The 111,454-nt window shown below is 33.2% G+C and overlaps 3 protein-coding genes across 4 annotated transcripts; 2 read left to right on the forward strand and 1 right to left on the reverse strand.

Moving 5' to 3' along the window:
• Positions 1-24,398: 24,398 nt before the first annotated feature.
• On the forward strand, positions 24,399-46,393 carry LOC111516637 (uncharacterized). Of its 2 annotated transcripts, none has more exons than XM_074180637.1 (2): positions 24,399-25,394; positions 45,871-46,393. In XM_074180637.1, the coding sequence occupies exons 1-2, from the start codon at positions 24,609-24,611 to the stop codon at positions 46,279-46,281; spliced, it is 1,197 nt and encodes a 398-aa protein (XP_074036738.1). In that variant the 5' UTR covers positions 24,399-24,608; the 3' UTR covers positions 46,282-46,393. The 2 variants fall into 2 exon arrangements, with proteins under 2 accessions (XP_074036738.1, XP_074036737.1); XM_074180636.1 differs by lacking the exon at positions 24,399-25,394 and adding an exon at positions 37,211-38,131.
• Positions 46,394-48,218: 1,825 nt separating this feature from the next.
• Positions 48,219-85,185, reverse strand: LOC141484936 (allergen Tha p 1-like). The gene is made up of 2 exons (XM_074180640.1): positions 84,840-85,185; positions 48,219-48,935 (listed from the first exon to the last, which is right to left on the reverse strand). The coding sequence occupies exons 1-2, from the start codon at positions 85,075-85,077 to the stop codon at positions 48,724-48,726; spliced, it is 450 nt and encodes a 149-aa protein (XP_074036741.1). The 5' UTR covers positions 85,078-85,185; the 3' UTR covers positions 48,219-48,723.
• Positions 85,186-93,551: 8,366 nt separating this feature from the next.
• Positions 93,552-109,783, forward strand: LOC111510034 (uncharacterized). The gene is made up of 4 exons (XM_023165891.2): positions 93,552-93,780; positions 96,755-96,952; positions 105,664-105,864; positions 109,485-109,783. Exons 1-4 carry the CDS (start codon positions 93,567-93,569, stop codon positions 109,685-109,687), a joined length of 816 nt encoding a protein of 271 aa, XP_023021659.2. The 5' UTR covers positions 93,552-93,566; the 3' UTR covers positions 109,688-109,783.
• Positions 109,784-111,454: the final 1,671 nt, after the last annotated feature.

The raw sequence follows: 111,454 nt of genomic DNA on the forward strand, positions 1-111,454 counted from the left end.
ATTTCTAGTGACAAAATTGAAATTTTTGATTGATAACCAAAAAAATACTAAATTCGATTGTAATTCTGGGTTTTTTGACGAAAAAACGAGATAGAAACGACAAAAATCTATTTCTAAGACAAAATTGAAATTTTCGATTGATAATCGAAAAAATACTAAATTCGATTGTAATTCTGGGTTTTTGACCAAAAAACGAGATAGAAACGACAAAAATCCATTTCTAGTGACAAATTGAAATTTTCGATTGATAACCAAAAAATACTGAATTCGGTAATTCTGGGTTTTTTGACGAAAAAAACGAGATAGAAACGACAAAAATCTATTTCTAAAGACAAAATTGAAATTTTTGATTGATAACCAAAAATACTAAATTCGATTGTAATTCTGGGTTTTTGACGAAAAAACGAGATAGAAACGACAAAAAATCTATTTCTAAAGACAAAATTGAAATTTTGATTGATAACCAAAAAAATACTAAATTCGATTGTAATTCTGGGTTTTTTGACGAAAAAACGAGATAGAAACGACAAAAATCCATTTCTAGTGACAAAATTGAAATTTTCGATTGATAACCAAAAAATACTAAATTCGATTGAAATTCTGGGTTTTTTGACGAAAAAACGAGATAGAAACGACAAAAATCTATTTCTAAAGACAAAATTGAAATTTTCGATGATAACCAAAAAAATACTAAATTCGATTGAAATTCTGGCTTTTTTGACGAAAAAACGAGATAGAAACGACAAAAATCTATTTCTAAAGACAAAATTGAAATTTTGATTGACAACCGAAAAAATACTAAATTCGATTGTAATTCTGTTTTTTGACCAAAAAACGAGATAGAAACGACAAAAATCCATTTCTAGTGACAAAATTGAAATTTTTGATTGATAACCGAAAAAATACTAAATTCGATTGTAATTCTGGGTTTTTTGACGAAAAAACGAGATAGAAACGACAAAAATCCATTTCTAGTGACAAAATTGAAATTTTTGATTGATAACCGAAAAAATACTAAATTCGATTGTAATTCTGGGTTTTTGACCAAAAAACGAGATAGAAACGACAAAAATCCATTTCTAGTGACAAAATTGAATTTTTGATTGATAACCGAAAAAATACTAAATTCGATTGAAATTCTGGGTTTTTGACCAAAAAACGAGATAGAAACGACAAAAATCCATTTCTAGTGACAAAATTGAAATTTTTGATTGATAACCAAAAAATACTAAATTCGATTGTAATTCTGGTTTTTTGACGAAAAAACGAGATAGAAACGACAAAAATCCATTTCTAGTGACAAAATTGAAATTTTTGATTGATAACCGAAAAAATACTGAAATTGGATTGTAATTCTGGGTTTTTTGACCAAAAAACGAGATAGAAACGACAAAAATCCATTTCTAGTGACAAAATTGAAATTTTCGATTGATAACCAAAAAAATACTAAATTCGATTGAATTCTGGGTTTTTTGACGAAAAAACGAGATAGAAACGACAAAAATTATTTCTAGTGACAAAATTGAAATTTTTGATTGATAACCGAAAAAATACTAAATCGATTGTAATTCTGGGTTTTTTGACAAAAAACGAGATAGAAACGACAAAAATCTATTTCTAGTGACAAAATTGAAATTTTCGATTGATAACCAAAAAATACTAAATTCGATTGAAATTCTGGGTTTTTTGACGAAAAAACGAGATAGAAACGACAAAAATCTATTTCTAAAGACAAAATTGAAATTTTGATTGATAATCGAAAAAAATACTAAATTCGATTGTAATTCTGGTTTTTTGACCAAAAAACGAGATAGAAACGACAAAAATCCTATTTCTAAAGACAAATTGAAATTTTCGATTGATAAGCAAAAAAATACTGAATTCGATTGAAATTCTGGGTTTTTTGACCAAAAAAACGAGATAGAAACGACAAAAATCTATTTCTAAAGACAAAATTGAAATTTCGATTGATAACCAAAAAAAATACTAAATTCGATTGAAATTCTGGGTTTTTTGACCAAAAAACGAGATAGAAACGACAAAAATCCATTTCTAGTGACAAAATTGAAATTTTTGATTGATAACCGAAAAATACTAAATTCGATTGTAAATCTGGGTTTTTTGACCAAAAAACGAGATAGAAACGACAAAAATCCATTTCTAGTGACAAAATTGAAATTTTGATTGATAACCAAAAAAATACTAAATTCGATTGAAATTCTGGGTTTTTTTGACCAAAAAACGAGATAGAAACGACAAAAATCTATTTCTAAAGACAAAATTGAAATTTTTGATTGATATCCAAAAAATTCTAAATTCGATTGTAATTCTGGGTTTTTTTCCAAAAAAACGAGATAGAAACGACAAAAATCCATTTCTAAGTGACAAAATTGAAATTTTCGATTGATAACCAAAAAAATACTAAATTCGATTGAAATTCTGGGTTTTTTGACCAAAAAACGAGATAGAAACGACAAAAATCCATTTCTAGTGACAAAAATTGAAATTTTTGATTGATAACCGAAAAAATACTGAATTCGATTGTGATTCTGGGTTTTTTGACCAAAAAACGAGATAGAAACGACAAAAATCCATTTCTAGTGACAAAATTGAAATTTTCGATTGATAGCCAAAAAAATACTAAATTCGATTGTAATTCTGGGTTTTTTGACCAAAAAACGAGATAGAAACGCAAAAATCCATTTCTATTGACAAAATTGAAATTTTGATTGATTACCGAAAAAATACTGAATTCGGATTGTAATTCTGGGTTTTTTGACCAAAAAACGAGATAGAAACGACAAAAATCATTTCTAGTGACAAAATTGAAATTTTGATTGATAACCAAAAAAATACTGAATTCGATTGTAATTTTTTTTTTTGACCAAAAAACGAGATAGAAACGGCAAAAATCCATTTCTATGACAAAATTGAAATTTTTGATTGATAACCAAAAAATACTGAATTGGATTGTAATTCTGGGTTTTTTGACCAAAAAACGAGATAGAAACGACAAAATCCATTTCTAGTGAAAAATTGAAATTTTAATTCATAACCGAAAAAATACTAAATTCGATTGTAATGTAATTCTGGTTTTTCTACCGAAAAAAACGAGTTAGAAACGACAAAACTCTATTTCTAGTGACGAAATTGAAAATTTTGATTGATAACGAAAAAATACTGAATTCGATTGTAATTCTGGGTTTTTTGACGAAAAAACGAGATAGAAACAAAAAAAATCTATTTCTAGTGACAAAATTTAAATTTTTGATTCAAAACCGAAATAATACTAAATTCGATTGCTAAATGTAATTCTTTTATGCCGATAAAACGAGATAAAACGACAAAAATCTATTTCTAAAGACAAAATTGAAATTTTTGATTGATAACCAAAAAAATACTAAATTCGATTGGAATTCTGGCTTTTTTGACGAAAAAACGAGATAGAAACGACAAAAATCTTTTTCTAAAGACAAAATTGAAATTTTCGATTGATAACCAATAAAATACTAAATTCGATTGAAATTCTGGGTTTTTTGACGAAAAAACGAGATAGAAACGACAAAAAATATTTCTAAAGACAAAATTGAAATTTTTCGATTGATAACCAAAAAAATACTAAATTCGATTGTAATTCTGGGTTTTTTGACCAAAAAACGAGATGGAAACGACAAAAATCCATTTCTAGTGACAAAATTGAAATTTTCGATTGATAACCAAAAAAATACTAAATTCGATTGAATTCTGGCTTTTTTGACGAAAAAACGAGATAGAAACGACAAAAATCTATTTCTAAAGACAAAATTGAAATTTTGATTGATAATCGAAAAAATACTAAATTCGATTGTAATTCTGGGTTTTTTGACCAAAAAACGAGATAGAAACGACAAAAATCCATTTCTTGTGACAAAATTGAAATTTTCGATTGATAGCCAAAAAAAATACTGAATTCGATTGAAATTCTGGGTTTTTTGACCAAAAAACGAGATAGAAACGACAAAAATCTATTTCTAAAGACAAAATTGAAATTTTCGATTGATATCCAAAAAAATTCTAAATTCGATTGAAATTCTGGGTTTTTTGACCAAAAAACGAGATAGAAACGGCAAAAATCCATTTCTAGTGACAAAATTGAAATTTTTGATTGATAACCGAAAAAATACTGAATTCGATTGTAAATCTGGGTTTTTTGACCAAAAAACGAGATAGAAACGGCAAAAATCCATTTCTAGTGACAAAATTGAAATTTTCGATTGATAGCCAAGAAAATACTGAATTCGATTGAAATTCTGGGATTTCTGACCAAAAAAACGAGATAGAAACGACAAAAATCTATTTCTAAAGACAAAATTGAAATTTTCGATTGATATCCAGAAAAATACTAAATTCGATTGAAATTCTGGGTTTTTTGACCAAAAAAACGAGATAGAAACGGCAAAAATCCATTTCTAGTGACAAAATTGAAATTTTTGATTGATAACCGAAAAAAAATACTGAATTGGATTGTGATTCTGGGTTACTTCGACCAAAAAACGAGATAGAAACGACAAAAATCCATTTCTAGTGACAAAATTGAAATTTTCGATTGATAGCCAAAAAAATACTGAATTCGATTGTAATTTTGGGTTTTTTTGACCAAAAAACGAGATAGAAACGGCAAAAATCCATTTCTAGTGACAAAATTGAAATTTTTGATTGATTACCGAAAAAATACTGAGTTGGATTGTAATTCTGGGTTTTTCGACCAAAAAACGAGATAGAAACGACAAAAATCCATTTTTCTAGTGACAAAATTGAAATTTTCGATTGATAACCAAAAAAATACTAAATTCGATTGTAATTCTGGGTTTTTTGACCAAAAAACGAGATAGAAACGACAAAAATCTATTTCTAGTGAAAATTGAAATTTCTATTCATAACCGAAAATATACTAAATTCGATTGCTAAGTGTAATTCTGGGTTTTCTACCAAAAAAAATCGAGTTAGAAACGACAAAACTCTGTTTCTAGTGACGAAATTGAATTTTTGATTGATAAACGAAAAAATACTGAATTTGATTGTAATTCTGGGTTTTTTGACGAAAAAACGAGATAGAAACAAAAAAAAATCTATTTCTAGTGACAAAATTTAAATTTTTGATTCAAAACCGAAATAATACTAAATTCGATTGCTAGAATGTAATTCTGGGTTTATTGCCGATAAAATCGAGTTAAAAACGACAAAAGTCTATTTCTAAAGACAAAATTGAAATTTTTGATTGATAACCGAAAAAATACTAAATTCGATTGTAATTCTGGGTTTTTTAACGAAAAAAACGAGATAGAAACGATAAAAATCTATATCTAGTGACAAAATTGAAATTTCCAATTCATAACCGAATTATATTAAATTCGATTGCTAGAATGTAATTCTGGGTTTATTGTCGAAAAAATCGAGTTAGAACAGACAAAAGTCTATTTCTGAAGACAAAATTGAAATTTTTGATTGATAACCGAAAAAATACTAAATTCGATTGTAATTCTGGGTTTTTTTGACGAAAAAACGAGATAGAAACAAAAAAAATCTATTTCTAGTGACCAAATTTAAATTTTTGATTCAAAACTGAAATAATACTAAATTAGATTGCTAGAATGTGATTCTGTTTTATGACGAAAAAATCAAGTTAGAAACGACAAAACTCTCTTTCTAGTGACAAAATTGAAATTTTTTGTTGATAAACGAAAAAATACTAAATTCGATTGTAATTCTGGGTTTTTTGACGAAAAAACGAGATAGAAACGACAAAAATTTATTTTTACTGACAGAATTGAAATTTTCTATTCATAACCGAAATAATACTAAATTTTATTGCCAGTATGTCATTCTGGGTTTTTTGTCAGAAAAATCGAGTTAAAACGACAAAAATCAATTGAATGTGACCAGATTGAAATTTTTGATTCATAATCGAGAAAATACTGAATTCGACTGCTAGAGTGTGTTTCTGGGTTTTTGCCGAAAAAAAAACGGTTAAAATCAACAAAAATCTATTTCTAGTAACAATATCGAAATTTTTCATTCATAAACGAAAAAAATATTAAATTCGATTGCTAGAATGTGATTCTGGGTTTTTTGCCGTAAAAATCGAGTTAGAAACAACAAAATTCTATTTCCGTTGATAAAATTGAAATGTTTGATTAATAACAAAAAAATACTAAATTCGATTTCTATTCGGTATAATTGGTTTGTGGCAAACCTTTTTTTTTGCTTTTTGTTTTATAGCGGAAATCATTATGAGAACAAAATTGAAATTTTCCATTCATAACCGAAATTATACTAAATTCGATTGCTAGAATGTAATTCTGGGTTTTTTTGCCGTGAAAATCGAGTTAGAAACGACAAAATTTCATTTCCGTTGATAAAATTGAAATGTTTGATTAATAACAAAAAAAAATACTAAATTCGATTGCTATTCGGTATAATTGGTTCGTGACAAACCTTTTTTGTTGCGTTTTGTGGTATAGCGGAAATCATTATGAGTTATTGAGAAGACCTGGACACTACTTTTTGTTTGGTTCCTTATTTCCTTACTTCGGACACCGAAGGAAATATTTTCTAATTAACCAATCAAAATTTGAGTCTCTCAATTATAATTTCAACATTATGCTATCATATAGAATAATATGAAATATTTTGGTTGTTGTTCATATTGATATTATACTAAAGCTGCGTTTTGTCCAGATCTATCAATTGTTATTAAACGTAGCTAACTAATATTATAGTGGAAGTTGGAAATGTGAAAATTATTGTTCTACATAATACAATAATTCCTTCCTGGAACAAAAATACACTCTCTCCATCTCGCAAATATTATTAGTCCTTCATATATCATTGCAGTCATATTCCAAATCAGTTTCACTGCTTGTGGGAGATATTCGATGCTACAGGACTCACACTATCTGGAACGATTTTTTTTACCCTAATTTAAAAAATCCTGATAAAAACTAAACAGATTATTTTGGCAACTGTGTAATGTAGCGTCATCACCCGGAAAACAACTGAAATTTAACGCGACATCGCGCTATACATCATCATGTCGCTTTTAATCCTCGGAGGAATCCGAAAACGTCTCGCTTAACACCGGTAAGTATATATATATATATATATATATATATATATATATATATATATATATATATATATATATATATATATGTATATATGTATACAGTGTGTCCAAGATAAGGTTCCTAAGCATGGGAATCTCAGTACCTGTTGGAGATACAGCTTAGGTAAATTAAGAAAAAGTTGTGTTCTTTAAAGCTTATTTATATGCCGTTTAGAAACTTGGCCTGCTGAGATATTTGGGAAAAACGAGAATTTGACAATATCAATTTTATTTTTTTCTGACTTTATTTGAAAAGATATCAAAAAACGAATAACACTTTTTCATTGGCACTTTCAAGGTACTACACGATGGTATTTTTAGTTTTTATATCCGACGTTTCGTTTTCAAAAAACCATCATCAACTTTATTTTTTTAAATAGCCCGAAAAAAAGTACACCCTGTATCTGATTCCATTTTTCATTACGATAAAATCGAGTTAAAAACGACAAAAGTCTATTTCTAAAGACAAAATTGAAATTTTTGATTGATAACCGAAAAAATACTAAATTCGATTGTAAATCTGGATTTTTTGACGAAAAAACGAGATAGAAACGACAAAAATCTATTTCTAAAGACAAAATTGAAATCTTCGATTGATAAACGAAAAAATACTAAATTCGATTGTAATTCTGGGTTTTTTAACGAAAAAACGAGATAGAAACGATAAAAATCTATATCTAGTGACAAAATTGAAATTTCCAATTCATAACCGAAATTATATTAAATTCGATTGCTAGAATGTAATTCTGGGTTTATTGTCGAAAAAATCGAGTTAGAACAGACAAAAGTCTATTTCTGAAGACAAAATTGAAATTTTTGATTGATAACCGAAAAAATACTAAATTCGATTGTAATTCTGGGTTTTTTGACGAAAAAACGAGATAGAAACAAAAAAAATCTATTTCTAGTGACCAAATTTAAATTTTTGATTCAAAACTGAAATAATACTAAATTAGATTGCTAGAATGTGATTCTGGGTTTTATGACGAAAAAATCAAGTTAGAAACGACAAAACTCTCTTTCTAGTGACAAAATTGAAATTTTTGATTGATAAACGAAAAAATACTAAATTCGATTGTAATTCTGGGTTTTTTGACGAAAAAACGAGATAGAAACGACAAAAATTTATTTTTACTGACAGAATTGAAATTTTCTATTCATAACCGAAATAATACTAAATTTTATTGCCAGTATGTCATTCTGGGTTTTTTGTCAGAAAAATCGAGTTAAAACGACAAAAATCAATTTAATGTGACCAGATTGAAATTTTTGATTCATAACCGAGAAAATACTGAATTCGACTGCTAGAGTGTGTTTCTGGGTTTTTGCCGAAAAAAAAACGGTTAAAATCAACAAAAATCTATTTCTAGTAACAATATTGAAATTCTTCATTCATAACCGAAAAAATATTAAATTCGATTGCTAGAATGTAATTCTGGGTTTTTTGCCGTAAAAATCGAGTTAGAAACAACAAAATTCTATTTCCGTTGATAAAATTGAAATGTTTGATTAATAACAAAAAAATACTAAATTCGATTTCTATTCGGTATAATTGGTTTGTGGCAAACCTTTTTTTTTGCTTTTTGTTTTATAGCGGAAATCATTATGAGAACAAAATTGAAATTTTCCATTCATAACCGAAATTATACTAAATTCGATTGCTAGAATGTAATTCTGGGTTTTTTGCCGTGAAAATCGAGTTAGAAACGACAAAATTTCATTTCCGTTGATAAAATTGAAATGTTTGATTAATAACAAAAAAAAATACTAAATTCGATTGCTATTCGGTATAATTGGTTCGTGACAAACCTTTTTTGTTGCGTTTTGTGGTATAGCGGAAATCATTATGAGTTATTGAGAAGACCTGGACACTACTTTTTGTTTGGTTCCTTATTTCCTTACTTCGGACACCGAAGGAAATATTTTCTAATTAACCAATCAAAATTTGAGTCTCTCAATTATAATTTCAACATTATGCTATCATATAGAATAATATGAAATATTTTGGTTGTTGTTCATATTGATATTATACTAAAGCTGCGTTTTGTCCAGATCTATCAATAGTTATTAAAGAGATTAGTTGTTCCAGAATAAGTTATCATGGTCCACAAAACGTAGCTAACTAATATTATAGTGGAAGTTGGAAATGTGAAAATTATTGTTCTACATAATACAATAATTCCTTCCTGGAACAAAAATACACTCTCTCCATCTCGCAAATATTATTAGTCCTTCATATATCATTGCAGTCATATTCCAAATCAGTTTCACTGCTTGTGGGAGATATTCGATGCTACACTATCTGGAACGATTTTTTTTACCCTAATTTAAAAAATCCTGATAAAAACTAAACAGATTATTTTGGCAACTGTGTAATGTAGCGTCATCACCCGGAAAACAACTGAAATTTAACGCGACATCGCGCTATACATCATCATGTCGCTTTTAATCCTCGGAGGAATCCGAAAACGTCTCGCTTAACACCGGTAAGTATATATATATATATATATATATATATATATATATATATATATATATATATATATATATATATATATATATATATATATTTATATTTTATATATATATATATATATATATATATATATATATATATATATATATATATATATATATATATATATATATATATGTATATATGTATACAGTGTGTCCAAGATAAGGTTCCTAAGCATGGGAATCTCAGTACCTGTTGGAGATACAGCTTAGGTTAAATTAAGATAAAGTTGTGTTCTTTAAAGCTTATTTATATGCCGTTTAGAAACTTGGCCTGCTGAGATATTTGGGAAAAACGAGAATTTGACAATATCAATTTTATTTTTTTCTGACTTTATTTGAAAAGATATCAAAAAACGAATAACACTTTTTCATTGGCACTTTCAAGGTACTACACGATGGTATTTTTAGTTTTTATATCCGACGTTTCGTTTTCAAAAAACCATCATCAACTTTATTTTTTTAAATAGCCCGAAAAAAAGTACACCCTGTATCTGATTCCATTTTTCATTACGAATTCAACGATGTAACACATGCCATTATTTTCTTTTTAGTTTAAGGGAAAATTGCATTTTTTCTATTTTTAAAATGTATTTTTAAGTAGGTTAGTAATGATTTTTTTAAAGTAATGAAAACAACAAAGAAATTAACGCATTTTTTATTTAATTCAAAGGAGGTGTTCAAACAGGTTTCCGTTATTTTCCAAACATAAGTATGATCTTCTAACTGTAGAACTTAAAACATCACGTAACATCTCTGGTGTAATACTGTTAAATGCGACAGTTACACATTCTCGTAACTGCTGTTCAGTTTCAAAAGAATGTTGTAAACCCGGTTTTTAATAAAACCCCATACGAAGAAGTCCAGAGGAGTTAAGTCAGGGGATCGCGCTGGACAAGACACTTCACTAAAGGTTCCAATCCACCTTCCAGGAATTCGCTGCGAAAGATACTCTCGAACTTGTCTAGAATTATGTGCAGGAGCACCGTCTTGTTGAAACCAACAGTTATTGACCTGTGCCAGAGGTAAATTATCTGAACAGTCTTCTACATAGTTTTGCAATAAATGATGGTATCGTTCGGCGGTCAAAGAATTATAGTAAAAAAACGGACCTAGTATTTTAGTTCCTGAAATTGCACACCACATATTAAACCCAAAACGTTCTTGATGTCTTGATATTTTCTTAACACGCGGATTTTGCTGAGCCCAGTAATGCGTATTGCGGCGGTTGAAGATACCATTATTAGTGGCCATACTTTCGTCGGACCATATTATTTTTGAAGGGAAATTATAATCTTCTTCACACGCGCGTGTATATCATTCGCAAAAATTTCGCCGCCGTTCGAAATCCCCTGGTTTAAGTCCTTGGCAAATCCTAAATTTATAGGGGTGATATCTATTTTTACGCAAAATAAATTGAGCTGTGGATTTGGCTACTCCTACATTATTTTCGATTTGCCTAGTTGATATTTCAGGGTTCTCAACAACTGCTTGTAAAACATTATTTTGGGCTTTTTCTGAAGATTCCTTTTTTCGAGATAAAACAGGCTTTTTGAATGAACCATATTCTTTTAAATTTCGAGCCAGCTCTAAGAAAATGGACTTACATGGCTGCTTTCTTTCTGGATATGTATTAAGACACATTGCTGCTGTATTTACAGTATTTTTGTGACACAAAATGTAGCACGTTAGCATGTCAAACTTTTCTTCATGGCTATAATGCTCACCCGGCATATTCGAGGATAATAACACAATATTATCTATTCAACAATAAACAATAATAACGACAACAGTAACAATAACTCTAAAAACAACAACTCGACAAACAGGCTAACAACAACGACAATTACTATTTTATCGTGTAATTCAGAGGTTCCCAAAGTGTGCGCCACGGCGCCCCCGGGCGCCGCGAGCTAGTGCTAGGTGCGCCGCCGTTGTCTACCAAAGAGTCTAAACGTCATCATGCTACAATACAGTGCGGACCAGTCTGTGCGCGCGGCTTTGGACTTACTACCCCCTTTTTCCCCTGCCGGACCTTACTTACTGGCCCAGCCGGCCGGGTGCACAAACAAAACAAATATGCAACAGAGCTTTGCATCTCGGTACGTGTACGACTGTACGTCATTCTGTTCTTGGAACTCGTTATGTTTACACAGTGCGAACGTCGCACAAGTGAAGTAAATAATCAAAATAGTGAAGTTGTAGTTTTGCTCAGTTTATTTAGTGTTGGCTATTATATTGTTCTTTAAAATGAAAAGATTTTTATCTTCAAATAAAACTGAACAGGGAAGTAAACAAAGTAGTGATTCCGCGTCAACTTCTGTAAAGAGCGATGCCGAGGCAGCTGAGGGAAGCCGTAAACCAAAATACAGAAAATATGACAATAAGTATTTAGATTTTGGTTTTTCTTGTATTGAAATTAATAATGAAGAGCGCCCGCAATGTGTTGTTTGCATGAAGGTTTTATCAGTCGAATCTATGCTGCCTAGTAAACTAAAACGGCATTTAGAAACTGTCCACTCAAACTTGATAGGGAAACCAAGAGAATTCTTTAAAAGAAAGGAAACTGAGGCAGTAAAACAAAAGGCTTCTTTTTCTAAACATTCCAAAGTTAACAGCAATGCACTTTTAGCTTCATTCAAAGTGGCATATCACATTGCAAAATGCAAAAAGCCTCACACAATTGCGGAAGAGCTTATTTTACCAGCTGCCGTTGACATGGCTAAGATAATGATAGGCGAGGATGCAGGGAAGCAGCTTCTTAAAATTCCTCTGTCAAACAATACAATAAGCAGGAGGATTGATGACATATCTGAGGACATTAACAACCAGCTTATAAATAGTTTGAGAGGTAAAGAGTTCGGAATTCAATTAGACGAGGCTACTGACAGTCACAAAGACGCTCATTTAATTTGCTACGTTAGGTATGTGAATGAAAACCAGTTGATAGAAGATTTGTTGTTTTGTAAGGAAATTGAAGGAGGCACCTCTGGTAAAGAGTTGTTTGATATTGTTAACAATTTTATGGCGGAGAATGATATTAACTGGGAAGACTGTGTTGGGGTGTGTACTGATGGAGGCCGGTCAATGTCAGGCCGCTACATAGGACTACAATCTCGCATTCGGGAAAAAGCCCCAAACGCTGTTTGGACACACTGTATTATACACCGAGAAGCACTGGCAGCAGCAAAGTTCAGTTCAGAGTTAAGTGCAGTTATAAAAACCGTGATCCAAGTAATACATTTCATCAAAACAAGACCAATGAAAGCCCGGTTTTTTTCTAAACTATGTGATGACACAGGCGCTCAACACTCGTCGCTTTTGTACTATAGCAGTGTTCGATGGCTATCTCTGGGCAATTCTCTGCTAAGATTGTTTGAGCTGAGGCAAGAAATCCACATTTTTCTGAGTGAAGACAATAATGCTCTTGCTGATATGTTTATTGATGAAAGTTTTCTCCTTAAACTGGCGTTCCTGACAGATATTTTTGAACGTTTGAACATTCTTAACAAGTCTTTGCAGGGGAACGAAACGCATATTTTTCAATTGACCAGTAAAGTTGAAGCATTCAAGAAGAAACTTATGCTTTGGGAAAAAAGTTTAAAGAATGGAGATTGTTCGATGTTTTCAACTTTGAATCAGTTTCTTAAAGAAAACGATCTTACTCTGAAAGAAGAAATGAAAACAATGTTGACTCAGCACTTGTCTAGAGTGCAAAGTTATTTTGAAGACTACCTGCCAAAAGATGAAATCAAAGCGCAGCAGTGGGTAAACGACCCTTTTCAAACTGAAATGCCTGAAAACTTCAGCAATGAAGAAGCAGAACAGCTAATTGACATTTCAACGGACTTGTCATTGAAATCAAAATTTCAGTCCCAATCCCTGTTTGAGTTTTGGAATGGTATTGATAACGAATTTCCACTGTTGAGCAAAAAGGCTTTGCGTGCAGTTATTCCATTTGCAAGTTCTTACCTTTGCGAGTGTGGTTTTTCCGCTGTTGCAGTGATAAAATCCAAGTATAGAGCAAAGCTTAACATTGAAAAGGAAATTCGGGTTGCTATATCAAAATTTACACCCAGGTACAATGAGCTTATAAAAGACAAACAAGCGCATCCGTCCCATTGAAGCAGAAACTTATGGACTTTGTTATTTATGTATAATATTTTTCAAGTTGGCATTTCATTTCTATTATAGAATTTTTTTTATAAAGGGAGTCGTGTTTTTCTTATGGTTGTTTTAAGTTAAGTTATTATTATTAAATTTTTTTGCAATAAATCAAGTACAATCCAACTTGTGTGTGTTTAATGATGTTTTTTACCATTGTAAGAACCAGGTAAACCTTGTGTGTTGTTGTTTTATAATAAAAATTTAATTATTGTAATGTAAGTGCAATGCAAAACGGATAAATTATACTAGGTGCGCCGCCAAGCCATGTCTGTACTCAAAGGGAGCCGTGGGCCAAAAAAGTTTGGGAACCTCTGGTGTAATTAAATAATATTTGACAGGCTCGGTGACAGGTATTTACGTCAAAGCATTTGTTTGCAACGCCTACTTAAAGATTTTTTTAAAAATAGAAAAAATGTAATTTTCCTTTAAACTAAAAAGAAAACAATGGCATGTGATACATCGTTGAATTCGTAATAAAAAATAGAATCAGATACAGGGTGTACTTTTGTTTCGGGTCATATAAAAAAATAAAGTTGATGATGGTTTCTTGAAAACGAAACGTCGGATATAAAATCTAAAAATACCATCGTGTAGTACCTTGAAAGTGCCAATGAAAAAAGTGTTATTCGTTTTTTGATATATTTTCAAATAAAGTCAGAAAAAAATAAAATTGATATTGTCAAATTCTCGTTTTTCCCAAATATCTCAGCAGGCCATGAAAATTCTTCAAGTTTCTAAACGGCATGTAAATGAGCCTCAAAGAACACAACTTTTTTCTAATTTAACCTAAGCTGTATCTCCAACAGGTACTGAGATTCCCATGCTTAGGATCCTTATCTTGGACACATTGTATGTATATATAATATATATATATATATATATATATATATATATATATATATATATATATATATATATATTATATATATATATATATATATATATATACAAATCAAGAATGGAATGATTCGTGGACACAACACTCAAAAAAAAAAAGGGGGGGCAAACCGCGGACACGTGTTTCTGGCTATTGGCCTCATCAGCGCGGTGCAGCCAAGTGTAAAGATGGGCAACACTTGTTTGCCGAAATCAGGAAACAACACAAACGCACGGAGTCAACAACAGGAGCCAACCGCACATTTGTGGTTCCAATTAGAAGACCTAGAATTCCCAGGCTACATCTAACATGACCACGGAGGCAGCTATAGCTACCTGCGTGACATCCGGGTCCAGGATATAAATACAGATAGAGATTTTATCGAGTGTGTATGATACAAATCAAGAATGGAATAATTCGTGGACACAACACTCAAAAAAAAAGGGGGGGCAAACCGCGGACACATGTTTCTGGCTATTGGCCTCATCAGCGCGGTGCAGCCAAGTGTAAAGATGGGCAACACTTGTTTGCCGAAATCAGGAAACAACACAAACGCACGGAGTCAACAACAGGAGCCAACCGCACATTTGTGGTTCCAATTAGAAGACCTAGAATTCCCAGGCTACATCTAACATGACCACGGAGGCAGCTATAGCTACCTGCGTGACATCCGGGTCCAGGATATAAATACAGATAGAGATTTTATCGAGTGTGTATGATACAAATCAAGAATGGAATAATTCGTGGACACAACACTCAAAAAAAAAGGGGGGGGCAAACCGCGGACACGTGTTTCTGGCTATTGGCCTCATCAGCGCGGTGCAGCCAAGTGTAAAGATGGGCAACACTTGTTTGCCGAAATCAGGAAACAACACAAACGCACGGAGTCAACAACAGGAGCCAACCGCACATTTGTGGTTCCAATTAGAAGACCTAGAATTCCCAGGCTACATCTAACATGACCACGGAGGCAGCTATAGCTACCTGCGTGACATCCGGGTCCAGGATATAAATACAGATAGAGATTTTATCGAGTGTGTATGATACAAATCAAGAATGGAATAATTCGTGGACACAACACTCAAAAAAAAAGGGGGGGCAAACCGCGGACACATGTTTCTGGCTATTGGCCTCATCAGCGCGGTGCAGCCAAGTGTAAAGATGGGCAACACTTGTTTGCCGAAATCAGGAAACAACACAAACGCACGGAGTCAACAACAGGAGCCAACCGCACATTTGTGGTTCCAATTAGAAGACCTAGAATTCCCAGGCTACATCTAACATGACCACGGAGGCAGCTATAGCTACCTGCGTGACATCCGGGTCCAGGATATAAATACAGATAGAGATTTTATCGAGTGTGTATGATACAAATCAAGAATGGAATAATTCGTGGACACAACACTCAAAAAAAAAGGGGGGGGCAAACCGCGGACACGTGTTTCTGGCTATTGGCCTCATCAGCGCGGTGCAGCCAAGTGTAAAGATGGGCAACACTTGTTTGCCGAAATCAGGAAACAACACAAACGCACGGAGTCAACAACAGGAGCCAACCGCACATTTGTGGTTCCAATTAGAAGACCTAGAATTCCCAGGCTACATCTAACATGACCACGGAGGCAGCTATAGCTACCTGCGTGACATCCGGGTCCAGGATATAAATACAGATAGAGATTTTATCGAGTGTGTATGATACAAATCAAGAATGGAATAATTCGTGGACAAAACACTCAAAAAAAAAAGGGGGGGCAAACCGCGGACACGTGTTTCTGGCTGTTGGCCTCATCAGCGCGGTGCAGCCAAGTGTAAAGATGGGCAACACTTGTTTGCCGAAATCAGGAAACAACACAAACGCACGGAGTCAACAACAGGAGCCAACCGCACATTTGTGGTTCCAATTAGAAGACCTAGAATTCCCAGGCTACATCTAACATGACCACGGAGGCAGCTATAGCTACCTGCGTGACATCCGGGTCCAGAATATAAATACAGATAGAGATTTTATCGAGTGTGTATGATACAAATCAAGAATGGAATAATTCGTGGACACAACACTCAAAAAAAGGGGGGGGCAAACCGCGGACACGTGTTTCTGGCTATTGGCCTCATCAGCGCGGTGCATCCTTTTTTTTTTTGAGTGTTGTGTCCACGAATTATTCCATTCTTGATTTGTATCATACACACTCGATAAAATCTCTATCTGTATTTATATCCTGGACCCGGATGTCACGCAGGTAGCTATAGCTGCCTCCATGGTCATGTTAGATGTAGCCTGGGAATTCTAGGTCTTCTAATTGGAACCACAAATGTGCGGTTGGCTCCTGTTGTTGACTCCGTGCGTTTGTGTTGTTTCCTGATTTCGGCAAACAAGTGTTGCCCATCTTTACACTTGGCTGCACCGCGCTGATGAGGCCAATAGCCAGAAACACGTGTCCGCGGTTTGCCCCCCCTTTTTTTTTTGAGTGTTGTGTCCACGAATTATTCCATTCTTGATTTGTATCATACACACTCGATAAAATCTCTATCTGTATTTATATCCTGGACCCGGATGTCACGCAGGTAGCTATAGCTGCCTCCGTGGTCATGTTAGATGTAGCCTGGGAATTCTAGGTCTTCTAATTGGAACCACAAATGTGCGGTTGGCTCCTGTTGTTGACTCCGTGCGTTTGTGTTGTTTCCTGATTTCGGCAAACAAGTGTTGCCCATCTTTACACTTGGCTGCACCGCGCTGATGAGGCCAATAGCCAGAAACACGTGTCCGCGGTTTGCCCCCCTTTTTTTTTTGAGTGTTGTGTCCACGAATTATTCCATTCTTGATTTGTATCATACACACTCGATAAAATCTCTATCTGTATTTATATCCTGGACCCGGATGTCACGCAGGTAGCTATAGCTGCCTCCGTGGTCAAGTTAGATGTAGCCTGGGAATTCTAGGTCTTCTAATTGGAACCACAAATGTGCGGTTGGCTCCTGTTGTTGACTCCGTGCGTTTGTGTTGTTTCCTGATTTCGGCAAACAAGTGTTGCCCATCTTTACACTTGGCTGCACCGCGCTGATGAGGCCAATAGCCAGAAACACGTGTCCGCGGTTTGCCCCCCCCTTTTTTTTTGAGTGTTGTGTCCACGAATTATTCCATTCTTGATTTGTATCATACACACTCGATAAAATCTCTATCTATCTATATATATATATATATATATATATATATATATATATATATATATATATATATATATGAAAGTGTCCAATCTCCATATAGTCTTTTTCAACTAAAATAATTTTTGTAATCTTTTTCTGCCAGTCTTCTTCGGTAATATTAGATACTTCTTCTTCAACTAGCTCTATTACCAAATTTTGAAGAAGTATTTTTACGTCTGATGCTTTGTTTCATTTTTTCCCAAATCAACTCGATGGGATTGAAAACACAAACATTGAGGGAAAGTTTCAGTATGGTGTGTCCAAACTTTTCAGCAATACTCTCAAGGTCATACACTTTTTATATATATAGTATATAGTTATCTTCAAAACACAAATTGTTATGCAATTCCACTATTCCTCTGATTTCCATAAGTGCTTGACATTTGTTGATTATTCCAATTTTGAATCCTAGTTTCTTTTTCCAATTCTGAAGAGTTCAGTCACAACAGCTCACGTTATGGCCGGAAGTATTCAATTTCATCCTTATGATTTCAGTTGTTGGAATTTCATTGCTTGTGTAACAGTCGTATATTGTTGTTTTCAATGATTTTATCAGATGAATATCTAAAGATTTTGATAATCCCGTATCACATCGCGTCTTACGTTCATAAGGTTTGTTTTTGACTATTATACGTACAGTTGATAAAGGAATTTCCGCAAAATCAGATGTTGCTTGTAATAACTTGTTTTCCTCGAAACCAAACTTGAGATGTATATTCTTATATACGTTGAAACATACTCTTTGTGTGTCAATATTCAAATGCATCCGCATCTTATTCACTGGTATCTCTATTTCGCATTGTTCACCATCGCTATTGGAATCACTACATAGTAAAAAGTCTGCGTTGTTATCACACTCGTTATTTCTATTAGTACTTGTCCAAGGATGCCACATTTCAAACAGATAACAAAAATTTTAAGAAAAAATAACTTCACCAATATCGATTTTCAACACTCAAATCGCGATCAGTTCCTGAACTGAACATTAACAACACGACGGCTCGCATTCTATTCGTCACCGTAACATGACTTCAAATTTAATTTCATGACTCTTCAGCCAATCATAAAACTCGGTTAGCAAAAATCATCGAATATGAACCGCCAAGTCAACAGTCCACGTGGACTACTTGACAGCGCCTTTATTTCTTTGAATTGGTTTTTTTGGCCTATGCACTATACCGGTTACTTCGACTATACCAAGGAAATTGCCCTGAAATACTTATTCACTTCTGCCTGTTGAGCCCACACAAATTTGTATCTTGCGATAATAGATGAACCACGGAAAAGTTGCGCTTGTAGTGCACAGAATCCTGCTCAATATGATTTTTCAAAAATATTTCACTAGAGTGATCTATAAACACGGTTCTGTTTGGCGAGAAATCGAAAAAAAAAATTTAAGTATGTAATTTAGGTATGTAATAACAATTTTCTAATTTCTGAAAAAAGCGAATGAGAAATGCAAAATATTCAATAGGTAGATATGTTTAAAATATAAGTAACTCGATCTTTTACAAATCAACGTATTCAAACTAGAAGTAACTCTCTACATTATGTTGTATTGAAAGTTGCTAACAATCACAAATACTTATTGTATTTCAGATATGTTGTCAGATATGAAAAAAGATGACGTTGATCTACCCTTAACCAGTAAATGTATGTGATTTAGACAGTTGAAATTTCGGATTAGAGAAATTTTGAAACAATGTCTCAAATATTGTTCAACTTTACTTTCATTCTATTCCATCGTATTTGAGTAAGTGTAAGTTACTCAAGACTAGAGATGAATTGAAGTGAAATTAGTTGCATAACTATAAGGCATAACTCTCAACCATTCAGTATGGAAAAATTCCACATTCCTCATTAAATTGAAAATGAACCTTGCAGGTCGTCAGAAATTCTTGCAGGTGTGGTCTCCAAGACATAAATCGGTACAAGGTTTATCATTTTCGACAGAAAAAAATCCAACCTCGACCCTTTGAATATGGAAAAATTCCGCATTCCTCTTTAAATTGAAAATAAACCTTGCACGTCAGAAGAAATTCTTGCAGGTCGATTCTTCCAGAAATGAATTTCGACCAGGTTATTCATTCTTGACAAAAAAAAGCCAACCCCCACCCTTTGAGTATGGAAAAATTCCACATTCTTCATTTAATTGAAAATAAACCTTGCAGGTCGGCAGAAACTCTTGCAAGTCGGGTCTGCAAGTTATGGATCTCGACTGGATAGGGAAGAACCCTATAATCCAAATTGAATATTAGTTTTCAAAATTGAGAGAATTTTTGCGTTTTGTGAAGAATATTGTGATAATACCTGGTGGGGCACCGAAAACGAAACAGATCGAATATCTTCAAAACACATGTGTTGTGAAAAAAAATGCAAAAACACGTCGATTTGTAATCCAAGGGGGACATCTTCCTATCATAACCGCAACTGTCATACCTCTTCCCCCACCCCTTATTCACTCATACATTTCGATAAGGGAAAGTACTAAGGGTGACACATCATTGAAAAGGTAATTCTATGAGGAATTCAGACATGTGAGTATTCGCTACTTAACTTTTCATTTTGGCGCTCTATTGCAGGAAAAACAACTGTTTCGTTTTTCAATACACATTTTATTCGAAAGGTAATGTGAACAATTCACGAAAAAAGAACAAAAATTGAAAAAGTTACATAACTTGAACATTTGAAAATTGTGCATAAATTTCACAAAGATCATTCCAAACTACATTGATTCATAGTAGATGCTCGAAGAGTTCTCCATTCACTGCCATATATGAGTATAAGTTCGTTTCAAAACGTTGTCTGACGTTTTGGAGCATGTCTGGGGTTATTTGACGACATTCGGTAATAATATGTTGACGTAACTCTGTTAACGAGCCTGGCTGAGTGGCGTATATTTTACTTTCTGAATGGCCCTACAAAAATTAATCCAAGGGGGATAAATCTGGACATCGAGGGGGCCACTCAATGCATCCTCTTCTTCCAATACAGTGTCTGTGAAATCTATCATCCAGATACTGACGAACCGCTACGGCAAGGTTTCTTTTTAAATTTAATGAGGAATGTGGAATTTTTCCATACTCAGAGGAGGGGGGTTGGATTTTTTTTTTTGGAAATGATTAACCTGGTCGAGATTCATGTCTGAGAGACCCGACCTGCAAGAATTTCCGCGGACCAGCAAAATGTATTTTCAGTTTTTTGAGAATTCTGAAATTATCAAGTGGAGGTTGAAATTTTTTTCTGTCGATAATGGATACTCCAGTCGGGATCCATAACTGGCAGACCCGACCTGAAAAAATTTCTGCCGACCTGGTCGAAATCCATGTCTGAAAGAACCGACCTGCAAGAATTTCTGCAAAATGAAAAATGTATTTTAAATTTTTTTAGAATTGTGAAATTATTAGGAGGGGGTTGAAATTTTTTCTGTCGAAAATGAATAATCCAGTCGAGATCCATAACTGACAGACCCAACCTGCAAAAATTTCTGCCGACCTGCAAGGTTTATTTTCAATTTAAAAAAGAATGTAGATATTTTCCATACTCAAAGGGTGGGGTCGAACCTGTAAGGATATCTGTCCTCCTTCAAAATTACGAGAACAATTTCTACTGAGAATAATTTGCTGTCCTGCAGACCTTCAAAATAGTTATACCCCTGAAAAAATAAATAATCTGTTAAAAAACATTTTTTTGAAATCTGTTTTTCTGTTAACCAGCTGTCGCACCCCTACGAACGACAACCCTCAGAAGTCGAAACTTCTGCGAGTTAAGGATTAACGAGGTCTTATCTTTTAACGTGTTTCCTAATTTACTCTATTTAGTATTTCATCATTTCGGACATTGTCAAATATAATATAAATTGACTTGAAATCCCAAAAAAAAAAAATTAAAAAAGATCAACCGAAAATAACAAATTTATTGAACAAAAAACTGACATTACAAAGAAATAACATACAAGCAACAACCAAAAAAATAAAAAATGTAAATATCAATGAAAGCTAAATATTAAAAAAATAAAAAATATTATTAACAAAAATTGAAAAATGAAAACTAAAAGATTCAAAACCAAGTTACGTCACGACGTTTCGATTGTTAGTTTCCACAATCGTCTTCGGGTGATAATTGGATTTTTTTCTCCGAGATCTGACTATTTATAGGTCATTCGAGTGCTTTCACCTACCCCCTCTTTCCTCTCTCCGCTTCATTGGTTTTAGCGGGAGATGACCATTTGGCAGGAGTTGGTCGTTTTTTTCTTGATTAGAGGTTTCCATATGTTACGTATCTCTACGCTAGCTTGACTAAATGCGTTGTTGGACAACATATACGCGGCTTCAACTCTATTTAGTCTATTCCTATTACTTTTTTTATGTGGATTGAAGTAGAAGATGGAAAAGAAAGAATTTGGCTTTCTACTTTTCCATCTTACTACAAAAAATGTGAAAAACTCCTAAATGAAGGAAAAAAACAGTCAATTTAAAAATCAATTCGTGATGAAGATGTGTAGATCATGCAGAGAATTTACTCTAAGACGCAAAGAGAGAGAAAAAGTCATCTCGAAACAACTACTTTCATATATGAATTGAATTACACGAAAAAATACTTTCGTAACAACTACATTTATATGAAAATTAAATTATTCAATTCTTTCCTATTCAGTTTGTACTCCAAACATTCGTTATGGAATAGAATCAGATATCATTCACAGAATTTCTGCAAAATATAGTATATGAAAGAGTGACAATTTCACTTTCATGTTGTTCATTATTACTATACATATAGTGCAACAACCCTGTGCGTGATATGTGACTCAATTCCATAACGAGTGGTTGAAGTACAAACTGAATAGGAAAATTCTTGTATAGATCAAATTCATATAGAAGTAGTTGTTTTTTTCTTCCAGTTTGTGTCTGAAAGTAATTTCTTTGCATGATCTACATATATTTGTGAAGTATTTATTTTGGAATTGAATGCTTTCTTCCTTTCTTTGGAAGTTTCACACATTTTTTTTGTAAAGATTAAAAATGGAATGTCAAAATCTTCCTTTTCCAAAAATTGATCTCCCCTAAAAAGTTACTCCTTGGTTTTCCGTGGTTTTCATTAAATAAACTAAAACTGAATAATGAAAAAACAAAGAATCTCACCTTTTGTTTGTCTAGCACTATGTCGAGTGAAAACAGTGTGAAATTGTTAGGCATAAATATAGATAGTAAATTATCTTGGCAAAATCATACGAATGACCTACGAGGTAAATTGGCCAGCTCAATTTTTTTGCTTCGTCAACTGAAGCCAATTACAACTGATCGTTTTCGCTTAACCAAATCACAGAAAAACTCTCTAAATTATAATCTTTACAACCTGTTACCGCAGGAATACAAAATCCTATCAAACAATAAATTCAAGAAGCGCTTAAAAGAATTTTTACTAACTAATTGTTTTTATTCTGTCAGTGATTTCATGGAGCATTTTCGACATCGCTAGTGTATTTCTATGGAATGCACTCGCCACTGCGACACTTTACAATAGCTAGTAGTAGTGTTCTATATTTTAAAATTTAATTTTATCTTATTTTGTTTCTCTATGTGTTGTACTCTTTTTAGATATTATTTGGACTTACTACAAACATTATGTAATGTAAGGTAGTCAATAAACTTTCATTCATTCATTCATTCATTCTTTCGATTCAAGTGAATGATATTCAGAAGACGTAAAATGTTGTTAACGAATAAATCTAGAAAAATTGAAGTTTGTTTGAGCATCGATGATATATAAAACTACTGGTGAGGTTGATTATAATTATATTTAGAATTATCATCATTGTTCTGGTGAACATAAATTTAAAAAATTAAGGGGAAATTTGCTATCTATTGTGTAGAATAAATTCATTCAAACCACCTGTTTCAAACAGGCTGTTTTTTGACCAAAAATAATACAACTGAAACAAAAATTTTACAGACAAGCTTCACATGTAGCATTATTTCTGCCTGAGTAAGGAAAACATTGCACTTCTATATCTGGTTGGTTTGAATATTAGGGTTGCCAGAAAGGAAATTAAATCCCTGTGAAAATGAAATGATTTTACGTCCCTCTTTCTCTTGGCAGTACCGAAGGATATTATTGTGAAGGATGAATAACAAAATGATTTTGTTAGCAAAACGCGTCTGGAATCACAAAAATATTTGTGAAAATTGTTTAATTATTTTCATGAATAGTGTTTATGTGTTATCGACTTATTCAGTTCGTTGTGAAACATGAAGTTCTTCAACCCAAAATCATTTATTATTGAATGTTTCGAAAAAACTTTGTTAGTAAGCAGTGTATAAAATAGGTACAGAAATGTATGAAAAATCATTTTGTTATGTACTTCGATCGAAAATGAATTTCCCGTAGCAGTGGTTGAAACATACAAAAAATCATTCGTCCTCGCACCGTTCTACATTCTAATTAGCCTAAATTACTTCATACTGATATGTTTATTTTTAGTTGAATGTTTTGTCAACGTATAACGCAGATAGTCGCCTACCAATATTGACACAGTTCTCGAAATTCTTAAATTATTGAATTCATTCATTCAGTTTTCTCAGTGATATAAAAAAACAACATTCAATCAACAGTTTCACGAAAATTCTATGAATTTCAATATTCGGATATTCACTCGTTTCAATACATTATTCAATCATCAAATTGTTCAATCAACTAGCAACAAGCATGTCTCGTGATACATCAATGAAACAAAAAATTGGTGTATGGATTCCAAAAATTCTAGAAGAAGAGAAGTTTGAAGACTATCACATTGTAATAGAAAATGATGGAATTATTGGTGGGCACCTCTCAAGTTTGATCTGTGCTAGAATCGTTGGAACTACTTCTGATAATCAGATCAAGGAAGTGAGTATTGTTGTGAAGTATAACATACGAAATAGTGTCAAATTTCTCAAAGTGGCCTTCGAACGCGAGATTTTCTGTTATGAAAAGCTCATCCCAGTTTTCATAAAATTCCAACATGATTTCAAGATTCAAGAAGATTTCATTTCTGTACCCAAATGCTACCAAACATCATCATGCAATGATCAAACGGTTATCGTTTTGGAAAATTTGAAAAAACGTGGCTACCAGTTATATGACAGAATGGAACCAATGAATTTGGACCACCAAAAAGTAGTGCTGAGAGAGTATGCCAAGCTGCATGCAGTATCGCTGGCTATGCGTGACCAAAATTATGAACAGTTCAAAAACCTTCATGAGAATCTTTCAAATGTATCAAAACTGTATTTCCAAGAAGACTCCACTGTGAAAATCCTAACCAAGTATATGAAATGTGCACGGGATATTCTGTTGAGAAGAAACGAGATGGATTTGGTTAAGGAACTTGACTGGATTCTTGAAAATGGACCCACCAATATCATTCTTGATACTGTTCTAAATGATCGTGTTGATCATTGCGTTGTAGTTCATGGAGATTCTTGGAATAACAATATTATGTTCAAGTATAAGGTAAGGTTTCGAAAAATTGATAAATATGTGGAAATTCATGTATAATTTTTGATATTCATTACGAATAAACAGTAGTCGAGTATCTTCCGGTAGTGGGGTAATGTTGTGATAACTATGAAAGAGAAAATGAGTTCACCAAAAATGAAATGGATGAAAATATACATTCAAATGATGAAAAAAACCTGTCGAAATTTTGAAGATTATATTTCTTATCAATAGTATCATCGACATTATGAATACGAGTGAAACCGAGGCTCTAGGGAGTTTAAGGTGATATTAATATCTTTAACCTTTTTCATTAACACTCCTGTCGAAGTGACCGAAATTTTTCTGCAAAGACAACTAGGCTGTCGAACTATTTTGTTCTGCTCATCGATACTAATGAGTGTAAATATTCATTTTAATATCAATATCCAAATTGGAGTGGGGTATATTTTTAGGAGAGATAAATTTTTGGGCTAGAACGGCTCTGCCTTTCTACTTCTCCATCTTCGGACAAAAAAATTTGAGAATCTTTCACAGAGAGAAAAAAAAACAATCAATTTCGGAATGAACTTTCTACGAAAATTAAAAGATCATCTTTCAGACACAAACTGGAAGAAAAAGCTATCTCGAAAAAACTACTTTCATATACTCGTTAATATCGAATTACACAAAAGAAAAAACAATTTCGAAACATAACAAAACGAAACATAATTTCATATGAACATTGAATTATACAAAAAACACTTTTCTCAATTCAGTCAGTACTCAAAAAATTTATTATAAAATTGAATCAGATTGAACAAGATTGTTTCACAATACAGTACATTAAAGAGAAAAAATTTTACTTGCATAAAACACTATCGTTCTCACAGGTGGACATCCCATGTTTCGAGATGAATCACTTGCCTTATTGTCTCTTCAGCACCAATCTGGAAAACATTAAAAGATAAAGCACCCAATTCATTCGTAAAATTACGAACTCATGTCACGAATGAGTTGAATCTATCATGTCATCGATGACAGTACAAATGTGAAGATTGTGCAGATCAGAATAATGGAAGAGGCGGAAAAAATAGAAAATGAAAGCAAGATATCTTGCAAAGTGATAATAGTCCTACCGTTATCAGCCAAGTGATTGCAAAACATTTCTGAAGCCCACTACTTGCGATAGACACTTGTCATGGATAAAGTATCATCGACATTCTGAGACAGTATCCAGCGGTTGATTGGATAAAAAAATGGCTACTGTATTACTTCTAGTAGTAAAAAGCTGAGCACCAAAAGAGGAATCTTTATTCCTTATGGAATTTTAATTTGTTGTTACTCAAAAATATGTCCAAAATCTCCTCACAAACGTTTTTTCAAGAGTTATGCTGTTAGTGGTCGAGGAAAACTTGTGTGTGATTATTTCCTGAAATTGATTTGAAAAAGGTTCAACACAAAGCCGGACTCAATAGTCTGTCTCTTTGAAGTATCTGTGGAGAATTTTGGGGCTCAGGAGCGAACGAAATCCATCTAGGCATTGCATTGGTGAGGTACAAGTCTATTGCAAGTCATGGAATTCTGGAATCGATCTTTGAGACTCACAACCCCCAATCGTTCGTTTTATTGTAGGAGTGTGACGAAAAACGGTGGAGTAGCAATTCACAAGTTTGATGAATGTAAGTTAGATACATCAATTATTGATCTGAGTGAATTCTGTATAGAAGGGGTTCTAGAGTGGTATCATGTCAAAAAAGAGCAAGATGGCATTTGTTTGCATCTATAGACCACCATCCAGCAATTTCAATTCATTTCTCTGTAACTTCAACGGTCTACTTACATTATTGGCAGATAAATATAATAATGTGATACAGGGGGGGGGGGATTTTAATATAGATTTCAGTACCGATATTAGGGATTTAACTATATTTCGCGATCAATTGGCATGTTTCAACTTGAAATATACCATTAATGAACCCACTTGGGTAACAGCTAAAACTAGCACTTGCTTGGATAACTTTACTGTTGAGGAAAACTTCAAATATGACGTATCGGTTCAAGATTTCGGTATCTCCGATCATTATGGCCAATTGATTATAATCGAAATAGAAAACATGCATAAAAAAGTTGATAATTTCTCCAGATGATATCATAGAGTTTTTTCAGAAGAAAGCATTCAAACTTTCAGAACATTAATAAAAAATGAATCGTGGGATGACATTTTCATAGAAACATGCCCAAACAAGGCCTACAAGTGTTTTAATACTACTCTTCAATAATATATTGAATTAGCTCCAGTGATATGTATCAAAAATCCAGGGAAAAAATCTAAAAATATTAACTTCCTTTCACCAGAACTCCAACAATTAAAAAACCAAATGATATTTTATTCGAAATGTACTAAAGTAAATGAAAACTACACAGAAATGAGCAAAAAAATAACACAGACTTACAGAGAGAAATTGAAGTCTACTCACAAACGATATGTAGATGAGCACATAAATGCTTCAAAAAATAAATCGAAATCTATGTGGCAAATGATACACAAAATTAAAGGGGAGAACCCATCAAATGAAGTTAAAATTCACCAGAATGGTATTCGACTCCCAGACAGCGAAGTTACAAATAATTTCAATATACAATTTTCCAAATATGTGGTCCAACAAAATACAAACCTCAATTATATAGTTGATAACATACAGGTTTGTCCCCAATCAATTTTTTATCATCCTCTAACAGAGTATGATGTTACTGAGTTGATTAGAAGCTTGAAAAATTCCAACTCAAGTAGCCATGATGAAATATGAAACAATCTTCTTAAAAAATCTGTTTTTGAATTGTGTTGTCCTATAAAACATATTATAAACCTTTCCACTGAACATGGAGTATTTCCTGAAATCTTGAAAATGGCAATTGTCTCTCCTGTGCATAAAAGAGGGGACAAAAACCTGTACGAAAATTACAGGCCAATTAGTCTACTCTCAAGTATCTCCAAGGTTTTTGAGTTGAATATCAAAAATCAGTTATTGTCTTTTTTCGCAAATAATAAACTTCTTTCCCCAAATCAACACGGATTTACTAAAAGTAAAAGCACAGAGACAGCACTTTACCAGTTTAACGACCATATAATAAATGCACTCGATGGCAAATTAAGTATTTGCGGTTTGTTCATAGACTTTTCAAAAGGATTTGATTATGTGAACCACGATCTGCCACTACGGAAATTGCAAAGATATGGTATGAGGGATGTTGCCTTGAATTTGATGAGGTCTTATTTAGAAAACAGAGTTCAGAGCGTCAAGATTGGTGATAAAGTTAGCAATTTGGCAAAAATCAAATATGGGGTACCTCAGGGTTCCATTCTTGGGCCTATACTATTCCTGATATATGCAAATGATTTGATGAGTTATTTTCATGAAATGACGACAGTTCAAGTAATAACATATGCGGACGACACAAACTTTATCATCAAAGCACAAGATGCATCAAATTTAGTAGATCGTACCCAAATTGTGTATGAAAAGGTGCAAAGATGGGCAAATAATAATCACCTTGAACTCAACATATCTAAAACCACGCTGATGAAATTCACAATGAGCAATGTTCAAGACATTTTTTTTATATATAAAAACGAAGATCGACAAATTGAATCTTGTGGAACCACCAAAATGCCAGGTCTTACTCTTGATTATAAACTTACTTGGACTCCTCACATAGATACTCTCTGTAATAAACTAATAAAGAACTGTTATGCTCTCAGGTTTATGGCTAATTTCTGTAGTGAAAAAGTCTTATGAAGCTTGTACTATGCGACTATAAACTGTGCCATTTAAGATACGGAATCGTGAATTGGGGTACAAGCTCTTTTGCTGAAAGAGTGTTTATTCTCCAAAAAAGAGCCGTCAGAATTTTAGCTGGAATAGGGTGGAGAGACTCATGTAGAAACGTTTTCAAAAACCATGGAATACTTACAGTTGCCGGTTTGTATATCTATGAGTTGTGTAGTTATGTTTACATGAACAAACTTATATTTCCAACCCAGCAACATAGATATATCACCCGTAATAGAGATTTTCTGATGCCCAACACTCACAGAACGACCTTATTCCAAAAAAGTTTCCTTTATCTCGGCCCGAAATTCTTCAATAAGCTGGATGACTCAGTTAAGAACTCACCTACGTTGAAAAGCTTCAAGTATAGATTGAAAAAAATTTTACTTGAGCAAAATTGCTACTCACTTGATGACTTCTAAGCATTTTCCCACGAATGTATGTTAATATGTATATATGTGTATACATTTACGAGGAACTGATGTGTATTGCTCAACTTTTTATATATTTATTACGTACTAGAAGGGAGTCTGCCCCTTTTTTTAATGCGTTTTTTGACGTTTTTCTTGTTTTTTTATAAAATGATGAAAAAAATAATTTGATACTTTCAAACACATATAGTGTAATAGTTTAGTGTGAAACCGCTCTCTTTATTTACGACGTATTTCTCTGACGTATTTCTTGTTATTGTATGAAGATATTGTGAAAAATAATTTTATACTTTTAAACAAGAAAAATAAATACTACTACTACTACTACTACATCATAAAGCTACGACCTGGTTCTCGGATAACCAAACGGCTCTTTCAGCACCCGACTCTCTTCAAGTTAGTAATTAACCGCCAAACAAAATCTCCTCAATAGGAAGATTTGACAAATTGACTCAGATCTGGATTGCTGGCCATACTGACTTCGAAGATCATTAAGATGCAACTTCTTTGCAAGATAGGGAGCTGCAAGCATTTCCTCGGACCAGAACCTGTCTTTGGCATCCCTTAAGGCTTTACCAAAAAACACTGAATACCTGGACCGGAAGATTTTAGCAGATTAGCCCATTATATGTCAATATATCTTCAAAAAACTGTTACCGAACAATTTTTAGTCTGCACCAGACATAACCTATATTGTTTGTTGAGTCTATACGCAAGCCAATTGCGTCTAAACCATTATATGAAGACAAATTGACTACTGACTTTCAGAAGACAGTACGTGCTGTTTCTGTTCAGAAGCTGGTAAAACAACCACTAATGAATTAGGTCGCCATCTGACCAGAAATATTTCACTAGAGTGATCTATAAACACGGTTCTGTTTGGCGAGATCGAAAAAAAAAAGTCTGAGCGAGCACAGGTTAGGTTTGACCTAACCTAACCTATCTAGTTTCAACTCCTTACATTAAGTATATATGAGTTACCAATCTACTAATTCCTGAAAAAAAGCCAATGAGAGATGCAAAATATTCAATAGGTAGATATGTTTGAAAGATAAGTAACTCGATCAAAACTAGAGGTGACTTTCTACATTATGTTGTATTGAAAGTTGCTAACAATCACAAATACTTATTTTATTTCAGATATGTTGTCAGATATGAAAAAAGATGACGTTGATATACCCATAACCAGTAAATTTATGTGATTTAGACAGTTGAAATTTCGGATTAGTGAAATATCGAAACAATGCTCCAAAAATTGTTCAACTTTACTCTTACCCTATTCCATCGTATTCAAGTAAGAGTAAGTTACTCAAGACTAGAGATGAATTGAAGTGAAATTAGTTGCATAACTATAAGGCATCTCTATCGCATTTGCTCTGAAACAATAATTTACGGGAGAAAACAACTCTATTCAGTCTGTTCCCTGTTCCTATTACTTTTTTCAATATGGATTGAAGTTGAAGATGGGCAAGGAAGAATGTGGCTTTCTACTTTTCTGCTTTACTTCAAAAAATGTGAGAAACTTCCAAAGGAAGGAAAAAAGCAATCATTTTCAAAATTAACTCTTGACGAAGATGTGTAGATCATGCAAAGAATTTAGGTACTCTCAGACGCAAAGTGAAAGAAACAGTCATCTCGAAACAACTACCTTCATATATGCATTGAATTACATGAAAAGATACTTTCGTACCAACTACTTTTATATGAACTTTAAATTATTCAAAAACATTTTTTTCTATTCAGTTTGTACTCAGAATCATATATAATTCACATAATTGCTGCAAAAGAGATGAAAGAGTGAAAATTTCACTTACATGAAACACTGTCATCTTTGATGGCGAACATCGATGATGTCTTATTGCCTCTTCTGCAACGATCTGAATAACATCACAATGAAGCACTGAAACAATTCATGACACTACGACTTCATGTCATGAATGAGTTGAATCGACTCATATCACGATGACATGAGTAGATATTCATTCGCTTATTCAATTCAATTCCAGCCATAAAAATCCTGTTCAGATTGAAAGGGATATATTTTCAAAAGGGCTGAATTGTTGAGAAAAAAAGTTCTTGCTTTTTACCTCTCCAAAAAATGTGGGAAACTTCCAATAAAAGAAAACAACCAATTTCAGATTGGTGCTAAAGAGGCAAGACAAGTGCCTTATTTTGAAACATCGATGTCCGCTATTAAGGATGACAGTGTTACATGTGAGTGAAATTTTACCTTTCCCATATACTATATAGTATAACAATCCTGTGAGTGATATGTGACTCAATTCCATAAAGAGTGTTTGAAGTACAAACTGAATAGAGAATATCTTGTATAAATCGAATTCATATAGAAGTATTTGTTTTTTTCTTCCAGTTTGTGTCTGAAAGTAATTTTTTTGCATGATCTACACATCTTTGTGAAGTATTTATTTTGGAATTGAATGCTTTCTATCTCTGTTTGGAGGTTTCACACTTTTTTTGTGTAAAGATTAAAAATAGAATGCCAAAATCTTCCTTTCCCAAAAATGGATCTCTCCTATCGATTCAAGTGAATGATATTTAGAAGACGTAAAATGTTGTTAGCGAATAAATTTAGGGGAATTGAAGTTTGTTCGAGCATCGATGATATAGAAAAATACTGGAGAGGTTGATTCTAATTACATTTACATTCACCATCATTGTTCTGGTGAACACAAATTCAAAAAATTAATGGGGAATTTGCTATCTATTGGGTAAAATAAATTCATTCAAACCACATGTTTCAAACCAGAAATTGAACATTTCAATCGATGAGCTTTCAACCAAACATATTTTCGTTATGAAATAATCTATCTTTACAAAGCTGATGAAACGCGCGTCAAGAAAAGTGTTATACACTTGTGCGTTCTAGCGAGAAGTGTTCATTTGACATAAAACAATATAATTGAATGAAAGAAAAATTCCACAGACTAGCTTCACATGTAGCATTATTTTTGCCTAAGTTAGGAAAACATTGCCCTTCTATATCTGGTTGGTTTGAATAGTAGAGATGGAGGATAATAACAAAATGATTGTGTTAAGTTGAAATATACTGTATCCGATAACTTTCCACTATCATTTGTAGAATTGTAGAAATAATTCATTAGAATTGTCAGTCGATGTAGTTGTACTATTTCATCGATTTCATTAAACATATATTATATTTTTCCATTTCATTTGGAACTCTGGAAAAGATTATGAACGTGATATATTGAGATTGAAACCTAATTAGCGGTATAATCTATGATTTACAAATGAAAGGACGAGAAGTTCAGAACATTTAATCGATGCATTCAGAAAGTTGACAATTATACTGAATCCAATAAATAGGAGAACAAGATCAGGATCTGAAACACAGATAAAGCCATGATGAAAAAGCTATAACGAACTGATACTGTTGATGTTATTCAAGAATATATTTTTGTAGGAATCATTTGATGGTTCATTTAGAATGAATGAAAAAATCATTTGTGATAATGAAATATGTTGTAATAATAAAAAGTTTTAATTAAATAGTGAGAAACCATACCGGACAAAAACTGACACTTTATATAGGTACGTTTCTTTCACCAAATCGGCATTGCTTCAGAGCTGATTGTAAAACTCACTTACTCTTCAGAACTCGAAGCACCTAAAGTGTCCATGAAAGTATTATTATAAAAGCGAGACATTTTTGCTAAAATGCTTCGTAATCATCAGTCACTGTCAATGAGAATGATACAATAGAATGAGAACTCCGGGACCTTGAACTACGTTTCTAGTGCTGTATGTCGTGAAAAAACTGTTCATCCTAAGTATGTACTTCGACAGAAGAATTTCAAGGCTACATGGAATACCATCAGATCCCTTGAAGTATTTGAAAAATTTGAATGACCTGAACGAGCATTCCATTAATATACTAATTTAAAAAAATTTAGTCAAATAGCTCAATACGAAACATATTACAACCCTAAATACGAACCAGAGTTTATTTTTCATAATGCAGACTTGCATAAAGTGCAATGGCAAAATGTAATGATCTCTCAGAGTTCTCTGATAATAGGTTAGGTTAGGTTAGGTCCAAAGTGAGTGGGTCTATTCGACCATCCACCGCAAATCACAACGGTTTATTGTGACTCATACCTATTCACACTCGACCAAATAAACCCAGCTTCTTAACGAAGCCGATTAGTTTGTATGGTGAGTGGTCTTTCAGGTCAGATGGCAAGAGTACGGCTCTGCCGAACTCTAAAAACCTGATTTGGTCCCCAGCGGGGCAGGCACAAAGTATGTGCTCTGCTGTTTCATCGTTATTGAGGTAGTCGAATAGTCAAAGTGCAAGACTCTCACCTTGAGAGTCCTTTCCATGTGAGGATTTTTGCACGTCAGCTACACCTGACGTCAGTCAGTCAGTCCAGTCCTGACTGGAATCCCAAACATCGCAAGTAACTATGATAGCATGGAACATCGAAGAAAAGTTGAAACTAGTCTGATAATCCTATGCATAGTTCTGGAAACCTCGGATTACTGGCAAATTGATCTTGAGAAGCTAATATATTCTTCTTGGACTGATTAGAATGGAGTTATTTTGGAACTATGAGAGGAAATACTACTAGAGTTCGTGAGTAGCTGAACAACTTGTAGAAGACTGCCGTTATTTTGAGAACAATTGTGTTGAAATTTCGTCAGGTGTTGAACCTTCTTTTTTTGGAGATAGCAATCTTTGATATTGAGCTGCTCTTGTTCGCTATATGTGGTACTATATCAATTATATCTTAGATAGTTTGAAGTTTGAATGAGAGCGGAAGGAAAAAAAAGGTGAGAAAAGAAAACAATCTGGATATGAAATTTCCACACACCACCTCCGCCTTAGACAAGAATGAACGAGACAAGCATTTGATGTGAATCTTTGAATTCGTTGAAAAATGATCAAGCGTATTAGCAATCTGAATGTTAACACCCGGTATTCTTGTGGTCCCGTTCATAAACTTTTTCATTCCATAGATGATAGACGATTTTTTCGCTTCACGACTTGCATTATCTGCAAAGTTGATCGGTCCATATTGAATACTATCACGTCGACAATCTCGTGTTACCTGAAAAGATGCAGTAATATATGCAGAAATTGCCTACATAACCATTATTTCTTTTTGGGTTCGACTACCATATACAAAAAATCATAACATATCCAGGTTGTCGCCACAGTTTTGGAGATATTTCAAATAATTTTGTAGTCAATTGTCATGCCCGAGTATCTCTGGAAAATATAAGGTACATTTTACTGCCACCAGTTCAGGCGGTGGGTACTTGAGTTTTCAACTCAAGGCTGGACGGAGAGCAGCCGATTTCGGATTGGTTTGTCGAGGTTTGCTCAGAAATACTCGAGGGTATAACTGTGACACCCCCGGAAACCGGAGGCACAAGGTCACCCATTTGTTTTATATGGATGATCTTAAACTTTAGGCCTCTGGAGAGAAGGATCTCCATCAGTCCTTGAGGGTGGTGGAAGAGTATACGCATGCAATCGGTATGAAATTCGGGAATGAATTTCTGCTCTCTGCATGGTCCGTAACCATGAGAGAGCAGGAATTGGAGCATTTCAATTCGGGTTACAACTCTGTCACCGAGTTGTAACTCGTTCAGCAAAAAGCTCATATAAAAGCCGCAGAGATCACCTCACTTCTGCGGGAATACAAGAATAAGCCAATGCATGGGGTCTTCTTCAATAACATTGAAGACATTGGCTTATCAAAGCGCCTGACTTTCGGTTTCCTCAGGTCGAGTGGGCTGAAGTCGGAAACTGAGGGGTTTATTATGGCTTGCCAAGATGGTTTTTTCAACACCTTAGTCTACCTCAGTTGCGTGATGGGTATAGAGGTTCCTAACACAAGGTGCAGGGCTGCTGCGAGGCGCCCGAGACCCTAATGCACTTGCTATCAGCATGATCAGCATATGCGGTCTCGGCCTATATCCATCGACATAAGGCGACCGTACTCTTACGGTACTGACGAGACACCGATGTTGCCCTACGCTCCGAGGGATATTCAATCCGTTGTAGAGATCAAGAAGTGCCGAATTTATTGGAACTATTCGTTCCCCACCCTCAGGCTCATACAAGCTAATAAGCCTGATGCAGTCTTTCTCGACCACCAGAGCAAGACGATATTTGTCATGGAGTTTTCAGCTCCTGGCGAGACGAATATCGTCCGAAAAGAGGAGGAAAAACGGGTGAAATATCGAGATTTTCCCTTCGAACTCTGTCAAGATGGTTTTTCTGATTATTGGAGTCCTTGGTGGAATGATGCCCTGTCTAGTCTCGAATCTTAAAATGATACCGGCTTGCCGCACAAAGGCAGAAATCTTAGCCACACAGATGCAGATGGCTGTCATTCTTGGCTCACTGTTCTTGCTTGCACATGATTATTGGACTCAATGATCACTTACCCCACAGTGTGGGGAGTGGTCATTGGTTGATGATGCTGGCGCGCCCTCCCGAACCGAATGTATCGGGCCTTCGGGGGATAGGTCCTGACCAGCGCACACTACGGTGAAAAAAAAAGAATTGCTTTCATTGATAGGAAACAAAATACAAAGAAATATATATATATATATATATATATATATATATATATATATATATATATATATATATATATATATATATATATATATATATATATATATATATATATATATAAAAAAATATATAACCTCCTATCAAATGGTATTTCTGTATTCATTGGAATTTGTAATGAAATCAAATTGAAAATTGTAATAAGTATAAGAATTTTTTAAACTTTTTCTTTTCGAATATTCTACTATTAATTATGAAATGAATTTGAAATATTTGAATACCTCATTACGAGAATACGTCTCTGAACAAGTCTTGATTTGTATTTATCATTCACTGATTGTGAACGCAAAACTGTAAAACGGGTGCTGATATGTAAAGTTGTTAAAAAATTCTGAAGATCATAACATTTTCGTGCATCTTGATACAATTGCTGGTATATAATTTCTGGGTATTAAAATTACTAACGAGTATAAGAAATGTATTATTTTGGCTTAATTCATCACCATTTTCATAAGAGTGATCATTTTTTCAAATGTTTTGCTTGCTTCTGTGGAGAATAGTGAGTGGGTGCATAGAACCAAAAATTGTATCTCTAAAATACAATTTTTGGAATAAAAAATTTACAGAAGAGATCTCAAAATTTCTGGGAGTTTGACGATACTCAAAAAAAAAACAAAAAATTCTGAACATTTTTCATTTCATGACAAATTCCATGGTTTGTCTTCAATGTTTTGTTACCACGAGCTACGACAGCAACCAGTGCAGTAGTTTTCATTTTCATGCATTCATAACTCAAAATTGGTTAATGATTCAAACCATTACCATTCATGCTACTGTTCGTACATCACATTCTCAAAAACTTTGTATCAAATGAATTATAAACTATCCGAAGAGTATAACGGCTTACTCCGACCCTGTTTCGGCTAATAATGAAAGAGGATGTTATTCACCCAACAATATCATTACATAACTCATTTACAGAATCAAAAATATTGAAGTAAATAACATGTTGTCAATTTCTCGATTGCTTATCATGATACGGAATTGGAACTGCATATCAATTTAAAAATTTATTGTTTCGTAATCAGTGTTTCGTAATTATCTTCATTTCGAAGATAATTTCAAACGAAGCTGAATGCCGACTGTTTAATAATGAACATGTCCACTGAAATAGCAGAACAGAAAGTTGGTCAATGGATTTCGAAACTTTTAGAAGAAGAACACTTCAGAGAATTCAGGATTGAAATAGAAAACAATGAAAATCTTGGTGGTCACCTTTCGAATATCATCTGTGCCAAAATCGTTGGAATTACTTCTGATAATGAAACTAAAGAAGTGAGTATTGTTGCAAAATATAATGGCCAGAACAGTGTCAAATTTCTGACAGTGGGCTTCGAACGCGAGATTTTCATCTACGAAAAACTTTTTCCATTATTCAAAAAGTTTCAACACGATACTAATGCTCTTGAATTGTTAAACTCGTTTCCAAAATGCTATCAAGCATTGGCATCTGAGGATCAAAGTATTATCGTCTTGGAGAATTTGACAAAAAATGGCTACCAGCTCTACAATAGAATGAAACCTATGGATTTAGACCACCAGAGATTCGTGATCAAAGAATATGCCAAGCTACATGCGGTTTCATTTGCAATGCGTGACCAAAATTGTGATGAATTCCAAAAACTGTCTTCGAAACTTCCAAACGTAGCAAAGCTGTATTTCCAAGAAGATTCCACCAAGAAGACCATGATGAAGTATTCAAGATATGCACGGGATATCCTTATAAGAAAAAATGAGGTGAAATTACTTGAAAAAATCGAATCAATTCTTGAAACTGGTCTTACTGAAATTATTCTTAATAATGTTTTGAATGCCAAAGACAAGTATTTTGTTCTTACACATGGAGATTCTTGGAATAACAACTTTATGTTCAAGTACAAGGTAAGTCTGTTAGTCAAAAACTAGTCATATTGAAGATGAATGGTTTTAATCGTTTATAAAAGTCTTGAAGGGATTCGTTTGAAGATACTGTAGGCATACTGGGTATCCCATATTCAATGTTACACGTAATACCTCGGTTTCTGATAGATATATAGAAAAATGATTATTATAAAAAGTATCATTTTCCAGAGAAGCTACATTTTTATGTGATTTGTACCTATACGAATTTTTCGATAGTTGCTTTTTGTTTTCGATAGAATACCCTTTATGTAATTATATAATCAGATTTTGAGTCAAATCTAATATGTGATCTTTGAAATTTTTCGCAAAAATTCTTAATTATATTGTGAGACTGATTTTGGATTTTCATTTAAATTGAACATTTTTTTTATCAAAACGTATAGAGTGACAATTTTTGTTGGGAAATGTTCAATGGACGCATTATTTGTCCATATTTTCTATTGAAAATCTGAGTGTGGTCACATATTTGATTTTTTACCAAACGATGTGGTAGAATTGATAGAAGATATTCCAGTTACAGAAGGCCGGAAGAAAGGTGGCAGTAAAATGTATATAATTCAGTATAATGCAGTATAATTCAGGGGTTGCCATTGAATGAATTTGTTAATGGACATTTTTCCAACAGATCATAATTGTTCTATTTAATGGTCGGCCGTTTCTCAGATTTTTCACCACTGGATTTTTTCTATGGAGGTAATTCAAATAAACTGTTCACTCTTCTTCCCTTTCCAATCGAGATTATCCGAAGAGAAAGATTTAATGGTAGCATCATAGCGAACATGATGAAAAGGAGTTATTCAGAAGAATTGAATCGTCGTCTTGAACTTGTCTCATATCTATTGAGAGACACATTGAACAATTTTTATTATGTATTCAAGTTATATGCATAACCTTGTTGTCAATGAGGGTCCTTTCATAAATTATTATATAAGCCATTACTCAATAAATAAGCATAATTTCAAAAAGGAAAAGCACATTTTCCGGTGTCAAGAATTACCGCTTGTGTCATTTCATGAGTTTCAATATTCAGGTCACAACTGATAAAATTATAAGTGTCACTTTTCAGCGAGGATGTGACTTTCCTTCGGATTTTGCAACACCCATAATGAATTTTGGGCAAGTCTTGGGCAATCGTTATAACCTGGCAATGCTGAAACGGAAATTAAAAAATGATACATGGAGTGGGTGATATCAAAATTAGTCATACAATCTATTCATGTAACTACATATAGGCTTGTGATGCACTATTTGGAACCTTTGGTGTAGTAATGATTATTACTGGAGTTTTTTCCCAACACCTTGACACGTGTTTCGATCACCAAGTTATCATCTTCAAGAGGAAGATTAAACTAAATATACTTACACTGTTATCCTTATTCATACCATAAATACCTCTTTCAGGAACCTGCGTCTTGACTGTCTTGAATCAATTTCACAATATTACCTTATCTACTAGTCTTCAATTAATTTTACAATGTGTCCTTATGTGATAGTTGCGTAAATCTAATAAATAAAATATTATTTTAACAAGTCATATAGTATACTATTAGGTATTGTTCCACTATCGTTATTCATAATATTATTATGTTCACTTATTTCTATACTCTCATAGGCATCTAGATGTCTGTTGTTGTTAACTTGTCTAACTAATTCTAATGAACTGAAGTCCATGGAATGGTTTTGTTGCAAAATATGATGGGGTGCTAATTTTTGTGGTCTTCCATATTTTAGGTGTGCTAAGTGTTCCTCATATCTTATTTTGAAAGATCTTTTTGTCTGTCCATAATTTTTTGCATCGCAGTCCTTACATTTAATTTCGGGAATTCCAGACTTTTCCGAATTCGAAACACTTCGTATGAATAAAAATTGTATCGAAATGTAGTTGCCTGAAAGAACTGTACCATTTATGAAGAACATTTTTCTAAATATCTTTACGAGCCATTACCTGTAACATTGAATGTGGGACATCTGGTATATTATATTTCAAAATATGGAAAGTATGCATATTACATCTGGCAGACAATAGCAGATTAGTCAATGAATTCTACTCATGGAAGCATCGCTATTATAGAAGTTGGTTCGATCCGGACTTTGGTATAGACGATGTTCACTGCATATCTTCTAACCCGTGCTGACTTCAAATCTTCAATCTTTTTTGTCTTTCTTAAGCTCGGTGAGATGGTTCGCGATTTCTTCCAGCGCGGTTTCCGAGCTGTTTTTCATTTTCATGCCAACACCCGCATATAGATGGAACATGACAGTGTTTGCGATTTTCTAAAACCGACCGGTCGTCGGATTCCGAGCGATAATCGGATGGCAAGAGCGACCAAGTAGAGGGAGAACCCAGCTAAACGAATGGAACAGTGTTGGCTATTTCTGAGCGGTTTTTCAGTTGCGATTCGAGCATAGAACTAAAAACTCGTAGCGTTTGAGGGACAGAAGGAAGTACGTACTACAAATATATATTTTGATTTTATGTATTTTCAAGTTTCCCATAAGATATGTGTTGGTCATTTCTCCCGCTAGAAGAAATGTGTGATCAATGCAATATTTCATGAACTTGAACTAACCTCAATGTAACAGTAAACCTCTCTTCGATGCTGATAGGTACTCTTCTGGTGGAATCTTTCTGTAGCAAAAGTTCGAACAATTGCCACAAGTTCATCGAACGACTTTATGGACATTCGGTAATCGGTAAAAAACTTGCCTGCATATCCTCTGATTTTTTATATAAAACAGAAAACCTACCTTCCTGGTTCCTCTTTCAGTGGTACGGGTGCACGTCATACCTTCTTGGGTGGCGTCTTCCAGCAAGAGCGTCTTCTGCTTCCAAAACGCTAAGGAATACCACCATTTGTTGGTGAAATTTCGCAGCAACAGCAGCAGCAGACTTCATAGTGGTTGCTTTGAAGGCGCGAACGATACTAGAGGACGACAAGAGAATATTTTTTTGGACTGCCAGGAAATCGCTCCGAAATCGCGGACACTGTCAGGTACTCACTGTAGTGATTTTTACCCAGCAATTTCCGCTCTGAAACCGCGCTGGAAAAACCATTCAGAAATCGCGAAGTATGTCACCTGCCTAAGGAGACAAAGAACTAGATAATTTGTAGTTTTATTGATTTTTTTTTGAAGATTTGGATGTCATTAATGTAGTTTTTCATTTTTATAAAACTTTCGCAACAAATTTTCAAGGTTGGTTATCCGTTGACAGTAATGAATAAATAATAATGATGTTTCAAGGCAACCAACAGAATATCATTCATGGAGTATTCCAATAATAATGATAAAAAACTGTAGGAAACGTATAGGGAACAATTTATGAATAAGTATCTGGTGATGCTGATTGAGAAAAATTATTGATTTCTTCATGGCAACCTCAGAAGTGAATGATGTCAATTTTATTTTTATTTCATTTGAAACACTCTTCGTTTCATCTTGTTGATTTTTCAGGATATGTATTGAATTCTCCTGTAACCTACGTGATCACGATTAATGGTTGATTTATTTGAAGTCGTTATTCTTGGATATGAACTGAAAATATATAATTATGGTTTCAGGTTCAAAATATTGATTTTTCGATATTTGTTCCATTCATAATTGAGACCTATAATGAATGAGTTTCATGACAGATCGAAACAGCACTGCCTGAGATAATCCCAATATCTTGAAAAGTGAGGATAAATGATCATCGACCATGAGATATTGATCATTCCAACTTTTTCACTTCGACTTTCATTACAAATATCATTTTCTATTGTTTCAATATTTGAATCATCCACACTTATACCCATTTATGTCGATTCTGATAGAATCGACATGAATAACGATACTTGCATTTTTCAATAAACTACGGTTGGAGTCATGAATGACTATATGAGTATATAAATAATACTGTAAGATAGAATATTATAGTATAATAGAATATAATATGATTTAATAGAATATAAAAAATAATATGAATCATTCCTTCATCTATCGAAATGACTCATTCAGAAAAATCTGAAATATATATTACAAATTCCAAATTGAAACTTGTGCAGCCACAGTCAATTTGATTTCACAGTTCACTGAATGTCAAAGCATAATGACAGTAGTTCCTACTCCCGATAGCTTCATTCACTCCAAAAATTCACAAGCCAATATCTGAACTTGTCTACAACTATATTCGTGCTAATACTTACTCTGGTATAAAGTAAATTCAGAAAAATCTAGATAATGAGCACCATCGTTCTTATCGTCATATACTATCACTATTCAATTTCAGATAAAATTAGAGTGCATTCAATCTTTCGCTAAATCTTGATTTCATCGTGGAGAAATAACCGCTGAAAGTCCTTGCTGAGTCTCCGAGGACCTTTGTCCTCGCAATCAACGTTCATACTACTGATACTGTCTGGCTTATAAAAAGAAAACCACCTGATGAAATGTTATACAAAATGCTGAATATTTTGAAACTGACTCAGAAATTGATTTATTATTGTTGGGAATATTTGATTATAGAATTCTCAAGAGAGAAATATATCATAGACGTCACCGTTTTCATTTCTCACTACATATATACCATATAATTGAAATATCTTCGGAACTATCGAAATCAAGGATGAAAATACCCTTTTTGATTCATTATTGAATTCCTAACATTGAAAAAATCTGCTATATTCGTTTAAAAGTATCAATTTTCGAAGAATTCAGCATTCTATAAGTAACATATTCCATGATTATATATTTTTAACGTCACCACGAACGGCACGAACATAAAGTTCAGAGGCGTTAGTGGCATAACATTGCACCTCTCTACAAGTTAGAACATTTTGGAGACCCAGTCTTTGATTTGCTCTTTGGCGGTAACTGAATTGTTTAAAACAAGTCGTTTATCTTCTGAAGTCACCCAGTAGGGTCTTAGGCCATTAGGTCGAAAATACAAGGAGTTGCTCTCCCGCCAAGCTACTATCCCTTCTCCTGTAATCACTCCTGCTTGGCAGTATAGTTTAACACTAACAACACTGATTGAAACGCATTACTTCATATGCTTCAGGTAATAAGGCTACCTGTTTGGAAATTGAAAATATCTCAATTATGCCTGATTCAATCAGGTAAGCTCTACAGGTATGTGATAATTCAGAAAATCTTTTTCATTGCCAAATTTTGAAAATCTCAATCGAAATTCAAAAGTAAAAACAATTCAGGTGTTTAATAAAAATAACCCAAATTATCATGAAAGTGCTCCATATTTTTGTTACTCATCGTATACATATAACTATAGAAAGTCTTCTGAGTTTTGTTATATCAAGTTATGAAACAACATCGAATGTTCAAAATAAATACTGAATTTCTCACTTTCTAACCCAATTAAGTTTGATAATAATGGATAAGCTACTTGTAAACGATTTATTACTCCGCTGCTTAGGGAAATATAAAATAGTAATTTTTTTTCATTTTCTGAATAAACAATTTTTTTTTAATTAATGTTAATGAATCGAAGAGGTTTTGTATTTAAGTCTATAATATTTTAAAATTCTTGCAAAGCGCTTTCGACTTTCGTCATAAGATACTTTGACTGAACCACATGGCCTCAATCCAAAAATGTATTTTCTTGTCTATAAGCCTATTTTGTTTTATATAATTCAAATATTACAATGTACAATTCACTTATCTTGATACTTCCTGTTGCCTGACAAGTGAGCACTGATGATGACGAAAGTCGAAAGCGCTTTGCAAGAATTTTAAAATATTATACACTTTAATACAAAACCTCTTCGATTCATTAATTCAAATAAGTGTATTCAGCTTTTCCAAATCCTTTTAATTTTTTTTAATTATTGAATAATTTTGCAGTTAACATTTGTATGATGGTCGAGAGTTTTCATTAAAATGTGATCGATAAATGTTTTGACATTGTATTATATTGTATACATTATATTCGAAATTAGCAGGGCCAGTATGAGAGAATTGTCAACTGTTATGCATCACTTGAACCGTTCGTAGGACATCGAGCGCCTCGTTTCTTCTGTCACACTCCCGACCATTTTTGTTAGAATATCGCATACGTGGGGTCAAAAATGGAGGCAAGCACAATAATATTGTGGTCTGAATATTAAAAATGAATATTACTGGAGTTTTTTCCCAACACCAAACAGTTATTTCAACACCCCAACACGTGTTTCGATCACCAAGTGATCATCTTCAAGAGAAAGATCAAACCAGTTATTTTAACACCTCGACACGTGTTTCGATCACCAAGTGTTCATCTTCAGGAGAAAGGTCAAACCAGTTTGATCTTCCTCTTGAAGATGATCACTTGGTGATCGAAACACGTGTCGAGGTGTTAAAATAACGGTTTGGTGTTGGAAAAAAAACTCCAGTAATATTCATTACTACACCGAAGGTTCTAAATAGTGCATGACAAATTAAAAAATGAATACAATGGAAATGCTTTCAGAACAGATCCGGTACATAAAAAAGTCAAATTGCTGATACTTCGTATAGCTCAAAAGGTGGCAATGAGAAAACGTTTTTTATTTTATAATTTCTTGAATTACTTCAGAAAAAAAATTCAAGATAAATTGGCGAAGTTCAATACTTTTCGAACAACTCCGGAACTGATCTAAAAATCAATTGGGCACATAGTATAATTACTGAAAAATCTCATTGAGTCGACGACTCTCAGGAGCGGTATTTTGTTTAGTTTATTTTATCACAGAAATAATATGAAAAAGAAATCGACTAATAGTGATATTATGAACTACTAAATACCTTGATATTGAAATTTTCCATACTGATTGAATTGAAATAGATTTGAAAATTCGTTAATAATTATTATTCAAAGGAAGTAATACAAATCATGAAATTATGAAACAATGAAAATTATTTGGCGCTCCGAGGCGACTTCATTGATTCCAGTGGTGTATTTGCTTTTTCAGCTGCAGGAAAACCCGAAAAAACCTGCAGCACCACATCATCTGAAGATTTTGATCTGCCCAATCTCTTTCATAAAAAAAAATGTACGGTGAAAATATTTGAGGATATATATTGGTGTCATTTTCTGTCCCTGAATTCCAGGTTACACTATCTTGAAATATACTCCATAATTGTAAGTCGACGTAAATATTTTTCAGACTCACATCATCACCCTTCAATAAACTAATTAATAAATATTCTTCAGGACGCTATCAACAACTTTTTCATCTTTTCCGTTGATAACATCAATTTTAATATATTTTCTAAATAAATGATTCATTTTTGAAGAGTTTAATTTGAGTATGGTGATATTTGATCGATGAATCAATAGATGGTGAATGAAATCAGTAGGAGAAAATAATGACTGTAGAAGTTCAATAAAAACGGACTCCTATCTTGATTTTTACTGATCCAAAAAATTATCAACTCTCTACTTGAACTTCATATCACGGGCGAAAAGAGTGACTATTTTTCTGTTATTCATCTGGCTTATTTTCAGAAAGACTTCACGAAATTTCATTAATGACAAAAGTTCTAATTATCATGCTGGTCCTACTGTGGTCGGTGACTGTGTGCCGTTGTTTGAAATAATGGTACTTTTGTAACATCAATTTTTGGGATTCGATACACCACTTTAATTTGACTTCATTCTTCAATCACGTCCACCCCTTCAAGTTTGTAGTTGTGTACCAAGTGTACCTCGCACAGAGTACTAGTGCAAATACTCAAAAAAAATTAAATCATTTTTTGTTTTGCAGCCAAATGAAACAAAACCAACAAAACTTGCTATCATCGACTGGCAACTCGCATCGATGCATTCCCCTATTTTGGATTTGTCCCTCTTCATATACACCGTTTCATCTCAAGAAGAATTGTCTCACTTTGAGGAACTCATTACGTACTACTATTCGGCGTTAACAGATTTTCTCAGAGAACTTGGCAGTGATGCAGAAAAGCTATTTCCATTTTCCGTTCTCAAGGAACATTGGTATAAATATGCAATTTTTCCCATGATTTGGATAATGACGTTTCTAAGGATTATCCTTGAAGAAGATAGTGATGGAAGAGATAAGGAGGATATGTTTGATATCTCTTTCAACGAAGAGGAATACGAAAAACGGATGATAGCTGTGTTGAAACACTACTTTTGTTTCAAATTCACGAAATGATATGAAGATATAAATTCAATTGTGCGATCAATGTACTCTATTATAGTTGTTCATATAATTCATATTGAAACTTTTCAAATAAAACAAGTGAATTTTTGTTGAGAAAGAAAAATTTTGGCTTCCTAATCAATTTCAAAAAAGGAACTCTATACAAAGATCATGCAAATAAGTAACTTTCAGACATAAACTGAAATAAAAACCCTCTCGAAACAGCTAATTTCATAGAAACATTGAATTACACGAAAGGAATTTACTTTTGAAACAAATACTTTCATATGAATACTGAATTATACAGAAAACACTTTTCTCTATCAGTTTTTATTCCAAACATTTATTATGGAATTGACTCAGATATCTTTCACAGGATTTCTACAAAATATAGTAAATGAAAAAGGTGAAAAGAGAATTGAGACTTCCTATGTTTTACTGTAGTTTCGTCCTATAAGGACATTTTCGAACCTATACAATAAACTAACAATGGTTTATTACATTAGCTCTTATATAGCACCCCTGTAGGTAATAATAGAGGTATGTGGCTTGACTGAGTACCTAAATTTACAATGTACAATGCGGATGTGCTAATTTGAAAACCGGTTAGTAAACTGAATCGATTTGATCATTCAACAGGTGGCACCCCCCACCAACAATTCTAAAAAAGGTCCAAATAGAATAACTATGATAAAAACCATTTATAAAAATATGTAGAGCATATACATGAGTTTATTTCGCATACAAATTGGCAGAAGAAACCTTTTCGGAATTACTGCTTCCATATGAACATTGAATTACACGAAAATAAATGCTTCTCATTGGGTTTGTACTACAAACATTGAAACATACACCATTCATAGAAATGCTATTGGAAATTTCCCAAGTTTCTTGTTTAATGATTGAGAAGTAGAAATATTTTATCAAAAAGCTAATCGCTTTTGAAAATATTTCATTTTCAATTGAAAACTTTGTATACTTTTTCGGACAATTTGATAGACGCCAAAATGTATTATTCAATGGTCAATTCCAAATATCATTTCCCTTCAAAATAGACGGGAAGCGAACTAGTCGTCATTTTGAAAAATAATATGTCAAGAAGAGATTGGAAGCCGCACGGGTACGAGTCCTTGATGAACGAATCAAATCGAATATCTCACCTAGACCAGTGAGCAGATTGTACCGTTTTCAAGTCGAGGGTGAAGAAAATGAGGTTTCCTCACCGGGTAAAAAATGTGGTGTCTCACCCAGTAGGTACAAGAAAATAGAAAAAAAAATAATCTAGATTTTTCCTTTTGATAATTGTCGTTGTCATATTATGATTTTGATGACATTTTGAATGCCAATTGAGAATTTTGTTCGTACAAAAGCTTTTTGTATGAAACAAATACCTAGTCTGAAAAATAACAAGGTTTTTTTTTAATTCTTGACCCAAGTTGATTTTTGAGTCAACTAATAAAAGTTATCAATACTTTTTTCGTTTGAAATATGGGCTGCAAGGAACTATTCGTTCGTTCCAATTTTCAAATTTCTTACTCCAGAAATAACCGGACTACGCCTTATGAAATGATTTATTTGTCACCTGGTTTATATAAAAGGATGATGAAAGGGTATTCTCTTTGAGTCGTGTTGAATGGAAAGAGAAATATATACAGTGTGTCCCAGGATTAATGTTACAAGAGGTACGACGGATTAAAATTTTTTGAATTCTATCTTAAGATTGTGAGATCAGGCTTTGCTTGGTGAGAAATATTTTTCACCAAATATTCGATTACTGAAAAACAAGTCTGACTTAATGATGAAGCAAAAAATATTTTCTCTGCAGGTAACGTACCCATTTTGCTAATGAAATGTCAAACTGAAACTGAAAACAGCTGTTCAGGAAGTTGTGGCTCTATAGAAAATTCCCATAATATTCAGCTACTTCTATTAAAAAAATATTTTATGTGTATTACCAATTGTATTTACTCACAAATTTATAGCAATTAGATATTACTACGTTTCATGAACGCTATTTGTCAGTAGATACAGTTCACTTTGTTTCTAATAAGCAGATCAAAGTAGTTGAATCTTAACGAAATTTCATATGGATCCATGATTTTTCATCCTGAACAACTATTCTGAATAATATTTTGGCCTGACAAAAATGTTTTTCACTTCACCAAAAATTTCCTTCAAAAATATTTCCCACCAAGCGTAGCTCAATCCTTTAATCTCAAAGTGAAGTTAAATAATATCTCTTGTCCATCAAACCTTTTGTAACATCAATCCATGGACATACAGTATAATAAAAAAATGAGATTCAGCAGCAACCGGATTCTTTAACTATCGAAATGAAAATTGAAAACTCCAGTAATAACAATGGAAAAAGTGCATAAACATTCAATTATCAAAAAATTTATCATAGTATTTTCATCTGTATTCTGAATTTTCTGAAATATTTCTCAAAATAGCTCAGGCTTCATCGTAGTCTTCATATTCTTCGGTTTCATTCGTGTCGATCCCGTAACGTTTCCTAGCATTTCCATTTGGATCATATTTCTCACATAATTCCAAAAATAGCGATCTGTAATGTAGAAGTAGATGCTGGAGCATAAGGGCTGCCTGCTTCTTCTGAGCCGGATTGCATTTTTGACACTCCGTAGCTATAGCATCAGGAACAATTTCTGAAAAAAATCAATTATATATAAAAGGAATTACCATCATAAAAAGATTTGATTGGGATAAGAAATTGCTTGGTATTGAATTTTTCAATAATTATACGGGGAAAGGCGCATGGTTTTAGATACTTATGTATATATCAAAATGATACTTTTCAGAAATATTTTAAAAGTTTCAAACTCACAATAGGCACTGATAAAATGGAAAAAAATGTTAACGAATGGATGCATTGGTATTGATCTAGGGATATTCTGATATTTTATAATTTTTGAGTGCTTCGCAAATAAACATGATTGAGTACAATCACAAGTGATCTGATAATATTTTGAAATATTCCCAATGCCTTTTTGCAAGGGCAGAGGCAAAAAAAATCAACACATATGAAATAAATGCATTCCAGAATAGGATTTCTCCAGCTATTTCCTGAAGAAGTTATCAAATATTTTTCGATCATATTAAAAAAAGTAATTTTTGCAGAGTCTATAATTTATAATATTAACTTTTTTGAAGTATCTAATTTTCGAAAATCCTCATGATTGAATTGTCTTATTCTATCTTAGATTCCATGCAGAGAAGCAGAGACACGATTTTGAACATTACTAGAAAAAGTTCCCATTTTGATATACTCACTGGTGAACTCAGAACCGAAGCGAGAATCAAATCTCTATTTTTCAAAATATTAGGTTCTTTCATCACTGTACAAAAGATGTTACTCGCTTACACCTTTAACGTTTCTATAATAGATTAGTTTCGTTTATAATTCATGTGGCATTTCCGAAGAATAGTTGTCACTCACAGAAAATCCATTTTTCACCTAGCTTGATGAATAAAAATAATTATTCACGTTAACTATTTCTTTTGAAAATATGTAAATATTGATTATCCTCCCGTGGGTTGGGCTAACTATCGGAAGCGTCCCAAGGTGGCGGATAGGGCAACGGCCAGGGAACTGGGGGTCCTGTCCGTGAAGCAATTGTGGCCTTACAGAAGGGGTCGCCGGACTCCTGGTCAGTGGCAAAAATAAGTTGGGTGAGGAGAACTAAAACTCCCCAAAAGCCTTTGCGAAATATGCCACCGTGGACCAGCCTACCCACGCTAAGGTGTAAGGAATCTTGCCGACAGCTGAATGACCGCAGGGTGATATGCGGTAACGAACGATCCCCTTGGGGAACCTGACGAAACCTCATGGTAGTCTTCCTTTGCTACTCGTGAATGAAACAAATACCCAAATAGAAAAAACAAAAACATAAACCAATACCGAGGAAGGACAAAAGTGCTCACCTCAGTCTAAGGTGGCTGAGGATGAACAGAAATGACTACCCCAATCTACCACTTGGAATGAGACTTTTACATTTGAGGCGCTGAGACCAAAAGGAGCAAGGGCACTTCCTGCGACGGACTCCACCAAGAACTCCGCCTTGAATGAAGGCAAGGAACCAGCTGCCCCTGCAGGCCTTCGCGGAGGCCGCCGTAAGACACCTCACGCGTGTGTTCGGCGAGTCTTGGCCTACACCTGCTGATATAAAGAAGATGTCCTCTAGTGACCTGTCCTGGGTCACATGTAGCCTAAGTGCTGTGGGCCTGCACTCACCCTCCCTACTCTACATATATAGATACTGATATTGGTTATCATTTACCAAAATGAATTTAAAAAATGTCCAGATTGATGAACCAAAATAATCAAAGAAGATGAAACTAAAACGAGATATAATACTGAAGATTTATAATACTGAAGATTGTATTAAACTTCTACAGTATTGAATATTTGGATACAAGAAGACCAAAAATGTATCGAAGCAATATTCTGGCAATGATAATTTTCAAAACCATGAGAATAAAAGTATAATCAAATTACTTGCATTTACAGGAAGAAATACTTATCAGTGGAAGGTACTACATGATAATTTTCAGATTTTTTTGCCGAAGTACTCAATTCAAGATATTCGAATTGAACCAATAAATATCAAAATGATTCAAGTTATGAGAATGGTATTATGCACAATCATGATATAAATTTGCCATACAGCACCGATTTGTATGGAACGCCGTTTTACTTTTTATTGTCACAAATATTCATTTCTCAATTTATTCAACTAATAATTTATTTGTTTGAATTTAATTGATTCATGCATTTGTTCGACACATTAAAACGATCGTTCCCAAAATTTGTTCTATTTTAAATGACACTTGATTTAAAATGTTACATGAATAAAATTGTTATTTGAATAAAAAAGACTAATGAAATAACTTGAAGCTTTTATTGATTCCGAAGAAAAATATTGTTTCAGAGTATTGGAAAATGAAACGCCAATTTACTATTTATTATGATGAAAAATAATATATATATATACATATAGTTCAACTCAGCAATGAACAAACATTTTTATTCAACAATCAATGGAATGTATTATTCGAGTAAATTCAACAAACGTTTCAATTCCGCATATAATTTTGACCTTTGAATAAAATGTTGGCTGTTGAATTATAATGAAACTTTGAATTCACTTTCTAAAAGTGAGTTTGCGAATAAAATTTCAATGAATATATTTGAATGACTGTCAAAGTTTTCCCATGAAACATTGTTGGTAATAAAAATAGATTTTCGTTTGTCTGAAAATGTAGCAAATTAACTTTCCATACTAAATATTCTCCTATGAATGATAAAGATTGCTATATTTCAATTTTATTGAAAGTGTTGAATATTTCCAACATTCAGTTGAATGCATTCAATTTAAAATTTGGTTACAACTGTTGTGCAAAACATTCTCAAGCAAGTATCATTTTATTTCATCAATCTTTTTAAAAAGCTGATTCCTGACAAAGAATTAAATTTTTTGATGATTTAAAAAGTTTGTTGTATTTGAAAGATACATTCAAAACGATTGTTGATAATTTTAATTCGGCGCTGTGGTCGAACGGATTATGGTCACACTAGTTCCTCTTACAGTTTTCTTGGTTGGTGTCTGTAAAATGTCATCAAGTTGTCGTTAGTGTTACTATTTTGTGGTTAGTGTCTTGTTTGATTGTATATAGATGGCAAATGTTATGCGACAGTTGAGAAACACATTGTAGACTGTGTCTAACGTAAGATGTCTAGACATCTTAGTCTAACGTAAGCACAGCTTTTACTCGTAAATAAATTGAAACATATTGAACATAGGTATATACACAATGAGATCACTTTTATAATACGCTTGTTCTGTTGAATTGTAGTCTCTCAAGTATGCACACTATCGATTCACAGCTATTGTTCAAAGGTAAGTAAGTATAACATTCTAACATCTTAGATTGAAGATTATTTATTGTAGGTGCGGGTTTAATTGTCAATACAGTGATAGTCGTTATAGATCGTCAATTCAATTCAACTAAAAGTAAGGTCAAGAATTATCTTGATGAGTATTAATGGTTATTACAGTTCTCTCTCACACAGTATAAAACAATTTCCCAGAAACGTGTATGGATTAGGAACTATCTTGGAAAGACATGAGCTCTACAGTATTTTCATTGAAGCAATATGCATCATAGAGCGTGCATCGAGGCAAAAAGCAAGTGGCATTCAATCATAACTGTACAGTGGTTCTCCAACTAGAAGATGTATAATGTAATCAAAGCATTATGGTGAAAAATAAGAGCAAACACAATCTGAAAATAAATACATGTCAAACCCAGGAAGGTGGGTATTTATAGATTTACAAAATATTTGAACAAACTTCGAATGGACTGTGGCCTTTGAGATGTCTAATCATTTGAAAACTTAGTCTTCAGTATTGAAATGCTAATTTTATCCCACAGTAAATGCTAAGATGTAAGATTTTCCTTTAAATCTACAAATCTTTAGATTGGTATGAAATGAAAGAGGAGAATTTTCTTTTGCAGTTCAGGTGTGTATGCTTGGGAAATTTTAAATAAATATATACAACAAGTATCTTTCAGTTATCAGGAATCGATAGATGTTCTCAACTGACAGAGATTACATTAAGACTTTGGAAAATGAACAAAATTTTCTAAAAAAACTGTAGATGTTGAGATAGCATCTAATTTATTCAAATGCATATTCTAGCCAAGGAATGAAATCTTAATATGACTATTGGTTAATAATTGTGACCTGTTAAGACAAGGTTAGGTATTAGCCACCTGGAATTTGTATTTATGTTTTAGGTCCTGGTTATTGAAATTAGAGCTGAAATCGTAAGAAAAAGGAAACCTGAAAACGCTACCAGAAAATATGATTTTTTTTGAAAATTGGTTCACTAGATTCCTATACTGCATAGCTGAAACCCTAATTAGATTGCTTTTTTCCTGCCCTTGATATGAGATGAATATTTTTGTTATATTTTGATTAAACAATAATTTTATTTTTTTTTCAACCATGAAAACTACTATTTAATTGAAGAAAAAATCAAGAAGTGTTATTGGCAAGTGATTTTGGAAGGAAAGTGTATACTATTTGCAACTGGTGAAAGAATCAACCTTAACATCGTTAGTTTTAAAAGGTAGCTAAAACTGGAATGAATGAAAAAACGAGCACTTTTTCCAATCATAAGAACTTCAATACTCTTCATGATGCTCGTTTCACCAACCAACCAACCAACTTTCTATAAATTATTTGTATCGACAACTTTACTGATGTATCCGAAATTTCATTGTCATTTAAATAACTCACAAAATGGGCAACTTTCTCCTAATTTAATAGACTAATTAGAAAACACATTTATGACAACGTGTTAACATTTGTAGATCACCAACCAAGGAAACTGTAATACAAACTAGTGCGACTATAATCCGTTCGACAACAGCGCCGAATAAAAATTATCAACAATCAATTTAATTCATGTATCACCCAAATGCAACAATCAAAACAATTAATTTTTACAAAACACTAATAGAAAGTAAAACGGCGTGCCACTCCGATTCAACAAATAATTCAATTCATGTATCACAGAAATTCAACAAACAAAATAATTCAATTCTTTTCAAAGGAATATTAATAAAAAGTAAAACGGCGTGGCACGCCGTTTGAATTGTTTTCATTGTTACTTTTAGGTGATAGGTACATGAGTTAAATTGATTGTTGATAATTTTTATTCGGCGCTGCGGTCGGACTGGATATTGTGTTACTATCACTAGACTATCATGTTGCCAGATTTAAAAATTCAGCTTCTGCAAAAATCCGCTCGACGCTAGCGCCGAATTGAAATTATCAACAATCGTTTTAATTCATGTAACTATAATTATCAACTAACGATAGTTACAAAAATAGTATATATGACAAACATTTACTTCCAAAAATTTCAAACAATAAATCTATATCATAACTGTTCGCAACTTTTCATCAAACAAATTAATTCATGTAACATTTTAAATCAAGTGTCATTTAAAATAGAAGAAATTTTGCGAACAATCGTTTTTAATGTGTCGAACAAATGCATGAAACTATTAAATTCAAACAAATACATTGTTAGTTGAATAAATTGAGGAATGAATATTTGTGACAATAAGAAGTAAAACGGCGTTCCATAGATTTGCACATGAATTCATATTCAACTTACCCACTTTTTCAAATGTGAACCTGACCCATAAGCTATATTTTTACTAGGACTAATTTTTCTTCGAACCAATACTTACTTTTTGAGCCATTCACTAAAAACCGTCTGGAAACGTGGGCTTATCGACAATAAGCTGCAAAGTATTGATCTTCAGAAAAAACTTTATGTAGCAAAAATTGAATAGTATTAGTTGAGCCGTCTATTTTTCAACTCATTATCAATGAAACATTCTTCACCCTCGAAAATGAGTAGTATTCACCACCAGGGTGAAAGTAACGTCCGGTGCAGTCAGATTTAAATGTGAGGTTAAAAAAAATGTAATCCAACATTTCATGAATATCAGTACCATTTCGCAAAGTTATAGATGGGGCTACTGAATACACAAAACTGAAACTGAAATTATAAAGTATTATATTATATTACATGACTGAAACGTCCAAGAATGATCAATTCGTATAAATAAAATAAGTGGTTGATCATTTTTTAGGAAAGTATGTTATTAGAAAACCATGATTATCTTTCGGGAAAAATCAAGAGTTTTTCTGATCTACTAGTTCATCTATCGTATGTATACTAACTACTTTATGAGGTAGGGAAGATACGCAATGAAATAGACGCGTTTCGAAACGGACACTGCCGTTATTTTACAATGGACTTGTTTTATGCTATTGAATATGATACTGATTTGCTTATAGACTGATTGATTTAACGGGTTCATATACACTTGCATTATTGAAATTTCTGTGATATCAACATGGATATGTTTAAAAAATAACGCTTTCATTGCGTTTTTTGTTATTTGAATCCCATGTATAATTAATTCACCCATCCTATGGATTTCTTGCACTCGACTGATTTCACTTTGAATGAATCATAATCATAAACTGTTTATATGCTCCGTGAATTTTACGATTTGGCAATGTTGATTATTTGTATTGTTCCTATTGGTTGAACGAGAAGCGGTATTAGGCCCGTGGCGTCAAGGGCCTAATGCCGTGATGAGTATAGAGGTTCCTGACACAAGGTGCAGGGCCTGCCGCGAGGTGCCCGAGACCCTAATGCACTTGCCATAACCATGTCCAGCATATGCGGTCTCGGCCTATATCCATAGATATAACGCGGCCCTAATAGTGCTATATTACCATTAACGGCACTCTTATGGTATTGACGAGACACCGGTGTTGCCCTACGTTCCAGAGGATATTGAATCCATTGTGGGAAACGAGAAGTGTGGAAATAATTGAAACTATTCGTCCTTACCCTCAGGCTCATACAATCCGATAAGCCTGATGTAGTTCTTCTCGACCACCAGAGCAAGACGATATTTGTCGTGCTTGGTGGAATGATGCCCTCTCTACTCTTGAATCTTAAAATCATACCGACCTGCCGCAGCTGCAGAAGGCTGTCATTCTTGGGTCACTACGCTTGCTCAGGGCACATGATTCTCGGATCCAATGATCACTTACCCCACGGTGTGGGGAGTGGTCGTTGGTTGAATATGCTGGCGCGTCCTCCCGAAATCTGTTTAAAAAAAAATCTGTTTAAAATCTGTTTTTCCGTTAACCAGCTGTCGCACCCCTACGAACGACAACCCTTAGAAGTAGAAACTTGTGTGAGCTAAGGATTAACGAGGTCTTACCTTTTAACGTGTAATTCCTAACACGGGTTGGACGATAGCAAGTGAAGATCGATCGTTCAGACTAGGGCTTGAACCACGCACCAACACGGCAGTCAATTCGAGTGAGTGAACAAAGCACCCGCGCCGAACCGCTTGGCTACCGACCGACCGGAATGTATCGGGGCTCCGGGGGATAGGGCCTGACCAGCGCATATTTCGATAAAAGAAAAATTATACGTCTTTCTGGCATCCAAATGGTGAAGTATGCTTCCACCTACGAACTGCACATCCTCTCCCTAGCCCCCGCATCGTCCTCTTTTGGAATGGACCATTGCACATTTGTCTAGTTTGAATTTCCTACCGATAGCATGCGTGTACTCTTCCACCACCCTCAAGAACTGATGTAGATACTTCTGTCCAGAACCATAACGTTTAAGAACATCTATATAAAATAGATGGGTGATCTTGTGCCTACAGTTTTCGAAGGTGTTATAGTTATAACCTTGAGTGTTTCTGAGCGCAACGGATAATGGAAATCGTGAGATGCAGAAGAGAAGGGGACTGAGGGAATCAGCCTGAAACACACCCCTTCTGAAAGTGACACACCCTGTTTGGACTCTGGCTTGACCAAATGTTACGGTGAAGCGAGTTCGCCATATACTTACCTCGGAGTGGAACAGCGCCACTCACAAGCGGTAACAGCAGTGAATAACTCTCTTCGCGGTAAGTATCAGCACAAACTCCGACAGATCTAGTCATCGGAACTGTCGGGAAAGAACAAAGTTGGTGCAACAAATATGCTTGCCGTTCCAATCTTACTTTAGTCGTTTGGAGTAGTGAAGTGGGCTCGGAAGAAGCTGTATCAACTCGACGTAAAGAATAATGATGAATCTCTATAGGAGTTTGCATCCCAAATGGTCCGTTCCACGGTTGTACTTCCCCCGACAACAAGGAGGCCGTGGACTTTCAAGTTTGGAGTGTCTACATGACTGAATGGTACCGGATATAGTCTGTAAAGTCGTCACGAGTTTGGATCCCCTTCTCTGCATGGTATGTGACCATGAGAGAGCAGCTCGTATCTTCCGTAATATTCGAGGTGGAACGATGAAACTCTCAGGACTGATGGATATGCTCAAAATGCACCTACCACCTGAATGGGGTTGACCAAAGTGATATACACTGTCCGCCACTCGCGATGGAACACCCCATTTTTAGGTAAAACATATTTCGGCGCAAAATAGTTCGCTTCCAATAACTGAACCCCTTCATTCTATCTGGAGAGTACTCTCACGTATGAAAGATACAGATGCTGTGAGATGCTATCAACCATTTTGAGCCTATCTGAGGAAAATGTCATAGCACCACATTCTCAGATTATCGAGATAGTGTGAAGCAGTATATGACAAATTATCGATGGCGGCATCTATTATAACTGAAGGAGATTATTCGTAAAACTAATTCTGGTTGCTTAACATCCAAATTCTATCCCAACCAGAAGTGAGAACTCTCGATTGATGAGCAAAAACTGCAAAAAATGGAAAAAATCTATATTCAAAGGTTCACATCTCGAAAACTGTGGACACTTTCAATCAGCACACCAAGAACTACAACATATCAAAATTTTGGCAAAATTCAAGGCAAACCATTTCTCATAACATTTTACCATCCGAAACAAAATTATTCTTCATACTCATTGCAACACCGAAACAATTGTTAATTTTTGAAGAAAAAATCCCCATGAACAGGTAGAATTTAGATTATTTTACCTACTTGCTGAATTGTTGTCTGAAATCATTTGAAGGGATTGAATTACATCAGTTTCATTGAATCACGCGGTGCCCTGAAATCACCATGGAAAACAGTTGCTCATGGGGAAACTTGAAAAATAAAGTTTATAAGGATAGGCCAACAAATAAGGAAGATCTCCGTGCAAGAATTATACAAGCGTGTAGAGAAATCACAACTAGAGAACTGAGAAGAGTTGGAGGAGAAGAAAGAAGGCGCATAGAAAAATGTGTTCGATTGGAAAGAAATTACATAGAAAGCACGAAAATATAAAATTGTCAACAGTTAAATCATATGAAATTGATTGTTTTGTTTTTCAAATGAAAATGTGATTTTGAAAGTAGTACTTCGAAAGAATTTTGAACTACATAACATTTTTCGTCACAAACTATCCTTGTTTTTCTTTAAATAATGGGAAAATGAGAATATGAACTAACATTAACCATCCTAAAACCTCACTGATTACATGTTTCCGTTCCTCTTACAAATTACCATTTTCTCTCTTATTGAGAAGGAATAACTTTCCTGACAACAAAATAAAAAATAAATTATTTATGTGAAAACAAAAGTCGAGTTTCTCTTAAACAATTTCGTTCATGTTTTGATGTCAAAACCAAAAAAAATCTACTTCAATTATTACGAAAGATACGGGGGTGTTTACATGAGAAGTGAAACAAATTAGGATTTTTCAGGACTGATTTTTTTTCAGGAAAAAAGTGTAATCGTAGTAAATTGCTAGTCCTGATCACGAATCTGAAAGAATTTTGAGCCTATTTTGCCCCCTAATATGTTTTACCGTGAAAATGGGGTGTTCCATCGCGAGTGGCGGGCAGTGTATATCACTTTGGCCAACCCGATTCAGGTGGTAGATGCATTCTGAGCATTTCCATCAGTCCTGAGAGTTTCATTGTTTTACCTCGAATATTACGGAAGATACGGGGGTGTTTCCATGAGAAGTGAGACACACTGTACATATATCAAATATTATAGTTTTTGATATTTGTAATTAATGTCAAACTCATGTTCATATAAGAAGTGTTTGATTATTCATTGTTGTTTTTCCTTATAATTGTATAATTTCTAGATCTTCGTTTGTTTTCAATCTAAGTGTGACTATTTTTATTAAGATTCAATATGTAATAGTAAAAAATGTATAGTCCTAGTCCATTTCAAGACACCCACTGTCCTATTCAATGCTACCTGAGTCATGGAACGGACAAACATTAATTAAAAAAATATTGTAATACTTCGTAAAAAAATATTCCACTTAAAATGATGGTGTATTGTTAATTGTATATAACCTAGGAATGCCTTTAGGACAGGTAACGAGTTTATGGATGTGTAACTAGAGTATATAATTATACTGCAAAGTTACACCAAAGTCTGTTAGCCAAAGCCTGTTCCACCATCGCTTTGGAGTAGCCATTCCGTCTAAGATCATTTTTGTTGATATCTAGCTCCTTCTCGAAACCTTTACTCGTATTACAGACCCCAAAAACACGGTCTTATAGTCTTCATGAATCCTATTTTAGTCGATTAATGGTGGTTGGATTCGGGATTCAGATACTGTCCCGTAGGAGTGGATTATTGGTATACATATGTTTTCCATATATGTGTCGGTCCTCTTCAACAATGCGTCCAAGAATGGCAATTCGTTGTGGACTTCCTTCCCCATTGTGAAAGTGATGGAAGGTCTTAGGCTGTTAATGTATTTCAAGAAGGTGTCTAGTTCAGTATTCAGTATTCTTTTTATTAGTTCTTTCAGGGATTTCAAATCATTTTATATAATATGTGACAATGGAAGTCCGAACTGATGAAACTACGCATACATTAAACTACAAATACACGATGAACAACTACTTTCATATGAACATTGAGATACATGAAAAACACCCTTTCAACTATTCAGTTTGTACTCCAAAAATTCGTTATGGACTTGAATCAAATATCATTCATAGAAAAATATGCAATAAAGTTTATGAAAGAATGTTTTATTCACATGGAATACCGTCATGGTGAAGTAAAAAGCCAAAACTTTCCTTTCCTGAAAACTATAAAGTCAAATGAAGTATGGTTTACGAAAATTTTAAATACTTATTCAAAAGGCTGCTGAGGGCTGTATTTCATCCAATTGAATGAATTAGGTCCTCCCGATAACATTTTTTTTGCTACTAGACACAATTCTCTTTCTGTAGCGTTTCTGAATGTTTACGACTAGTTCTCTATAGTAATTTAAGTAAATAAGAAATTGCATTATTTGAATTCATGATGATTCTATCTATTTCTAAGAACTGCTGATGTTATTATATTTTTCATAGCTAGCTTTCATATATGTGTTAATGAGTTTTTAAATGATTGGTGTAAATAATGATGTATGTATTCATAGTATAATTACCATCCAAAAAATTGAAGGTCATCACCTCATTTCTCATAAACAAATTAATGTTCTTTAAAATTCAAATTTTCACGTCATTTCAATGTATTCATTTCATATCTCAATCGAGATTCAACATTTTTTGTTTTGAAGTTGAAACATACTTAAAATGTAAACTATTTTTTAATTTCAAAATTTATATTCGAACGAACTGTCATAAGGATTATGAAATTGTTTACTCTGATTCTGTTCAAAATCTGTTTAAAAAATCTGTTTTTCCGTTAATCAGCTGCCGCCCCCATACGAACGACAACTCTCAGAAGTTGAGAAACTTGTGCGAGCTAAGGACTAACGAGGTCTTACCTTTTAACGGATTCACTCTCAATTTTTTCGAGAAACATTGTTTTTACATACAACTATGTGATATCACGGCAACGAGTTGATGAAACGAAGAAGAGAAACACAGAAAATTTCATGTGATAGCTCAGATATCCTATTTTGATTAGGACCGTCGAGTTCCTCTAAGTAGCCATATAGATACTTTAGATTTCATTTCATCATATTCTGAATAATTTTAAACATACAGTTGAAATTTCCGCTGGAGATATCAATATAAATATATGAAATATTGAAGATTCATTTTCAGCTTCATATCTTGATATTTTGCAGTTTCACAAATTATAATAATACACCGACAAGAATGGGAAATAATTCAGAAAGTTGCTTAGATCATATTTTTATCGAACTTAATGAAAAATATACCGATGAGTTATTGGGAATTTCATGTATATGAATCCTACATCAGTGACCACTTTCCTGTAACTCGTTGCTCACATTCAAATAGTCTTAAAAATCGGACAACCATCAAATGAAAACTAAAAAATTGATTTCGAAAACTGAATTGCTTGTTGAAAAATGAGTACTAGGAGAAGGTCTTCAATGAAAACATAGGAAAATCAAGTCTTGGATTACCAATGGTTTGATTATTTCATTATTTATTTCGATATGAATTGAAAAAAAAAATAAGGAAAACATGGAAATGATAAAAAACTGTTGAATAACTTTAGACTTCATCGTAATTACTTGAATAGACTAATAAAAAAAAGCAAAAGAACAGTATTATAAGAATAAACTGAAAGAGATTGAGGGAGATATAAAAAAAATATGGAAAGTAGTCAATGAAGCAATTGGGAAAGTTAAAATAAGGGAAATGTGAATGAAATATATAATAATTGCCATGCTTTCACAAAAGATCCTAAAGAGATAGCTAAAATTTTCAATAATCATTTTTGTTATTTTGAACTTGAATTATCTAAAAACATTGAAAAAGTTGATGGATATTTGAATTTAGATTTGAAATCAAATAACAAAAGTTTATATTGGTCGCCCATTACAGAAACTGCAGTGATTGAAATGATAAATGATTTGAAAAATGAATCTGCTACAGGCCCTGATGCATTGAATAACACTTAACTCAAATCTATTAGCGAAACCGTTGACTCATATTTTCAATAATTGTTCAACATCTGGTATTTTTCCATCAATTCTTAAAATTTCATACCAGTGTACAAGAATGGATATGAAAAATCTAATAATAATTATAGACCAATATCATTGCCAAGTAATATTAGTAAAATGTATAAAAAAAGAGTGGTCACCTTTCCTGCAAATGAAAAAATTGTGTCGACTAAACAATTTGGTTTCAGAGAAGGAATGTCAACAGACGATGCAATTTTCAGTGTAACTTGAAATATATATAATGGTTTCAATACTGACAAAAAAGCGATAGGAATATTTTCAGATATGAAGAAAGCTTTTGATACTGTAGCTCACTCTAAACTCCTGGAGAAACTAACACAATGCGGAATAAGATGCATTTACCTTGAACTTTTCTGAAGTTACTTAAGAAACAGAAAACAGTTCGTGAAAATAAATGAATATAAGAGTAACCAACAAAGTGTGGTGTTCCTCAAGGCACGGTTTAAGGACCTCCTTTTTTTTATTTACATCAATGATTTACTGAATACAAATCTTTATATTCAAATGCAGATGCAACTGTATATGTAGTGGATGGAGATAACTGGAATGAGACCATATCAAAAGCTGAAGTTGGCATGTCAATTTTGAAACATAATTTGAGTTATGACTTGCTCACACTCAATATCACGAAAACTAAATTCATAACATTTCCATTTTGTGAAAAATATCAATAAAAATTTGATGAAATGAAAATTCATAGTTCGAAACAGAAACATTTTCGAAAATACAATTGCACTCTTAAATTAAACAGAAATCGGAAGTCAGAAATGAAATATTCAGGAATATATATATAGATTGTTGCCTGAAGTGGAAAAAACATTCACTTGAATTAACAAAAAAATCAAGAAAATTATAGGTTATTAATTAAAAAGAAAATTATAGGCTCAGACTCCTGAGAAATATATTTGGAGTGAGAACATTATTGATGTTTTATCATGCATTATTCTCCAATATTATGACCTACCGAATCATAGCCTGGGGTGGTGCATATGAAAATTCATTCAAATTTGTCAAGTCTATTCATAAATATGCAATAAAAATAATTTTTAAAAAACCTTTCAGATTTCCATCAAAAGTTTTATTCAGAAAATTCTTCATTATAAATCTCAGACAAACATTTTACAAAATCAGTACCATCTATATAAAAAAAACATTTCGCAAATACTGACATAATAGAACATCAGTATGATACAAGATCAAAGACCAATAAATGCTTTCAAATTGCTAAGTGTAGTCTACATTTAATGCAACAACACTTCATATATATTGGTTGTAAAATTTACAATATGAATCCACGAGAAATTAAAAGGTTGAAAACAACAGCACTTGAAAAAATATTACACAATTGGATATTAGATAATAGTGAAAAAATTGAAAATGTGCTCACATTGAAATAATTCAGTTCAACAGATGATTTATTTCACTGTCTTTCATAATAAAATACTACCATTGATACATTTCTTCATTTCAATATATTTTTTCATGAACAATATCTATTACCAGTTAATTTAATCCTTATTTTTCAATTAACCCAGTCAAACACAAGTGTTTACACTTAGCAGACTGTGTTAAAATATTATGCATGTACTAACAATTTTTTGATATTTATAGAGATTCATTTGATATTGTACATTTGTTAATAAATTTGAATTTGAATTTTAATCATTCTTTCTTTAAAAAAATCAAGTGGGATTGAATTCGGGAAATAGAGTATGTGGAGAAAAGAGTAATCGCAAGAAGTTTGAATGATATTTTGTCCATATAGAAAACTGGTTCTATGATCTAATCATTAGATGCTCTTTTATCACATTCAAAGCGTCTGTAAAAACTTTCAAGAGCTTTCTGCGAAGTGATTTGTCCCAATTTGCATTCGCTGTCTTGTTGAGATGTGTCAGTTCAAACTCTTTGAAATTTTAAGATTTTTCGTGTTTTAAATGACACATCAATTTCAACACTATCCATCAAAACTTTTGGATTCCATATTTTTGATGATTTTCTCAAATGGATTTTATAATGTCTGATAATTTAGCTTCCGGTATGAACTGTGAAATTTCTTACCTCACGTGATATTTCGGTTTTTGATTGAAATCGAGAATGATGTGTTGCCAAATATATTTTAGAAAATTCCGCAAAATAGTGGCACAATTAGTGATATTCATGTATAAGATCTAAGAGAAGGTCCGAAGCTTTTGGAAACGGTTTTCTGATCTCTGATGGTTTCGACAAGGGCTTTGTGTAGTGGTGCGATTTCATTAATTCGAACGTGAAAGTTCCATTGTGTAATACTGATTGTGTAGTACTGATTGTGTAATACTGATTGTTGAGAGTTCAATAGTCACTTCTGCTCGTATAATATGAAAATTTAATTATTCAGAGTGACGAAAATGAACAATACAGGGTGTGGATAATGAATGGGTCCTCGCAAATACACAGCTAAAATGAGATTTATTCAATTCTCACTACTCGCATCACTATTGCCTACCTGAATAAGATTTTTTTATGTACTTTTTACCAAGATTTTTGATGGAGGTCGGAGAAAAATGTACATTTTTGGCAACCAAAGAAGATTGCTTCCTTTCTCCTAAGTCGATATACTACGCTCAGTTATTTGATTGTTCAAATAGTTATGTGCAATTTTATTCATTTTGAATATTTCGAAATCTAAAAGATCTCAGTTCTTTAAAATTGTTTTGATTAGAACCAGAATCATCACCTGTTCAACCAACTACCTCTCTCTCACGTGAGGTAGCAACAATTTGAAACACACTGTATTTCTAACCTACCTTTGACTTTAAGACTCGAAGCACAAATTTTTTTGCTTTTCTCAAGTCGTTTTCAATTCAGCACTGCCAGCATGGTCCTTTCGAAGCCCATTAGAGATTTGCCAATGGCTTTTGAACAGGGTTAAAACAGAACCTCGCCTCCGCATGTGCGGAGCTTTCCCATGAAACAGACTTTTGCCTCGCATGTTTTTGAATCAGTTAAAATGGAATTATGTTCATCAGGAGCATGCAATTCCGCACTGTAAAGCTACAAACTTTTTGTAGAGTCCATTAGTTAGTAACTTGTTGAATTCATGAATTTTGCCTGTAAGTAAAATAAATGATTGAAACGTTTTTTCGTATTCCATACAGCTTTTTCGAAATTGCAAACGTTTCAAAAAGTGTATATACCTACGTATTTCTAATTCAGGCATTTTCTGGTAATGAATTATTAGGTTTTGGGAAAGGAAAATTGTTAGGATATTTTTTAAATGTTACTCATTTCAAGTGAGCTAAGCACATAAAAAAAAACAATGAAGAAAAGAGAATTTAAACTTTCTATGTTTTTTACAACTTTTATTTGTAAAGTTACTGCGGTTTCCTCCTATAAGGACATTTTGAAACTTATACATTGAACTTATACATTTAATGTGCAAAACTGCAGCAACGTTAGTTACAACTGAAAGTGGTAAATAACATAAAAAGTTCCAATTCTCTTTGATTTCCTATCACGTAGTAACTAACGGCTACATCCATCAACTTATTACATAAAAAAACTGTTATTCATTTTATTTACTGTCAAAATTCATAAATATACCGACTAATTATATGATTCATATCAAGCGAAGGCCAACCTTTGCACTGTTTTCGAATTAAATTCGAATTATAGAAGAGGGTCCTTATTTATTTACGCAAATTGTTAAATTAGCCTGAAGTCAAAATTAAAATTTCAATGCTTCTTTTTTCATCAATTGACGTCAATGTTTTGCTTATTTGGAAGAAATGTTTTGGTATAACTCTAAATACAGATTATAATGATTAAAACTATTAACTGGATTTGTCACCCTGTTCTTGATTATTATCGGTTCATTCAAAATGTTGTTTTCTGCAAACAACAGTTTCTTGGAAATCCCAATCACGTCAAACCTATACTGTAAAAAATTGCAGGCAACTTAAGAACTGGTTTGCCTCCAATCGTTAAAAATAATGTGGCATTAATGTGGCAAACAAGCTTCCCAGCTTGTTTTTTATTATAACTGATGGACCGTGAGTTGATTTGAATGATACAGAAGATTTTTTTATGGTTTCCTTTCTGAAGTTGGCTGATATTGTCTCTTTGTCTGATTTGAAAAACCAAAATAAAACCGTTCCGGAGCAAGCAAGGAAATGACTTCTAGTTTGACTATGAACTATATAAGCATACAGAAATCATGAATACAGTTCTCAGTAGAAAACAATCATCTCAAAATTATATTCACGAAAAAAAAATCGATTATTATAGCAAGAGTTAACATGCATATAATTAAACAACGAAAACCATTTCCCTTAAACGTCAACGGTTTTCCTGAATATGAGTCACTTTTGTCATTTAACTATTTTGTATAGCCAAGTCAAACGGAGTTTACTTGAAGTTATGTTTAATATATACAAAAAAATTATAATTATTCCTAAGACTGATTACTTGAAATAATTCTTCAAGAGCTTATATTATTTTCATCATGAGTCATGGAATATCAAATAGTTCTCCCTATTGTCTTCCCACTTTGTGAAATGATTTTTTATTAAAAATTGAAAAGAATTTCAGTTTACCTATAGTCAACTTCAATAAAGATATATCCTAATCTATTTTATTTTGGATCACTAAACTAGTTAACGTATAAGATTTTACCACAAGATCCAACAAAAAAATTCAAAACAAATCCAACAAACTGATTGAAAAACTGTATGAAAATGAATATATAGAAATGTGCCGAATACCTCACATGTAACAACGGAGTTTTTCCTAAAATGTATTTTTTACCAAAAATACATGAAGATGGAATACCTTTGAGGCCTATCAATAGTTTTGTAGGTTCTTCCGTCCATAGGCTTTCGAAATGGATTAGTGGAATTTTGACACACGGTTTCGAAAAAGATGAATTCAATGTGAAAGATTCTTTCGAATTCTCTAATTTTATCAGAATTGAAATTATACTTGAGAATTATATTTTAATATCTCGACGTGGTATCTCTTTTTACCAACATTCCTATAGATCTATTGATTAGTATAATCAGAAGAAAATGGGAAATCATTTCAAACTTTACCACTTTACCTATAGATCTTCTCATGGAAGTTTTTGAATTCTGTATAGATTCCAATTATTTTTGTTACAATGGATCTTTTTACAAACAAATATTTGGGTTGAGAATGGGTAATTGTATATCACCCATTTGTGCAGACTTGGTCATGGCAGAACTATAAAATATATGCATATTGCTTTTTCCAAAATATATGTTGACGATATTGTTACTTCCATTCCAAAATATAAACAAACTGAAATATTAGACATGAAAGAAAACAATTCGCTAGCATTTTTAGATACTAAAATAATCAAAGATGCAAACCGAATTTTAAAGGTAGACTGGTATCTTAAACCAACTTTTTCTGAGAGATTTTTAAATTATTTTTCGAAATATAATTTTCAGAGTGAAATCAACATTATAAGGAATATCATATCAAATTGAACTGTAGAAGTTTCAGAATACATGAGATACTATAAAAAAACTGAAAATAAAAAACTCCACAGCTCTCGTAGAACATGAAAAAGATTATGGACACATTTTTTTATTTTGATCATCCAACTATTCTAGATGTTCAAACAAATAGATCCAAAAGACTTTTGAGCGAAATGATACATATCCTCAAATGCGATAGAAATGCGACACCAGAAGAGATGTCGATGGCCTTAATACTGCATATTTCAATTTGATAAGTACTATACCGAAATCATGTTTTTAATTTTTTTCTTACTGCCATTGATAAAAATACGGACATCACTGTATCAAAATCAGAGGTAAAGTCATTCGTTTGTTTCATGTCGTTGTGTTGGTGTTGTCTCGTAAATTTTGGTTGTTGTACAATGTTTCTTATTTTTTTAAATGTGTATCTAATACCTATGTCTGATGGTTTTTGAAATAGTAATATTATCAACACGAAAAACAACTTTTCGGTGAGTAATTTAATTAAGAACTCATTATTTATTGTGAAATTGAAACGATAATAATCGTATTAGTTTTGTGGAAGGTATGTTTATGGAAATTCATTGTTACAGAGCCCTGAAGAATAATTTAATTAAATTCAAAACGTCGGCAAGAAAACATTTTTTGTTAAATTTGATCCTGTTGCCCAACCAACCTTTTTTCAGAGTAACATATTTTATCGAAAGCTATCTGGAAATCTGTTGAGACTTATTTTCAGTATCGCGTATGATACGTGACTGGAAGTTAACAGCTTGGACCCGACAATGTCTTCAAATAACTTAGCACACATAATAGATATCGGTGTATTAGTTTCAATGCCCAATCAATCACCACTGTTTGAGAACTCTTCCATCTGGAGAATTGCGTTTATGTGGAATAAACTTCCTGAGAACGTTTTTCCAAATGTGAATCCAATGTGAATCGCTACTTTCGCACAGGCACCGCTCTGAGGACGCCTTAAGGATTTTCCTGTAGTGATTATGTTTCGTCCTCAAAAAAAACTATTAGTAGTTACTACAACTTTTGATAAAAGTTTGTGGCATGCCATCCACTCTCGCTGATTTTTTGGGCTTCAGTTTCTCAACGCGTAGACAAAGTCTGAATCGGTAATTGCCTGCAATGGAAAACTTCCGTTACTTTCACTGTTTCTCAATTCAAAAACCAGATTTTATTCAAGTTTGGCGGTTTGAAGAAAAAATAATTTGCAAAATTTTCTGCTGTTTCGAACTCATTTCAATTCCTCATATGTGAATTCGCCTCCACTTGAGGAGGCTTTCCTTCTATTTTTTACGTGCTTCCTGAAGTATTCTATATTTTCCGTTGAATTTTGTTCGAAGTTTTTGGTTTATTCTTTCCAGTCTTAATAAATTCCGAATTTTTTTTTAATTCTTATAGAAATTAGAGTCGATTCGAAATCTTTCTTTCATTTCAAGTAATCTTTGATCTCTTTGGAGACCGTTTTTACACGTTCATGTCTAAAAAAATTCTACCATTTCATTCCATACGTTAAAATTCACATAAAGACATAAAGCTCTATTCACATCTACTTTCTCGCATACTCGTGAAACCTCACTCCAGTTAACTTTTTGTACTTTATGAATATAGGTTAGTTTTAAGTATTTTGTACACAGTACATTTGCCATTTCCACCCCACATTTCATATCAGTATTTCAAAAATTCTCGCAAAATTAATATTATTATGCAACAAAATAGATTCAAGCGGCATTTGAAATAGAACTTGATAGTTGTGTTCAAGTGAATGCCATTAAGTTATTATCGTTACTTACTAGCTGAGGTACCCGGCTCCTCTCAGGGAGTTAATATGAGATTATGTTTAACTGGGAATGGAAAAATAAACTTCAAATTACGGAAGAGCTATTCGATTTGAAGACGTTAATTGATAATTTTCATATGTGCCCCTGCTATAGGCTTATTTCTCTTCAGGGAAAATGACGAATCTTGCTGTACATACCCTCACCTGTGTTCAGCTATACCCATGCAGAAAATGCTTCGAATGGTTCAATATGTTCCAGAACATTCCAAAGCATGCAAGAATATTATGGAATGTTCTGTGTTTTTCATTAATGTTGGGGAATGTTTTCGGCTCTTCAGGATTGTTATAGAAATTATTTCTTCCATTTTCCGTTACTTCAAAAGAATGACCTTTATGTAAAAACGGAAACCCTCTTCACACACCATTCATAGATGAAAGTTAGAGGACTACTACATCATACAACTCCACTGATCGTTCCATAATGATTTGGGATGTTTAGCGATTTTTTAGCTTCAGGTAAATATGTGGACTTTCTCTCAGATGGAGAAACACGTCGTTATTCTCCTTGGTCGTTCCAAAATTATTGAACTGATGGATGTAGCCGTTACTACGTTGTAGGAAACCATAATGAAGAAAAGAGAATTGAAACTTTCCATGTTTTTTACCATTTTTATTTGTAATTAACGTTACTGCAGTTTCGTCCTATGAGGACATTTTCAAACTTATATATGAAAATGTCCTTATAGGACGAAACTGCAGTAACGTTAGTTACAAATAAAAGTGTTAAAAGACATAGAAAGTTTCAATTCTCTTTTCTTCACTAAAATAAATAGTCATATTCCGGGGTTTCTCCGTCTTTTCCCAAATATTCCACAACATTCGATAATATTCCGGGTTACTCTGAAATGTTGTGGAATGTTTTCCAATACTCCTGAATGTTCTGAAATATTCTGGAACTTTGTAGAAGACGAAACTACTAGACTGTTTGGACTCTTTGGTGTGGAAATGAATATTACTGGAGTTTTATCCCAACACCAAACCGTTATTTTCAACACTTCGGCACGTGTATCAATCACCAAGTGATCATCTCCAGAAAGAAGAATGCACTGTTCAATCCTCTTGAAGATGATCAGTTGATGATCGAAACACGTGTCAAGGTGTTGGGATAAAACTTCAGTAATATTCCTGGAATTTCTTCATGAACAGGCTAATGTGACACTATTACAGAATAAAATGAAGGGATGTAATTCGCTATTCGAAACGTAATACTCAGCTATGGCTAAACTGATAGACGATTAACGTGAATCATAGTCCAGTTATGCAAAAAAGTTACTAATTGACGTATAAAACATACTGTTGAAATAGAAAATGACCTCCATATTTAAAAAATAAACAACTGAGTGGTAATCTGGTAATTCATCCGTAGCATACAATCATACACTTCATTCACAAAGGTTAAAACTAGGTCCAAATTTCTGACTGAATCAGTGTTATTTTCCGTATCAGAGACAAAACTTTATATTGGTGAATGACCTTCTTTGGGAGAATGTAAAAGAACCGCATATCATTATATTATGTTTTCCGGAAATTACGTATTTGAAGGTAAAAATTTGAGTAGAAAGTGGAAATTTAGAATTTAAACTCGTAAGTGGAGTTCATAAACAAATGGATGAAAAAATACTCATGTAATTTCTAAATATGCACCTATGTTTCACATCTTTTCAAAACTATTGAAGATTGAAAAATCACATAAAAATAATCATTGAAAATAGTTCATTCTCAAATTTCTTGTAATATATTGTAGCAAAACAAGTTTGAGTTTTATATCATGACGCTACTTTATAGCATACAATGCATTTCCTGAACTTATAATCTTGGCAGCCGACTCATATTTATTTGGATGAGAAAATATGTCCATACGTTGACTGTAAGGTATTTTCATTCTCCATTTATATGAAATGAATATGTTTGAAAGAGAAAGTTATATTTCCGTATTATTACAAACTGAAAATGAAGAAATATTGGAAGATGAGAATTATTCGTAATTTAAAATGCCGTTATTTTGCAAAAATGCAAAAGAGACCTGCCATATCGATTTTTCATGAGATGAAAGAATTGTGGGAATTTTGGGATGTGCTTGAAATATTGTGTAAAACGTAAATAATCGAGTATAACGTATATATATCATTTATACGTTATATATTATATAACGGTTATATAACAGCTGATTAACGGAAAACAGATTTTTTAAACTGATTAGGGGGAAAATAGGCTCGAAATTCCTTCAGACTCGTGATCAGGACTACCAACTTACTACGAATACACTTTTTTCCTGAAAAAATTTCAGTCCTGAAAAATCCGAATTTGTTTCACTTCCCATGGAAACACCCCCGTATCTTCCGTAATAATTGAAGTAGATTTTTTTTTGGTTTTGACAAATTATCCATAAGTGAAATTTACTATTATTTAATTTGTATGGATAATCACAAAATGAGAAATCACCAAATCTCATCTAATGGTATTCTTCTCACAGATTGACTCTTCCAGATAAAATACATCATCATCTTTTTTCATTATTATTGTTTAATATAAAATCCATTAGGATTTTTGAAATCAGAAATTGTTCCAGATATTGTTTAAATAAAAAATTACTTGGCTTTAAAGTGTAATGGAATCTAAACATGCGATGTCTACAGCCAGACATTGCCCAAAATCATTTGGCAACAGGGTTAAGGTTTTATGTCTCAGATCAAACAATTTTGTTGATGTCGAATGTCAATTCGATTTTGAGCCCCGTAATTGGCTGATACAGCGCATGCGGGATTTGATTACATGTCATATGTCTGTTTGAATCATGCACGTGGTTTCCTCTTCAAGGAATAGGTGGTTTTTAATTTGATTATAAAATAATATATCATCAAATCTACTATATATTGTTTGTCTGTAACGTCCTGAGTTTCATCATAGTAATTCTTCATATATGTTACGTCCATATTTCATTGAACTTGCCCTATAACCTCACATACATTGTAAGTTGTTTTGACTTATTATTTTTAAATATGACTGTCTTTTACCCTTATTCTGAAATCTGAAAGTATGTGTTCCTAGTCCTAGAGGATGGATTCGACACATTTGAAAGAGAATGTTTTATTGTTCTATTATAACAAAAAGGATGTAAAAAATCATCAGGCATTCCAAATAACGTTATTTTGAGGCCATACAGAAGAAGTCATTTGAAAATCCATGGCAGACCAATCATTTCGATAGTTTATGAATCACCCGGAATATTATCTTTCGTTTTGGAATATGTCATGTATATTCAACGGTTTTATTTAGCTTGCCCTGTTTGTTTATTCAGTTATCTGTTAACAAATTGATCTGATATATGGTACACACATTTAATTTTGATGACAATACAATTCAATAAATTCTGTATCATTATTTATTTATTTATTTTTTATCCGTTTGACATATAAGTATTTATAGGATTTGTCCAGCAATGAAGAACACATGAAAACGCAGTGTCCTTATCAATATAAAAACACTCTAAAATCAACACATAATTTAAAATACAATACAAAAAAAACTATTTTATGATAAAAAAATTTCGTCTAGGTTATAAAAACAACTATCGTTTAAATACTTTTTCAGATTTCCGGTAAATTCTTTAATTTTATTGAGCTCCTTAATATCTTTTGGTAACTCATTAAAGATATTTGGGCCCATCACATAAGGTGAATTAGAAGTAACCTTATATTTACAATACTGTATGTGGTAGTTATATTTTTGACGAGTACTCCTACTGTGTATGATTTCATTGGTGATAAATTTATGTTTATTTTTGAAAACAAAAATTGACGATTCGAATATATACATGCTCACAAGAGTTAAAATGTTAAATTGCCTAAATGAACTTGTGCAAGAGGCCCTTTTTAAGGCTTTGGCCGTTATTCTCAAAATATACTTCTACGCAACGAATACATTTGATATCGAAGTCGAGTTACCCCACATACATATGCCATGTCTCAGTCTGGAAGCATGGTATAGTGCCAAAATGCTGATCTGTCAAGATATTTGTTAGGTTTCTAAAGAAATAACCTAATGAATTAATTTTACTCGTTAAATTCGAACAGTGTTGTTTCCTAGTCTAACATGCATCGATAGTAGTTCCCAAAAAAGTTGTCTCTTTTTTCCCAGAATTGACATGTTCTTAATTTGAAATTGAATAGGCACGCAATGTTTTTGTCGATTGTGAAATCTAACCAATTGTGTTTTGTTACCATTGAGATAGAGAGAATTAGCTCCGCACCAGTTCATAATAGATACATTGTTAAATAAGTATTCCTAATATGAGATTCCAAATAATTTGTTTATAAAAGGAACAATATAGGACCTAATACAGATCTTTACGGAACACCCATTGAAATATTTAACAAACTTGAATTACATTTATCATAAGTACTCGTACTGTGGTTACTAATTGTAACATATTGTTGCCTATTTTCTAAAAATGATGAAATCCAGGAATGTGCTACGCCACGAATGCCGTATGAGTGTAACTTTGACAACAAAGCATTATGATTGAAGCAGTCGAATGCCCTGCTGAGATCACAAAAAATCCCAACAGGACATTCGCCTGTCTCCAAATATTCAAACAGTATATCGAAAAAAGAAATTACTGCAGTATTGGTAGATCTATTAACTAGAAAACCGTGTTGATGATCTGTCAAGAGTTAGAACCTATTTAAGAAATCCAAAAGTCTGTCAAGATATGCGTGTTCAAAAAATTTTGAAAAACCCGATGTGATGGTGACTGGACTATAATTTTCTAACTTATATCTGTGAATTTTCTTATGAATGGGAATTACCCTTCTTTTACCCTTTCTTACTGAGTCGGAAATGACCCAGTAAGAAATGATAGGTTCACTAAAAATGTGAATGGTTCTATAATTGCAGGAAGGCATTTCTTGAGTAGAATTAATGGGACTTCGTCATATGAATATTTATTCCTAAGTTTATTGCTCAAGAGGCAGAGAAGCTTTCCCGGTATGAAAGGTTTGAGAAAAAATTAATTTTTATTCTTATTCATAATGCGATAATCGGCCTTCTCATCGAATTATAAATCGCTTACTAATTGTCTTGATGAGTTGACAAGGAAATTATTAAATAAATTCGCAACGATCTTAGGATTACCGTGTATGATGCCATTATGCATTATTTGAACACTTTCATTTTTCTTCTTTTTGTTGGAAATTTCATTAATAACTTTCCAAGCCGCTTTATGAGGATCAGAAGCATTTATAATTCCATGCTGAAAATGGTTTTTTTTTAGTACATTTAATTAATTCAATGTGTTTTTCTTAGCCTTTCTATGAACATCGTCAAAGGCACCGGGATAAATTTTATGTGAAAACTGCAGGTTTTTCAACTCATTACTTGACAATTTCACTTCCATGTTAACCCAATTTTCATAATTTACAACTCTTTCGTTCCAGCATTTTTTCAATGGAGAAAATTCGTCAAAGTAGTGAAAAAAAATATTACAAAATTGATTAAAAGCATTATCGACAGATGCTGTTTCAAAGACTCTCTACTTTCTGTGCCGAGAAAACTCGTTTCATTCTTGAGTTTACAGCACAAGCATTGTATATAGATTGTATATAGACTAACCTAGTAGGATAATGTACGTGTATTGACTATTTGACACAAAGTCGAGCGGCATCTAGTCAAAAAAACGGTATACCTATTGAATTTAATAACTGTACAGATACGACCCCTAGGCACTACATTCAAAATTACAAAGTTGAAGCAGGGCTGGACTCCGATAATTTAATGCGAATTCTATTAGAGTTGAAATATGGAAATCCACACATTTGTTTTGAATCATAAATTATTAAATGTTCAACATATTGAGAGACTTATTGCTAGCAAATGTATGACTATTACAAGGATATAACTGACAAAATGGAAGTTATGAAACTTCGGATATAAAGAATGAAAAACTTTAGAGTACAGTTTTTTGTTTATGGAAAATCCCAAACAGATATTTCAGTTCTAAAATATTTTGAGAGTAGTTTAATGTCTTATATTAATAATTATTTGATATATTTTTGAGTTTTGGTATACTACTATTATTTTAATAATATAACGAGCTTGGGAAGTGAACCTTATAATTAGAGTCTTTCCAGCAAGTTATGGGAGTTTTGGACTTGCATTGCGTGAAAATTGCAGTGTAAAACGCCCATTATGTATTTATAAACACTATTTATTCCATCACCTTTCCTTCCCTTAATTTTTTCCAAAACTTTTTGCGTTGATTAACAATAGTAACATGAATATATCTATGAGATTTATATTATATTGTACTTGAATTCTAGATGATATATCAAGAAGAGTGTCTTTTCTAACACACGCCAGTTGGTACATTTAATCATATATGCCCGTGTGTTGGCATGTTTTTGGACATTATACTACTATACAGACATTACTTTCTTAGGCGGTTGTGGAAAAAATATATTTTGTCTACATTTAACAAATTGAGATTGGTTACCATAATGAAAATAAATAAAACACTCAATTGTTCAATAATTTTTTTATCAAGACATACAATACATGATATCATGTGCGCAATAACATCAAAAATATTCAGAAAATTATTATATTATAGGTAATAACTGATACCAATATTAAATCTGAAATGAATAGTTTTGAGAAAAGAACAAGTTTTCACATTCATTGGAAAAAATCCGAAGAGTTGCTTAACGAATTTAAAAATTTCAAATGAAATAATAGATGAATACATGGGATGCATCAGCTAACTCAAAAAGAATACCCCATTGATGAATGTTGAGAAAAACAAACTAACATTTTTGGGAGATGAGAGAACTCAATTATGTTGCAATATGGATAATTTAACATTTTTTAAAACAAGACGAGTTCTTATTGAATTGAAAATATTTTTACAATATTTGTGTATTAAAGTTCTCAATAACAAATTCAACATATATTCTCTATGTTCTCGACAACCCTCACTCACGTCCATTCAACTTGGATGTTTTTGTTTCAAACTATCATAAATGATAGATTTCAAATTTTGAATGATTTTTGTCGATAAAAAATTTCTGATAGTTTCACTAAAGACTGTCATACAAATTATAGCAAAGTTTTGCACCAACTTTATTGGTGTCTTGAGTGAATTTTTTTGTTGTAAATTATAATTCTTGTAAAAGATTGATAACTCGTCAACATTGTCAACGTCTTCATCCCCTTCAAGGCATTGTTGACAATAATGACAGTTGAATTGTTTCATACATTTTCTTACCAAATACCCCGCAAAATATACTGTTGAACGATTTTCTAAATTAAATTCTTCAAAAAAAGCACAATATTGTTTAGATTGATTTCCATTTGAACTTTCACATAATGAATCATCTGAGTCTATTGTCTCAAGAGTATTTTCTTCAGTTGTGGAATCAACAGAATCTATTGAGTTTTTATTATCAAGAATGTTTCGATCATGATCAATATTTGATCCAGAATTTGCACTCAGTGAGGGTCTTATTAAATTAGTCACAATGCTTATTTTGAATCCTGCCCGAAATGTTTTCACTGTGGGATTTCTATTATAACCACCTTTCTGTCTATAAATTGAAAATAGATTTTCAAGAGGATCCTGTATCAACCTGCCTGTAAACAAGAATGTGAATCCTATACTTTTTTGTTTTTTGAAAAACATTTTTACTGCATTGATGGTTTGGAAAAATCCAACAAAAGAAGGCACATTTGAATTTTTTTATTAATTTTGTATAATTTTTGCAAGCATCGAGTGCTTCCATTACTTGAGGATTTTTCTCACACATAACAGGATTATATGGATTAGCACTTTTAAAATGAATACTATTCAGTGCATCAAACAAATTGTTAATAGTATTTATGAAAAATGCTGTGTTTTCTGCAGTTGAGGAAACAAGTTCCCCACTTCTCACTGCAACTTTGATGGCAGACACACTATGACTCAGAAGTTGAGCAGCCAATCTAACATTCATCTTCTCGAATGCATTCGGAGAAAAATGTTTATCGGTTAGTTTCAAAAGGCATCGACCAGTTTTGCTACTTTTATCGATTTCGTAAACCTTCTTGACATCAGATATCTTCAAAAATGAAATAATTGTTCAAAAAATTATTTCTCAAGCACTTTAACAAATGTGGGGTATCGTAAAATGCAAAATATGTTTTCTCATCCTGTATAAAATGAGGTCTTGTATGTGATACATTCAAATTTTTATAAAACTGTTGATTTACTTTTGATAAATCACATACCAGCCCTATTGGATTTAGTTTTGTACCATAAGAGTTTATTCAAGCAAGTTGAGATTATTCCCTGGAGATCTCTTGCATTTACTCCGTCATCAGTTATAAAATATGCAAGGAGCATTTTCCAATTTGAATAAATTCCACGAATCATGATAACTAGAGCGAAATTTGCCGGTAGAGGTCTTCTTCCCAGTTCATTTCCTAAATCTACCAGTCCTTCGATTACATCTGTTTTCTTATTGTAATCTACTTTCTTTTTTAGAGCCATTTCATCAAAAATTAGCAAAGATACTTTTTCTGGCGGTTTCATATTTCCAGCTTTCAAAGACAATTGTGTGAAATATCACTACATCACTACAAACTACATCAATATGGGTACTAGATAATAGGGCTTGACTAGTAGAATATTAGTACACTTTGGAAAAAATGCAAATTCAAGTCGGTCCCAGCTACTGAATGGCGGATTATGTATTTTTTTTGAAATTACCTCAATATGGTATCAAATGACAGGGCTTGACTAGTAAAATGGTAGTACACTTTGAGGAATTTGCAAATTCAAGATGGCCGCAGCTACAAAATGGTGGATATAGATATCAAAGGATAGGGCTTGACTAGTACTATAGTAGTACAATATGAAACAGATGAAAATACAATATGATGTAGGTATACACAGAACTTTGTCAACTCAGGATCAGGATCGTGTTGAGGACTGCGTGGCGTTAGTGTGGCTTAAAGTGATACGTCGTTAGCGATACACCACCCAAGTGGAGGTAAAAGGTTGAAACGTGCCAAGAATTATGTGGTATTAAGGTGGATAAAAATCAGAAACTAAAAACTTGAAAATAGAATGAATGAAAAAAAAAATATGTTGAACGGTTTAATTGCACAATGAACTGAAAACTAGTCATCATACAGTTTTCTCTATGGTGTTCATCGGATGAAAAAATTATAAAATCGTTGGGCATAACAATTACATATTTACATGTTTCAAAAATACATATTGTTCAAAAGCGTATTTCAGATCATTGTTTGGGAGTTGATGAATATAGGTATTTTTTTATTTTGTAAATTTCTTTTCCATAATAATGAGAATGGAGATCAAATAAATAGAATAGAATAGAATAATCAATTCACCAATACCAACTCACCAGTTCAATATTCTATATTTTGTCACATTTCTAATTTGATCTTTTCGCATAATATTTTATGTTGTGGAAATATATGTGCACTTCAGTTAAGCACATGCTTTTTCCATTCTCCAAAGGGTAGGAATTTTCCGTATTCATCTATTATACAGCGATGTGATTCAATTCGTTTAAAGTTGGCTTCGTTGAAGCGCAGATAATGTTCTTTGTATTGCGAGGGTGTCTAGAATATAACTATAGTGAATAATAGTGAAGTGAAAAATTAATATGTGTAAAGTTTTTCCTTCTTTATTTTCATGAATATTTTTCATGTAGTTAAAATGGCGTTTTTCACCGTATTCAAAATTTCCTTCGCATTCTGTACTTTCTGAAAAAACAGAAGTTTCCTTCACTCATCCAAAATTGAATGTTTACCAAAACGTACAAAAATTATAATATATATTTCCTATCATCACCGTCAACTTTCATGCAGAAATACTATTGATCTATATAACATCTGAGGATATTACTCAAAATTCATCACTGAACAACACTCGTTAATAATTCTACTCCATGAATCTTCAACGGATTGAGATTTTGCTTTCCTCGTTTTTATCGTAAGCATTTCACGATTTACATGACAAATAGTGTTTTTCCATTATTGACTGTTGTGCCTACTCATTTCATCGTTCGAATTAAACTAACAATGAGAAAAACTGTGCCTTATTCCGAAACATAGATGTCCGCCATTTAGGATGACAATGTTTCATATAACTGAAATATTACCTTCTTTATATACATTAAAAAGTGTTCAAATTTCATGAAAAAGTAATATCACCACTATGATTCACTAAGGAGCACCCTTATTAATTTAATTACAGTCTCGCAGATGAATTATTCGCAAGAAGTCTGAACCAATTACATAACGAATGTTTGCAGTAGTTTCGAAAGTATTCTTTATTTCTTATAATTCAATATTTATATGAAACTATTTCTTTCGAAAGGGTTTTTTTTCCAGTTTGCGTATGAAAGGTACTTCTTTGCACGATCTACACATCTTTGTAAAGAGTTTATTTGGAAATCAATTGCTTCCTTCTTTTCTTTGGAAAATTCCTAAATTTTTTCAGATGGAAAAGTATAAAGCTGAAGTGTTCCTTTCCCAAAATTATTTTCTCCTGAAAATATACCCCTTACAATTTAATCAAATTTATTTCGATTTATCATGTCGCTAAAATATCTACAGAATAGTACGCGCTGGTCAAAGTCACACACCATTGTTATTGCGTAAGATATACCGTTGAGTTGATTCATTCTGAGAACAAAACTTTTGTTGGCTCCAAATGCGGTAGCAACCTCCTCATGAAAATGTTGCGCTCTATCTCAACATAACGAAAATCACAATTTCTATCAATTCACTCATTGCGAGCCGAACTTCATTATTTAGCAAGTGACTCTGTCTACAGATTTTTTTAAAAGGTTGATTACACATTTAATTGTTCTGATAATGAATGGTCGGTCGGTAGCCAGGCGATTCGACGTGGTTACTTTGTTCACCCGAATTGACTTCCGTGTTGTTCGGTGGATCAAGCCCCAGTCTGAACGATCTATTCTCACTTACTTTCGTCCAACCCGTGTTAGGAATCACACGTTGAAAGGTAAGACCTCGTTAATCCTTAGCTCGCACAAGTTTCGACTTCTGAGGGTTGTTGTTCGTGTGAGTGCGACAGCTGGTTGACGGAAAAATAGATTTTAAACAGAATGAAAAAATACCGAGTCAACTCTCTCACCAAATGTGGAAAACATTGCTGGAACAGACGTTTTACATCAGATACAACAATAATTGTGAAAAATATTTTTATTTCACTGTATAGAAAAGAAAGATAATTCTATTGCCTCACTACAGTGTGATAAAGCGACCACTGAAGAGAAAATTCAAGTACAGATCCCCTTTGAATGACTCTATATTAACCTAAAGGGAAGCTGCTGTATTTATGCTTTGATTTGATAAGAACTATATGATTTGAATTGCATCAAATATGTTGAATTTCTGCCAAAGAATCCAATTCAGAGACACAGATATTGATTGATGTGATGATACCTGGCATTGTGAGGTTATTAGATCAGTGAAAATTGTCAATATTATCAGTTGGATATAGCAGAGTTGCCAGAAGTCTTCTTACAGTCCAGTTATACAGTATCCACTTGGCAAAACCGAAAGTGACACAAATGACATGTTCTAGTCAGATGAAACCTCTTGTAGTCACCTCCCTTGCAAAGGAGCTTTGAGCTTCACTTCCTTCCAAGACAATGTTTCAAACAACCTAGGCTAGGAGCAATTCATTGAGTATTTCTATTGAGAACAGTTTCTTCTTGTCGATTCATTACCAACTTGTACCACCGATGACATCTATTGCATATCGGCATATTGGCATTAGGTCATCTATGTAACGTTTTCAGGCTTTCATATCCTCTGAGTGTCTTCTTGTTGTGGAAAATGCATGAAGGAAGAGAACAAAAAAGCAGTATTTCGTGAAACGTTCTACTTCGAAGCAAAGCTGCACGACAAACTACATTTTGGTGATGGTTCATCACATCATTCACCAAAGATGGTATCTTTATCAGAGAAGTCACCATCACAATCACTCACTCAGGGTTGTCATTCTTAGGACAGACACAATAAGCCCAAACGTTGCATGACCCAGCCTAATTCAACTAATGACATATATTAGGTGGACTGAAAAGTTTGTGGGCTAACACACGGCTCTATTAGTATTGAATCCATTTGATTTTCAGTTAATTACCACCTTCAGAAGACACGTATACAAATTTCACAGCTGTCCGATTATTACTTCGTGCGATAGAACATTTTGAGTGAAGTAACTTTTGTTATTTTGAAGAAAAAAAATAATAAAAAGAAATTTCGTGTGTTGAGAAATAATTGTTTTTTGTCGAAAAAAATACTATTGAAAGCAAGGCTTGATAAACATTGCTTGGACTTTGCACCAGGAAAATCAACCGTTGAGAAATGGTTTTCTAAGTTTAAACGAGGTGAAATGAGCACCAAGAATGATGCACGCGGTGGACCCCCTTAAGACGAAAAGATGAAATGATTCCACAAAATAATTTCATATGACCTCAAAGTGATTGTGATAGCTGAGTCATGTTAGGAATCACACGTTCGAAGGTGAGACCTCTTTAATCTTTTGCTCGCACAAGATTCTACTTCTGAGGGTTGTCGTTCGTAGGGGTGCGACAGCTGGTTAACGGAAAAACAGACAGACAGAACGTGTCGGACATATCATTAATGAATATTTAGGTATGCAAAAGCTCTGTAAAGTAGGTGCCGCGCGAGATCACAATCAACCAAAAAGTTGTTTTACTGAAACATGGCTTCATCATTTCATACCAGAATCTAAACGATCGTTATTTGAGAGAAATGCACTTGGTGAACCGACTCCAAAGCGTGCAAAGACGCAACAGTCGGCTGGCAAGTTTATGCTATCAGTATTTTGGGATGGGCATGGTATTAATATTCATCGACTATTCCAAAGAGCGGAAAAACTGTCAACAGCGAGTATTACATAGCGTCATTGGAGCATTTGAAGGGAGAAATCGCGAAAAAATGAGCTGTTTCATCAAGGCAATGTACCGTGTCACAAATCAATGAAAACATAATAATAATAATAATACAAGGTGCAGGGCCTGCCGCGAGGCGCTCGAGACCCTAATGCATTTGCTATTAGCATATCCAACATATGGGGTCTCAGCCTATATCCATAGACATAGGCGGCCCTAAGAGTGTTATATTACTATCTACGGCACTCTTACGGTATTGACGAGACACCGGTGTTGCCCTATGCTCCGGGGGATATTGACTACGTTGTGGGGAACGAGAAGTGCCGAATTTTTTTGATTCGGATATTCGTTACCCACCCTCAGGCTCATACAAGCTAATAAGCCTGATGTATTTCTTCTCGACCACCAGAGCAAGACGATATTTGTCTTGAAGTTTTTAGATTCTGGCGAGACGAATATCGTCCGAAAAGAGGAGGAAAATCGGATAAAATATCGGGATTTTCCCTTCGAACTCCGCAGACTCTATCCAGACCACTCTGTCAAGAAGGTTGTTTTGATAATTAGAGTCCTTGGTGGAATGATGCCCTCTCTACTCTAGAATCTTAAAATCGTACCGGCTTGCCGCGCTAAGGCAAAAATCTTAGCCGGACAGATGCGGAAGGCTGTCATTCTTGGCTCACTGCGCTTGCTCAGGGCTCATGATTCTTGGATTCAATGATCACTTACCCCACGGTGTGGAGGAGTGGTCATTGGTTGATAATGCTGGCGCGCCCTCCCGAATGTATCGGGGCTTCGGGGGATATGGCCTGACCAGCGTATACTACGATGATAATAATAATAATAATCATAATGATTTATTTTCCCAAAAAACATTCAATGTTTATAGCAGGAAAAAAATTCAAAAACTTACTCTATCATAACTAGGTACGATCAGAGCACAAAAAAGGATATAAATCAGGACTGAAACTTGAAAAAATATAAATATTCATATATACATACATACATACATACATATATACATATTTATATGATTGAACATGATTATCAACATAAACATAAATGCACTCATCATATAATATATCTAGTCAAACAATAAATATTTTTTCAAATCAATCTGGCATTTATGTTTAATAATTTTTTCAAAGCATTCGGTAGCTCATTGTGAAACTTGATAACTTTTTAATAAATCGAATTTTGCCCAATAGTTCTTTTAATTTTTTTAGATTGCCTGAATATTTTGTCAAATAATTGTGTTGATTGATTTTGAAAGTCAGATTTAAATGTTTGAGCTTATTTTTTACCAAATGAATGAAGATACATTATTTGAATTTATGTAAGGATGACGAATCTAATGTTTTTTTTATTTATACATGTTGACTGTAGGCTTTCGGTAGTTCAACTTGAATAAACACCTTTATACTTTTGTTCTGGAGTTTTTTAATTGGTTTCGATAAGTAATTTGTTGCCATTTCCCATACTGATATTATATATTGAATTTTGGAATTGAATTGAAGTTATTGAAAAAAGTTAGACATAGACATAGCTTTTCCTAACACCTCTCATATACTTATTTCCGGATCACTAGAGCAAAAGAAACAGCTTCTCATAATGGAGGTGGATATAAAAGTCCGAAAACAACTACACTAAAAAGTGTATACTCGTAAGATAATGAAATTAAATAATAATTAAAAACAGATTGGAAATAAATCAATTCACCAAATTTGATGATAAAGTAATATTATCACTATTATTCACTAAGGAGCACTTAGTAATTTGATTCACATATTTACAGTGTCGCAGATGAATTACTTTGCAAGAAGGTGGATAATACATTTGGTGCGTGTACAAAAAATTATATGAATTGTGTTATTGATTTCTATAGAAAAGGATATCAAATGAAAGAGTCTGATGGGCAAAGTGAATACAGGATGATAGACGTCTACTTGCTGAGGACCCTGGGGTTGGGTTCGTAGAGTAGGATACGATCACATGATAAGAAACATGTTGCCAAATAATACTCTGAATTTGCTGAAATACGTTTATCAATTATTCGAAGTGAAATGACCATACTCTTTTCAAAAATGATGATGAAATAATAGTATTCAGCAATTTTATTTTTGAAATTCATGAAGCTGGTGCACAAAAAAAATTAGATAATTGTTGTGCATCAATTGTATTGTGTAATTGTGTAATTTATCTCTTGTGAAAATTATCTTACTCCCTACAGAATAACATCATATCGAAATATAATTCAAGATTGCACTTGTGTTATATACGAGTATACAGTTATGCTGAAACAGAGTCGTGCAAATTGCAAACAAAGGCATGCTTTTATAGTTTGGAAAGTTTAGTGCAATCGAGCAGTTTCTTATTGTTACAAAAATACAAATTGACTCAGAGTGAAATATCAAATTATGATCAATGACGAGTAGTTATGTTGAATTCACTTCTACCAGAAGTAATCTCTATTTTTCTTTGAGTAAGGCATTTTTATTTTTTCGCGATTTTTTTTTCAATTGTGACACAATTTCCAAAAAAATATTACTCCTTTTCAAATTATTGTACATGTTCGAAAATTCCTAATTGAAGTCTCATTATAATCAACCATTGCTAAAATGTTTGTACTCCATTGACAACTCTCACTCATTACTTTGAAAATAATACTTTTCGATAACATTTCCAACATTTTTTAGGGAATCATCATCAATTGATTTTTCATCAGTGAATGAATATGAAATATAAACCAATGAACATATTACCTCTGAGAAATCTTCCTTCTGGAGGACAAGGTCCTCTATCCATCAAACAGTCTCCGTATCTTTTGACCAATCTAGCGCTAGCCAAAACTCCTGCTACATCAAACTTGTCATATTTAGAAGAATAGTGTTCCACTGCCCTCTCTTCCCTCTGCAATGACGTGGACGATACAAATTGTCCATTTTCTGACATCAGTGAAACAATGATCACAAAAACAATTGATTGATGTAATAGTTTCATTATGAATTCAATATTTTACTAGAGTATAACAATTAACGTGTGAGGTACGGTATATCAACACTATTCAAACTGAATTGTGAATGTCTCAAGTTTTTGCTACAAGAGGGCGAAATTCAAGGTGGACGACACTTTTCTCGAATGTAGTTAACAATAATCATGGTTATCTCAATTTGAACGATGCCCAGGATGTTCATCATCAACTTTGCAATAAACGTTCGGTTCACCTTTGAAAAAGTACGATTAAATGAGTAGCAAGCTATTCAGTGCCACTCTTCCGACTTCTTTTTGAATTATTGAGGATACGGTGGTAATGATAAAGTCAGCCATTTGTTGAGTTACCAAATATTCGGTAATTATTTGATTTTTTCAGTTCTCCAAGGTTAACAATATTTTAATGTGAGATAATCAGCGAGTTACCTTGATCCACCTGAACGTTTCCTAAATATCCTAATCTAGATATTTCTCAGTTTCTACTCATTACTCATGTCCCATTGAATTTTTAGATACAATAATTGTTTTTGGTTATTACAGGACAGCATATTTCAATGTAACCCTATTGAGTGAATATCAATTAAATTTTAAAAACATGTAAGATTTCATAATTCGCCGAGAGTTAGAGGATCAGTTTAATTGTGACGAACTACTTATTTCAGAGTACTTTTCAATGATGACAAAAAATAAACTCTAGCCTTTTCGGTTCCGGTTCCGATATATAATTAGAAAATTCATCTTCTTTTTTATTGGAGACACTGCAATGATATTCATCTGAAGAAATATTGAAAATTATGTCAATACTTTGCCAAAAAACTGTTCGGTGGGCTATTAGAATATGTTTATAGAATAGTCTACAGAATGTCGCCCAACTTGAATCACCTCGACTGATTATGCAACATTCCATTGTTGTTTTTATTTTATTTTTATCGTTGTTTCAATAAAATGTCGATGGACATTCCAAATATTTGGCGACTGTAATTTTGAATCTGATTAATTTTATTTCTACTCGCATTTTCATCTTTTCTCTATTTGTGGAAAGTTTCACGAATGCTGATAATTATGTTCGAGCCATTTTCCGGGTTCTTCTCGTCGTGGTCTGCAGGTTTATGTCTGACGTTTCTCCAGTTTCTGCGATGAGAAAAACTTATCGTTTCGATAATGCCTACCGCAGTAGTAAACGACATGTAGGGCAGTACTTGATAAAAAAACTATAAAATAGCTTTGACAGAATTCCTCTATGAACTTAATTCCTATCAAATGAACTACCGGCCAGAAGACAGTTTATAACATTAGAATCTTTGAGCTGATTCAGCTGATGAAGTTATCGTTTGTATCTTCCGTTTAATGTCCGGAAATTTGTTGTCCATACAACTCTATATAGACCACCACATGGAGGCGTATTGTTCTCATTCATAATAATCATATGCCACCTTCAAAATTAGGTTCGTCTACATTCCATTCCATCCACAATGTGTTGGACTTTATCAAAATTTATCCGCTCTATTTCTTCTGAACTATGTTCAGTTGAAAAGACTAGTAGAAGTATCATATCAGGAAATGGTTAGTCCATCTTAAATTTATGTGGAAACTTGTATCAGCGGACGGCTGTATAGGATATATTTCATCTTAGTGAATAACGTTGGCAGTACCTCGTCTCTGGGACACCTCCCTTTCATAATCCCCACTGAAGATCTCCCCTGGTTGCTTTTCATATGTGGAATTGAGGGAAAATTGAATTTCATACCTTTATTATCTGACCAAAATACCGGCGGCTCCGTCCTTTGTACTTGTACTGCTCTTACTATCAAATATGTTACCAGGATGTCATAACATTTTCTAGTCACCTTCTGATCTTGACCAGAAATAGACCAAAATAATCGATTCCAAGAGCGGTATATGATTTCTGATAATGATATAAATATTGTCTTCGAAGCAAAGTTACCATCTGTGATAGAAGATGAACTGACTACAGACTCACGATCGGAAGACCGTGGGTTCGATTCCCGCCTCGACCAGATATTTTTCTCGAGAGAATTTATCGGGTTGAAGCTGGGATGATTCTGCAACCGTGTTAGGAATCAAACGTTAAAAGGTAAGACCTCTTTAGTCCTTAGCTCGCGTAAGTTTCTCAACTTCTGAGAGTTGACGTTCGTATGGGAGCGACAGCTGATTAACGGAAAAACAGATTTTAAACAGACAGATTATTAAACAGACTGCAGTTCATGCTTCCACAATTACTTTAAAAAACATTGAGTTTCATCTCCGTGATGAATTAACAAAAATAGTGTTATTCAATTTTCAATTATCTGCGAGGTTAGAAATTCTGACAGATTTTTATTATCGCATTGAATCCATGAGTTTCAAGTTAATTTTATCACCTTTGCAGTAATCATAACTTGCTTGACTGAGATTTGATCTGGATGAATCAATTTCCATTAGGAAAAGGGTAGTTTTTATAATTCCAAGAATAATTCCAAATGTGCCAAGTCATTTGAACACCTCCCTCTCCAACCTTTCTTCGATAATCTAGATTATCAAGGTTGCAAGTGATGTTTGTTTCTTCAATCAGGCGGATTACTCTTTTTTGGTTTGGATAAAAACCAGCAGCTTCAGGGTATGCTTAGTGTCAAAGCTTCATATATGAGAACAATATTCTGAAGAAGGTCTGATCTGAGCTTCATGCATCAAAAGTTTCTGAGGTGTGTACAGTTTTATGGTTCAGAACACTGTTTCAAGCTTTTGGGTAGCAGTCCCTGCAATTCCGGCGAAATGATTGTGCCAAAACATATTGGTGTCCATTTTAGTCCTCAACAAATTTATCGAAGCGAAAAGCGAAATTGTCTGTCCTGACATTATCATATCTGGTTCCGGAACATATATCTTTCTGAAGAAAACCGATGCCTGAGTATTCGTGGCATTGAATTGAACCTGCTTACTTTCACCCCAATTCGAAATCATCTCTAGATCCTCACTGAGATAAGCGACCTCCTGCTGCCGGTGAAGATGTGCATCCGCAGTCGATGTCGTGGAATCCAAATGGAATGACAAGACAAATGTGCTGTCGTCAGCAAAGCAATATATTGGATTCCTGGTTTGTTTCAATAAGTCGTTGATATACAATAAGAAGAGGGTTGAAGATCCTTGGAGAATACCAGCGTTGATGATGAAAGTATTCGACAGATATTCATCAACGGCCACTTGCAGAAAACCTTGTTTCAGGATGCCATATTGATGATCGCTCAAGATGTCAAAGCCGTTCAAATACAGGGTGTAACTAAATAAGTGTAAAATATTTAAGGAGGTGATTCCTCATCTAAAAAAAAGATAGGATCTTTCATACAAAGAAATTTCATTGGAGCATCCCTTGTTAAGATACAGCCCCTTAAAGGGGGTACATAAAATTTGTATTACAATTTTTTTCACAAGCACTAAAAAAGTTACAATATTGAAATCAACCTGAAGTTTTGTACTACCAAAAAGACACTTAGCCATAAATGTATTTGGTTCACCCCATGGTTGTGAGGGGTGGAAAACGCAACCCCTAACATTTATTTCCAATGTAACTTTTTGTCTTATTATTTGTTTACCATTTTACCATACCAGTTCGCAGCAAAAAATGCGAAAATACGAAACTAATCTATCTAGTAGGTCGCTATTAGCGATAGTGACAATTGAATTGGTATGACGCTGTCAGTTTGTGAATTTTCGAAGTTGAATTAATACTAATTGTGTGTTGTTGTTCTGTTCTTAATTTGTTACTTTAATAATTCACTTGTTATTAAAATAGCATACACAAATGAGGAAATGGCTGGTTAGAAGCTTCTAGAAGATATGCTGAAATGTATTTCCAACGGCAGCATCCTTCACATAGAATATTTGCTCGACTTCATCAATGATTACGAGAATATAATTCATTCGACAAAAGAAAGCAGGATTATGGTCGCCATCGAGAAGTACGAACACCACAGCTTGAGGAAGCAGTACATAATTTGATTGAAGAACAACCTACAACCAGTACTAGAAAGATTGCTTTCTAGCTAAATGTTAATCATAACACGGTATTTCGAATTTTAAAAGAACAACTCTTATACCCTAACCATCTGCAACGAGTACAGGCACTGCTACCGCGAGACTTTCCGAACCATCTTGAATTTTGCAATTGGATGCTGGAAATGATTAGAAGAAATTGTGGCTTTATGAAGACAATAGAATTCACAGACGAATGTAGTTTTTCTCGGGAAAAGATTATTAATTTTCATAATTACCACATGAGGGCTGATGAAAATCCTCACGCTATTGTTGAAACTAACCATCAAGAACAGTTTTCTCTTAACGTGTGGCTTGCAGTTATTGGGGATGATTTAATTGGGCCTCATTTTCTACCTCCTCGATTAAATGGTGGGGCATACGTTCAATTTTTAAGAGAAGTGCATCCGTACTGCTGGAGGAAGCTCCTTTGGGCGTCAGAAGGGATATGTTTTTTATGCATGATGGGGCACCCGCCCATTTTAGTCAAGTAGCACGTCAGCACTTAAGGAAGACCACAGAACTGGCCCGCTTGATGCCCGGATCTCAATCTTCTCTCTATTTGGGGCCATTTACAGCAATTGGTTTATCGTACTCCTGTTCGCGATGTAGAGGACTTAAGAAACCGCATCGATGCGTGCAGGGTAATCAGAGAGACTCCAGGAATATTTGAGCGAATACGTGGCTCAATGCGCCGACATCTAGATGCATGTGTAATGTCTGAAGATAGACATATTGAACATTTACTATGATTTCTACATGTTGTGTGTTTTGTTATTAATACATTATTTTGTATATTACCCTTTAATCTTTTAAGGCAGATACTAACTACAAAATAACAATAAATTATGTTCGCATTTATGACGATGTATCTCTGTAGTTGTTCCTAAAATAATTTTTTGCTGTGAACTGGTTTATTTTGAGCAAAAAACCCAAGAGACATTTTTTATTTAGAATGAAACATGCTATCGGAAATAAATTTTTGAATGGTAAACAAATGATAAGACAAAAAGTTACATTGGAAATAAATTTTAGGGGTTGCGTTTTCCACCCCTTACAACCATGGGGTAAACCAAATAAATTACTGGGTAAGTGTCTTTTTGGTAGTACAAAACGTCAGGTTAATTTCAATATTGCAATTTTTTCAGTGCTTGTGATAAAAATTGTTAAACAAATTTTATGTACCCCCTTTAAGAGGCTGTATCTTAACGAAGGATGCTCCAATGAAGTTTCTTCATATGAAAGATCCTATCTTTTTTTCTATGAGGAATCACCTCCTTAAATGTTTTACACTTATTCAGTTACACCCTGTATTTAAGAATATGGCGATTTACGACTTTATGATTTTTGATATCACTGATAGCAAAGCGACTGCCACACAGTTATTTGGAAGATTTTTCTTGCCCTTTCAGAGAATAGGTTGAACGCGAGCAATCTTCCAACCAGAAGTATAAATCCTTTCCTCGTAAAGTTGGAAAGTCTGCAAAATACTGGTGCGAGTTCATTGGCGCACTTTTTAAGTACGATGACGGGCACTTCATCAGGACCAGACGCCTTGTTGATATTGATCTCTATCAAAATTCGCCCAACTAGACGTTATCAAAAAGTAATTTTCGTCATCGTGCCTTTTTTAGCGAATCGACTGTGGAGTAGAACGCACATTGTTCAGCTAGTAGATTTGCTTTTTCTAGGGCTGTTGTTGCTATTGAACCATTCGCTTGTGTTAGTTGTGGAATTGTGGATTTTGTGAATTTCTGATTATTAACTTTAGCTACCAAAATTTAATCCCCATAGATGCTGCGCTTTATTCGAATTTGGGAATTGTTGAATATTCAATAATAGCCGGGTTTTCAATTGGTTCCACTTCACTTTTCAAGGGTACCAGTATAACTTGAATCAAATTTTCAAATTTCAACTGAAGTATGGCAGTAACGTATGCATTTTCACTAGTATCTAAAAAAATATGAACTTGGGCGAAAAAAACATATCTCATATTATAATAGTAGTACCAAATGCCCAGTGCGGGCATTTGGTACTACTATACTATACTACTATTATACTACTACTACTACTTATTGAATCGGACTATATATCAAGATCGGACAAAATCCACGTGAGAATGCAATTTTTCTACTTATTGATACTGAGAGAGGCTACGAACTTATTTTTCAAGACCAAGGAGGTCTTGTGATACTTCGTTTGATTGATAATTCGAATATCTAGAGCATCTTTTTTTTAATCGGTTCAGGAATCTCGGAGTGCTCAGCAGTTTTATCAGTATTTCATGAATCTGCAAACATAATTCCAATTTTTTCAACAAATGTTTGAAATGTTTACCGTTCACTAGCAATATTGAAGTCGGTATACGAATTTGTTTTTTGCATTATGAAATGTTCCTGGGGTACTTTTGATGCAAAGAGGCACCGATTTCTCGAATCACGAGCATATGGACTATGGTTCATATCGTACACTTCAGATATCATATATCCCCTTATAAAAATCTAGAGGCGTCATATCAGGTGATATGGCGCATCTTTCTGAGGAACACTTCCAAACCAGCCTTTCGTAATGAGACGATAACTCACCTTTCTGAAACGTAATTAATGTTGGTGGCTCCGTGCATTTGTATTTCTATCTTTTGGTAACAAAGTGTTGCCCATCCTTACACTTGGCTGCACCATACTGATGATGGGCCAAAAGCCCGAAACACGTGTCTATGGTTTGCCACTTTCATGAGTGCTATGTCCGATATTAACTTCTGTTCCTATATCAAAACACTCAATAACTTTTATATTTGTATAATTTCCTGGACCCGGATGTCACGCAGGTAGCTATAGCTGCCTCCGTGGTGATTTTGACAGTTTTCTTGTGAACACGAGATCTATCAACTGAAACCACAAATGTGCGATTGGCTCCTGTTGGTGGCTCCGTGCATTTGTATTTCTATCTTTTGATAACCAAGTGTTGCCCATCCTTACACTTGGCTGCACCATACTGATGATGGGCCAAAAGCCCGAAACACGTGTCAATGGTTTGCCACTTTCATGAGTGCTATGTCCGATATTAACTCCTGTTTCTATATCAAGACACTCAATAACTTTCATATTTGTATAATTTCCTGGACCCGGATGTTACGCAGGTAGCTATAGCTGCCTCCGTGGTGATTTTGATAGTTTTCTTGTGAACACGAGATCTATCAACTGAAACCACAAATGTGCGGTTGGCTCCTGTTGGTGGCTCTGTGAATTTGTATTTCTATCTTTTGGTAACCAAGTGTTGCCCATCCTTACACTTGGCTGCACCATACCGATGATGGGCCAAAAGCCCGAAACACGTGTCTATGGTTTGCCACTTTCATGAGTGCTATGTCCGATATTAACTTCTGTTTCTATATCAAGACACTCAATAACTTTCATATTTGTATATATAAGGTATATATATATATATATATATATATATATATATATATATATATATATATATATATATATATATATATATATATATATAAGTTTAATGCAGTCAAGCTGCTGGAAAATAATTCCATGAAAATCAAAAGATGAATGAATAAGTACTTTCTGATCATTCTCATATTGATTTCAATTTAAGAGCCATCGGTAGACAGCTGTTTCATAGGTGATTCCACTTATGTTCCACTGCGTTTACGCAGCTATTTTTATCAAGTACTTTTCTGGTTTTTCACATTTTGTCTTCAATCGAGGACCGCCTGCCCGGTACTGACGATGCCCAATAGGCTGAAACAGCTGTCTACCAGTGGCTCTTAATATATATATATATATATATATATATATATATATATATATATATATATATATATATATATATATATATATATATATATATATATATATATATATATATATATATATATATATATATAGCCAAAACCAGTCTTTCGCAAAAATTAGTCTTCCCTATTAATATATGAGTATCGATTAAAAATAAATTACCTTCAACAATACTATCGATTCCATACCTATGTGACATGTCGTCTATAATTTAGCAAGAAACTTTATAGCTATTACAAAAATTGTAAACTCACAGTAACGTTTGTATGATGCTAGGAATATGGAAAGCTCTTTTTTCAAGTTTCTGCATGGGTAATAAAAAATTATCAAATTTATAGTCCTATTCCTGAAATTCGTTCATATTAGAATGAAAGTCAGGTCAATTAACCTGATAATTTTCAAAAACGATTCTATGTTTTTCACTATGAGACATATTCATTTGATGAAAAGTATTTTAATCACTTCTGAATAAAGGAATCCCACAAACAGCAAAATATTCCTTTTGGGATTTTTACTCGTACAAACAGGTTTTTGTGCATTTTTCTGGTTTGCAAACGAATCTCGTATACGCGTCATCCCCCGCTGATCAAACTGGATCATATAAAAGGACAAGGCAGTTTCACATTTACATGAACAAATATTGTTCTTGAAGAAGTCAATATGAGTCGGCTGTTATTTTTTTTCCTTCTACTTGGTGGGGTTGTACTTGTGCTATCCCACGAAAAAAAAGACAGATCGCATATACCACAATATACTTCAAAATACGATAATATAGATATTGACGCGATTCTGAAAAACGACAGAATTTTCAAGAACTACATCGATTGTTGTTTGGGAAAAGGAAGGTGTACCCCTGATGGTCAAGAACTGAAAAGTAAGTTTTTCTATATATACTTCTTAAAATTTAGTAGTACCGAACTGAACTGGACATGTGAACCTGATAATGAATGTAAATTATTAGTAGCTCACACAATAGTTTCAATTCCGAATAGATAAACTAAAATCACGTGAAATTGAGGTTCATTGAGCAATTACTAAAGCTATTGAAAGTCAAGTTTATTTTCGAGAATTTTTCATTATATTTTTTAGAATTCTTACTGATTTTCTCACCTCTTTTTCAAATATTTCAAATATTTCAAATACCTACTTTAAACTATCTCTTCATTACTGTTTACTTGTTATAAGATATTGTGTTGAAAATTCATTTGAGAAACCTGTGTTTAAATTTCACTATGTAGAAAGTTATGCAATTGGAAAACGTTTGTTAAACGTTTCTTGAAGGAATAGAGGTGTAACTTACAATGCATAGTGATCATCTGTTACAAACTTCAAGTGAAGTTATCAAAAAATGTTCCATCTAAAAGTTTTATACGTCAATGCATAGGACTTTTCCGTAATATTATTCAATATGGGTACAAGGTACCCAGTAAAAACATGACTTACCAAACTTGATATTTTTCAAACGGATTAAACTTTATTGCTCTCCATTTCAAGTTTCCGGAAACTACTTATGAAAAGTATGAGACAACATTGGTATATACCGATCGTTTCAGAAGTTATGTCAAAACAAGACGACAGAAAGTCAATCTATTCAACCATTTGTTATGAAAATGTTTCTGGAATGTAGTTTTTGCTTTTATTCGAAAAGCAAAGTTAATAACCTTGGCTTTCGACACAGGGTGAATCAAAACTTCAGTACATTTTTTTCTAATTTTTTAAATGGAACACCCTTTATTTTATTTCAAATTTGGTTTCCCCGTGACTAGCTCTCCCTTAAAATATTGACTTACATAGGTAAATACCTGGTGGTTCGATAGTTGTTACAAAAAATAGTTTCAAAAATGTCTTTATGTTTTTTGGGAAAGAAAGTTTTTGGCTTTCTAATACTCCATCTTGATACAAAAAAAGAAGGATGAGGGAGTCTTCCAAAGAAAGGAAGTCTTTATGCTTTCCTCCAGGAAAATCTTCAAAAACAAAATTCTTCAGTGAAATAACTTCGAGACATATCGATAGATCCTCAGATGATCTATCTTTTCGAGATGACCTGAGATGTTTGTCATGAAAATTTGTTCGGGAAATATAATAAAATCATAATTTTTGAAAATTCTAATGGGGAAATAATCGACATAGAAATTTACATCGTCAACATCGTTTTTTCGAGTTTGACAGTACCGAAAACGTTCGGGCCAAGGTTTACTATGGAAATACAACAACATTTTGGTTGAAGATCGTTGAAAATGTTCCGTGTTGCTTGTAATTTCAGTTTTTTACATAATATAATTGTTATTTTTCAGCTAATTTTTTACAGACTATTTCAGGGATTTCAAATTAATTTATATGAAATTAGTTGATGATATCCGAATATGTGGAGCAATATATGCCAACTCAACATGAAAACATCTTGAAAAAGTGTGAACGCCACTTCTTTTTGATAACTTCACTTCTACATGCTTTCTCGCTCTGTACATTTTCTGATTTAATGATAGACCAGTTGAATATATGTTGCTGGGAGCTATTTCCTTGAACACATTTCCCATATTATTATACTTTTACTGATTCGAAAAAGAGAAGAATTAGAGAATATTCATCCGCAATAAGCATTCGAACATATCTGAGAGTATGTATTATGTCAATAAAGTATTTCCATTGATCCATTGAGTTAAAAATAATAGTAAGTTTTCACAATACATTTTCTTTTTCAATAACTCAGCCAGGTGTTACAAGCCGTATGACTCATAACCCAGAGCTATTTTTTTAATAGCTTGTCTATATAATGATACAGTTCATCCATTTGCATTGATTGCATATATTGTCCTCAATATTAGAAAACATGTTACTTTTTTTTCATTTGATATTCTGATATCGTGATATCAATCGTGATTAGCTCTCCTTATCAGTTCTTGTGGTAGAAAGATGAAAAGAATCTCTGAAAAATCCTGCCAATGAAAGAATACGTTCATCAGGTAGAGTTTCCGAAAATTTGACTGAAAAGACGATAATCTACGTTTCATATTCTGATTGTATCTTCTTTCTGAGTTTCTTTCTCATTATTAAGGTTTATTTTGCTTGATCTCGTTGAAAGTGTTCGTTCTCGGAGTTTTATATTATCATGTAGTATGTAACGTATCATGTAATATTTAACGTTCTATCATCTTCATTGTCTGGTTGATGTAAATCAGAAAGACAGTGGGTATTCAGCAAAAGCGTTGATGGAAAATGGATAGACATTTCCGAAAGAAAACTGATTTATATGAAACCTAAATAATTCTGGATGTAAGGTGTTAGAAGAGGGGGTTGGATAAATCTGAGATAGCATATATTCAAATAATTTAAATTCTTCAAAAAAATAAAAATTTATAAATGTTTAAATTTACTGTATTTCTTTGCCAAACATAAAACTGAAATTCGATAAATAATTCAATTCAGGCAGGAGACTTCGAATAAAAATTGTGAAAATTTATATTCACCCTATACAAAAATCCACCTTCAATATCAGAGTTTTAGAAGAAAATAACGAAACTGGCCTTCCAACGAAGTTAACCTTGATTGAGCAACTCGTTCAATCTGCCCATCTGAATTATTCGTGTCATATGAAATGTGTCTTTCAAAACCTGTTTTTACATAATTCTGATTAAACGTACCAGAATCGTGCTACTTTACTGGAGGAATATTCCAAAACACGTATTTCTTGATTATATATAGAAATATAAATATTTTACATTCAAAACTGGTTGAAAGATTGGCGAAACTATAATGTTTGTCAAAAAAATTTCACTTTTTCCACTGATGAAATATTTTGCAAATCTCACTGTCCCAAATCAATAATGAAAAACACGTATTTTCCTCAGGTCATATAAGAGATGCAATGGAACACGAATGTGATAAATGCAGCGAACTTCACAAGAAAACAATGAAAAAGATTGGTAAAAAACTCTACAGGGAGAAGCCTGAATGGTGGAAAGAACTTTGTGACCATTTCGACCCAGACCATAAATACAGGACAAGATACCAAAAATTCATCGACGATGCTTTAGCTGAGAAAGACTAGATTTCTGAAGGTGATTCAACAATTGTAGAATAAGATCATTTTTGCTTTTTCTGTGAAATTTAATTGAACTGTGAACTAATGAATACATTAAACTCCTTTGAATAAATTGGAAATTGATAACTGTGATGTTTTCAAATCTCTTCTCCAGAACCTTGACACTGAGAAATTCCAAAATTATTTTGGGTACAGAACTGAGAAATGATTCCAGTTTCTGATAGATAATGATCATAATAATATTCATTTATTGAATTCTCCTCAGTCATCAACAACGACAGCCTCTCAACATTTTTCAATACATATCATTATAAACTCATTTCAACTGTTTATACAAACAACAAAGAATTTAAGTGCAGAAAGTCATTTTCAGCTGTACACTATTCTTTTCCATTATATTTTCAGCATTCTAATGGGAGTTCTTCTTTAGAAAACTGTCGGTGAATTTTTAATCCCGAATGAAGAAAATAGGAGATCCCAATTATTGATTACTGTGGCTTCATCAGTAATATTTTCGAATAAACAATTAGTAGAGTTCATCCGTGACTGAAAGTCAGAAAATAGTATGTCTGGACTCGACCTTAACTCAATTCAAAACCACTACCACAATTTCTAGTCTTCTTTCAGTACGTTTTCAAAACTTTTCTTCATGTAATCATGAATTCATGGTAACGATTCTTAATGTAAGTGACACAAATTAAAATATACATGGATATCACAGTTTGTAATTGAGCAGTTATTTACTGAATAACAAATTTAAAATATACATGGATACCACAGTTTGTAATTGAGCAGTTATTTACTGAATAACAAATTTCAACTGTGATATCTATGTATATTTTGAATTGTGTCACGTACATTAAGGATTATTACTATAAGTTTTAGCAAAGAGATACATAAACAATTTGAATACTAAATTGAAAGATAAAGTGGATACTACAAAAAAGTCAAATTATATAACATTCCTTATAACAATTATATTGGAATCTAGAATTCTTAAAGATAGAATAACTTCACATAAAAGTAATAAACAGCTTAATGAAAAAGCATGTGCATTAGCACAACATTGTATAGAAACAGGACATAAACCAAATTACTCTAATCAAAGTTTTACATACAGAAAATGATATTTCCAAATGCATTTTTCTTTAAATGGTTGATATTAATAAGTCTTCTGATTGTATGAATAAGAAACCTGACATTGATAATCTCAGCAGTATATTAATAGTAACTTACTGGAATTACACCAAAAAACATAACGATAATGATGAAAATTGTATTAATCAACTGTCTCTTCACAGTCAAAGATTATCAAATCATCATGCCCATTGAAAAAAAAACGTTAAAATATAGCTCACCAGTTTGAAGAGTTGTGTCCATACCACTTATGCAACCTCAAGAGTCCATTCTAAATCCCATTAGTGAAATGTACGAAAGTGTATTTGAAAAAATTTGGGGCTTTCAAAATCAAAAAATAATATTATTGACACAAATTATTCATTGGTGTTTCAAGATTTAGTGAACACATGCTAGTCATAATGCAGCATAATCTTCGCAACCCAACTCACTTGATAATATTTGACCCATCAAGCCAGTGGTCAAGTCATCAACTAGATGGTTAGCAGAAAAATTTGAATGGCTTTACTTATGAAAAACGGATATTTGTAGAACACAAAAAATGTATACTTCAGCAACGGATCTGACGTTTACTCGTAGTTCTCCCAAGTCAGTCTCCCTGTAACATTCAACGAGAATAATCTGAGGAGCACTAGAGTCACTTAATGAAATTGATGAATATAAAAATAGTAAATTGATAATGAAAAATGTTTGTAAAAATAAGCTTTCATTATATGTTAACATACTAACATGCCGACAAATGGTAAATCAGCTCGAGCAAAACATGCAATACAAGGATAATATGTAGTATTACGTTCCTTAAAACGTGTCGAATGTTTTGTTTCCAACCAATATGAGAGTGCTTTTAGCTACACTCGATGAAAAAATATACAACATAATTCTAACATTAATAAATAAAACTAAAATATCAATACAAAACGTAGTAACTTTATTTATTTCAAAATTTCTATGGCAAAATAAACTCCGGTTTGATGGCAGGGTAGGGGGGTAAAAATAACCATGGCATTTGGCAATGATAGTGTTAATAAGAATAACGTGATATCATCCCTGCAGTACGGGTTCAGAGAAAAATTATCGACCAATGATGCAATTTCCAAATTTACCAGTGAGATATATAAGTTGATGGATGAAAGTAAACCAACCGCATGTGTGTTCCTGGATCTTGCAAAGGCTTTCGATACTGTGGATCACCAACAGCTGTTGAACTTCCTGCAAGATTCAGGAATACGAGGTGTGGCAAATGAATTATTTTCAGATTATTTGAGTTGCCGCAAACAGTATGTAAAAATAGGAAATGGAATCAGCGAAGAGAAATTTATAAAATATGGAGTACCACAAGGTACAGTGCTAGGGCCACTACTTTTCTCATTATATATAAATAGTCTACTCACCATCCATGAAACTACAGGTCAAATTGTGAGCTTCGCTGATGACACTGCCATTCTATGCACTGCAGAAACCTGGGAGAGTCTGGAAATGAAAATGGAAAACGATCTGTTGAATATTATCAATTGGTTTGATCATAAGTTGCTTACCGTAAATTTTGACAAAACTTTTTATATACCTTTTTCGAGTTACAGAACTAACTTACCTAAGTTCAAGGAACTCACACTGGGAAAAACCAATCAACAGATCGCCATCAAACAAGCAGAGAGAGTCCGATATCTAGGGTCACGACTGCGATATGGTATCCTTAGCTGGGGTGGTGTACTTAATACCCATCTTCAAAAACTTGAGATAGTACAGAAAAAAAAATTGAAAATAATTTACCAAAAAAAATATACGTATCCGTCAAAAAAGCTTTTTGAGGATGCAGCTATCCTCAGCGTCAGAAAGTTATATTTACACGATATAGCAATTTTCCTAAGTAAAAATAAATACACCCTTCAATAGTTAGAGCATAGTTATTCCACAAGAAACAAAGCAAAAATGTTCGTACAAATACAGACAACAAAACAATCGGTGGGACAACGTTGTTTCAGTTTTTTAGCAAAAAAATTCTATAACTTTTTAGACGATATACATAAAAATAAGCTAAGGAAAGTCAACTCGATACCACTAATAAAAAATATATTCAAAAAGTATCTCCTCAATGTAGATCATGAAATAATATTAAATATAATTGATAACAAATAACTTATCAAAATTTATCTACTTTCATCGCTATAGAAATGAACTGAATTTTCAATTCTCCTCTCATTGTCATTGTCATTTACTTCTTCTCAGGTCCAGAATATTGTCATTTATTGGTAATACAATAAGTAAAGAATTCCCATGCACAACCTTAGGGTTTTAATGGGTTCTCTCGATGTTTATTACCTAGATCTATTCTATCTGAAATTGCATATGATGTATTGGAAACTCTTTCTATTGCTGGTAAATAAACATATTATTATTATTAATGACGTTGGTTTGCAAAATTTCGTTCAAGAGATTTTAGCCTCGAAGACGAACCCGGAAATGGTCGACGTACAATAATCCAGGACGAGGATTTGAGGACTCTGGTGGAGACTGAAAATATTTGCTTTGCGTAACCAAAACGATCCTTTTTTGGATCGGATCGTCCCGTGTGATGAAAAGTGGATCCCCTACGGCAATAGGAGCCGTTCAGGACAGTGGTTGGACACTTCCCAGAAGAAAAAACCACCCAAAATAGATCTTGGTTACTGTATAGTGGTCAGCAACTGGTGCGATTCATTATAACTTTCTGCAACCGGGCCTAACCACCACAGCAGAGTCCTATTGTGGAAAATTGCATCAGTAGCAGCCGTTACTGGTCAACAGAAGGGATCCGATCCTGCTTCACAATACCCTGCCTCTGCTCTACAACGCTTGTGTGCACGTTTCTCAAATCACGGCCCGAAAATTGAACGAATTGAGCGCCGGAGTTCTGCCTCACCCACCCAAGCACTTCGATAACTTCATCACCGGTCAAATTTTTACTAATCAGGAACAGGCAAAATGGCGTTCGTCGACTTCATCGAATTCCGAGAAATAACCTAATAGAACGGATTTTTTCCAGAGGCATCGGTTTTTCGTCAAGACTCCCTCAATTGTACTTTTTCTACATCTCATTATTACCATTACATGAGCAAAATAAGCGTTACGACGAATAACAGTTGGTTCTATATTCATAAAGAATAAACTATGTATTTTATATATCCAATTATATTTGCTCACTTCACTGATCTCTGTGTTTTCAATATACATCATACTTCTATGAAGAACAAGGTTTCTTTTGAAACTTGTGGAGCTGAGCACCTTCACTGGGTTTGTATCAGGGTCATTGGACTGCAGGGACCAAGTGAATGTAATTTACATACATTTCCATAACATTTCATTCGAATAAATGAAAACTATTCTAACTCAACTGAAATCTTATTCATCTGATTGGCATACATATTCGGAAAACGGAGTTAACATGGCACATACATGTGTTACTTTTTCAATTCCTTTACTCCGATGTTAATACAACGCTAATGATTTCAGGAAATGAAATCGCTCATTAATTTATTGCATCATTATATGGTGAGTGCCATTCACTTGCTAGATTCGTCCAATAAACTGAACCTTTTCTTATCATGTTTATAGTATGGTTCAAAATTCAATGGAATTATGCATTTATTGTTTGTAGCTTCAAAAATTTCAGGTAAATTAAAATCATATGGATACTGCTTTACAGACAGCTTTTTGTTTTATATCAAATGAGAGTTGCTTACTCTTCGAAGTAGTGAAAATAAAGGAATAATTTATGAAACTCGCACATCGAGAATATTTGTTTCATCAGATCAATTCTTAAAAAAAAGAATATTTCATTAGGAAAAGGTATTCATTAACGTAATTTGTATAAATTACATTGATCACCTGATTTCTGATGTTTTTCCATAATTGTTATTGATTATCGTGTAAATTTATTTATTTTGCCTACTTCTTATGAGAAATAAAGATCTATTATCAACATTATCTTTAGGAAATCGGGCTCATAATGGTGAGAAATTAAATGTATCAAATTATTAAAATTATCAAACTCAGTCAGATAAAACAATCCAAAACAACACGAAACTCGAAATAAAAAAAATTGCAGGCCAATGTTTCACCAAATAAAGATTACAGAGGAAATGAAAACTTGAAACATAAGGAACATGATGAGATATTTACGTTCAGTAGAAATGTGATCAAGCAATTACATTTTTATCATTTTATTTATAAATTATCTCAGATGGAAAAGATATATCTATTGTGAAAATTAGACATTAGAATACTGAAAACGTGAGTATGAAATATGAAATTTCTGCCTGTGTACTGCCATCGACTTTTAAAAAAAAAACTCCACAATGTAAGACGGCCGAAGTTCACAGATGATTTGGAGCCAGAACCAGAAGTCGCATGAAATGAAGGCCAACAAATATAATTAACAGTACTTTGTATAAACAAACAAACAAGACAAAAAAATTTACACAAAATCATCAACTTATCACAATATTATTGTAGTTGATATATAATTAATAACACAGATAATAATTTCATTACCTGGATAGCAATGTTGGTAAAGCAGGAGACAGAAAGAGATGTGTACAAATTGGGAATATCAAGTATGATAAAAAAATCATCCAATAACTTGAATAACATCTTGGCTTATTTGGTAATAACAAACGATTTGTCATTGTCCACTTCTACAATTAAACACCGTGAAAGAAGTTCAAATTTCCATTAGTATAACTTTCTCAACCTGTTCATTGCTAGTTGGAATATTCAAATAAAATTGATCATGACTATGACGTACACAGCAGAATAGATCAAAACTAACCGGGAAAAAAATTTTCCTACCATTATATTTGGGATTCTGCTTACCTATTGGTGAGGTTGAAAAATACATTATTGTAGAATTCGTTTATGTTTTAAATAAAGAGCAGAATGTTTTACAAACATTGCTTTCCACAAAATCACCTTCGCATTTCGAATCATAGTATTAATACTGAAATCAAATATAATTTGGTAGAAACTAGTTTCAACTAGTCATGATGAAACTATAAGTGGAATATACACACATTTGTCTTCCTTATTGAGATTCCATTAAAGAAGTTCATGTAACTTTATAGCAGTTGTTCAGAATAAATAGTATTTCTTGGTTCTGGTACAAAGGAAAAAAGTTTTTGTTGAATACTTAGTTATCCAAACAATTAAGTCAAAAAAGCATTAGTTTTCAAATATGTTGTAATTTTCGATTTATAAATTTGATGTTTCTTCGGAGAATTCCTAAGAGAAAAGGATTTTTTCAATTTTATTTCGATCATTAAAAGAATTGTCACATATTCATTATAAATTGTTCCTGCACTTTCAAAATAATCAGCCTCCCAACAAATTTCGAAAATTTCGATCGATAATACGAAAATTAATGTTCGAACTGAAATTTCAACTTTCAATTTGAAATCCAAAACAGTCGCTGTTTCGACCCGCCATGGGTCTCATCAGTAATGCTAGACTGATTCACAAATTGTATTACTTGACACGACTGTCCTTAAAGAACAAGCCTGGGCAAATACTGATGATGACATCTTTCCCAAACAACGACATCTATGGGATCGACAGAGGCTCCTCAATGCGGACATTTGCAAAGCCAAGCTTCGACATCGACCGCTGACAAAATTCGTTTCCTAGTTCACTTTTGATATGTGTCTGTAGATTAGGGAGAGTGAGTGTAGGCCTACAGCACTTAGGCCACATGTGACCTATTTTACATCCTTCCAAGGAGTTGTCCTCCTTGGGCATCGTCAATCCTGTCCTTTCCAGGAAGGTGAACAGGTCTCTGGGAGACATCTCCTTTATATCGGCAGGTTTAGGCCAAGACTCGCCGAACACACACTCTCTTATAGACGACATTCGCATAGGTCATGCCTGACAGTTTCATCTTCCTGTTCACACATTCTGCATAGAGGTGTATCCACTAGCCCCATATTGTGGAGGTGTTTGCTTAGTTGACAGTGGCCAGTCAGAAATCCTACTGTTAAGCGTAGATTTTTCCTGGTCATCGCCCGATATTTCTTCGGTGCCAGCTTCCCAGGGTGCCAAGGGTGATCCTGGTAAGATAGCATCCTTTGATTTCATCCCATCTCTTTAGGTAGTGAGCATGGGTGTGACGTTTGGCTCATTACTCAATTGTCGAAGTCATCAGGCCGTAAATGCCACTGTGTCCTAAAATTCATAGTCCAGCCTCTTCCTTGGCCAAAGAGTCGGCAATGCGATTATCTTTACTCCTGTCGTGACCTTTGATCCACCTCAGGATAATGTTATTATCTACCGAGGCTTTGGCTAACTCTTGGTGGCACTCTAGGTTGTGCATACTATACCATTTTAGAAAATATCAGACCTAATCTCTCCTCGTGATGGAGAATGATGAACTTTTTAGAGAAGTACTTTATCTTACTTGAATATCGCATGGTTCAACCCTGAAAGCTGCCATGCCATCAACCATCTATCTAGTATTCTCTCTTGATAACGGATTATTACAGTTAACAATAATTTCGTTACAGAAATTTTCATAAAAGTTTGTTAAATTCACGAGTAAAATATTTATAGAAAAGTCAATGAAAATGTCTGTGTAACAATTTTTATTTTTCTTGAGGTACCTATGTACTGTCAGTTTGCGACAGTGGGACCTGAAATCAATTCACAGGCATAGGATGGACCAATGAAAACGAATCGAGGCCAGTTTCTCATATTTGGCATTTATGGCGCCAATAAACCCAAAGCCGCTAGGTATATTCGAAAGTTTCAATGTTGTAACATCCACTCCCTAAGGAAGGTGCGACCTACCCTCCAGTAGTTCAGTATTTTCTCGAAAAGCTAATCGACTTTTTTACGTAGCTTTTTTATTAATATTTATAATATCGATGAATAATGTAATTTTTGAGAAGATATCATGAAAAAAACTACTTCAAATCAAATTTCAATATAGATTTCGAAGATGCCATCTTTGTGGAAAAACAAATCATTGGCATCTCGACACGTATCTACCGTATTGCATTTCTGGTTTAGGAAAAGTGCTTGTTTTAGATCCAAAAGGTCAGTTACTTGAATGTTAACTCATTGTTACGGTCACTATAATAAAGAATGTCTGTCAGTATCAATGTCGATGTCAGAAATTTCAATAAATGAAATATCAATATAGAACGATTATTTTTATTACTAATTTCATCACTAGAGAGAAAATTTTCTTCCTGCAAAAAGGTCGATTCAGTTGATATTTTTCAAATATGTTTTTTCTCCTAAATGTTTACAGGATAATGACGTCAATAGCCTTCACCTTCGTACATCGATTCATCCATCACTTATCTCTTCATCTTTGATACCATTTACGTATTTTAATAATTCTATGAAAAAACCAGCCATCAAGGGTATCCATTACGATAACAAAAAACTTTTTATTCGTATGATAATAAACAGGTTTAATGTTTCCTTCTCGTAATGAAATTACTTGTCTGATTCGTCATCACCAAATATTTGAATATATAAAAGTGCCGTGGGGAGACTAGACCTCATAAGCATAATTTCCGAATAGAAGTGAAGATCGTGCTTGAATAGTGATTATGAGTCGATTGTTATTTTCATTCTTTATGTTAGGTGTCCTAGCCATTGTGTTGGCAGACGAAGAAAAATATCCAACGAAATATGATAATATTGATGTGGATAAAATTCTAGAGAATGACAGAATATTGAAGAGTTACATTGATTGTTGTTTGGACAAGGGAAATTGTAATGCTGAAGGACGAGAACTGAAAAGTAAGTAACTGTAGTCAAAAGGGTATATATGTGTCGTATATTGATCAAAATCAATATTCGGATTTTTCATGTTCTTTTCTCATATGCATGTATATAAATATATATATATATATGCGAGCTAAGGACTAACGAGGTCTTACCTTTTAACGTGTGATTCCTATATATATATATATATATATATATATATATATATATATATATATATATATATATATATATATATATATATATTTATATATATTGAAAATATTGACTGTTTTCGAGATATCTAGCATGACAGGTTTTTTTTCCAATATTCGTCACTCACAATATTTGAAATTATAAAGTTGTGTCAAGTCCAATTGAATGTCTTTGGTCAAATATTCTACATTGGTAACTCTCTCAAATGATTTATCTGAAATCTACCTGTGATATACAGGTTATGAAAAACCGCTTGCCACATATTGTAAATAAAAATTTGCAGAATCTTCCTTATTTTAAATAGAACACCCTGTATATTATTGATCCATAAGGAGCGCCAATGAAACCTCTACAAATTTCATTAAGTATTCCCTATGACTAGGTTCAATAGTTTTTCTTAAATAAGCATTTTTTTTTCGAAAAATGGTCGTTCTTCCTATTTCTACGCCATAAACTCGATGTCCATTTGACCACTGATAGAATATACAAAAGATATCTTGTTTCAATATGGTACATTATAGCGTGTCCAAACAAATATTTTTTTACGAAATAGATGTATGCACATTTTTTTAAATGGAAAATTATTTTTTTTATTGGATGCAGAATTTTTCCCATAAATCGTGCAATATCAAAACAAACAAGATTAAATGAAAAAACATTATGAATATTACTAATATTTTTTTCCATGTTATGGTGTATATTCATGAATTCAGGTCTTAAGTTTTAGATATTTAAATTTGTCAACTGACAAACTACAAAACTAAAAAAGAAAGAGTTTAATGAAGGTTGATAATGAAACTTTTATAAAAGTTTGAATGCAGAGCTGAAGTCTATGTTTGAAAGACTGTTCTATCCTGCGCAAGACAACTGGTGTAATGCTGCCAAAAGCATTCGTTATTCTAAGTCGCATATTTTCAGAAGAATCTGGTGGCTCGGTGGCTCGACGTAAACCATATTTTTTATGTAAACCCATAAGAAAAAATCCAGTTTTGTTAAATCGGGTGATGTAGCGGGCCACCGTACAGGCCCATTCCGTTCTATACATTTATTGGGAAATACTTCATTTAGATGATCTCTAACTTCTGCCGAATAGTGAGCGGGTGCACATACATTGTTCCATTCATTAGTCCCTGAAAAAGTATGGATCAATCACATATTCTCCAATGATGCCTTCCCAGACATTTATCGACCACCTATGTTGATAATCCACCTGTCTCAATAAGTGGGGATTTTCTGTCGAATAATAATGGTAATTATGTCGATTCACAAATCCATTATTATGGAATGTCGATTCATCCGACCATAAAACGTTATTGAAAAAATATTCGTTTCGACGAATTTTTCCCATGGCCCAATTGCAAAATCTCACTCTTTTCTCAAAATCGGCATACAGTAGTATGAGATGGATGAAAGCGATGTTTCTTGAAAACTCGTTGCACTGATCTCTCACTTATATCCACTATTTTACCAATTTGTCTTTCACTCATAGTAGGATCTTCTTCAACAGCAAGAAGAACTTACAATTCATTATCTTTATTAGTAGCTGGCTTGATGGGCTCATGTTTAGAATAATTGATACATCCAGTTTCAACAAGTCGGTTAATTTTATTTTATTCGCTAAAGGTTTTTTTATACCGAAAAAATATGACACAAATTTCGAGATTATTGAAATTATTGTAATTATTCAAGAACGTCCATTTTACGATGTAATTCAAAACTTTTTTATCTAGCAACAGGTAATTTTAGGCATGGGTTGATATTTTAAAGAAAGGCTTGGACAAAAACTATGCATCAAATGAAGAAATTGCACGGTGTTCTATTTAAAGAATAAATGTTTTATGAACATAACATATATCTCGATCACAGCCGTCACATACGGATTTCACAGTAAAAAAAATCATTGATATTATGGCGATACAATAGAGAATTGTCATTTTTAGAAAAAAAAAATAAGAAAAACTATAGGACACGCTATAATGTACAAAATTGAAACAAGATATCTTTCGTATATTTTCATCAGTCGTCAAATGGATTTCGCTTTGAAAAAAGTCTTTCATCAAGTTTATGGCGTAGAAATAGGAAGAACGACCATTTTTCGAAAAAAATGCTTTTTTAAGAAAAACTATTGAACGTTGCCATAGGTAATACTTAATGAAATTTGTAGAGGTTCCGTTGGCGCTCCTTATGGATCAATAATATACAGGGTGTTTCATATAAAATAAGGAAGATTCTGCAAATTTTTTTAACAATATGTGGCAAGCGGTTTTTCATACCCTGTATATCACAGGTAGATTTCAGATATATCGTTTGAGAGAGTTACCAATGTAGAATATTTAACAATATATATATATATATATATATATATATATATATATATATATATATACATATATATATATATATATATATATATATATATATATATATATATATATATATATATCGGTTCAATGAAGTTATTGAGATCAGAACAAAATATTATCATCACTGCAAATATTCATCTTCAATTGTTGAGGACCTGTATCACTGTATCAAAGAGTCTGAAAAATGTCTCTGTAATCTCTGTAAAAAATTAAAGGTCAGAAATTATTGCAGACTATGTACTTTTTCAAACTCATTTTGGATCTAGACAAATACTGTAATCCTCCGTTTCTGACCCTATTTTTCATTGCAATTATAAAAAAATATCTGTTTTCAGGCATCAAATGAATAGAAATGCCCAGTATACAGGTTTTTATTCATTTCTACGATAAAGTATGCAGTTATTCCTTGACAAAAGAATATGTGATCTATTGATTACGATTCATTTATTTGAACACAAAAACGAGTTTGATTATTCTATGGAAATATGTCTATATAAACAAATTCAATTATATTTTGATCTAACCATTCAAATGATATCATTGTTTTTCTATAACACAAAACAACAGAGGTCTGCGAAAGTAGCCTACTAGGTAAGCAGTTGACAGAGTTTCTTATTGAATACTAAAGAAACTGACCATTGAATTATGAAGGTTTCAATCATCGTCAAAAATATGAACAGATTTGGAACCTAAGGGTGAGAACTGAGAAAAATACAATTTTTACAATAACAGTTCAGACCAATTGTATACCAATTGGTCAAAATAGTTGAATAATAACAGTATGAAACAAATACCTATACACTCCAAAAAAGGTAAAACTGATACCATAGGCGTAGAATGAATAAAAAAAAATATTTTTTTCAATCACTAGAACTTTAATACTTTTCTCGACGCGGATTTTGCCAACTAAGTTGGCGTTTTCAGGAGATTATTAGCGTTTAGGACGCGATTCCCTACAAGGTATCTTCATCAGTTAGACTGGTATCAAATGATGAAGCTTCCGTGTAGCTACCGTTTATTGTAAAAATTGTATAGTTATTGTAATGAAATGCCCTAATTTGCACTTCATTTTTTTAGAACGTATCAAGGACGCTATGGAAACCTCATGTGAGAAATGTAGTGAAATACAGAAGAAGGCGGTAAAGAAGGTTGGAAGGAAACTGTACAAAGAAAAGCGTGAATGGTGGAATGAACTTTGTGACCATTACGACCCTGAGCATAAGTTCAGGACCAAATTTCAAAAGTTCATAGATGAAGAAATAGTTGGAGGACATGACTAGATAACTTCATATCTTTACAAATAGAGAATTATAATTGATGACTCTTAGAATCAATGTATAACTTTACAACTAAATACAACCTTGCGATATTCAAAACTCATCTTCTATTTTATCTGGATCGAAAATATTTTTTAATGATGAATATACTATGTAATTGTTGATGAATAAAAACAAATGAGATATTGAACAACGTACTTTCATGAAATGAAAAAAGAAGCATAGATGGCAAAATATGAATATATTTTGAAATTAACTCGCTGTATTATCATACAGTTTCAATGAGACGCATCGGTTAGAATCGTGAAATTATCCATATTTCCATGAATACTGACATACTCTTCTCAATAATAGTTTAATAATAATTGACCATGCAATAAAGACAATACTCAAAAATATATAATTACATTAAACATCATAAATACATATACGCACATATAGGGATATCGAGTGGTTTAATATGAATCCAAGAAATGATTCAATGGGATATAATAATAATAATAATAATAATAATAAATCGTCTTTATTGGTGAAGGTACAAAATAGGCGCAGTTTAGCCAAAGGCTACTCTTACACTTAACCTAAAATGTACAATTCTAATCAACTAAAATGATAAATAGAGAGAAAGACACGATGAAAAAAACCATAACATAATAATAATTTATATCATAGGTATCTAGATGACATATTGTGACAAGGTAAGTAAAGGTTAAAGATTAATTCAGGACACGGCACTCAAGTTCCTGTTGGTATTCAGGAAGTGTTCTTCAGAAAATGTTTTTTCAGAATGATTCTTAACTCTCCTTTCGAAAGTTGCATACAATTGTATAACAGTGAGTTGTAGAATTTGATGGAGAGATAAGTGAACGACCTCTGAAACAGTGACGTCTTATGACGAGGGACATGCAGTTTATTTTTTGATCTTACATCCAATGAATGTAGCATAGACCTAGGAATCAGTTAATTGTAAAGTGATGTGGGAATTTTGTAACTCAATACTTTGTACACAAAATTGCAAAGATTATAATTAGTACGATTGATCATTGTCAGTCAATTTAATTCTTTGATTTTATTCGAGACATGATCGAATTTTCTTAAAGAATAGACAAGTCTACAACAGAAGTTCTGTACTTTCTGTTTCCGATTTAAATCAAATTTACCTAAAAGATTGCTGTACACAATGTCACCATAGTTGAACCGTGATAAGACCAACGACTCAGTGAGAAGTTTCCTGATTGGTCGACTGAAAAAATATCTATTTGAATAAATCAATTTGAGAGTCCCAAACGATTTTCTGAGCAAATCATTCAAATGCAAATCAAATTTTAGGTCAGAATCAAAAATAATACCTAGGTTTTTAATGGAATTCACAACGGAAAGTATGGTGTTCTCAATTCTAATTGTGAGATGTTGTGCAACTATAGCCCTATTCTTTTTATTACCGAAAAGCATCAAATGGCATTTGGCATGTCACTCAAAAAAGAACAGGATCCCATAGCTGCCTCATCAGTAATTTTAATAGTTTTCTTGTAAACACAAAATCTATTACCCGAAACCACAAATATGCGGCTAGCTTCTGTAGATAGAGCTTCGTGTATGTTCACTCCTGTTGGCAACCAGGTATTGCCCATCCTTGCATCCTGGATATTGGCACTGACGAGGCCAATATCTGAAAACAAGTGTCCTCAGAAAAAAAAAAAAAGAATATATTGTAACAGCGGAAAATAAATTAAACGATGTTCACTGTTCGAAAGTATGCTTTATTCTGCC

The sequence above is a fragment of the Leptinotarsa decemlineata genome, unplaced genomic scaffold (assembly GCF_025532065.1).
Source record: "Leptinotarsa decemlineata unplaced genomic scaffold, Ldec_3_MD MMD2_tig00026299_RagTag_RagTag, whole genome shotgun sequence".
NCBI lineage: Eukaryota > Metazoa > Arthropoda > Insecta > Coleoptera > Chrysomelidae > Leptinotarsa > Leptinotarsa decemlineata.

Bases quoted from the DNA above. Each gene is read 5' to 3' on its own strand.
- LOC111516637 (XM_074180636.1), top strand. From the start codon at position 37,343: ATGAACATGTCCACTGAAATAGCAGAACAGAAAGTTGGTCAATGGATT. The intron at 38,132-45,870 runs GTAAGTCTGTTA...TTTGTTTTGCAG, and splicing joins ACTTTATGTTCAAGTACAAG to CCAAATGAAACAAAACCAAC.
- LOC141484936 (XM_074180640.1), bottom strand. From the start codon at position 85,077: ATGAAACTATTACATCAATCAATTGTTTTTGTGATCATTGTTTCACTG. The intron at 48,936-84,839 runs GTAATATGTTCA...GATTTTTTTCAG, and splicing joins AGAAGGAAGATTTCTCAGAG to AAATTGTTCCTGATGCTATA.
- LOC111510034 (XM_023165891.2), top strand. From the start codon at position 93,567: ATGAGTCGGCTGTTATTTTTTTTCCTTCTACTTGGTGGGGTTGTACTT. The intron at 93,781-96,754 runs GTAAGTTTTTCT...TATTTTCCTCAG, and splicing joins TGATGGTCAAGAACTGAAAA to GTCATATAAGAGATGCAATG. The intron at 96,953-105,663 runs AGATTTCTGAAG...ATCGTGCTTGAA, and splicing joins TGCTTTAGCTGAGAAAGACT to TAGTGATTATGAGTCGATTG.